At 46.9% G+C, this 144,179-nt stretch overlaps 2 protein-coding genes and 1 pseudogene across 2 annotated transcripts; all 3 read left to right on the top strand.

Annotated features, from left to right (window-relative positions):
- Positions 1-20,341: 20,341 nt before the first annotated feature.
- On the top strand, positions 20,342-23,007 carry LOC144143208 (uncharacterized; annotated as a pseudogene).
- A 62,962-nt stretch (positions 23,008-85,969) lies between these two features.
- Positions 85,970-97,727, top strand: LOC144141906 (carbohydrate sulfotransferase 14-like). The gene is made up of 3 exons (XM_077673376.1): positions 85,970-86,331; positions 92,676-93,322; positions 96,802-97,727. The coding sequence occupies exons 1-3, from the start codon at positions 86,227-86,229 to the stop codon at positions 97,052-97,054; spliced, it is 1,005 nt and encodes a 334-aa protein (XP_077529502.1). The 5' UTR covers positions 85,970-86,226; the 3' UTR covers positions 97,055-97,727.
- A 5,897-nt stretch (positions 97,728-103,624) lies between these two features.
- On the top strand, positions 103,625-134,548 carry LOC144143207 (carbohydrate sulfotransferase 14-like). The gene is made up of 3 exons (XM_077674997.1): positions 103,625-104,059; positions 129,832-130,478; positions 133,865-134,548. Exons 1-3 carry the CDS (start codon positions 103,625-103,627, stop codon positions 134,115-134,117), a joined length of 1,335 nt encoding a protein of 444 aa, XP_077531123.1. The 3' UTR covers positions 134,118-134,548.
- The last annotated feature ends 9,631 nt before the right edge of the window (positions 134,549-144,179 follow it).

Here is a 144,179-nt window from a genome sequence, read left to right as displayed (position 1 = left end):
TTCCGTCATTTCGGGATCCGCGCGGCGAAATAGCTGCTTCATCTCCTCAACGAAGATCAAGACGCCTTCATTGGGGTGTTGCGTGCGCGTTTCCAACAAAAGGGCGGCTCTTTCTTTCCGCACGACGGTAGTGAAGGTCTTAGTGAACTCGCTTTTGAACTGAGCCCAGTTTGTCAAGGAGCTCTCGTGGTTCTCGAACCAAGTGCGAGCCGAATCTTCCAAGTAAAAGAAAACGTGCCGGAACGTTTCTGCGTCGTCCCACCTGTTGAATTTCCGGACGCGCTCCAGTTTCTCCAACCATTCTTCTGGGTCTTCTGCGGGGGCTCCTCGGAATGATGGCGGTTCCCGTGGCTGCTGCAGAACGACAGGAGGATTGGCTTGGTTGAGCATGGTGCTAGTTGCGACGTTTTTCTTCTTCGTCTTCTCCGGCAGTAGACCGAACTCGGGTGGTAAATCTTGCACGCGGAGGCTGGCTCTTGTTGGACTGGCTTGGCGGCTTCCAGAGGTTGTAGTGGGTATGAAGGGTGCCTACCCCGCACCTCCACCAGATGTCACGCAGCCAAGGACGAAGCAGTTGTTTGGAAAAGAAACAAGTTTATTGGAGCGAACTTGTGCTCCCCTAACAACTGAAAAGAATACAGAGGCGGCGAAGCAGTGGTCAACAAAGTGACGTTACGTGCGTCGGAGAGCGTCGCAGAATCGAATGCCCCGGCGTCCGCACTGCAGGCTTTTTATCTTTTGGCGCGCGTGGTTCTCGAAACGTCGATTCGCATCGAGAACATTGTAGATCCAAGAAGATTATTCTGGGCTGTTCACGTTAGATCGGAATGCTCTCCCTATCACAACAGATAACACATGCGGCACAGAAAGAAAGAATGGAACACGCGCTTCCCTTGGCGCAGAGATAACACAGACCGGCGCAGCCGGCGGTAAAAGCAAAACACAAATAAACAAACCCAATGTATGGTTCGCGGCAATATATATATCAGGGTGCCGAACCGAAAAAAATACCGGTTCGGTTACGGTTCGGGTTCGGGTGAAATAATTTCGTTCCGGTTCAGTTCCGGTTCGACAAAATCACGTACCGAACCGGTACGCGAACCGGTTCGGGAGCTTGAACCGATTCTCGAACCGGTTCGATGAGTTGAATTATCTCTGAAATTAGAAAAAAATACATTTATTAGTTAAAAACAACAGTCAAATCAAAACCCAAACAAAAATTCAAAATGCTGCGGTTCTCAAGGGCAGAGCCGCAATTGCAAAGCAAGCTTTAGACAATCACGAGATATTAGAAAAACACATGAAGTGGCGACGATTTACCATTTACTTTCTTGCCCAGACTTTATGTTGTCCTAGCGAATATTCATAAAGCCACCGCCAAGAGATATGACAGTGGGATATATTTTCTGACCTTTCCTTTTTTCTTGCAATCGCAATCGTCGCTATAGAATCCCCCATCACGCTAACCTTGAAGCCTTAAATTTAGGCCTTCGTACCTGAGCGTGATACCAGCGCTTAATACCAATTGCGCACATTTTTTATATTTGTAACAAAACAGAAAAATCCTACAACAGGCACATAAATACTACCACTGAATTAGATTATTTGGTCACCCTGAATAATTTGTTATCTGTCACATTATCGAGTGTGTTAGCCACACGTTTGTGAAAAGTAAGCTTTAGTTAACGCTCAGTCACTGCATTATTCCTCTGACCACTGCAATTCCTTTTGCGATAGCTATACCGGTTGTGTGCATTACAATCAGTATGTCATCGTACCGCCTGACCTCCGGCCATCGTTCCAGTGCTACATTGCGGAATCTTATAACAGATGATGCTGTTACAAAATGAAAGGGAAATTTGATGCGCGGAGCATGAGATGGGACTTTTTTGGGTAGACGCTCTTTAATTTCTCCACAGCCGTACTCCCCTCCGGAACGAGTAGCAGTAGAAGTAATGTAGCGAGTTGGACAGTCAGTAAAAGTACACCTTCGAAAAAAAACCAGATCTGAAAAAGACAAAACTGCAGAACAAGCAGAAAAGATGATCGCTTAGCGAATGGGGCAGTGGGATGTACCAGCCTGCCTTTCTGCACGTGTCACCTGCTGTATTACTGTTTCTGCTTCCTAGACAACGTCGAGGGATGAAGTTTCTTGCCAACGAATTAAGTGCGCACCTTAAAAGTTTTCCCTGACATATCTGTTGTTATTCGTATCTGCAAAAAACGGAACTTGTCCACTGTACTGTCCTAAAAAACTGTCCCCGGAACTCACTTCCTTCGCATTGATGACAGGTTTGGTTGTGAAAGGCAGGGCAAAGAAAAGTATAGAGCAATATCTACGTTTTGGTGTTTTTTTACTTATTCGGTTTGACATACTTTTTGCGTAATATTTTAAAACAACGTGATTCGCCTTTTCTTTTTTGTTGTTTTCCGTGTAAACACTTTTTTTTTATAAAACTGGCGCATTTGATGCTCCGTGCTATATTTCTGCTCCGAGGCGCAGAAATATAGCACGGCCAGCAGACTTATTTTAACCAGCTGGTGATATTAAACGTAGATCACAATCTCGATACATGGACGTTCTCGATTTCCATCTACTTCAGAAAAATGGTCGTGGGGAAGGGAGATCGAGGCCACTTGTGGTCAGCAGCAAACGGCTTAGCCACTGAGCAGCTCCTGCAGTCACAGTTGTCAAGTGTTAAAGATTTGCAGGTGTAGGACCTTTTAAAAAAAATTACGAAATGCAAAAAGTTTGCACACATCGGGTGGGGGCTTTCGCTGTCGCGCAGTGGAGCACTCCTGCAGCCTGATTGCTCCAATAAAGTCGCAGCTAAGGAAGGGCAAACCGTTTTATATCCCCTGCAAGCTGCCAAGAATGACATTTCATTTTGTCAGCTTGCACTACGCTCGCGCTTTTAGCAGCAACAGACCATTGCTACATTGGTGCTCATTCATTTGCCCAGTTGTTACATAGAGCGTGATAGTGTTCAATTGTCTGGGGGGGGGGGATGTGCGCGAGCGGGTACGAAGGTACGAAGTTGATGGTACGTGAAAGAAAAAATTTCCCCGCATTTCCCCGAGGGGAAGAATGTGAAAGTGCGAATGCTGGAGTTGAATTTGCGCGGCTCGGTAATGTTCGCGAAAGAGAGATCACACACACACACACAACTACAAAGAAAGAAAGATGCATTTATTCACAGACACCTATTTGTGTTGTCGTTGTACTTGATTGCTAGAGCGGATCTCAGCTTTGAAATTTCGTGTCAGTACTCCTTTAAGCGGGTGCATTAGCCCTTCTCACGCCCGATTCCTGGCCAATCCCCCACGTGGGTATGTGCCATGTCAGCGGCCAGGCAGCGCGCGCCCATCTCCCCCCGTTGCCAAGGAAGACGAGGAGATTCCTGGCAAATCCCCCACGTGGGTATGTGCCATGTCAGCGGCCAGGCAGCGCAAGCCCATCTCCTCCCGTTGCCAAGGAAGACGAGGAGCGCGCGCACCCGCAGCTGTTGCTATGTGGACGGACGGCGGTCAACGGAATTCAGGGTCGCTTATAAAGTGCATTCGCACTTAAAAGGCCTCAATTGCATTGAATGTGCAGTATCAACCACGGATGGTCGACCCGTTTCGAAATGAACCGGTAACCGTTATTTCTTTTTTCGGTTCAGTTCCGGTTTTCGGTTCGGTTCGGTTCCGGTTCGACACCCTGATATTTATATATATATATATATATATATATATATATATATATATTGAAATGGGGTTTGTTCGGTTCGGTTCCGGTTCAACACCCTGATATATATATATATATATATATATATATATATATATATATATATATATATATATTGAAATGGGGTTTATTGGCAAGGGTTGCTGTGTAGCCGAAAGACAAGGAGGGCACAGGCCGAGCACAGTCTACGCTTGGAGGAAGCAGAGCGAGAGAGAACCCCGTCGCTCCAGGCGATGGCGGTGCGGCTTCCATATTCGGCTTCTGCCACCGACGACGATAAAGTGGCGCACATCTCCCGCAGGGGATTGGAGACGGTCCTGATTCTTCCGGTGAACGTTGCCAATCTTCTGCATTACAATCTATATATATATATATATATATATATATATATATATATATATATATATATATATATATATATATATAGTAAGGAAATGAGGGGCTCGTTGAGGAAATACAGAAACATATGTCGGCAGTCTACAACGCCAAAGGAGGCATAGGGGTGTTGTTAGGCTCTATTTTTTACTAGGGTTAATGAAGTTAAGATTTTTTTAAATAGAAGGAAGAAAGAAAGAAAGAAAAACACGCGCCCAGAGTGGGGACCGAACCCACGCCTTTCGATTACATCTCGAATGCCTTACCAATTCGGCTATCTGGGCGACTGTGTTCTCCTTCACTTTCTGGGCTATTTATATTTACTAGAAGTGTATCTGACGCTTGAGGGTGGTAGCCAGTCAGAGTGGCGCTTGTATATATATATATATATATATATATATATATATATATATATATATATATATATATATATATATATATATATATATATATATATTAATATATATACTAATATATACTAATATATATATATAATATATATATATATATATACAATTTTTTGAACTTGTGTTATTCAAAGTACATCGTTTGTAGTTATGTCCCTTATGTTTGGGCCCTTCACTGGGCTTACAGTATTGTGTAAGTAAATAAATAAAAATATGGGTAATTTTAGTTTGTCTTATATTTAGTGGGGAAATATTATACCTTTTATGATTTCCATTCTACATTAAATCCGAGTTTCCATGTTCCTCGAAAGTGTAGAAGGCGCGCTTTTGGATAAAACATTTTCTCAGTCCGCTAGAGATGGCATTTCTCGTTTTCAAGTAACCCCAGTACTCAACAAGTGGAGGCGTGTAATTCTCGTATACTATGTAAACATACCGTCAGCGTACCTCGTAAGTAGTGTAACTGCGTTCGTCTTGTTTTTTTTTCAAAGTACAGACGAGTGGATGGTGCGGTATAAGATCTAAATTACACTTCAAGACTGAAGCAAATTGGTTGAGTTGGAGTTTGGAGTTTATCGCTCAGGTAGTTTAGTCGCTAGGACAGTGTTCGGAATGCAATGAACTGTACAGTTACCCGGTATGATATATCAAGGAGATTAAGTGTCCATGTTGGAGCTACAATTTTTAAGGGGAGATTTAGTGTTCTCACTGATGTCGTGGTACGCCAATTCGCCCTGAAGGATATCCAGCTTTCTCTCACGATGATGATGAATAATCGTCGGTGAAGTGAAAGAAAAACTGGCAGCATCTCCACTCCGTGGGTGATGGCGAGGGTGAGGAGTACGAGGGCTCGAAATGGCAACTAAGTTGCACCCCGAGCGACATCCGATTTGCGCCCCGACCGTGTTTCGATTTGAGCTGTGAGTGGCACCATGATTATTCCCTGAATAAAACTGCAACTCATGACTCAAATCAAATTTCGCTTAATTTTTTCTTGATGGTGGTGTGCGCACGGATGGAGGCGGACGGCATTTGTTGGTCCTAAGGTACTCCGCACCGTTAGAGGTGAGGGAGTAAGCTGTTATACTCTCGGGTACTAATTCGCGGTCGTAGCCCAATGGGTAAGACGAGTGACACTAACTGTGTCTCGTCTACCATACACAGCCTTGAATCCTGCCGCTGCCTGTGTGATTTTTTGCGATTGCAAATGAGAAGCGCCCGGATGGACATTGTATGGGCCTAAGGTAGTCCGCACCTAAAAAAGATGCTTCCCGTACCCGGAATAGAACCTGGTCTCTCGCGTCAAAAACAGGCGTCGGTCCAATCGCTCCATTTCGAGGTGGTCGAAGAGAAGGCCGAGCCCCAGGAACGGATTCCTGCCGTACACCCCAAACCCGACCGTTAGGCCTATGGATTGCAGACCGTAGAGTTGCTCAGATAATTCTAGAAAAGTTGTGGGTACCTCCAGATTACCACATACTCGCCGTGCACGTCTGGCCAAACAATATATCTATCACGAAAAAGCTCCGTCGTTAGAGCGTGGTGTGCAGGAGTTTCTATTATCTTCCATTTTTGAAGTGTGTTTTCTTTTAACACATGCAGAAAATTTGAGGTGTAAGTGTTCCTTTTTATGACTATGAGGACTGAGGAACAATGCTATCTTCATTCCTAACACTTCCTACTACTAGAGGTGGTGGCAGTAGTTATATATTACACCTTGCGCAATTCTTCTCTCAATGGACACAAGGAAATTGCTGCTATGAGGCATGCATATTTCACTTTTCGGTTTCTTTTCCTCACCAGAAAGTTTATTGTGCCTTGCATCTCCTAAAGAAACTCCTTTTATTTTTTACCATAGCTGTTTCTGGCAGTTATCGTAAAAGACAGGAAACATCCTGCCTCTACAATATTTCCACTTCGTCTCTTCGTTAACGCATGCCAGCTTTTCCTTTCGAACGTTTTCGTCCCACACATGTATTTGACAATCCTTTGTGCCAGTTCCTGCGAAGAAAAATAACCAGCAGAAAAATGTTTGGTAGCATATACAAAAAGAAGCTTTCTGATACTTCGCACTGGAATGCTTTTTTCTGAGTCGTTTATTTAGCTGACTGATAACCGGTGGATCAAACTGTTTTAGCCGAAAACTATAACAATTGGAAGTTCATTTATACTGAAGATGGTAGTCATAATTCCGAAACATCCGCATAACAAATCACAGCTAGGCATAATTCAGTGTTTCTTGGTGTTCGTTTGAAAAGAGGGAGCGTTGGGGTAGCAATAAAACAAAATTTGAGCAGACGCTGTGAAGAGAGGGAAAAAAGAACAGTGGGTAGAGGAATAATCAGAGAAAAATAGGGAAGGCAAGAGTTGTTGAGTGAGAGGCGTCGGAGGGGACGTGAAGAAAGCTCCAATGGAGGTGGAGTGGAGAGGGGAACAGGTCGTTGCTTGGGGGAGGGATATGGCAAAAAAAGAAGAGAAAAGGTGGTGACGAATGAAAAACAAGTGAAATTGAGAGGTTGATAGAAGAAAGAGTTGAGTGCAGGGCACGAGAGCAGTATCGAACTGCGAAGCAAGAAGAAAACGCGAAATCACGAGAGGAGGGTCCACGGTAGAAGAAAAAGAAAGAGGTCATTAGGTAGCAGAGGCGTAAAACGCACTATCGTTATGCATCACGTGCAGCAAAACAAGCCAAAGAGTCGGAAACTTTAATTTCTTTCCAGGATGATAGGCGTAGTAAGTGTGGTGGCTAATAGCTATTCATGAATTTCATAAAGGTCTCCTGTTTCGCGAGAGTATTCAGAATTTCAAGGACGAGAAGCCTCTTCTTAACGAGACCAATAAAAGGCAGAAGAAAAGCTTATTGGTGTGCAATGGTATGCTGCATTTCAACGCAACTACGGGGGAGTTTTGTTGTTGGTTGTTCTGTTCCATTTTTTTGTATATCTGTATATATTTGTTCCCCCCCCCCCCCGCTTTCGCTTTATCTGCGAAGATTGTCTTCCATCGGTATGCCAGAATTCGTCGTTCTTTTTCTGCTGAATGGTTTATTATTCACGGAATGATGCAGGCGTTCTGCCACTATAGTGACGTACAGCCGCTGTTGCTGCCACTCTGCATGAAGCTCCATTTGTTAAAAATAAAACTGAGATATTCTGTCAAAGGCTGCCTTATTTCTCTATACTTCGAGATATTTTGTCAATCTCTTCAGGGTATCGTTTGGTTTTAAATGTAAATAAAAAGTGTCCACTCTTGAAAAAAGGAAATCTTGGAAGAAATAACACTACAGCAAGGCAGTATATAGGCCATTCCAAAGCGACATATGAAATCTCGTACTAGAACATAATATGGGTAGACATTTGCCTGCCATCATAGGGGAAGGTGTAATTGTACAGTCATGCCGAAACGTCTTCTTGTGAAAATATTTCTTTAGTTGGTAAAATTGCTCAAAATAGTTAAACTATGATTTGTTCCTGGGAAGAAGCTTAGAATGATCAGACTCTTACCTGGAATTGTGTAAGTAAATATAGCACAGGTATCACTACTATTCCAGTACTCCATTGTGTAGGGCACTCCAGCCCTTCCTAGAAAAAAGAGAGCGGGAAGACATTTCGGGAGCGTTGAGGAGCAAGAAGGCTTCAGTCAAACGGAAGAAGCTCAAATTACAGAGACAAAGGTTCACTGTCTACCCGTGTTCAAGGAATAAAATTATTCCAAGTGTATTCGCAGTAGGCAAAAGCGGAAATATAGAAGGCGTAGTTAGGTTCAATGAATATATTTAAAAGACAGTTGTCGCAGAAGTAATGTATAGAGGGCAGGAAGCTATTTCGCTACATCGCAATACTCTTCTAAAACCACTGACTTCACACGAAATGGCAACCTAGCCTGATACGCCTCGAGCGCTTCCTGTAGGGGCGCCACTTAAATCCCCTTAGCGGCCCGTTTCGAAAGCAGTCGCGGGAGTCTGCTGCCCGCTCACCACTGTCGCCGTTGCTTTTGCGGCGCGTTCGGGACTGATATTTTCCGTTTGTATAAGTTGTAAATACATGTAGAGCAGTCACTCTGTTCGCAAATTTGGTGTATTTTCGAGAGAGTGAATGCTTCTGACGCAATCTTCGTCGGGTACATACCGTCCGCATAAGCGCCGGATATGTGTCACAGGCCGGCGTCGCCAAACCTGCATATTCGTGGAACTAATTGTAATTCCATTGCCCTTAAATGTACTAACAGCACCTCCGTAAGCAGCGTTCGTTCAGATGCGCACTCTACGGCTGTACACTACGATGTAAATCGGTTTCGTGTGGTTACATAATCTAAATTTTATGGACACTCTACGCAATAAGTAGGATGGAGAATGCAAAATTATATGCGGAGTCAGCACACGACAAACAATTTCTAGCTGGGCCGCCTTGTCGCCAGATGAGCCCACACGAACATTCATCATATATCCTCCGCTTATATCCGCGTCCACCACTAAACTCTTCTTCGAAACATCGTCATATGACACAGGGAGCCTGCAGAATCTAGCACAAAAGTGTAATCGGAGGGCCTTATCACAAAGCACACTCTTCCAACAACATATTTTATGGATTGGGAGCTTACTGTTGTGCCAGAGCTCCTGGCCAAAATTCGTTGTACAGGGTTACGCGCCGACAGCAGGGCCGATTCACGCCTCGTCCAAACCAGACCAAACTACCCGCGGCCGACAGGCCCAGACTTGCACCGTCGCAGAGTCGCCTCTCCTTTTGCGTCCCGGCGGCTCGGTCAACTCATGCGACGGGTGAACGGCCGGCAACCGATATGCCGCCACACGCCTGGAGGCTACTTCGCTGAGATGGCATGGGCGTCACCCTCCCTTTCCCGGTCGGGCGGCTCCGCTCGCCCAACCGCTTCGCTTCCATTCGTCGGACTTCAAACTTCGGCTGGCGAGGGTCCTGAATGGAGCTATTCAAACTTCTCGGGGCCACAACGGATTTCTGGGGGTATAAAAAAGACAATGAATGCGTAACCTGCTTAGGCGACGCCAAAAAAACATCCCCCTCGCGAGGGGCACGATCAAATGCAGAGCATTTCCGCGGGGGGCGTGCCTGCAAGTCTTATGGTATACGTATTGGTTGTTGTTGTTGTAATTGTTGTCTTCCAGCGTAGACATTGTCGATGAAGTTGATGGTGAAACGTGAAACGTGCCGTGAACCCCCTGCCGCGGCTATTACGCAACGCGGAGAGGCTACGACGCAACGTGGCGCGGCTATGACGCAACACAATCCAACACAATCCACTTTAATCCAACCCAATTCAAATCCAATCCAAGCCAAGCCAAGCCAAGCCAATCCAATCCAATCCAATCGAATCCAATCCAATGCCCTTCGCGAGAGAATGTTATAGCGCCGAAATCGCGCCACCAAATGAACGCGAACCGAACGCGGCAGAAAGGGTGTTGCGAGCGGAGAGAAGGCGAGGAGGACGCGGGGGAGAGGGCGCACCTGTGGCCGACGGTTGAATGAGTCAAGGATATAAGGCGCGTGCGTAACCTTCCATTCTGTGTCGGCGCCGTAGAGCAGTCGGTAAAGTGCCGTGTACCTTGCGTTCCGCCCGCAGAGTTGTGGGATCGAAACCTGGCTCCGGAAGGTATTATTTCCTCATATAGTGTAGGGTGCGGACTACGTAGTGATGCGGACTACGGACGCCAACGCGGGTGACATCGTGAGTTACTAAAATGCTCTGCATTTAAAACCCGCCCGGACGTATTCTTCGCGGCATTCTTCGGCGGCACTTTTCGGAGGCACCGAGTGGAGAGGTGCTGTCGCCTTTCTGCGAACCATGTAGCGCCTTTGTTACCCTTGTACATACTGTATACAAATGTTGCTTCAATCTTTCGTCGCCTCGAGAACTTCATCGCTCTGCTCTGCACCGCGTCGATAGCGGACGGAGCAAGGCAACGTCCCAACATCGGTGACAGCGCTGGGATGCCAGTCCCAACAGTGGTGGCTGTGGTGAGATTGCCCAGTCCCAACAGTGGTGACGGCGTCGGGCTGGCTGATTCCCAACATCGGTGACAAGCTGGGATGCGAGTCACAAGATTGGTGACTTTGGTGGGACTCCCAGTCCCAACACGGTATGCTTCAAAAAATACGTCCGCCGAATGATCAGCTGTTCGTTAGAGTCTGAAACCGAAATAAAAGTGAACGCGCAGGTTGTGTGAGTGATTACTGAAACGGTCATTCCTTGATTTCACTGCGCATTTGTACACAACGATAGTTAAGCTTCTCCCTTCCTCCGCCCTCCCCCCCCCCCACCTGTATTGAAAAATATAAATGCATTTCAAATCTAGTTGGTTTAGTGAGTCCTACTTTGCTTAAGACAAACGACTCTGGTATTACTGAAGCTGCACTGGGTTTTGTGATTCCCGTAAGAGCTATTATATTGCTTCCGGACTTAGCAGACAATTTATTAAGTGCAATGCACTTCTTAAGCGACCCTGAACCTGCGTCCACCGGCGATGTCCGCGCACGTGGAGATGGGCGCGCGCAGCCTGGCCGCTGTCATAGCACATACCCACGTGGGGGATTGGCCAGGAATCTCCTCGTCTTCCTTGGCAACGGGGGGAGATGGGCGCGCGCTGCCTGACCGCTGACATGGCACATACCCACGTGGGGGATTGGCCAAGAATCGGGCGTGAGAAGGGCTAATGCACCTGCTTAAAGGAGTACTGACACGAAATTTCAAAGCTGAGATCCGCTCTAGCAATCAAGTACAACGACAACACAAATAGGTGTCTGTGAATAAATGCATCTTTCTTTCTTTGTAGTTGTGTGTGTGTGTGTGATCTCTCTTTCGCGAACATTACCGAACCGCGCAAATTCAACTCGTGCATTCGCACTTTCACATTCTTCCCCTCGGGGAAATGCGGGGAATTTATTTTTCCGTGGTTTCATTAACTCTCCTGGGTCTAGGCTATCCGGCGCGAGTGGGCACCTACCTAATGAACCACAGACACTTAGACTATACTTAATATGTTCTCGTTGTCTCTATTCCCATAAAAGGCACAAGTTATTGTCAGGTATTAGGTAATCACTTCCTGAATCATAATTTGCTTCGACGTATATATTAGAAACAGAGCAGCATTCGTTTTCCGCACTGCCACTCTAAGCACTCTAAACTGCACGGAATTAAGGTAGGATGTAGGTCGTTAGTAAAAGCGGACGCAGAGTGAACGCCGCTGAGGATTCACAACCATCGCAACAAAGGCGAGTGCAAGGACGCCAGCGCAGTGCTCGAACGACGGCATTTGCGAATGAAGCGCTCTGTATACGAACCGTGCGCAAGGCCTCTGTGCGGGGATTGCACGACCACAGTCACGCGAATTCAAGAACGGCACTACCGTAACAGAGCAGTTTGAAATGTCCACGCTCGAGCCTTTCGCATTCACGAGCTATCCTGATTTGTTACAGAATGCCGCACACGTAAACAAAAACCGCACTGTGCGTATGCGCCAGCGGCATCCGCCCCGCAAATATCCCCTTGTAGACAAAAATATAAAACAAAACACCCTCACTCAGTTCGTCTTGGTAAAACGGGGCTCTAGAAATCCTATCAATACTAGAAGAGAGCGATTGCGGCGCGAAAACAAGAGAAAACTGCACGAAAAACTGCAGCGAGCGGCCCGAAGCGTTGCGAGGGCGTCTGCTCTGAAGCAGCCAACAAAAATGGCGGCATCGCCGCGGAGTTAAAGGGACCGCAGCGGGTGAGGGGAAAGAAAAAAGAGGAGGGCAGCGGAGAAGCAGGGAGCAGTTGGCCCTACCTTAGTAATTTTAGGGTCCTTATCCCGGAGAAGCCGCCGCCGCCGCCCCGCGGTCAGACGACGATAACTACCCCCTGGTTGTCCGCTACGCGAACAATCCTTGGAACGTGTCGCGGCCGTTTGCATTCTTAAAGGGGATTATTCCCGCGGCATTGATCCATCCAGAGAAGCCGTCTCCCGCATAGAGTTTCATACAATAACAACTAAAGGGAATCTGGTGCTGCGATCGTACGCCTCAATGGGCGTGATGGGTAGTTCTGGATTCGGATTGGCGCTCGATGGCTTGTGGAACTTGCTATGGATTGCAGGCAGTTTCGTTTTCGTTTTGGATTTGCATGAACGCATTTGCCTACGCGGGGTGTTGGGAGGAGCGATCAAAAATACGTTTCTCCTTGAACTGCATGCCTCGCGTGCACTGACGCCGCCCTGAGTGGAATGTTTTATAACAAGAGTTGCGAATTGGGTGGGTTATCAATTCATTGCCACACAGCGGGCACGAAAACACAAATTACGGTGCTCTGTGCGGCGAAGTTGTCTGCGAATGAGGAGTTGCGGCGCTGCTCATTCGGCGGAGCAATGTATTGTCAAAGCTGGCGACGGTTGCGAATCGCTTGGAACAGCCACACCTTTCGTGCGAACGCCGGCTCCTACGGCGTAGAACAGCAGCACCGGCGGCTGATAGGAATGCAGCGTGATGAATGTCACTAATTCAGGCAAGAATAACTTCCCCAAAGGTAATCGGTTTCTTTTTTCTTATGAGCACAAAACTTTTATTACTATTACAAACCACCAGCGCCGAAAATTTTACAAGTAGTTTTTAAAGAAGTCCGCGTCCTGCTGTAGTTGTCGGAAAATGGCAAACCTGCTCAACAAACCTCCTCGACTCCGCGTCTGCTTTTTATTTAAATGCGCCGTTTTATTTCGTACAAAATCGATTTTTCGTCACTAACTTTCTTGTTCGCCATTGAATTTGTAAACGGAGAATCGGGCAATGACAACTTTTTTTGTCAAAAAACACTATTTGCGCAGCCAGAGGTTTGTTTTGATCCTACGTAATCCGGTTCAAAAACTGCCCATCATTCCCATTGAAGCGTAAGCGCCGCTGCCATGTTCGCGTTGACACTAGCGCTAGTTTACCCTCTAGTTATTTATATGAAACTCTATGGTCTCCCGAATGCGCCACAGCGAATGGACCTTTTCCGGGGTACGTTACGCGGCGGACGTGACGTCACGGAGAGTGCACGTGCTGGGTGTGGCCGGGAAGGGTGGTTGGCAAAACCTTCGAGCCGGCCCGCGGCGCGTATGCAGTGAGGCCGCATTGGACGCGCGCAAAGTAGAGTTTTTGTTTATGTGTTGGCTTTTCTGATGCCGGTGGGCTGGTGTGCTGTTGGCTACGCAAATCGTGCGAGCAAAATCAGGGGTATCAGACACTTCCGCGTCACCAAAAAGGTAAATTCGGCGAGAATTTTGGATGCACGCAATGCGCCGAAGAGCATGACAGCCAAAGCAGCATGACATTTCCCATTCTCGAACTTCTGCTGTTCTTCAAAGTACAATAATACCGCCCATACTGACAGTCCACGCTGATTAGTGACATGAAACGATGCTGTTTTTCAACCATCTGCTTCACGCAGCACCAGCAGAAATTTGGTCTAGTGAAATAGTGCAAGGGAGGGGGGGGGATTTTCTTGCTGCGAAATATTGTCATGTTTTGACCAGGTAGAGTACTGTATTAAAAAGACAATGAATGCGTAACCTGCTTAGGCGACGCCAAAAAAATCCTCCGTCGCATGCCCCCGCGCGAGGGACACGTGTAAATGCAGAGCATAGTGGGGTTGAAGCGCGCGTCGGCACCCCCAAAGTCCCGTTGACGTTGCCCGACGGCTTCCGTGACGGCGGGTTCCGGGACGGCGGCGGCCTCCAGACGACGACGCTTGCTCGCCGCCGCCTCTCGTTGCCGTACGGCCGGGTCCGCGGCCCGACGCTGACGTTTCGAAGCTGTGTCTTCCTCTCGACTCGAAGGGTCCGCTTCTCGACGCTGACGCCTGGCCGCTGCTTCTCGTGCACGCTGCTCGGGATGCGCTTGTCGACGTTGACGCCTGGCCGCGGTTTCGCGTGCACGAAGTTCGGCATCAGCAGCGCGCTTACGACGTTTGCGCTCGGCGTCAGCAGCCCGCCGCCTTGTCTTCTGCCGCCGTCGACGAAGACGATGGTACGACGTCTTAAACTGGTGCTTCGGCGCTGATGTTGGATTGCGTCGAGGTACTAGTTGAAGGTCTTGCTTCCATCACTTATCAACTGCGACCACCGACGAGCGCAAGAGAACACGCGAGGAGCAGCGGAGAGCAGGCGAGGAGGAGTGGGGGAGAGGGCGCTTATCAACTGCGACCGCCGACGAATGCAAGAGAACACGCGAGGAGCAGCGGAGAGCAGGCGAGGAGGAGGGGGGGAGAGGGCGCACCTGGAACGGCTGTTGCGGACGCCGAGGCATGCCAACGCCGACAACGCCGGGTGACATCGTGAGTTAAAGAAATGCTCTGCATTTAATAACGGTTTTATCGAGCGGTCCGCGATAGCCGCCTGCCGGCGCCAGATCGACCACGACAAGTTTGGTCGTATGGGGGATCTGTTCAAGACGAACGAAATAAATTTTTACCTTGATCAATTATATTATGCCTTGAGGATACGGCCAAACAGAGATGCTTGCCATGCTGACATGTAGCATCATGTCTTCGCCGCGAGATGGGCCGCTCACGCGTCTCGAAAAAACTCTAAAACTTTATTTGCCCAAAAGTGAACGAACTCAAGGAAATTGAATCTATTCTTCTGTTGCGGCCTCCCGCCGCCGGCGTATGCAGCGGGCGTGCAAGGACCCTAACTTTAACTGTCATGAAATAATGGCTACGGATAATTATTTCAGTGCCACTGTCGCAAGCTATAATGCACTCACCATGTGTGGCTGCTACGTTACTCTCACAATGACGATGAAACGTTTCGTGAATTCGCTGGGGAAAAGGCAACAGAGTAATCAGTCACTTGCTTCGAGCACGACATCTACGCGATAGTTTTATTGGAATAGTTTTTGGCATTTGCTCTTTATATTTTTGTTCTATTGCTGCCTATTTTACTTTCTAATCCTTTCATGAATGACCTGTCCTTTTTACCCTCGATATAAAGTCGTGCGTACTCCACTGCCTCCGGGTGACGCAAAGAGACCAAGAACAGGGAGCGTATACGCTGCCTGAGGCACCGCGCGACCTCGAAAACAACCATGAATGAGCTTTCGTTGGTATACGACTGGACGCAAAGCATCTTAAAAACACATTCTTGAACGCGTAAGAACAGCACCAACCTTCAGAATGACTCGCTTAGGCTGTTCTGTCGCGCACTGATTATCCGGAAGAGTCACCCGGCAGTTGACTGTACGGTACACGAAAGTGTTGCGGAGGTTGTAGGTGCAGAAAGCTACATGGAGTTGCGACGGCCACAGCTAGGATAGCTAGACCACCCATCTGTAATGTGGGGGGCCAGCGAAGGGCCGAACCAACGGCACACCGTTCTTTTCGGGCACCGCGCGGGGGCCGGGACGTCGGCGCAGGCGCGTTCTGCCAACCGACGCCGCATTTCGCAGCCGCCAGCAGGCGCCACCCGTCGCGCACGTGCGCTTCGTCACGTCACTTTGTTTAATTTACTTACAGGGAGAGGTCCATTGGTGGCGATCACAGTGTAGTGTTGGCAGTGCAACGCCTCTAGATCTAGCGGTGGGGATCTTTCCTTTTAAGCGGTATACACACGACGGATTGTTTCAGCGGAGAAATCCGAGGGAGGTCGTGACGTCACCGCAGGCGGTCTTCCGCTCGGCCAGCTCCTTCGCTCACACTGAGGATGGTACTGTCGGATGGAGGTCACTGTTTGCCGACGCCTGTCTTTAAAGCAGAGCTGCCGTAGCACCGCCGAATCTCCGACGGCGGCAATTTCTGCTAAACCCCTTACGTACTAATCTTGTCAGCCGGCCAAAAATTGGCCGTGGACGCGATGCAGGCGCTGCCGCGGGTGTAGAACGGCGTGGCGCGCGAGGCAGTGGGTGGGGATGCGCGCGCTAGGAGCAGCCGGCCGGTCCGCCTACGGGCCCGCATGTTAGGCTTAAAACTGCGGCGAATATTCCATTGCCGCTCTCGCATGCGGCGCAGAGGACGATTTTTAATGCAACTTTGCATCACATCATTACTCCCTTTCTTGTAAATGCAGCTTTGCTTGCGCCTTGGGGAGCGAATTCAAGCTATCGCTCGAGCTACCAGCGCCGGCCTGCGGCACTTCGGGGCCGCCGCTCGCCCAGCGACCGTGCTGTTGGTGCTCGCCCAGCGACCGTGCTGTTGGTATACGCGGCTCCCTCAGTGCACCTGTCGTGAGTGCGGCGAATTTTCACGTCCAATGTAATAAGAAGCAATAACAATAGAGTGCCAGCAACCGCTGTAGCTCTTGATTCGGGGCCAGCTGCCCGACAAGCAGGGGAAATCCCGCCGCCTCCGCCTCCAAGCATCGGATCGTTTGCAGCTCGCGATCAGAAGCTCCGACCTCCAATCGAAGCAGTGCGTCGAAGAAAAACCGTGACGTAGGGGTCACGTGGCGCGCACTCCTAGGAGCCACACGGCGGATTTCTCCGTCGTGTGATTACCCCTTTACACGCGCGGCCACGGCGCGTGGCCGCTGACCTCATGAGTGGACCTTAAACCCCCAAATACCACTCTTATATTAGTTACTAAACTCAAAATATACACTGTTTCACGGAACGTAGCTAAGTTAATTGCTAAACAGCAGAACTGGGTTCCTAAAGTTTCGATATACTGTTATTTGAATTATTTTCACATAGCAGTTATAAAACAAAATGCGGCGGTTCTTACCATTTTGTGTGGCCTTAACGAACATTCTCGGGCTGCTCTTGTTATTATTTTCTCCTAGGAGTACTGACCACCACTGATATTCTTTACTGTAAGGAAATATTTGGAAGCTTTTTCAGTTATTTTATTTCCGTTGTTGTCTAAGCTACTTCATCAGTAAATTGCTTTTAATGACCAATTTAACGCTGTGCATCCTTAACAAAAACCAAAATTTTAAGTGAATATAGATACTGTTTACATGGCATGCAAAAGCGAAACATTTTGAGGGCAAATTCAACTTTCCTTCGCTTTTTGGCTGCATAATAGACAGACGCAAGAAGTAAAGACAATGGGTTGGCCAGTGATCATACTCAATGTGGAACTCACGACAACACAGAGCAATAACATAATGCAAATTAGGGAAATTCAATAGAACATTCCTTTTTAGTTTTAGGGCAAAAATTCAAAGGCTGAGGTGTTGCCCATATACTGATGTCATCTGCGTAGGTCACATGCCCCATGTCTGGGTGTTTTCGGAGCCTGTGTGCTATTTTGAGCATTGTGATGTTGAAAAGCAGCGGTGATATGATGGAACCATGTGGAGTTCCTTTGTTTGTTTGGGTCAAAGGTGATCTCAAGTCTTCTATGCCAAAAGTAGCTGTTAGGTTTTTGAGGATGGCAAGGACGAAATCGCATATGCAAGTTCGCACCCCATTCCATTTAAGGCTTCTACTGTGGCCGTGTAGGAGACGTAATCGAAAGCTCTCTTGAGGTCAGTTGTCAAAATTATGTTTTCTCCGGAGATTTTTTGATCTAGTACTGCTTTCTTCATTGGTATGAAAGTGTCTTGTGTTGAAAGGTTCCATCTGAAACCGATCATGCTGCCTGGAAACATGTAGCTGTCTTCCATGAAGTGGGTAAACGTTTGGTTATAATGCGCTCGTACACTTTCCCTAGGCAACTTGTTAGGGAGATTGGTTTCAGGTTGTGTATGTATAGTCAGGTCTATGTCAGGTTGTCTAGAACAGGAGCACGACCTAGCTCTAGAGCAGCGGAAACACATGAAGACCTTACCCCTCCCTTAGGATATGTACCTAGAGATTTACAAAGAGAGGAGAAAGCCTAGGACGGACTTCATCCGGAGTAAATTTAATAATCACGACAATAAAGTGTATGTCGACGCAGAAAGCTACAGTGCCACTACAATGGCCTCAATGGTAACCACCAAAGAACGAGAAATTTCAAACGGCCTCCCCAAGAGAAACACCTCAGTGAAACAAGCCGGAGTAGGTTCAATACTTGTGGCCATTCGACTGGGAGAAAAACAGCAAAGAATCCTTAACATCTCAGCGTTCTCCCAAGATGCGGCACGACTAATCACCGCTGAGAGGATACCCAAACAGCTCAGATACATACTACCACAAAAAATGGAAAAGTTCCAAATTATCACATAGACCCCGGGATAGGAAGTTCTGGAAGGGAATTAGTCGGCCAATGCAGCTGCGTGTGCACTCACATACCATGCAGCCGATGGGACCCCACGCGTCCTTACACAGCGCCAGCCTATGGTGAAACCTTACGCATTGCCCGGCAGCTGAGGGTTGAATTCCTTCATCCACATAAATACCTCACGGCCTCGGAAATGAAAGTCCTTTGAAAAATCCAGATCAATACGTACATGCACAAATCCAGATGATCCAAGATGCTGCGACACCAAAATCGAGACCAAGATGCTACACCAACATAGAGACCAAGAAATGCGGCGAGACAGCCACGCTGTTCCACGCCACAATGGTCCTACCTAATCAATGGGGAACAGGCACCAGCAACACCTCACCACTGCCTACTACATTGGATACATGGAAAGCGGCCCGGGCAAGAACATCTCTACAGGACCAACTCAATGTGCTGGAGAGGGCGAAGACAGGCGCAGTAGCCACTGGCGCCCTGGGCCACGCTAGCTCCCACCCCATTGCCTCTTTCTATTCCTCAATAAAGTCTGTTCAGTCAGTCAGCCACGTCGGTAATTGGGCAGTGGTTGGAGTTTTAATATTTGGGGTGATTACTGCGTTAAAGGCCAACTGCACTCAAATTTTCGGCAACATAAAAATAATGTCACCAAATAGCACATATTAAAAGGGTGCGAAATGCAAAATACGGCTATTCAAACATCAACGCGCGCGACACAAAAGGCTCGGTTCATTGGCGTTTTTGGAACCGAAACTGAATAGGAAAGGCGGCTATAACGGCGGCCAGACGTGACGTACGTGATGGAATGGAAGCGGCCGCGCTAGAACCGGTGGCCGCTCAGAGCCGTCTTCCAATGCGCGTGGTAGCACCGCATTTCGCTCTGTTATTTCCACAGAAGAATTTCCACTGCCGTTTGCCAATGATAATGAAGTTAGGCGCAATTCTGGAATCCCGTTGCTATTAGTCGAGATGAAGTAGACCGCCTGACAGTAATTTTTTTCCATTATAATAACTGCCGGAGAAGCAATTTTTGGCGTTGCGAGTGAAAAAGCGGACCCGGATGTACAAAGCTACTTGCCCGTACGATTTATAAAACCGACGCCTCGGCTATTACGTCGCTCTCTTTGAAGGGAACAAACCGCATGCGGGCGGCGATCAATCTCTATTTCTACTATACATTACGTACAAACAGCTTCGCGAATATCGGCCTAGTATTTTTCGCCTTGCTGCACATCGAGAATCGATTTATAAAAGTGGTCTAAAACTATAAGCCAGCTTCCACAGCTACTTTAACCAGAGGCAGGTGCTGTTGAAAACATTTTACTTTCAAATCAGCTAAATCTAACACTCAGAGTAAATACTTCACTTGGGAATTGAACAACAATCTTCTATTATTTAAGAGAGAAGCAGTTTCGTTAGTGTTCGCACTTCGCGAAGACAACGGCCGACATTTGTGCGGATGTAGAAAGACTGATTTTGGTTCACATAGAGAGGGAGGCAAAAGTCGCACAAATGTATATAGCCGCGTGTACAAGAAGTCTATTTAGGTCGTCAAACTCTTGGAAAAGGTAAAATATGGAGGTGGCGTTGAGCCAGCCCAAATATGACCAATATTGGACGCGGAAGTGCAAAGGGGTCAAGAATTTTTAAAATATGTGTTTTTTCTGCGGTAAATGCAATAGGAATGACAAATGTCAGGCAAGTGCTTGTTTCGCGCTATTTTTTTTCTTCGAGTAAAATTATTATTTTCAAGTAAAAAGAGTTTTGCAAACTCCAGGATGTTCGCGACCGCTTGAATAGTTTGTAGGCTTCTAATCGTTGTTTTTTTTTTCATTGAAAAAAAATGGCGGATATTACTGCTTATGGGGTTCTGATGGCTACAGCGGTACAGCGCGCTGGTGTAGCAGAAAAACCCCGGGCGAACACATCTCTGCTCCCGGCGGAGCACTCTGCAAACCGCCGGAGAAGCGCGAGCTTCACGGGACAGGTTCCCCAACCTCCGTCACAGGCCGCTCAAAACTTCTTTAGGCGACTTTCCGCCAGGTGCAAACGTCGTCTGCTCGGAGGTACTTTGAATGGCGGTACCTAGCGCTCTCTGTGATTACGAAGGTAAGGATTTCGGCATGGTGATTTTAAGAGCATAGACTACTTATTTGGACAAAAAAAATTTGAGTGCAGTTGGCCTTTAAGGGGGTATGATAGGGTAAACCGGCCAAAATGTCGAATTTGCAGTTTTGACGCAGAAAAATCGAGCGCACTAGGAGGAACAACCCTGTCGAAGCGCGGCGTCAAGCGCCCGCTCAAAACGGTTGAAATGCCGCGACGAGTGTGCCGCGTGCCCTGGCGTTTAAAAATGGCAGACACATTTTAGACATCGATTCAGAGGACGGTATGTTTAGCGTTGCTTTTCGCGGTTCACTGCATATTTCACTTTTTTTTGCTTGCGTCTGGGTTTCTAATATATGTAGTGTATTAAATCATGGTATATTTCTGAAATTATCACCTTTAAGAGGCTTGCCGCTAGTGGTGCTCTTGTAGTATGTACCGTTTTTGTGATTGTTCCCACATTTACGTTCGTGTTCGCGTTGCCTCTGCTTCAAGTTTCAAGCGCACTGCGATACCGGAAGATGGCACGATCATCTAACAAATGGACCAGAAAGAGAGCTTTCAAAGGTAACCGGTATACGACCCAGCAAGACAGCAAAAAAACGGCTCGACGAATCGCAAGCTTCGCGAAACTAGGTGAGAGGCATAGTAGTGTTTCTTTCGCGGTAGACGGCGCAAGTAAAACTGGTTACCGCCTGATCGACCTCGCTCTATTCCGTAGCTTTTTGGAAAACGTAGCTCTGTGTAAAAAGTACAACAAGGAAGAAATTACTTTGGAAGAGGCTATTGACAGGCGTAGCGGTTTGGCGTCCTCCATAACTGTCACCTGCAGTGAGTGCGATGCTTTCAATGTGCTCGAGACATCCAGGCGCACTTCTTGCAACATTTTTGAAGTGAATGAAAGGTTCGTGTGCATCCTTCGTACCTGCTGAAAAGGGTTGGCATCGGGTCGAACCAAGTGTGCTGTGCTCAATCTACCGCCACCGCCAACAAAGTTTGCGTCGTACAACGCAAGGCTTCTTGATGCATCCACGACCACAGTGAGAAATAGTATGGCAAAAGCTGCCGAAGAGCTGAAGAAAGAGGCCTTCGACTCTGATGGAGAGCTGGAAACTGCGGTCACGGTGGATGGAACATGGATGAAGCGTGATTATTCCTCACTACAGTAGTCCAGCACCTTTCCTGTGCCAGCAACAATATCGGCTGGCACAGGAAAGGTGCTGGACTTTGAAGTAGAATCCAAGTTTTGCCACATCTGTGCTCGCAACCTTCACACAGATGACAACGTGAGTGAATATAAAGTTACCTAATATTGGATATCTCGTGGAATTGAATTTGCTGGAGCTGTAAAAATTGTGTACGCTCTTTTGAAACGCACCAGCTAATGTACAGAAGTGGTGTGTGTGATGGAGACACTAAGGCATACATTTCTGTCAGAGACTCACAGCCCTACAAGACGGCCATAGAAAAGCATGAATGTGTGGGACATGTGGAGAGGCGAATGGGCACCAGGCTCAGGAACACCAAGAAAAATTGGCAGGGGAAAAAGCTCCCCGATGGTCTCTCACTTTCAGGGAAAGGTCGCCTCTCAGAAAAGGACATCCAATCCCTTCAGGTTTACATGGAAAAGCTATCCGGGAAAATGTAGATAATTTAGATAACATGAGACGAGCTGTGTGGGCAATATACGTTCACAAGTTATCAACAGATGCCAAGCCCCAGCACGGACTCTGCCCAAAAAGACCATCCTCATGGTGTGGGTATAATCGGAGCATTGTTGAGGGAAGCGTGACCTACTCCCACAAACACAGAATTCGTGGGGCCGGGATGGATGACCTCAAGCCAGTGTTCAAGGCGTTGTCAGATTAAGGTGTTCTGAGGAAATGTCTCCATGGAAGAACCCAGAACACATAATGAGTCACTCAACCAACTCATCTGGTGCCGCTGCCCCAAGACAGCATTTGTCAGCGCTGACACGGTGAAAACAGCAACTAACGATGCTGTAGCATACTACAATGATAGAAATTCTACACGGAAAGCAGTTCTGGAAGCGCTTGAAGTTCTTCCAGTTGTGTTTCGTGACCTTGCCTTCGACAGGATGGATAAAGAGCGTGTTGACCGGGTAGAATTCTATAGTGCCGTCGAAAGCAAAGAAAGACGACGGGTGAGAAGGAACACCAAGAAAGGCTTCAGATACACCTCTAAAAAGCCAGCAGTGAAATGTATTTGCCTGGTTCATTTTAAGCCTACTTGAGCAGTACGCAAACATACAACTTCATTTTTCTCAAATTCGGTTTTTATAACTTATTCAAATTCAATGTACCTTTTCTCCGAAAGTATTGACTCGATTACAATGAAGCTTTCTACGCATGTTCTACGACTAATCATAAATCTTCCGAACAAAAACAATAACGTTAACATCAATATTACTACTGCAAAATATGTATACTACAAGACACCCCCATACAGCTGTGTGCATGCAGTGACATCATTTTTTTGCTCCCATACTCCAGTAAGGGTATCAGATGTCTTTAGTTCAGATAAACCCAATGGTTATTTAGAATAACACTGCGTGATATCATCACATTCCTCATTTTTGTTCCAGAGAAAAGGTACACTGAACTAACAAACAAACCTAAAATTTTGGGAGTGGGCCACAAGAACGATACACATTCTAGACCCAGACAAAGTTTTTCATGTTTCACCCAGTGGCATCTTGTCTGCGCGCAACAAACATGATACAAATACCTGCAAGTGTTTCGGAAATGTAATGTTAAACTTAACATGTATCATTTACTCTACCATACCTTCATGTTCTTTTGCTTATTTAACATATATTATTTTGTAGTCATTTGCGGCCTCGCAACGGCAGCACACTTAGCAACGGTGCAGCTCAAATATCACCCCCAAAATTTTGCATATGAGTAACGTATGCCTCTGTGGCGCAATGAGATAGACATTAGCTTCGTAAAGCGAAGGTCACATGTTCGATCCCAACCAGAAGAAGCGGTCTTTTAAAGACGATATTTTTTCTTGGGCTTCCTGAACGCAGAAATTTTGGCCTGTCAATATGTCTGTCTGTCCGTCTGTCTGTCTCTCTGCGACTCGACTCAGCCACGCGGCCAAAGTGAAACGCAAGCTGCACAATAGGATTATATGCTCACAGACAAATCTAAACGTGTACGTCCCCTGTCGTTGTTCAGAATTGTCAACAGTGTTAAACAAGAACAATACATCACCCAACTATGAGGCAAAAGATGAATTCTTAAGTGATATTTGCAGTGTATTCTTATAAAAAAATTATGGATGCTTGTTTTTTGCGAAAGCAAATCTTACATTTCCTGGAGAAAAAAATTAATTCTTTCACTGGTTGTCGCCCTGCAACAATAGTTTCTGGCAGCATTTTAAGAAATCAAACAGCAACACCTACGAAAAGTTCCACTATATAGGTTCAACAGTGGTGCTTTGAATGCACGTGCAGAAAGACAACGTGGTTCTATAAACGTCTAAGTGGGGCACATTTGCTAATGCGCGTCTCCGCCTATCGGCAATGCTGGCACCGAGGCACCCGGTTTGCCGAAGTGAAATGCGGTAAATTTAAATTGACTCCGTCTACCGTGTTTACCTTGTGAGGAACACGACGGGAGAGGAAAAACGTGAGAGGTGAGCGGGAAAGCGAAGGGAGGCATTTACTTGGCAACTGTCGATGATAGACGATCGTCTTTCGTCGACATTTGCAACGAAAGGAGCAGATACACGGCCAATTTTTTTTGAAGCCTCTGTTTGGGTGCGTATTGTCGTGACTCCGAACCAGCTACGACGACAACCGAGCGCCTACCGTGCTCCGCACTTACCACTTACGTTTGATTGATTGTGGTGTTTAACGCGCCGACGCAATGCAGGCGATGAGGTGCGCCGTAGTGTAGGGCTCCGGATTAATTTTGAGCACCTGGGAATCTTTAACGTGCGCCAAAATCTCAAACACACGGGCGTTTTTGCTTTTCGCCTCCATCAGAAAAGCGGTCGCCGCGGCCGGGAATTGAGCCCGCGACCTAATGCTCAGCAGCCCAATGCCTTAGCCACTGCGCCACCTCGGCGGGTACCACTTACGTTTGTTGATGTGTCTTGAAACGCTCGCGATAATTATAGAACTGATGACTGCTCCAGGTCTTCGTGTGTCTGAAACATCTGCGACCTCGATCTACTTTAGAGGCCTCATCACTTCGATGGGTGACCCAGATTACCTTGGTGCCCGTGTACTGCAAGATATAGAAACAGTTTCATAAAAGAGTTAGTTGTAAACGCTGCTTTAAAATTTGCTAAGAAATTCTAAATTTTACAACACAAGAAGTACTGAAAATTTAATATCTTCCTATGTGTGTTATTCTTGAACTGTGTGGATTTTGTGTTATGGGAGCAGTAGACCTCTCAGAAAATGCCAGAAAAGAATGTAAAAATACAGAGCCAGGACATCGCTTCCTCATATCGCGGTCAGGAATAAATTAGTTTACCGGTGTAATTACTTCGCTGTTGCAGAATTTCGCAGACCTCGAGTATAATAAAGCAATAAATCGCACATCAAGCATAGTGCGGTGTCAACTGTCGTGGTGGCGTAAAAGTGTTACGGAAAATGGGCGACAGCGCAAAAAAATAAAAGGTGGGTCTGAGATTGTAAGCCGGGCCGTAAACATTGAGACCACAAAATGAACACCCTGTATCACTTCCCAGTCGTGGCTTTAGATAAAAATGTGTCCCGCGTTTGGCGTTCGGCTTTGAAAGTTTTCTTAGAGACAGGTATTGAGGCTTACAGGAGAATTTACAGCGCACGAATTCCAGCAGTAGCAAGGTGCGTTGGCGCTAATTGAGAATACTTTGAGATCACTCGTGGGCAGAAGAAATCACAAGTACAGATAACAATTCCTCTTAGTGGATACCCGCCAACTGCCCGAAACGCCATTGTGACGCAAATGGTTGTTTTGGGTGACGTTTCCACCTTTTGTTTCTGAACATAAGCTTTGTAGCTTCTGTGCGACGCATATACAGGAGCCAGTCGCGTTGCTTATTTGGCTTACTTCCCATACAGGAAGTGCTGGTTTTGTTCTCCTATGAAAAGAAAGAATAATTTGGCAAGAGCATAGGTGTGGTGGCAGGCATATCTCCGCTGATAAGCAGACACACGCCTGCGCCATTTGAAACGTGCTGCTAACGTTTGAAGGGAGATATCAATAACCATGACCCTAGAAAGACACCATCGATGGTCTTAGAATGTAATACAGGATGAAGAATGTTAAGTCGACAGGTTTTTGTTTAAAACTAGGCGCTTAAATGTACGTGAAGACCGCCGCTACAGTGAGTTTATGCGCCAAGGGGGACACACGTTGATGTGGTAACTATTTATGGCAGTGACTTAATTAGGTAAAATTGAATAATTAACTTTTAACGGCGGCAGTAAACAGACATCATTGTATTGAAGAGTTAGACGCAATCTTGTTTCTATGCAGTTTCATTTGGCAGAATTCTTCAAGCTATTCGTACACCGAGATGTCCAACGGCGAAGTTTAATTGCCGTTCGCATGCTTACGCATGCTAGACAGTGAAGACCGGCGCAAAGCCTTTTCTTTTGTGACGTGTTTGCTCTGTTCGGTGTTCAGTTTGACAACGAGGTGAAGAGATAGGCAAACATAATAATTGGAACCCTTTCCGTCTTGGCTGGCGTTATCGCAATCTGGAGTAGGCGGAACCGTTTTCAAAACACAGATCATAAGGGAGCAGCTTTGCACCAATCGTCAATCTCTAGCATCCGTAGTCGTACGATTGGACATTAAACATCGCAGTTCGATATCTCAGTGTAAGGATGCGGTAGAAAAACTCTGAATTCTGCGAAATAAAACTTCGTAGAAACACGTCTGGGTGTAACTGTTCAATACAAATATGTCTGCTACTGCAGTCGCTAAAAAGTTTAATATTAAATTTCCGTTATTGAAGCCACTGACATCAATATTTACGATCTCAATATGTGACCCCTGGGCGCATAATCTCACTGTAGAGGTGGGCATCGCGTAAAGCTAAGTGCCGAATTTGAAAAATACCTCTCGACCTAATTTTCATTATTCTGTATACTGATATGCCACCAAGTGTACTGCAAAAACGAATAAAGGTGGCTCCGCCCGAATGGGGGCAAGATCATTTCATGCCGCGTCCCACAAGATATTCTCTGCTGCTTCCCTGCTGGTGTGTAGGAGGAGACAAAAGCAGCGCTGTCGCCATTAGGTATTTATTATTGGTGGTAACAAAGGACCCCTCTTTGCTCTACTGGTATTATTCCTAAGCAGCGGAAGTTCGTGGCGAGCGGCAGGCGAAGGCAGCAACTGCGCTACTAAGACGCGTGCATGCCTGTCGAGAGGGGAAAAAAAGTTTGTAGCTTGCTACACGGCTCCACCATCTGTGAAAATACAATGAACACTACCGGGTATTACCGGCCAGGTACTAGTAATATTTCTAGTGTTTATTCCTCGGCAAAGTGTCCTCACTACAAAAAAATAAGGTCATAATGCAAACAGCCAGTTGGTTGCGTTGTGACACAATGTAAAGCCAGCGACGTAGTGGCGCAGTGTTAAGGTACAGCGGCCACTCAGCACACTGATATCAAGTAACAAGCATAGCTCTGCCCAAATTGGGACGGTTGGGTTTGAAGACTCGCAGCCACCAAGATGCCTCATCATTACGCCTGCCCCCCCCCCCCCCGTACCACGCGTAATATGACTGCGCGCGGAGGGGTGATGTATCGACTGACTATGCGATGGCTATTGTTTGAAGTTGCATGGTTTCAAGGTACCCGTGCAACCACTTCTTGGACATTTCATTCTCCAAGGGGAGGCAGAACCCGGGGCAACCGACAATGCAGTTCACGACATGAATGATGACGCATCTCCCAGTGATGTGGTATATTTGCACCACGTTTGCAATTTCGTGTCACAGTGCACGGGTATTATGCAAGGAGCTGGGTACCTCCTAATTTCGAAATGAAGCGGCACCGATTGCACGCTGCGAATGTTTAGCGTGACAGAGGTGGTTGTGGAACGGATAATTGGCCAAACGAAACAGGGGCGATGCCCTGCACGGGGCACCTTGAGCAATCTTGGTGACGGTATTGGCAACACCGCAGACCTCGATCCCCCATACTCACGCTGTAATCTACCGTGGCTAGGAGTTTTAAGGTGAAGGGTAGAAACTTCAACCGGTGGCCGTAGGAGCCCAGGTCAAGCTCCGATGGATGGGCTCCCTGTCTGTTTACCAGGCAGAGAGCTCGAGGACCTCTTCAGCTTAGGGTAAGGCTGACGAAGAAAGTACCCCCGTCTCCCTGCTTTTATACTATGCCGTATAGTATTTCAGCCCCCCCCCCAAACGTCATCGGTCCCTGAAAAGGCGTTGCACCGAAGTTTTATTCCCACCTCTTCTAACAACGGTCTTTTGAGTAACCGTGAATAACTATGCTCGTTTTCTTGTGATAGAGTCAGCTGACTCAGCAAGACCTGTCGAACCGGGTGCCCTGTCCGTATTCTTAGTTTCTAAATTTCTGCAAAGCACCATAGGTGGAAAATATTAAGCTAAAAAGCTCAGGACCGCAGAAATCCGAGTAGAACTCAATGCCGAACAACAAGCCCACATTCGTCTTGCACAAGCCAACATCCATGATCTAGACATCAGAATCACACCCCACCGTAGCCTCAACAGCTCCCAAGGTGTGATTTCTGAGACAGATCTCCTTACCGGCACAGATTCCGACTTTCTTGAAGGTCTAAAGGATTAGTGTGTCACAGCCGTGTGCCGCATCACGATGCGCAGGGACGATAAAAATCCCCACTAAACATATTATCCTGGCCTTCAACCGTTCGTCGTTCCCAGAAGATATCAACGCAGGCTTCATTCGATGCTTCATTCGTTATTATATTCCGAACTCGTGCCTCTGCTCCAAGTGCAAGCGGTTCGGGTACACTACAACCTCTTGCCGTGGCAAAAGAACCTGTGCGAAATGCGCAGCGCAGGGCCACCCTAGCGACAACTGTGATTCTGAAAATCTCACACGTGCAAACTGCAGGGGCCTACATGCGGCCTACTCCAGGAAATGCGATACGTTTCAAGTAGAAAAGAAAATGATCAATGTCAAGGTCACAGAAAACATCACCTTCCCAGAGGAGCGGAAGAGGTTCGCATCTTTCCCCCTGGGGAGGTACGCCGACGCAGCTCGCCGGGGGGCGGAGCGGCGTCTGGTTTCCACAGGGACCCAGTTCAGCGAGTCTGACTTTGTCCCTCCTTTACCCTCCGCTGGGGGTCTTCCGGCACGCCAACCCATCACCACACCGCTTGCTGAGGCAGCAGCAGATGTGGTGCCAACCGCTTCCGTCGGGGCCGGTGCCGCTCCCGCACCTCCCTCCTCGTCCTTCAGTGCGTTGGAGGGTGCCGAGGCGATGGACAAAAACGGCCCCGCATCAGCTCCCACCGCCACCGCAACGCCCGCGCAACTTCTGGCGCCCCCGACGCCCGCGGCGGTGGCGGCTCAAACGGAGCGCCCCCCAAGGGGGGCCAAGTCCGGGGGGCCTGGTTCGACGGGCACCCCTAGGACATCGGACGACGAGATGGACGTCGCGCCGTTCTTGCCTGCAACGCACCGCAAGGAGTAGCCTCCGATGTCCAAGCGAACAGAAAGGCTCCAAAAGCCCCCTACAAGAGTACAAGCCCCGAAAAACACATGAACACACATACACAGAGACTCCAGTACCTCCTAAACCTTCATAATTGGAGAGAGAGAGAGTAAACTTTATTCAATTTGCCAGCTGTGTAGCTTAGTCGTCGGGCGTGAGCCCTTGGGCTCTGGCAGCGTCCTCAGCCAGCTGGACGGCCCAGAGTTGATCTTCCGGGCTGGAGCTGAGCAGCACGGTCTCCCACTGCTCACTGTTAGTGATTGTGCGGCCATTTATGATCGCCTGCGGACACTGCCATAGCATGTGCGCCAGGTCCGCTCGTTCCTGACATCTATGACACGGGGGGGAATAGCGCCCTGGGTAGCAATAGCTATACACTAGGGGATTTGGGTACGATGGGTCTGTAGCAGTCGCCAGACCACCGAATGCCGTTTACTGAGGGAAGGGTGCGCGGGTGGGAAGCGGGCCCGGCTTAAACGGTAATGACCGATTATATCACTGTACCATAACAGCCTGTCCCTGCCTGACATTGGGACGAGTTCCGCATCGGGTGGGCCGTCCGCTCGGTCGGTAAAGCCTCGAGCGTCTTCGTGCGCAGACTCGTTCCCTGCAAGGCCGAAGTGGGCGGGGGTCCAAATTAAGTTGATCTTGCCTGTCCGGTTTTCGAGGTGGAGACCAGAAATGAGGATTGCGGACGCCTCCCTTGATATGTGTCCTCGTGAGAAATTTAGAATTGCTGATTTAGAGTCGCTGATGATTGTCTTGATTTTTGTGGAGCAACCATGGCTAAAGCAATGGCTACCTCTTCTCCAACCACGGAGTCTCTCGCTCGGATAGAGCAGGAGGCGATGGTGTTGCCCTGATTGTTGACCACCGCTATGGCCATTGCCTCGCGACCAGTGTAATCAGCCGCGTCCGCATAAGCAACGTTCTCGACTTTCGCAAAGCGTCTTTGCACGGCACGGGCTCTGGCCTCTCGACGCTCCCTGTTATGTGTAGGATGCATATTACGCGGTAGCAGAGAGGCCTGAATATTTTCCTGTATTGTTGACGGGATCGCGACACTAGTAGGCGCACTGTGGGGGTGAGCTATACCCAGCGAGTCGAGTATGTGGCGCCCCGTTGTGCTGTAGGTCAGCCGTACGAGTTGCCCTAGCCGTTGAGCCTCGATCAGTTCGTCCAGACTATTTGTCAGGCTCAGGGCCTCAAATCGCTCGGTGGACGTGTTTAGTGGGAGACCGATGGCTCGCTTGTAGGCTCTGCGGAGTAGAGCGTCTATTTTAATTGCCTCTGCCCGCTGTAGCCGGAGGTACGGAGTGGCGTACGTCACCCGACTTATTACAAAGGCCTGCACGAGGCGTAGGAGGTTGGCTTCTTTCATTCCGTAGTTGCGACCAGCTATCCTGGATATTAGCCTGGTTGTTTGGTGCACAACTTTTTCGAGCGCTAGCAACGATTCGGAATTGTGTCCATTCGCTTGTATTCGAAGCCCAAGAACGCGAATACTCGAGACGATGGGAATGGGGTGCGAACTGGCGGAAAAAAGTTGGATTGAAGGGGGAGTGGAAGTAGATTTTCTCCCCCTACTGGTGGGACAGTAGATAAGAAGCTCTGATTTTTCGGGTGAGCAGCTGATGCCCCGGGGTGTAACGTATTTTTCGACTGTGTTTATGGCTTGCTGGAGAGTGTCCTCAATGTGACCGTCACTACCGCCGCACACCCACAGTGTTACATCGTCGGCGTAAAGACTATGCTGGAGCTCTTCTATGCTATTGAGGAGATTGGGCAGACCGATCATTGCCACGTCGAAAAGGAAGGGGGAAAGAATCGAACCCTGAGGGGTTCCCCTACTGCCTAGGTGAATTTTGTCTGATTTAAGTCCGCCAATAGTGAGAGTTGCTGTTCGATCGGTGAGGAAGTTGCGAATGTAGTTGTACACGCTCCTTCCGATCCCCAGGCTGTTGAGATTCTCTAGGATGGCCGAATGTTTGACGTTATCGAAGGCTTTAACGAGGTCGAGCCCGAGGACGGCACGAGTATCTGTTGACGAGGAGTGCGCTGCGTCAATAACGTCGTGTTTCAGTCGAAGCATCACATCCTGTGTCGAGAGTTTGGGGCGGAAGCCAATCATGGTGTGTGGGTATAAAGAATTTTTTTCCATGTAGGCGTTGATCCTGTTTAGGATTACATGCTCCAGAAGTTTTCCTACACAAGAGGTGAGGGAAATTGGACGAAGGTTTTCAATTTGGAGCTTTTTTCCGGGTTTTGGGATGGTGGTTACGTTGGCCGTTTTCCATTGAGCGGGAATGTGGCCCGCGTCCCAACACACGTTAAAGTAGCAGGTGAGAGTCTCGATGGAGTCGTCATCTAGGTTGCGAAGTATCTTATTTGTTATGCCGTCCGGTCCCGGCGCTGAGCCGATCCGGAGGGCCGCAACGGCATCCCGCACCTCGCTTAAGGTGATGGGACTGTCGAGGAAGGCGTTATCACTGCCCGAGTAAGGGGGGAGCGTTTCGATAGCCGAAGGGGAAATGTAGAGTTCCTGAAGGGCCTGGAGAAGCTGTTTGTTGGTTCCGTTAAGTTTGTGGAGGACAATATTTAGATTGTGTCGTTGCGTGGTCTTACTTTTGTCAGGGTCTATTAAGCAACGCATGATCCGCTATGTCTTAGCCATCCCGATCTCTTTCTCCATGCGATCACAAGCCGCGTGCCAATTTTGTCGCAAGAGTTGCTGAGTATAGTCTTCGATTTCCCTGTCAAGTCGGGCAAGCCGACGACGCAGGTTGCGATTTAGTTTATATTTGCTGAGTCGATGTCGTAGACTGTTCTTGGCCTCCCACATGTGAAGAAGCCGTGCGTCTGCTTGAAACAGGCCTGCCTCTGCGGGTATACTTTTGGTAGCTGTGTCAGCATCTCGACGTAGTTGCTCAGCCCATGCCTCAATATCGACTATCTCTGCCGCTCCCAAGTCGAATTTTGAGTCAGAGTGGGAAGGTCGTTCTGCTGCACGAATTTTTCGAAACGCGTCTCAGTCGACCAGTCGAAGCGTTTTTGCAGATTTATGCGTAACGCCACCGAAAACGCTTGTGATGGCTACGATGTAATGGTCGCTACCAAGATTTTCTTGCGTGTTAAACCACGTGGCCTCTCTCCGCATGTTTTTAGTGAAGCATATGTCAGGCGTCGTGTCTCCACTCACACTATTGCCGATTCGGGTTGTGTACAATGGGTCTGTAACAAGGCTGAGACCTTCTTGTTGGGCGTCTAGCCAAAGGCTACGACCCTTAACGGTGTCCTGTTTGTATCCCCACTCGGTATGGTGGGCATTGAAGCCGCCTACACTAAGTAAAGCGTGGCCACGGGAGATTTCGAGAGTTTTCCTTAGGAGGTTGGTGAATTTGGACTTGTTCTTGGGCGGGCTATATACGTTTAGGACAAACATGCTACCACAGTCCTTTTTTCGGGTTGGAATTAACTCTACGAGAACGTGCGCCGCCGACGCTGTGTCCGCGCCGGTCTCGTGGCGAATGGCCGTGAGGTTGCGCCTAACGAGGGTGGTGACAGCTGGTTTTAATTTGGATGATGCTACGGCTGTGTCTTCCTCCATGTCGGAGAAGGATTTGTAATTTTGGAGCCTGGCGGAAGCGCCAGTTTCTTGGAGGCAAATTACATCAGGAAAGGCGTCCGAGTGGTTAAGTTTTATGTGATGTTCGAGGTTCGCTCGCTTGCGCCGAAACCCTCGGCAGTTCCATTGCCAGACGGTAAGTTCGTCAGGCTTACGGGTGGTCTGATTAAGGGAATTAAGCATGGTCCGCAGGATTTTTGAAACTGTCCGCCGAGGATGGACGGAAGTAAGGTTTGGTGGGCTTGATGGGTCTCGCTCCCCTTCGCGCATCGGTCTCAGAGAGGTGTTTTCGAGGGCTGTGACGCGCGCGTTCTGATTGGCGATCTTAGCATTAATAGTGTCTGCGAATTTGGCAAGCATGTTGTCGAATTTTGAATTGAGGTTCTGACAAAGGCTTTCACTGAGCTGGTCCCCGAATTTCTGGAGCCTGGTCTGAGTGACATACTGAACATGACTATCAGGTCCGGGGGGTGCGGTCTGATTTTCGGGTTGTGACTCCGTGGCCCTGCGTTTCGGCGGCGGAGAGGTAGCATGGACTGTACCCATTGCGCTTCCGGAGTTGCGCTCCAATATTTCCGAGGCCACCGGTAGGTCGGAGCTGCCGGTAATGTCCATCGCGCTTGCGGAGGTAGGCTCTGGCAATTCTGCGGCCACGGGGTCGGCACTGCCGGTAGCTTGGGGGTGCTGTTCAGCGGTAGTAGGAGCGTGCGTGGAATTAGATTGGGCTGGACTGCCTTTGAGTTGAGGTAGCTCTACTTTGAGCGCTCGGTTCTCCAAGAGAACCATCTGCAGCATTTGGCGGATTCGGGTAAGTTCGGAACGCGAATTGGAGTCTAAGTCACAAATGTTTTGATCCAGTGTGCCCCTACCCTTCAGCTCATTTGTACCGTGGGAGACCGTGGCTGCCCAGCTCACCTTGTTTTTGTGGTTGTTGTGGGTGGTCATTTCGCCGCCGCGTGATGTGGATCGGGATGGTCGCCGCGGGAGGCTCCGGCCCTCTTTGCTCGGTTGGCGACGACGCGACGATGATCGCGAACAGCTGCGGCCCTGGGCGGAGGGGTCCCGGATTCCCGTTCGGCGACCTCTGTCTCGCCTGCTTTGCCGCTCTTCTTGGGGCAACCGGGGGAAGGGGCTTGAACGATCCCGGCCTCTGTGCAGTGCCCCACCAGATATAAGAAGTCTTGACGAGTTGCCTCCGTCAGGATTACCGTGTTGTTGTTGTCGGCGGTCTTGCTGCTCCTTCCTTCGCTGCTTGTCCCACTTGCGCTTCTTCAGTACGTAGGGGGTTTGATAGCGGAGCCGGCATTTCTTGTCCCCGGTGGCGTGGTCCGTGCCGCAGTGTGCGCACTTGGGCGCGCACAAGTGGTCCTCGCCCGGTGTCTCTTCGCCGCAGAGCTTGCATATCTTCTTATCCGGGGCTGGGCAGGCATCCACGCGGTGTCCTAGTCGGCCGCATCCGTCGCAGATTTCATGGCGCTTCTTGTGAAGGAAGCAGCGGTACTCGGCCCCGCGGTAGTAGATGTAGTGCGGGACCGTTTTACCCTCGAAAACGATAAGGACTGAGTTGGTCCGGCCCATTTGTCTTGCCTGAAGAATGCTGGGATTTTTCTTGTACACCAGGCTGTTAGTGATGTCTGTGGCACTGTCGTAGTCTGGGATATTATGAATTACACCCTTGACGGTGTCTTCCGGTGGTGCCGCATACGCGGTGACCTCGTACATCTTTCCTCCGATGTGGAGTGCCTTCACGTCGTTGTATTTTTGGGCACGTTGCATGCTTGGTGTGCTCGCAACGATGATATTTTTCTCCGAATTAATGCGGAGGACATCCTCGACTGCCTCGTCGTAGGTAAGGCCGGTGGCACGTAGCACCCCGTCACGAAGCCCCGCGTGGCGGACTTTGGTTACATCGAGGCCTGTTCTCGGCCGGAGCACTATCTTTATATCTTCACTCGGCAAGTGCGGTTGACGCGGCGCCCGATTCTGTCTTCGTAGTGACTGTTGCGCTCGCGGCTTTCGATCCGGCTCACGAGAGCCAACGGCGCCTTGCTCGAGAGGATGTTCTGCTGTTGGGCTCAGCTTGACAAGGGCGCGAGCGCCTCGCCGGCGGTGGCTTGCTAGCCAGCCAGCTTCCTCCATGATATCTTCCGGTGAGATTGGCTCACCCTCTACTTCGATGCCGCCCATTGCGCTGCTCCGGCTCTCGGGGGCAGTCGCCTGAAGCCTCGATGGATGCAGGAGACGGGGTGGAAGCGGCTAGGGCAAGGCCGCCGCCGTCGTTCTACCTCGGTGCACCGAAGCTGCAGTTAGGGTTAGCGCTGGCTCCAGCCTAGGGCAGGGAAGCCGGCTCAAAAAGGCCGGTCCGTGGTCCAAACCTCCAGGGGTGGTGTCCCTCGGTGTCGGAGAACTTCGGGCACTCCCTGTGATAGGTTTCGCGAGGTTATCTTGAGTGGTTTCGCCGCAAATACCGTGAAAAGGTAGAGCTGACGTGGAATGCATCCGCTCAGCTCCGAGCGATGATGAGAGGTTTAAAAAAAGTTCGAGTCAAACCCTGCCGCAACCGGCATGTAGTATGTCTTCATAATTGGAAGAGAAAATATTATTCAATGGAACTGTAGAGGCCTCCTTAAAAATCTTGAGATATTGCATTCGAATCAACCAAGTGTGATGTGTCTTCAATAAACACATTTAAACTCTAAACAAGCAAATTTCTTGAACAGCTACATGGTATTTAAAAAGGACAGGGATGGTAGTGGTACGTCTTCATGTGGTGTGACCATCGTTGCCCGGAAATCTTTAGCCCGTCACCGTATTCACCTTAACACTGTCCTTGAAGCTGTCGCATTTCGCACAATTATATTCAACAGGTTAATAACAGTATGTTCCCTCTACATTCGTCCTGATTAAATGCTATCGAGCTCCGAGTTTGAGGGTCTGATAGACCGGTTAGCAGAACCATTTTTTATTAATGGACCTCAATGCTCATAACCCGTTTTGGGGTACGGATTTTCGAGGACGCCTCATTGAGAAGTTGTAACATCATCGGGAGCTTGCCTTTTTAACAAAAAACAGCCTACATGCCATAATCTAGGACACTACACATATTCATACCTTGACTTGGCACTCGGTTCCGCAGTTCTCTTTCCATCACTCGAGTGGGACGTGGGCACACAACCCATTGTTGCGCTAGGATCATGCAGAACCCAATGAGAGGAATGCCGGATGCACACACAGGGCGGAATGTATTTACAACAAATTTAGCCACTAAAGAAAATGAAGGTAACTAAAAATAAAAAAATCACGCCATATCCATGGAATGAATGATGATAAGTGGGGCGAAGCTCGAGAGGGGGAGATCATCGGTAACCGTAACTCTCCCGTGAAAGTTCGCCCATTACATCATTAAGAAAGACGTAAGACTGTGTGCGTACATTGTACAAATCAACTTTTATTTTCGGAATCAGTGCTCCCAGGCCCAGACCTGGTGAAAGACCCCGCGCCATCGAGGACTACCCCGCCCCTGCACCACAATTTGTCACGTAGGATGGGACACAACGGTAAAGAAAGAACTTTCATTTAGGGCGAACTTGTGCCCGAACAAGACGAGAGGAAACGAGCAAAGGTCCTTGCGTCTCGTTCGATCTCCGAGAAGGACTGCCTGCGCTCGTGGCGTGATCTCTTGCGTGATCTCCCACTCGCAGTGCACGTGCACTCGCGCCTCCGTTGGCGAACACAGACAAGCTCGCGCTCCCGGTGCCGAGTTTGCGCTGCCGGCTGCAGCCGGTTCTTGCGCGTGCAACGCGGCCCGCTTTGCGACTTCTCCGAAAGCATGCGGCGGTCACGTACCCCGAGACACAAGGGATGGACAGACCCATGGCTTTGGAGCTTCGCCCCTAAAAGAAATGTTCGCAAAGCGGGTTCGGTTAGTTTTCCACTGCAGTGGCTGTCGCTAGGCCCGCAAAACAGTTGCGTTGAGCACGGCTCACAGGCATGTCTTGTTGGGGCGCAATGGTGGTCGAGGGTGAGGGTCGCAAACTTGGGCGGCCGCTTCACGGACAGGTCGCCAATGAGCTGGTGTGGGACGCTCCGGAACACCTCCACGACCAAGCAAACCAGGCCCGGAAGTCGTGGCCGGGACTTAGCAGACCGGCGGTCTGAGCAGGAGCATGAAGCCGCTGACGCACCACGAACGTTGGCCTCGCAGCAGCAGAAACCCTGGCTCGAGCCGGAACGTGACGACGCGGCAGAGCCTTGCGATCACTCGTGCCCGAGCCGCACCCAGACGGAAGCTCGCCTTGGTCACCGATGGCGACGGTCTCGTAGCGGACAGCACGTCGACCGGACGTCTGACTTGGGAATGCCCAGTCCAACCGTGCCCTGTCTCGGCCGCCCTGCGCTTCCTGGGTTCTCAGCTCTTGCTCCCACAACGCCTCGTCTTCTTCTTCTCCGTGGCGTCTTTTTACCAGCGGCCGCTTGGTGTCTGGCGCGAGTGAAATCTTCTTCCACTATTCTCCCCGTGCCCCCTACGAGCCACTCATCACACCAATATGGTAACGACCACTTCCCAACGACATTAACATATATAGGTAAAGGCCCCAACAGTTCATCTTGCCGTGGCAAGTTTAACAAAGCAGAAGCTAAGTGGAGTACTTTCACAGATGCATCGATACTACAGCACACAGCCATAGCAACCTTACACGTTGAAGAGGCTGCCCAACTCCTCACAGCGCACATCCTTGATGCTACCAGAAAGTCCATTCCCCAGGTGTCGGCTGCCCCGTGCAACCCAAGGAGGCTCTGGTGGAACAAGGACTGCAGGCGAGAACGAGAGGGGCAGAACAAGGCGTGGGGTGTCCTTCGCCGGTACCCCACGTCGGATAACCTCATCTCCTTAAAATGGGCAAAAACACTGGCGAAGCGTGTGCGCCCTGAGGCAAAACTAGAGAGTAGGCGCACCTTCTTGTCATCCAATAATTCATACACGGACACCCACAAAGTCTGGACAAATATACGTAAACTCAAAGGACAACAAACACACAGCCTACCCCTGGTTAGCACAACAGGGGATATACTCGAAGACCAGGCTGACACACTTGGACAACACTTCCACCACGTGTCCAGTTCAGCATACTACACAAAGAGTTTCATGAAACACAAAAAGGTGTGGCTAAAATACGTCGCTGCGTAATAGCAATAGGTCGCACACTTCACACTATTTTGTTTTTTTTTCAATTCATGAGCTGCAGGCTGCTCTGACCACATGTAAACCTTCAGCTCCAAGTGCAGATAAAATTACATACAATATGATAGAACACCTACACCCAGACACTCTTGAAACACTCCTACATACAATAAAGTATGGCTTTCGGGGCACATTCTACGCTCTCGGAGGGAGGCCATAGTAGTAGCTTTTCTGAAGGAAGAGAAGGACCCTTCCTCTACTGCAAGCTATAGGGCCATTGCCCTTACCAACTGCCTGTGTAAGCTTCTCGAGAAATTGATTACGCGGAGGCTCGTGTACTTTCTTTTGTACAGTGGTCTTTTCGAGAGCTGCCAGGCCGGCTTCCGGGCAGGGCAATCCACAAATGCTCTACTAGTAGTATTAGAATCATGCATAAAGACGCCTTTATACACAAACAGTACTGCATGAACATATTTTTTGACATCAAAAAAGCCTATGATACGGCATGCCGTTACGGCATTCTTGCAGACCTAAAATCTTATGTAATAACAGGTAACATGTTAAACACTGTTGATAATTACTAGTCCAAACGAACGCTTCGTGTCAGAGTTAGGCTCGCACTTTCAAGAGTTCACATTCAAGAAAATTGCGTGCCTCAGGGCGGAGTTTTGAGCTGCACGCTCTTCATTGTCACGAGGAACTCGCTTCAGAAAGCATTGCCTCCATCGATCTCCTGTTAAGTGTATGTGGATGATGTAGAAATATCTTTTAAATCTTGTAACACCCCGCACGGGGCACCTTGAGCAATCTTGGTGACGGTACTGGCGATACCGCGGACCCCGAGCCCCCAAACATACGCTGGATCCAACCGTGGCAATGTGTTTATAGGTGGAGGGTTAGAAACCATGAACGGTGGCCGTCGGAGCCTTGGTCAAGCTCCGGCCGATGGGCTCCCTGCCTGTCTACCAGGCAGGGAGCTCCGGGACCTCTTTGACTACCAGGGTAAGGTCAAAGGAGAAAGTACCCCCGTCTCCCTGCTTTTCAATGTATCATATGGCATTTTCCAAACCCCCCCCAAGACGTGATCGGCCCCCGAAAAGGGGCCGCACCGAAGTATCTTTTCCTCCTTTGCAATCGATCTCTCTCCCAAAGCCCGATAATTTTTCGCGCTTTCTGATCATGGAATCTCTTGATAAGACAAAACCAATCACTTCGCAGTCCGTGTTTCTAATCTCCAAGTATCTTGAAAGCCTTGTGGGAAAGTCCTACAAGGCTAAAAAACTCACAACGGGAGAAGTTTTGATAGAAGTAGAAAACAAACAGCAATCGTCTAACCTCCTCAAGCAAACACGCATGGTAGATGTCAACATCAAGATCACGCCCCATCGCAGTCTCAATAGCTGCCAGGGCGTGATCTCTGATCGGGATCTAATGAATGAGACTGAAGCTGATCTGCTCGAGGGCCTCCGAGATCAGGGCGTGACAGCAGTGAGGCGAATCACCATACGCCGAAATGATGAAATAATTCCAACTAAGCACATAATCTTGACACTTGACCGCTCTAGCCTTCCTGAGTCGGTCAATGCAGGTTTCTTGAGATGTCCAATCCGACCCTACGTGCCAAACCCACGCCGCTGTTTCAAGTGTCAGCGGTTTGGGCACGGCACAACGTCTTGTCGTGGTAAATTGACGTGCGCAAAATGTGCAGCACATGATCATCAAACTGACAATTGTAAATCCGAGAACTTCACCTGTGCCAACTGCCAGGGACCACACGCTGCCTATTCTAGGAGCTGTGAAAAGTTCAAACAAGAGAAACAGATCATTGCCTTGAAAGTCAACGAAAACATCACCTTCCCAGAGGCGCGGAAGAGGTTCGCCTCTTTCCCCCTGGGGAGGTACGCCGACGCAGCTCGCCGGGGGGCGGAGCGGCGTCTTGTTTCGGCGGGGACCCAGTACCGCGAGTCGGACTTGGTCCCGCCCCCGCCCCCCCCTGGGTTGCCTCTGGCAGCCCAACCCGCCAGCGCACCGCCTGCTAAGTCAGCAGCGGCTGTGGTGGCATCCACGTCCGTTGGGGATGCTGCTGCACCCTCTGTTTCCTCCTCTCCACCGGCCCGAAGCACATGCGAGGGCCCGGAGGAGATGGAGTTGGAGGAAACCGCAGCAGTTCCCACCTCCGCCGCACCGCCTGTGCCACCCGGGGCGCTCCTGACGCCCTCGGCGGTCGCGGCCAAAACGAAGGGCACCGCAAAGGGTGCCAGGTCCGGGGGGTCCGGTACGCCGGGTACCCCTTCCAAATCAGATGATGACATGGATGTGGGACCCTTCCTGTCTGCTTCGCAGCGGAAGGAACGGGTCTCCCCATCTAAACCTCCAGAGGAGGTAAAAAAACCCCGTCCAAGAATCCAAGCCCCGAAAGACCCTACATAAATAGTCACACTCCAGTAGCTCTAATACATAATGGGAAGAGAAAATATCGTTCAATGGAACTGCAGAGGCCTTCTAAATAATCTTGACGACGTCTATGAGATTCTGCATGCTAATCAGCCAAGTGTAATGTGTGTTCAGGAAACACACCTGAATTCCAAGAACACAAATTTCTTGAATAGTTACCTGGTATACAGAAAGGACAGGGTTGGCTGCACACACTCTTCTGGCGGTGTGGCCATAATCGGCCGCAAATCCTTAGCATGCCACCCTGTCACCTTGAACACTATCCTGGAGGCTGTGGCAATTCGAACGATAATATTTAATCTGTTGATAACGGTATGCTCCATATACATTCCTCCTGATGTTTCACTTTTAAGCTCTGACTTCGAGGGGCTGGTTGACCAGCTGCCCGAACCATACATCCTGACAGGCGACCTTAATGCTCACAACACTCTTTGGGGCTCTTCTCGCACGGATGCCCGAGGTCGCCTCATAGAGAAATTCCTTACATCTTCAGGAGCATGCCTTTTCAACAGTAAACAGCCTACATACCATAACATAGGACACAACACATACTCATGTCTTGACTTGGCGATTGGCTCCGCAGTTCTCTTTCCTCTTCTCGAGTGGGGTGTGGGAACTGACCCATATGGCAGTGACCACTTCCCCACCTCACTTACATATATAGATAAAGGCCCAAGCAGTTCATCTTCCCATAATAGGTTCAATGAAGCACGAGCTAACTGGAATACATTTACAGAGACATCCAAACTACACCACACATCCATAGGGCACCTACACGTTGAAGAAGCTACCTAACTCCTCACGGCGCACATCCTCGACGCCGCCGAAAAGTCCATTCCCCACGTCTCTGGTGCCCCGCGCAACCAGCGGAGGTCGTGGTGGAATGAGGACTTTAGGCGGGCGCGAGAGGCCCAGAACAAGGCGTGGGGTATCCTTCGTCGGTACCCCACGTCGGGAAACCTCCTCTTGTTCAAACGGGCCAAGGCATTAGGAAAACGTGTGCGCCGTGAGGCAAAACGAGAGAGTTGGCGTACATTCATAACATCAATAAACTCCTACACAGACACACGGAAAGTATGGACACGTATACGCAAACTCAAAGGACAACAGACACACAGCCTGCCCCTGGTCAGTACAACAGGGGACACTCTGGAAGACCAGGCTGACACACTCGCACAAGACTTTCAACACGTGTCCAGTTCAGCACACTACACGAACACTTTCCTGAAACATAAAGCCTCTTGTGAAAAGAAGTCCCTACACGACAACAACAAATCACAGACTTCGTACAACTCCCTGTTTTCACTACATGAGCTGAGGGCTGCTCTGAGCACGTGTAAACCCTCAGCTCCAGGCCCAGACAACATTACATATACAATGATACAGAACTTACACACAGACACTCTTGTAACACTTCTTCACCTTTTCAACAAGATATGGCTTTCGGGGCACATTCCAAAGTCTTGGAGGGATGCCATAGTTGTAGCATTCTTGAAAGAAGGGAAAGACCCTTCTTCTCCCGCTAGCTATCGACCCATTGCCCTGACCAGCTGCCTGTGCAAGCTTCTCGAGAAGATGATAAACCGGAGGCTCGTGTACTTTTTGGAGCATAACGGCCTTCTCGAGAGCTGCCAGGCAGGCTTCAGGGCGGGGCGATCCACGAATGATCAACTTGTGGCACTAGAGTCGTATATTAAGGATGCCTTCGTGCATAAACAGGTCTGTTTAACTGTGTTTTTCGACCTAGAAAAGGCCTATGACACCGCTTGGCGTTATGGGATTCTTACTGACCTGAAGTCATTCGGTGTTTCTGGTAATATGTTTAACACTCTTGCTAGCTATTTGTCGGAGAGAACCTTTCGCGTCAGAGTTGGTTCTGCACTGTCAAAGGTACACGTGCAAGAAAATGGCGTGCCGCAAGGCGGAGTTCTAAGCTGCACTCTCTTCATAGTAAAAATGAACTCCCTTGGGAAGGCACTGCCGCCTACAATTTCTTACTCCATGTATGTAGATGATGTGCAGATATCTTTTAAATCATGTAATATGTCCATCTGCGAACGTCAAGTCCAGCTCGGCGTCAAGAAGCTTGCCGGCTGGGCAGACAAGAATGGTTTTAAAATTAATCCCGGAAAGAGCTCTTGTGTTGTATTCTCCAGGAAGAGTGCGGTCCACCCGGACCCAGACATCACTCTTGCGAATGTGCCAATTCCTGTGCACAAGGAGCACAAGTTTTTAGGCATTTTATTCGATGAAAAACTTACATTCATTCCTCATGTCAAACAGCTCAAATGTAAGTGCCTAAAGGCAATGAATATTCTTAAGGTTCTCTCGCATCAATCTTATGGGGCCGACAAACAACTCCTGCTGCGCCTGTACACAGCGTTGGTGGGGTCCCGGCTCGACTACGGCAGTGTCGTGTATGGGTCGGCGACAAAGACCGCACTGAGAATGCTCGACCCAGTGCTGCATCTTGGCCTTCGCCTCTCATGCGGCGCTTTCCGCACTAGCCCTGTCGAAAGCCTTTATGTCGAGTGCGACAAGTGGTGTCTAGGGCATCAGCGGGAGTATGTTGACCTGCTGTATGCATCTAAGATTGTGTCCCTTACCAACCATCCTTTTAATCCCATCATGAACAATACATCAAACTTGCAACTCTTTTTAAACAGGCCATCCGTTTCCTTACCTTTCTCTCTCAGAGTTAGGGAGGAGGCTTCTGCACTCACGGTCCCTCTTTCAGACACGCACAAGACACCCATTCAAAATTTCATCGCACCATGGCATCTTCGTCCTGTATCATGCGACCTGTCATTCACTCTTGTAAAAAAAAATAGGGTACCCAAGAATGCAATTCTGCAGCACTTCCTGTTCCTGCAGGACAAGTACAGGTGCGCAGAATTCTATAGCGACGCGTCGAAAACTGGTTCTATGGTATCTTGTGCAGCGCACGGACCAAATTTTAGAGTAAGCAATACAATGAATTTTCATAACAGTATTTACACGGCAGAAGCATATGGCATTTTACTCGTTACAAACCACATCATCAAACATAAAATTCCCAAGTCCATTGTGTACACAGACTCTCAAAGCGTTGTACAGGCACTGTCATTAGGAAGGTCATCTAAAAACTATGTCATAAATGCTCTTTTCAAGGTACTAATGTCTGCATATGCCTCAAATCTTGAAATAACTATATGCTGGGTACCAGGGCATTGTGGAATCCCTGGCAATGAGGCCGCCGACCAAATGGCTGGTGATGCTGCTCTCATGACTACAGTTGACGTTACAACAGTACCTTACACCGACCTAAAGACACACATCAGACGACAGCTTCGTAACACATGGCAATTACACTGGAGTCAACAAACAGACAACAAACTACACATAATAAAACCACAACTTGGACGCTACATAACTGACTCACACAAGAGATACACTGAAGTCGCCCTGGCTAGGCTGCGGATGGGCCACACACATGCGACGCACTCCCACCTGCTCACTGGTACTTCGGGACCCACGTGTAGCAGGTGTGGAAAGGGCCTATCCGTAGTCCACATACTAATCACATGCAAGGCACTTGACACAACACGACACAAACATTTCCCTGAATTATACAGACAACACATTCCTTTGCACCCATCATACTTTTTAGCCGACGAACCAATGTTTTCTAGTCAACGTGTTTTTAAGTTTTTAGCTGAGGTAAACTTTCTGCAGCTCTTGTCATATCATGTGTAATCACCCTGGCCCTATACACCAGCCATCTCCATTGTCTTTTGTTTTGCATCGCCTTTACTTTTAGTTACATGTTTTAGTACTTACGGTCTGATGAAAACTCAATAACTTCTTTGGCGCTCTTTGCCCTCGTTGGCCTTGCGCCATAAAACACCAACCATCATCATCATCATCATCATCAAATCTTGTAACATATCCATATGTGAACGTGAGGTCCAGCTTGGGGTAAACAAACTTTCTCGCTGGGCAGAAGAAAATGGCTTCAACCTTAATCCCGCGAAAAGTACCTGTGTCCTGTTCTCAAAGAGACGTGGAGTAAGGCCTTATCATGAAATAACTCTCATCATCATCATCATCATCACCAGCCTGTCTACGCCCACTGCAGGGCAAAGGCCTCTCCCATTATTCTCCAATTACCTCGGTCCTGTGCCAACTGTGACCAATTTATCCCCGCAAACTTCTTGATCTCATCTGCCCATCTAACTTTCTGCCGCCCCCTGCAGCACTTGCCTTCTCTAGGAATAAACTCTGTTACCCTTAATGTCCAGCGGTTATCTTGCCTTCGCATTACATGCCCTGCCCACGTCCATTTCTTCTTCTTAATTTCTACTAATATGTCTTTAACACCAGTTTGCTCCCTGACCCACTCCGCTCTCTTCTTGTCCCTTAATGTTACACCTATCATCTTTCGTTCCATTGCCCGCTGAGTCGTTCTCAATTTAAGTTAAACCCTATTAGTGAGTGTGCAAGTTTCTACCCCGTAGGTGAGTACCGGTAAGATGCAGCTGTCATACACTTTCTTCTTCAGCGACAATGGTAGGCTGCTATTCATTATCTCAGAATGTCTGCCATATGCACCCCATCCCATTCTGATCCTTCTAATTATCTCTGCCTCATGGTTGGGATCTGGGGTCACAACTTGGCCTAAGTAGATATATTCGCTTACCACTTCCACTGCCTCGCCACCTATCTCAAACTGCTGTGCTGTCCCTAGGTTATTCATCACTACTTTAGTTTTCTGCATATTAATTTTCAGGCCCACGGTTCTACTCTGTTCGCCCAGTGCGGAAAGCATGCTTTGCAATTCGTCCCCAGAGTTACTTAGCAAGGCAGCGTCATCAGCAAATCTGAGGTTACTCAGGTATTCTCCATTAACCCTTACTCCCACCTGGTCCCAATATAACGTTCTGAATACTTCTTGTAAGCATGCTGTGAATAAAATTGGAGAGATTGTGTCTTCTTGTCTGACACCCTTCCTTAAAGGTATTTTACTGCTCTCCCTATGGAGGATGATGGTAGCTGTAGACCCGTTGTAGATATCCTCTAGCATTCTTACATAATGCTCATCTACCCCCTGGTTCCGTAATGCCTGAATGACTGCTAGGGTTTCGACCGAGTCAAATGCTTTCTCATAATCTATGAAGGCTAGATATAGGGGTTCAGTATACTCAGCGCACTTCTCTATCACCTTATTGATCGTGTGAATATGGTCCATTGTTGAATAACCTTTACGGAACCCTGCTTGTTCTTTAGGTTGACTGAAATCTAGGGTTGCAGAGATTCGGTTAGCGATTACCTTGGTAAATACCTTGAAGACGACTGACAGTAAGCTGATCGGCCTGTAATTTTTCAAGTCCTTCATGTCGCCTTTCTTATGGATTAGGATGATGTTCGCGTTCTTCCAAGATTCCGGTACCATTGCGGTCATTAGGCATTGCGGATACAGGTTTGCCAGTTTTTCAAGTACAATTTCTCCGCCATCCTTCAAGAGTTCTGCTGTTATCTGATCCTCACCAGGTGCTTTGCCTCCTTTCATTTCTTTCAAAGCCTTCCTTACTTCTTCGGTCGTTACTGGTGGGATGTCTATCTCCGCTCAATGGCGACCCTCTATAACTCTCCTCTATATATCTCCTCTATAACTCTCAATGGCGACCCAATTCCTGTTAAACACGGTCAGAAGTGTTTGGGTGTGGCCATGGATGAAAAACTCACATTCATCTCCAATATCAAACAGCTCAACCAAAAATGTCTAAAAACAATGAATATTCTGAAAGTCCTATCTCACCAATCATACCGTGCAGACAAACTCTTTCTGCGCCTCTATACCGCTTTGGTAGGGTCTCGCTTGGAATATTTAAGTGTTGTCTATGGGTTGGCCACGAAAGCAGTGCTAAAAATGCTCAACCCACTGCTGCACTTCGGGCTTCACCTCTCGGGTGGCGCTTTCCGTTCAAGCCCTCTCCAAAGCCTGTATGTCGAACGCGACAAATGGTGCCTAGAGCACCAGCGAATTTACGTTGATCTTTATCATTTATATGCTTCTAAAATGGTATCAATCGATAACCATCCTTTTAAACCTGTTTTTATGAATACATCCACATCACAGCTATTTTTAAATCGCCAATTTATTTCGGTACCATTCTCACACAGAGTCAGCGAGGAGGCGCTTTACTTAGTATCTTCTTTTTGAACACCTTTAAATAATCTTGCATTGATTTTATAGCAACAAGGCAGCTTCGCACTATGTCGTGTGACTTGTCTTTCATGCAACTTGATAAAAATAGGGTACCGAGAAATGCAATTCTGCAGCACTTTCTGTCACTGCAGGAGAAGTGCCGGTGTACAGAATTTTACGCCCACGCCTCCAAATCTGCCTCCGCCATGTCATGCGCTGCGCATGGCCCAATTTTAAAGCTTCTGAATCAATGAATGTAACTTGTAGCATCCTCACAGCAGAGGCTCATGGAATCTTTCTTGCTGTGAATCATGTTGTCAAATGTCACTTCGCCAACTCAGTCATTTACACTGATTCACTAAGCGTTGTACGGGCATTATCATCCTAAAAGAAGTAAAAGAGTTACAGCATCAATCTTATTCTTTGGACAATTATGTTGGCATATGTTGAAACCTTGAGGGGGCAGTTGGTTGGGTCCCAGGGCATTCAGGAATCGCTGGAAATGAGACTGCAGACGAAATGGCCGCTTCTGCACTCACAAACATGGTGCACATAACAACAGTACCCTACACTAACTTCAAACCACAAATAAAACAACTACGTAAAACATGGCAAAAACATTGGAGTGAACAGACAGACAAAAAACTGCACATTGTAAAACCACACTTGGGACGATACACAACCAATTCACACAACAGAAACACATAGGTGGCCTTCGCAAGGTTACGGATAGGCCACACACATGTAACACAATCCCATCTGCTTACTGGATCCCCAAGACCCATGTGCAGCGCGTGTGGAGAGTGCCTATCCGTAATCCACATACTCATTCAATGCAAGGCTCTGGACATAACACGATGCAAACACTTCCCACAACTATACACAAGACATATTTTACAACAGCCGTCGTACTTCTCAGGAGACGAGCCGATGTTTTCAACCAAACGCGTTTTTGAGTTTCTCACCGAGGTAAAATTTTTACATCTCATTTCTTATCATGCATCTTGGCAACCTGGCCCTCTACACCAGTTATCTTCATTACGTTCGCAAGAGTCACGAGTTGTCCGAACTTGCGAGACAATCGTTGTTTGCTTGGGGTGCCGTGTGGATGGGCCAACTCGTGTGCAGCTACCACACAACTGGGAGATTTATTTGGAAACCCTCATTTGCCTTTTCTCGCATTCGTTATTTAGGCCGCCCATTCCGCAGATAACACTTTCTTTTTAATATGTTTTATACGTACACTGCTTAATAGCCCTATGTCAGACGCTACTAGTGGAGGCTGTGCATTGTGTAACGAACAAAAGTGTTATGACTTGACCATTTCGTTTTCATGCGTGCCGTACATTAGTACCTTTTTTTCCGTCGTGCTAGGCAAAAAATACGCGTAGTCACTGCCATCCAACGGGCGGGGAACAAGAGCGATGTTCTTGTCTTGTTCTTTTAAGGTGAATCCTGCAATAAGGCTGTAAAATCCTATGTCCAGAGTAGACAGTTCTTTACGGCAATGGCGTACTAGTAAATGACGCATACGAGAATAAACATTGACACCTTACTTGGACCAGGTCTTCAAAGGTGACCGCTGCTGAGCCTACTACCATCAGAACAAGGGCGAAGGCGAGCGTTAGTTCACTCATTTTTTTGCTGAGCTACAGACGTTCAAGTTCTGAGGGTATATTTTTACGCCCTATTTAATTTAAAATCTGTTCTTCGCATAAATTAGACCATGTATGCTGGCGCTTTACTGCCACTTAAATAGGTAGTACGGAAAAAGATCACTGTAGTCACACTTACATGTGTTCTCCATAAGATGGGCGCAAGCATTCATACTGTGCCGAAAAGAACAATACATCAGATCATTATTTTAATGTGGGGCATTGCTTTTTATTTCATTGTCAGGCGCACGTGGTGAAATTCTCGTTGACCTTTTTTTGAGAAAACTGTCTGTGGACATTTTTTGTGAACACAAAAGAGCTTTATTGCAATCTATGTCAGACAACCTTTTTTAGGCACGCCTCCTATGAAACTCCGAGTAAAGAGAGCGATGTGTCAAGACATTTCGTCAGGGTTGGCAAAAAAACACGGTTATTTCTGCTTTTGTTGCCACAGCACCGAGACTTGACGTAGTTTCTGTTTAAACAGGAAAAATCTTCGTAATATAGTGAAGCAACAGTGTTACTGAGGTGATTGAGTACTAGCAGTTTTTAGGCGAAGAGTCCAGTATGATCATAAAATTTTGGCAAAATACGTGTGTCAAACATTGTTATTTTACAAAGACTCTCCTTTGTTCAGATTTCGGGAAGCCATCATTTTGCGGCACCGTTACATTTGTGTGCAGCACAAACAAGTTTTGTTTTTGAATTTTTTTTCGCGGCACACACTTACCAACACTCCTTTGTAGTTACCTTATGTACTATCGTTGAAAAAACAGCAAAAATGCGACCGTTGACGTTTTATTGCGCCACTTGTTATCACAGACAGTCTATGTAGCTTTCCCGGTAACTGCAAAAGTACATTCACAATATTAGTATTAAAGCAACTCTGCTTTCTAAAAAAAATAAAAACGGGATACTATATAGGCAATCATTCAACTTTATAGCTAAGGCCTCAATGCCAGAGGGATGGCGAAGTTGCCAGAAAACACACTGCAATTTCCCTGACGGTGATGTTCATCGTGTGTGAAGTGAAAGATGATTCATACGCGCAGGTTTCTTGGTAGCAAACCAATGTCTTCAAAGTCCAATTCGTTATACCCAAAACGCACGGCAGAAAATCTAATTTGAACGTTCAGTTTCCACAAAGGCTCATTAAGCGCCTCAAAGAAAACACGCTTCCCGTGGTCGAAATAGAACCTTGGGCCCTCACAATATGAAGCCGATGCCTACCCATTTGCGCCATTTTAATATGGTCGAAGCAGTTCAGACTTTACCTCAGGCTGTACGGCAGAAAGTTTCGGCTTTATTCAACTTCCTCTTAAGAAGGCATGTTTTATTTTTCATTGAAAATTTCTATTCTGCTATATTTTGCTCGCCAGCACTATTTCCGTTTTTTTCCCACTGTTTAAATGTACGTATTCTTACTTCACTCCACAGTTACGACATGCTATTTGTAGTTTTTACTTTTCTTTTCAAGTCCAATGTTTCCGACTTTCCGCTCATGAGCAGAGTACCCGAGCCTAAAGATCAAGAAACTCGAATTTTTCGTTGCCATGCAAACCTGCTTTAAAAAAATTAGTCTGATGCTCAGCCATGTTTGTTTGTTTTCTTTGCTCAAAACCTTTATTAGCTTTCGTATAACGGGTAGTGTTTCAAACATTTCTTTCATTTTGTGGAACAGGAAGCAATATCGAATATTTTAAGCAACTTCAAAACACAATCACTGAAATCCTTCCTTATTTCGCCAACTACATTCCCTGAAGTTAATCATTGCAATTTAATAATGAACAAAACACGAACGCAATGTGCAATTATGATTTTTCGTAACGGGTACAGAACCTTCGCTATAATAACTGTGCCGTAGAACAGATAGAACAGATATACCAGAAAACGTAAGGGTTCTTTATGTTTGAACAACGCAGGTTGGTAGTGTGCACCTGAATAGCGCATCCGCGGGTTGATTTTGATATGGTCCCCGCTAGGCACATATTGAGGTGGTAATTATTGATGTCGGTGGCTTAATTAACAAAAATTGAATAATGAACTTTTTAGTGGTGGCAGTAAGCAGGCGTATTTGCATTGGAAAGTTACACGCAATCGTGTTTCTACGCAGGTTCATTTGGAAGAATTCCTTCTAACGCATCCGTGCTAATACATACATACATACATACATATATATATACATGCATACATATATATATATATATATATGTATATATATATATATATATATATATATATATATATATATATATATATATATATATATATATATATATATATATATATATATATATATATATATATATATATATACACAAAGTAAGAAACCTCGGTAACAGCAACAGCGGAGGGTTTATTTCGACGTTTCGACTTCGAGACAAGTCTTCTACAGGAATGATGATCATTCCTGTAGAAGACTTGTCTCGAAGTCGAATCGAAATAAACCCTCCGCTGTTGCTGTTACCGAGGTTTCTTACTTTGTGGTCACCACGCCTTCGGCCCCATCACCAGCATGCCATATATATATATATATATATATATATATATATATAGAAGGTCCCCTTCACCCTTCACCCCGAGCAGTCCTAGTGGCGTTGGCTACCACCCCCAAGCACAGGAAACAAAAGTACCTAAACATAAATAAATACCCCAGAAAGTATAGGGGAAAATCGCCCCGACGGTAGCGTAGTGGTTATCGCACCAGACCGGTATTCTGGAGGTCGTGGGTTCGGATCCCACTTGGCGGGAATTTTTTCTCCACTTTCTTTCTTTCCAAATTCTTTATCTGTTTAATGACCTACAACATCCTCCCCTTTGCTTTCCGAGGTTTTCTTGACTGCCAACCCTTATTTCTCTCTCTCTCTCTCTATATATATATATATATATATATAGTAAGGAAATGAGGTGCTCGTTGAGGAAATCCAGAAAGATAGGTCGGCAGTCTACAACGCCAAAGGAGGCATAGAGGTGTGGTTAGGCTCTTTTTTTTACTAGGGGTAATGAAGTTAACTTTTTTTTTATATATACGGAAGAAAGAAAGAAAAACGCGCCCAGAGTGGGGACCGAACCCACGCCTTTCGATTAGATGTCGAAAAGACCAAGGACGAGACCAAGACGACAAACAAGCGCTGACTTCCAACTGAATTTTATTGAAAAGAAACGCACACATAAATATACATTCTATCATAAAGGTATGACAGATACCGCAGCTGCAACCCTGCGACGTGCACAAAACACATCAAAACCCGCTGACCCATACGCGCTGATCGAAACAAGTGACAAAGAAAATAAGACTACACAATCATCTAAAGGAAGGTTCAGAATTCGGTGCCCAAGTAAGTAGTCTCATTTTTTGACAGCAGAATGGACGTAGGGAAGACGTAGGGCAGACGGGTCGCTGTCTGAATAACAGGTTGCGGGAGCATAATTATAATCTTAGGCGCCGTTTGGAGGGTAATCTTAGCCGGCATTGTCGTTCGTGTGAAAAGGCCGGTTGCACGCCACTGTTTGATGAGTGTCTTGTTGTCAGCCGTCATGGCCTTGCACTTACCCGAGAGATTATTGAGGCAGCGGTGATAATAAGGGAAGGAGATAAGTGCATAAGTGCCCCGTCAATTCTGCTGTCAAAAAATGAGACTACTTACTTGGGCACCGAATTCTGAACCTTCCTTTAGATGATTGTGTGGTCTTATTTTCCTTGTCACTTGTTTCGATGTATAGGTCAGCGGGTTTTGATCTGTATTGTGCATGTGGCTGGGTTGCAGCTGCGGTATGTGCCATACCTTTGTTATAGAATGTATATTTATGTGTGCGTTTCTTTTCATTAAATTTAAGTTGGAAGTCAGCGCTTGTTTGTCGTCTTCGTCTCGTCCTTGGTCTTTTTTCGCGGTGTGTTGCTAATGAATTACCATTGGTATTCTTAATGAATCAGGGTAAGTTGGGCGGAATGTCGCAAATGAGATTATCCACATAGCGCGAGAGGTTTTCTGTAACAGTGCCAATACCTGAAACAATGGTGCGGCCTGGGTTTTTCACCTTGCGTATCATTGGGAGAAGATATAATTTACTGGCTACTAGGCCCAAAGGGATCGTGGAACAAGCCGTGGTTTCTTTTATTGTTTTATTTCTAACAAGCTGAGCAAATTTACCTTTGACGATTTGCTTATAGCCTTGAATGGGATTATTGGGTAGTGCTTTGTAGAACGTCGATACCGATGGTTGGTTATTGGCCTCGTTAACATTGTCGGTTTTGTCAAGTATAACGATGTCGCCTCCCTTATCGGCTGGTTTATAATTATGTCGGGAAAGCATGCGAGTTCCTTTAGGGATTTCTTTTCGTTGGTAGTCATGTTATGGTGGAAAGAAATTTGTGTTTGGTATGATTTTAACACATGGCGTTGGACAGCTTTGATGTACATGTCGAGGCAACTATCACGCTGTATGGGAGGGGTCCAGTACTTATAGCTCGGTAGAGTGCTGCGGGCTTCTTCTTTCGCAGGGTGATCATAGAAGTATTCTCGTAGCCACATGTTTCTGGCGAATTTATCTAATTCCTTGAAAAGTTGAAAGTCTGAACAGATAAAGTAGGTTGAAAAACAGAAAGAAAGTGGCGAAATAATGCCCGCCGGGTGGATCCGAACCACGACCTCCAGAATACGCGTCTGGTGCGATGACCACTCCTGTACCGGCGGGACTATATGTTTATAAATATATATATATATATATATATATATATATATATATATATATATATATATATATATATATATATACAGAGAGAGAGAGAGAGAGAGAGAATGAGAATAGGAAATCAGGGGCTCGTAGAAATAACACAGAAATAAGTGTTGGCAGTCAAGAAAACATCGGAAAGCAAAGGGGAGGTTGTGGTAGGTCATTGAAACAGATACAGAATTTGGAAAGAAAGCAAGAAAGCAGAGAAAAAATGCCTGCCAGGTGGGATCGGAACCCACGACCTCGAGAATACCGGTCTGGTGTGATAACCACTACGCTACCGGCGGGGCAATTCCCCCCCCCCCCCCGCTTTCTGCGGTATTTATATCAATGTAATTTTTTCCTGTGCTTGGGGGTGGTAGCCAGCGCCACTCTGACTTCTCGGGGTGAAGGGGACCTCCTTTTTAATCCCCGCGCCATGACTCGAGTGTCTACGACATGTCGAGAGTGGTCAACCAGCGTTGAACCCTCTTAAGCTCCCTATGGCACCAAGACTGCCAGAACAGAGGCCCTCGCTCTGCATGTAGCGAATCAGAATAGGAAATGAGGAGCTCGTAGAAATAACACAGAAATAACGGTTGGCAGTCTAGAAAACCTCTAAAAGCAAAGGGGAGGTTGTGGTAGGTCATTCAAACAGATACCGAATTTGGAAATAAAGAAAGAAAGCGGAGAAAATATACCCCCCAGGTGGGATCCGAGCCCAGGACCACAGAATACCGGTCTGGTGCGATAACCACTACGCTACCGGCGGCGCGATTTCCCCCCCTCCTTCTGGGGCACTTATATCAATGTAATTTTTTCCTGTGCTTGGGGGTGGTAGCCAGTGCCACTCTGACTTTTCGGGGTGAAAGGGACCTTCTTTTTAATCTCCGCGCCGTGACTCGTGTGTCTACGACATGTCGAGAGTGGTCAACCAGCGTTGGCCACTCCGAAGCACAGGAAAAAAATTACATTGATATTGTTACAGTGTGTCAGTAGTTAAAGAAGGAAATGTTAGTACATAGCCCCAAGCATTGCGGACATGTGCTGGGGCTCAGCTGTGAGGAAGAAGAGGTTCGAGCTAGGTCCAACGCGGTGCTTCCTTCTTTGTGTGTGTGAAATACACCTTCATTTTTACGTATTCCTCTACGTAACATCTTGGTGGAGGTTGCCCGACATCCCTTACCTCTCGTCTTGCCGCTCAAATCCTCGAGGTTTCGTGACCATTCATCACGTTACTCCGCAGCGGGCGTCATATTCACCCTGCCACCATGGCTCCGCCCAGCCAGTCGGCGACCCCGCTGGTCGTCGTTACTCAGCCCCGCGAGCCTGGTTTCTTCACCGGCACTGACAACGTTGACGTCGAAGATTGGATCAAGCACTACGAGCGGATCAGCACTCACAACCGTTGGGACCCCACTATCATGCTCGCCAACCTCCCTTGCTGCTTCAGAGGTACGGCCCTCACTTGGTTTGAGACGAATGAATCCACGCTCACCAGCTGGGACGATTGTAAAGCCAAGCTTTTGGAAGAGTTCGGCAACCCTGTCGCCCACCAGTTACGCGCAAAAAGTGAACTTGCCTCCCGTGCCCAAACGTCGACCGAGCCGTACGTAGCCTACATCCACGACGTTCTGGCTCTCTGCCGTAAGGTCGATGCGAGCATGAACGAGCAGGACAAGGTCGGGCATGTGCTCAAAGGAATAGCTGACGACGCCTTTCACTTGCTAATATGCAAGGACTGTACGACAGTCGATGCTATACTGAAAGAATGCCGGCGCTTCGAGCATGCGAAGAGTCGGCGCATCACGCAGCAGTTCCAACGGCTGCCCAACACCGCTGCTACTTCTTCTTGCGACGCACCAGCCCCTCAGTCGTTTTCGCCCGCGCCTTCTTACCGCGACGCCCTAGAGCACACCGTCCAAAAGATAGTGCGCCGAGAACTTGAAGCGACAGCTCCTGCCGAAACTATGCCCCATGCCGTCACCAGCCCTGTTCCAGCCATTTCGCTCATTCAAGCTGTCGTTCGTGAGGAAATTACCAACATGGGCTTCCAGCCAGTATGCGCCGTAACTCCTGCTCTCCGCCGCAGTTATGCCCCACCCGGACCACGCAATGTGTACGGCCCTACGCGCTACCGAAACCCCGCTGAATGGAGAACTCCGGATGACAGGCCGATTTGTTTCACGTGCAGGCGTGTTGGGCACGTCGCGCGCTACTGTCGGAACCGCTGGTCCTCCAGGAGTACCTTTTGGGACGACTCCCCCCGCAACGATGGACACCGCCCAACCTCTTATCGCTCGCAGCCCCACCGTGAGACCCAATTACCAGCAGATGCTCCACCGGAGAGTACAACCTCCCAACGCCGTCGCCTGTCTCGCTCTCCGGAACCTCGTCGACTTTCGCCGCACTACTCTCGCCGTTCTTCTCCGGGAAACTAGCTGATGCAGCTCCCGGAGGTGACGCTGCATCAACGACCGACCCCGCAAACCCTCTCTTGACGTTGCCGACTGAAGACAATTTGCTAGCAGTTGGAATTGATGGAGTCCCTGTTAATGCCCTAATTGACACTGGTGCCCACATCTCCCTCATGAGTGCACAGCTGCGCTCTCGCCTCCGCAAGGTACTCACCCCTGCCCTTTCGCACGTTCGCGTTGCTGACGGAGGAACTTCGGCTGTCGCGGGTATGTGCACTGCCCGAGTGAGCATAGCTGGACACCCCGTCACTGTTATGTTCTTTGTTCTGGACAAATGCCCTCATGACGTCATTCTCGGCCGTGATTTCCTCTCAGACCATTCTGCCCTAATCGACTGTTCGACGGGTCTGCTTCGACTTGAGCTCCCACTTTCCTCCGACGACCACGCCCCACCTTTCCTCCACTTACGCTCTGATGAGCACGTTCGCCTGCCGCCTCAAGCCGCTACTTATGTCCCTCTCTCTTCAAGCATGCCCGTCCCCGATGGAGACTACGTCGTTGCGCCCGTCCTTGACGTTCTACTCACCCGAAACGTCGCCCTTCCCCATACTATTGTCTCCATACAGCAGAACCACGTCTCCTTGCCTTTCCTGAACTTCGCATTCCACACCCAGGTTCTTCCGCAAGGAATGACTGTCGCTACTGTTTGTCCGGTCTCCGATTTTCATATTTCCGCTTTTACTGTAAACACCATATCCCATCCGCCCACTTCGTCCGCTACACCTCCGCCCACCACTCAATTCGACGCTATGATTAGCCCTGACCTTTCCCCAGATCAGATACACCTTCTGCGTCAGCTGTTGGCTTCGTATGGTGACATCTTCGACTTGGAAAATCCAGTGCTGGGTCGAACTAGCCTCGTGACTCATCGAATCGACACCGGTGACGCCATCCCCATCCACAGGCGCCCGTATCGGGTATCTCGCGCTGAACGGGACGTCATCCAAGCCGAAGTTGACAAGATGCTCTCCAAGGATATTATCGAGCCTTCGTGCAGCCCCTGGGCCTCACCAGTGGTGCTGGTAAAAAAGAAAGACGGCACCTGGCGATTCTGCGTTGATTACCGGCACCTTAATCACATTACAAAAAAAGACGTCTACCCCCTACCCAGGATTGACGATGCTCTCGACTCTTTACACGGTGCTAAATATTTCTCTTCTATTGACCTTCGATCTGGCTACTGGCAGATAGGTGTTGACGAGTTGGACCGAGAGAAGACCGCTTTCGTCACACCAGACGGCCTTTACCAGTTCAAAGTAATGCCGTTCGGATTATGCAATGCTCCCGCAACGTTCGAGCGAATGATGGACTCTCTTCTTCGCGGTTTCAAATGGTCAACATGCTTATGCTACCTGGACGATGTGATAGTGTTTTCACCCTCTTTTGAAACGCACCTTCAGCACCTTTCAGACATCCTCATAATATTTCGACGTGCGGGCCTCCAGCTGAACTCAAAAAAATGTCGCTTTGGCCGCCGGCAGATAACCATCCTTGGCCATCTTGTTGGCAATAATGGGGTTCAACCCGACCCTGACAAAGTTCGCGCAGTCAAGCAATTCCCCGAGCCTCGCTCATCCAAGGACGTCCGCAGTTTTATTGGCCTATGCTCGTACTTCCGGCGTTTTATACGGGGGTTTGCTGACATTGCGCGCCCTCTGACAGACCTTCTTAAAAAGGACGCTGAGTTCCATTGGGGTGCATCTCAAGCAGAAGCGTTTTCTAAATTGATATCCGCTCTCACCACTTCACCTATCCTGGCCCACTTCGATCCCACTGCCGCCACCGAAGTCCGGACAGACGCTAGCGGACATGGCATTGGCGCTATCCTCGCTCAGCGACAGAACGGTAGAGACCGTGTTATTGCATACGCCAGCCGCCTCCTGACGTCCGCTGAGCAGAATTACTCAATTACGGAGAGGGAGTGCTTGGCACTGGTGTGGGCTGTAGCAAAATTTCGCCCGTATCTGTATGGACGCCCCTTTTCGGTGATAACCGACCACCACGCGCTCTGTTGGCTTTCTTCTCTGAAAGATCCTACAGGACGCCTAGGTCGCTGGGCTCTGCGTCTGCAGGAGTATTCGTACACCATAGTTTATAAGTCCGGCCGCTTGCATCAAGACGCCGATTGCCTGTCCCGTTACCCGGTTGACAACCCCGACCTTGCTGTTTCGAGAAACCCAAGTAGTGTGCTCGCAATAACGGATTTGTTACGCCTTGGGGACGAGCAGCGCCGCGATCCATCTCTCAGCGCAATTATGAACCGTCTCAACTCTGGCTCCCATGACCCTTCACTGCGCCTCTTTAAGTTACGCAATGGGATCCTCTATCGCTACAACATCCGCCCCGAGGGTCAAGAGTTGCTTCCGGTCCTTCCTGAACGTCTGCGCTCGGACGTTCTCCAGCAACTCCATGACGTACCCACTGCAGGCCACCTCGGAGTTTCCCGCACCTACGACCGTGTGCGTCGTCGCTACTTCTGGCCAGGCCTTTATCGCTCTGTACGGCGTTATGTGGCCTCTTGCGACCTCTGCCAACGTCGTAAAAAGCCTACCACATCCCCAGCAGGCCTTCTCCAACCGGTGGACATACCCACCGAACCATTTTTTCGTGTAGGCGTCGATCTCCTTGGTCCTTTCCCGGTATCCAGTTCGGGCAACAAGTGGATCGCGGTCACCACTGATTATGCCACCCGTTATGCAATTACACGCGCTCTCCCCACCAGCTGTGCCTCTGACGTTGCTGATTTTCTTCTCCAAGACGTCATCCTTCATCATGGCGCTCCTCGTCAGCTCCTTACTGATCGGGGCCGCTATTTCTTGTCTCGCGTTGTCGCCGATATTCTTCGTGCTTCCTCAACGCAACACAAGATCGCGACTTCTTACCACCCTCAGACGAATGGTCTCACTGAGAGACTCAATAGAACACTTACCGACATGCTCTCAATGTATGTCTCCGACGACCATCGTGATTGGGACGTGGCGTTACCGTACGTTACATTTGCGTACAATTCGTCCCGTCACGACACCGCTGGATATTCTCCCTTTTACCTGCTCTACGGTCGCGAGCCTGTTTTGCCACTGGACACTCTCTTGCCGCCTTCAGTTCCAACTTCGGAATATGCTCGAGCCGCAGTTGATCGTGCCGACCATGCTCGACAAGTTGCCCGCTCTCGCCTCTGCTCATCGCAGTTTTCCCAAAAGGCGCTTTACGATTCCCGCCACCGAGACCTGCAGTTCTCACCTGGGTCTCTTGTTCTTCTGTGGTCGCCGTCCCGCCGCGTGGGGCTCTCTGAAAAACTGCTGTTCCCTTACACGGGACCCTACCATGTGGTCCGTCAAGTGACTCCAGTCACCTATGAAATCTCCCAAGCCGCCCCTTCGCCAACTTACCACCTTGGAAGCGGCAAAACAGACATTGTCCACGTTTCCCGCCTCAAGCCGTACCATCGCCCTCCCACAACATCGCCCTAGGAAGCACCGAGACGGCGCTTTTTGCCGCGGGGGTTATGTTACAGTGTGTCAGTAGTTAAAGAAGGAAATGTTAGTACATAGCCCCAAGCATTGCGGACATGTGCTGGGGCTCAGCTGTGAGGAAGAAGAGGTTCGAGCTAGGTCCAACGCGGTGCTTCCTTCTTTGTGTGTGTGAAATACACCTTCATTTTTACGTATTCCTCTACGTAACAATATAAATACCCCAGAAAGCGGGGGGGGGGGAGGGGAATTGTCCCGCCGGTAGCGTAGTGGTTATCGCACCAGACCGGTATTCTGGAGGTCGTGGGTTCGGATCCCACCTGGCGGGCATTTTATCTCCGCTTTCATTCTTTCCTTCATCATTCGTTATCTGTTTCGATTACCTACGACAACCTCCCCTTTGCTTTTCGAGGTTTTCTTGACTGCCAACCCTTATATATATATATATATATATATATATATATATATATATATATATATATATATATATATATATATAGGAAAGGGAGAAATTTACAAACGCGTGTAAACAGTATATCTTTACGAAATACAGTGAGAAGGAGAGAAAGCTGTTTTGGAATTTACGTGACAGGTATGTATAAAGCCGGGCTATGCACGTGGGTCAACAAGAGGGGAAGGAGAGAGCAAGGAAGAAAAAGTGATGACTTCAAAAAACAGGTGGCCTGATTGAACTACAACATGGCAACTGAAAATGGTGTATGGACCAATAAATGTAAGATGCACGTGCAGGCATGCCGAGAATGCGCGTTCAGCACTGAACAATGTGGATTCAAAAAGAAGTGATATTTGCACAAACGTGTCGTCTGCGCAACGAGAGAGCTGTTCGCGGGCATATTCAGGCCATAAAGAGAGACGGCAATTTATTGTGTCCCCTGTGACGGATGGGAAAACAGAAATAATGTGCGCGAAAGAGCAAACAAAGACAGACAGGTGTCCGGAACATTAGTGGAAGGAGGGGGTGCTATACAGGCAAACATAATGTAGTGAGCAGAACACCTTTCAGCAAATATTTTTGTACGGCGAAGATAAAGAAACCAAGAAATCAGAAGAAAGCACGGACACGATCAAATGCCTAGCGAATGAAAGTGTATGATTTCAGAGTTGTGGTGGTAATATAGCGTCCGTCCTAAAGGAGGGTTACATTGTCGGGCCGAATTAGGCTAGCAAAGTCACTGTATAGTTGGTGACAGTTCGCGAATCAACACCTGGGTATTGACAGATTGAATAGAATTGTTTTTCGGTTGAATACAGTTGCTGCATGAGCTGTTGGCAAGTTGAGGTGTAATAATAGTAAACAACGCGGAAAAAATTAACTAATAGAGAGCGTTATTAGCATAAGGTCGCCAATTTTTTTTAGGCACGAAAAGGTTAATTGTTCTTAACTTTTGTTGATACCAAGCGAAGCTTACGTAAGCTTTAAATGAGATAAGAGTACCGAACCTGCTGGTCGTGTTGAGTTTTAAAAGTGGATCCGAAGGTGGTTTCTTTAACATGTTCAGATGCATGACCGGGACTGTTCACATGTCTTGACAATGGCAAATAAGCACAAGGATTTGCATGAGACCGGTGAGTATTGAACTGCATACGAAAAGCGGTTTCAGTTCCAATATAATGTGTTCTTGGAATAGTGCACTCGATAAGGTATACGACACTAGCGGAGTCACCGTTAAGGTTACATTTTATATTTACGTAGTTGTCTTAAGCCATGGTGGAAGCGCGCTGCGTACTGGGCAAACTGGGAATATATAGGCGTATGCCCACGAATAACGACGAATGTGTTAAAAAATAATCGCCATCCTTCGCTGCGAAAGAGAATGTCCACCAAAGCTGTTGTAAAGCGCCACAAATGGTGATGGAGGAGAGTATAAATGTTTCTCGTCGTCTAGGCGGTCTTGTCGCTCGCGCTTGGCCCGGGTCACCAGATAAGTGTACAGAGTATCGGCACTCTTTTCTCCTATTGCTCCGAGCCGCCGCCGTGATCATTGGTCGGTTCGCATTACGTGACATTTTTTTACCCTGCAAAGCTCATCGGTGTTGCCATTTTGTTGTTTATGCATTTTTTTCGCTTAACACTGTTAGGATTAGCTTGTCTTCCCTGCCTTGCAGCTGCGTACGACTGACGTCGTTCCGAATGCAAATCAAAGACGACTCGTGTAGCAGCGTTTCAGCAGCAGAGGTGTGTCCAGGGATGGCGTTTTGCTGCACCTTAGGCAGTATTGTTAACAAACGACCCGGATGAAGTTAGCGGCGAGACCGCAGAAGCGGCAATCTTGCAACACTAGTAAACACCAGAATGTTGGCCGGTGGTGACCTGGGTGCCTCAGTTGCGGTACTCTAATTCCTTATCTAGTGACGCTCGTCCTGCCAGCCTTCAAAAATAATCTGCAAACGATTTTCACCCGGAACACATGGCGGGGGGTGCGGGTGGTATTGTTCACAGGTGCCTTATCACCCATAATGCGCTCTGGATGCCTGTTAAGTGGTTTTTAAAGGTATTCAGTGCCTCATTCTGTATGCCTGAATAGCCTGAGGCATTAGCTCGGCGTCTTTGTTTTTGTAGCCTTGCGTTCTTGCCCCCGGAGATAAAACCTTTGGTGTCTGTCCAGGTATACAGCTTCGTCGTCGAAACTTCTAATTGGGCTAATTTTTAATGGTACATAACGGTAAAGAAGAACAGACTAAGGCAATGACAGAGCACGGGGACAGTGCAGAATAGCAAGACAGTTTTATTGAGGAAGCGTGCAATCTATAATAATAGGCAGATGTCTCGCACTTTTCTAAGATTAACGTGTCCTGCGTTTTCTGAGCGTGAAAAGTGACGAAAACATTATTTATCGAGCTTCGGCGTAAACGCCTCTAATCCATAATAAAGAAGAGCTATATCGCTATTATTGCAAATATTACCACGTCGCCTAAAAGGACGCAGGGTTCTTCCAGAAACAAGGTTCATTAGAGCGCACTTGTGCTGCGCAAAAGAACTCATAGAAAACACAGCGCCGAAAAAGTCAACAGTGACGTCCACAGGCGATAGTCGGCGAATCGAATGCCAGGGCGCTTCCTCTGCAAGCATAAGTTTTATTCGTGAAATCTGAAATTCTATCTTTCACACTTACACGTACGATGCCCCCTTTTTTAAATAAACCTTTGTGCTTCAAAGTTGACCACATGTTTTTTTTCTGAGCTTCTGGACGTACTGTCGACAACTAGCCGTGTGACAAACTGCCCTACGCGGCGCATTGCCCTCCGAATTGCCCTATTAAGCATTGTCTTTTGACAAACGGTCCCTACGCCCAGTGACTCGTTAGGACAATGGTAAACTCCTCGCAGCTGTTGCTTAGGAGAGGTGGAGAGGTCACGGGAACCTGTAGTTGTTTGACGCGCTTATTATACAGTTGCGTTGAGATTGGTACCAGCTGCTTTAAACAATTACCAATAAAATAAACAATGGAATCTGATGGCACCATATGCAAATTACACGATGCCGGTGGCAGGCAGAATTATCTGTCTCAGAGGGCAGCGTGACAAAGCTGCGGACACCGTGTGGCCATGGTACTTTTTACTACGAAGAAAAAGCGTGGTAAAAGCTGGACAAAGTAAGCAACCACAAAACACAGGCCGTGACGAACAACTGAGCGCTTGATTGAAGCAGGAAAATATATATAGAAAAGGAAAGAAGAACGAAAAGGAGAACGGAAAAAGATATCACATCAAAAACGACAGCCGGTGTCAAAACGTGGTCCACCACTTGTTGATACAGCGCCAAATATTCAAGGTTAGCACATTATATTCTTTTCAACAAAAGAAACTGACAGCTCTCTAACACATGCGTTTCCTTCGCCAAATATTCAAGATTAGCACATTATGTCCTTTTCAACAAAAGAAACTGACAGCTCTCTAACACATGCGTTTCCTTTCTTTAGATTGGAACCGCTTTAAAAATTTCCCGTTTTCTCTATCGATGGTACCACGCGAGGGTCGTGCAATAATGGAAGAGTGGAGCACAGCCGCAGGAAGCGCGATGCGCTCCAAATGTGGTACTTGTCGACGACGTTATATTGCACGCATACTCTCTCGAGCGATCATTGAGGCAATGGCCTGTCTGTCGGATGTAGTACGGCCACTGGGTGACAATGGGATTTCATAGACGACTCTTGAACCACGTTCAACATATCGTGTCATATGATTTATTACGCATGCGCTTGCCTTCGAAGTTTCAGTGTTGAGACGCTGACACAATCGAAGGTTTTTTTAGGTGCTGAGACTACTCTGGTTACGGTTCCGCTGGTGCATAGGTGATCTGGATACAATTGTTGTGGAGGAGGTGTTATATAGGTCTCTTTCACCAGACGATTGAGTGACCTGCACACGTGTTTAAACTCTTGAAATCTGGCTGAGATATTAGGGCTGAGGGAGGGGGAGATACTAGGGCTCCTTGAACTTGTGGTTGGAAAACGGGGCTTTATGAGAGCAATTTTCCCATAGAAATTCGCGCACATAAAGTATGCCCAGCGAGGGTGTCTCTTTATCGCCGCGATTTCGTCGCTCCCCTACCTCGTAAACAAAGAACTAGCTGGAAAGGTGTGGAAAAGTGGCCTGTGGTCAGATCACTTCACACCTTGCGGTTGAGCCCCAGTAACACTCTTCGGGACCGGCTTCATGCGTCGTTCCTCGATGTATTTTTTTTTATTTCCTTGCGTGTTTCGTAATTGATCTTTGTAATAATTACTTCACTACAAATACCCAGCCGTTGACTTGACATCGTCATTACATCGGTTACTCATAGAAAACAATATGCGGACACGCCTCACGCGTGCTTGGTTTTCTTTGTTGCAGTCGCAGATCGGCATCGTCGGCTATTAAAAAACTCACTTACGTCCGGCGTAAACTGAAATACGCTCCATCAATCTGGCACCCCTCGCGCAACATTATTAGAGCTTCCTAAACATTGTTTGCCCTCGCCCTATGTAATGCTTCCGGTCCTTTAAGGCTTCAATGAATGAACCTAAATAAAATTCACCCAGTGTGACGGTATGTTTACCTGACTTCCTAAGACAACAACTTTGATGCACACTCGTTCGCCTACACTATTGTTAAATGAGCGGCATACAACAGGCGGACAGATTGTATGAACGTTGCAAAACAAGCTCCTAATGTGAGTTTTCAATGTGAAAAATATTCCAGTAACACGAGAATTGATCGTACAAAATGCCTCATGACAAGTTGGCATTTGTCGCCAGTTTACTTTTGACCAGTTGGCCTATTACGCGTGGCCTTGTGACGTGTGCGCCTAGACGCGAGGCTGTGCTTGTATTTGTGTGCTCTCTGCTGTTTCTTTGGTTTCTGTTATCTTCTCGGTGCAGAAATATCTGCTGACAGGTGCTCTGCTGACTCCCTTCCGTTGATTTGTATTGCACCACACCCCAGTAATGTTTCGCTGACACCTGGATGTCATAGTTTGCTCTTTCGTGCACCTTCTCTATTCTTCCCCATTCGTCATGCAGCGAAAGAAATGAATTGCAATCTCCCTTTTTGCATGCACGCACCCATCGACACCTGTCTCTCGTTGCGTTGGTAATCCTTTCATGCACACTTTTATTCGTTTTGAATGCGCATTGTTCAGAGCATGGGCGCCCACTTGCGAGTTGCCTGCGCGCGTAGCCCACATGTGTCGGTCCCTACGCCATGATCAGTTGCAGTCTTGTAGCGCAATTAGGAGGGCTGTGCTTTCAAGTTGCCTTTTTCAAGACGGTAGTCTTTCTTGGGCTACTTGAACGCGAAAATTCTCGTCATTCCGTATGTCTGTCTGTCTGTAACGCGATTCAGTCGCCCGGTCGAAGTAAAACATGCGCTCGACAATGGGTGTATATACCCACAGACAAATATAAACGTCCATGTCCCGTGGCAATGCTCATAATTGTCAATATTGCTGAACGAGAACAAAAAAAGCAAATATGAAAGAACGTGTGTTTAATGACCTTATGGTTTACGCCCGAAATTGTTGTGCATGCTACTTATCTATTTCAATGATGGTGAAATAGGGACGATGTAAAGATATCGGGAAAATGTTGATAGATGAAGCTGCAGCATTGATTATTGCCTAATAGTTTTACTCAGCGTATCCTCCCCGTAAATCACGCACAAAATAACTGGTGGGCAGTTTTAAATGCATATCATTTATTTATACCCTTCAGGCAGCAGTAATTGGACGTGAAGCCAATTGCCGGCTTGCGGCAAGCTAAAAGGAGGCAATGTCGCAAGAATTGCATTTTTGTAGCTTTCGAGGACTAAACAGCCCACAGGTGTCGACAGCATGGGCACATAAAATAAACAACCGTAGACTGTTACAAAAGAGTGAATGCAGAGTACGGTCTCGGCAAAATTGTTGTAGTAGGCTCCGGTATGCAGAATACAAACAAAACGTCAACGTGTGCTAGAGGCGTAATGTCTTTTGTGTGGGCAGTATTGTGGGGATACTGCACCGGTATCAAATATAGACAATTTTAAATAATTAATTGCACTTCAACATGCATAAGAGTAGATCGTCCAAGATATCGAGCATCCTTGTTGATTAGTTCCGAGAAGTTATGTGTTCCTTTAGTAATCTTCGTACCGCGCTTCTGCTATGTTGTCGGCTGTAATATGCCTAAGATAAGCCTCCCAGGACGGCTTGGCATCGTAGAAATCGCTAGCCGAGGCCTACGCAGTGGATGAACGCCCTCCGGCTCACCGCAGACGCTCAAATGCCATGCGCTTTTCCTCTATCTCGGGACACATGTCTGTCCCGAGCTAGTTGGTGATATTCAAAAGAATGTTGCCCGGGCTAGGTCTTTCAACTACTCTTTTGCGGAGAAATATTATCTGAGTAAGTGCGTGTTTTTTTTGCTATATTCTTTTTTGTCTCCATGATCATGCTGCCTCCCAATCCTGGTACGCACAAAGTGTACACCTTTGGCCCTAAAGTGAACACATGGCATTATGAGTGCCATGAAAGGAAATTCATAGGCTTTTTATGTGGGTTATGTCGGAAAGCATATGCGTTGCCGTGTGGGCTAAAGTAGCTGCCAGTAAGAATTGGTAAACCGGCCGTGAACTTCTGACGTCGGAGGTAGCCGTCAATGTCAGCATGCGTTCAGGCGAATATTCATGTTGACGTTAGAAATTATGTGTTCCGTTTGGCCGTAAAGTGAACAAATGGCCTTATGAGTGCCGTGAGGGGGAATTCATAGGCTTTTTATATGAGTTATGTCGGAAAGCATATGCTTTGCCGTGTGGGCTGAAGCAGCCGCCAGTAACGATTGGTAAACCGGCCGTGAACATGTGACGTCAGAGGTCACCGTCAATGCCAGAATGCGTTCAGGCCAATATTCAGTGTTAACGTTAGATAACCTTAGCGCTCAGTCTCCGATTCACCGAACGATGTTAGTATCGTTGTACGTGAAGCCATGGATGGTTATTGACTCAAGACGTCAGTCCTCGAATAGTGCCAATAGTGCCAGCGTCGTGCGGTCTAGTAGTTCTAGTGTGAACGCCAGGCTGTTGCATGCGTGTGTTTGCACACTTTTGATGTGTAGCAGCCAATGGTGGTGTTAGGCCTCACCATACACCCATTTGCACCGGGTAAGTTTTTGGCAGCTTCTTTTTGAAGCGGTCCTGCGGTGATGCCGGCCACGTATTTGGGTGGAACGGGCGATGGAGGGCTTTTGCAATAAATAGTAGTTCAGTAATTCAAAAAGCTTGTAACAATGCGCGTCATACCCGCCTCTCACGCTCTCAACTGGGTGTAAACTATTTTTCGAAGAGCAACACAGCAATGCCTGACAACTTTCGATTGTCCTTCGATTGTTCTGCGGTTTTCTCCTCGAGTCAGAATGCCTCGTGAAAGTGCCGGGTAGCATTATTGTGTGAACGACAAATCTTCACTCCTTGCCAAAGTTTTCTTTTTCTAAGAGAAAATCTACATCAATAGGCGTAACTGTTATTGCCGGTATTGATGAACATCTGCTTGCTACAGTTGGGGAAGTGTGCACTTTTCTTTCTTGTTTCCACCCCCCGTGGTGGCTCAGTGGCTAAGGTGTTGCGCTACTTTGCACGAGGTAGCGGGTTCGATTCCGGGCCGCGACGGCCGCTTTTCTGATGGAGGCGAAACGCAAAAACGCCTGCGGGTAGAAGATTTGGGCGCACGTTAAATATCCCCAGGTGGTCAAAATTATACCGTAGCCCTCCACTACGGCGTGCCTCATCGCCTGAATTGCGTCGGCGCGTAAAACCCCACAATCAATCAATCAATCAATCAATCAATCAATCAATCAATCAATCAATCAATCAATCAATCAATCAATCAATCAATTCTTTCTTTACATTTTTTTTTCGTTGTTTTGTCAGTGAAGCAGGTAGGCACAGCTCAAAGAGAGATGCATGGGTTTTCCTGCGGTAGGCCGTGTTTTACAAAGCCTTGATTTTCCCACAAGCATACGCGGATAGCATATATTAGAATGGGCAATTTCTTATCTGAGCACTTGGTGCTTTCAGAGGGTATGTTTGGTTTTCGGAAATGCCGATAAACCGAGACTGCCGTGCTGAAACAAAAACAAACAATAATTAGGGCATTCGAGCCGATGCATTTGATATATATATATATATATATATATATATATATATATATATATATATATATATATATGTTTTCCAAAAGCGTTTGATGTAATAAATCACACAATTTTGTTTCACAGCGTGTTCATTACGGCATTAGAGGTTCTGTCGCTACTCTTATATGCCATACTTGGAACACCGTCATGAAGTAGTCACTCACAATAACATCTTCTCAGACATGCAACCGATTGTGTGTGGCGTGCAGTAAATTTGGGCCTTTGGTGTTCCCTTTATGTAAAAATGATATTTTATAGTTCATTGTCTGGTAAGCTGATAGCATACGCGGATGATATTGTCACGAAGACAAGGACGATGCAGTGGTGTTGAATGAGAAACACGTTTATTGGAGCTAACTTGTGCTCCCCTAACAACTCAAAAGAATACAGAGGCGGCGAAGCAGCGGTCAACAAAGTGACTTGCACAGGCGAGTGTCGTCGAATCGAATGCCCCAACGTCCGCACTGCAGGCTTTTTATCTTTTGGTGCGCGTGGTTCTCGAAACGTCGATTCGCATCGAGAACATAGTAGATCCAAGAAGATTATTCTGGGCTGTTCACGTAAGATCGGAATGCTCTCCCTATCACAACAGATAACACATGCGGCACAGAAAGAAAGAATGGAACACGTGCTTCCCTTGGCGCAGAGATAACACAGACCGGCGCAGCCGGGTGGTAAAAGCAAAACACAAATAAACAAACCCAATGTATGGTTCGCGGCATTACCCCGCCTTCTAAGAGTGCATCGACCCGATGCTAACATAAGCGACAGTCCGAACAAATGAAAATAAAAGTTCGTCATCGTCCGTAGAAAGGTTTTAAGCGAACCACGTGGACGACTTCAGGCCGCGTGCTTCGTCGTGATGTGCCGGAGTCACCATCGGGGATCACTTCGTAGGTAAGTTGGCCAACACGTCGTAGAATCTGGTAGGGTCCGAAATACCTTCGCAGGAGCTTCTCACTGAGTCCGCGTCGTCGGATGGGAGTCCAAACCCACACACGATCCCCTGGTTGGTACTCGGCGTCTCGGCGTCGGAGGTTGTAGCGGCCCGCATCCACCAGCTGCTGGTCCGTTATACGAACTCGAGCGAGCTGGCGGGCCTCTTCCGCACGTTGAAGATATCCGTGGACGTCGGCGTTGAGGTCGTCGTCTTCTACGTGCGGAAGCATGGCGTCGAGCATCGTAGTCGGCCTTCTACCGTAGACAAGCTCGAACGGCGTCAGCTGTGTCGTCTCCTGGATAGCCGTGTTGTACGCAAACGTGACATACGGGAGCACTTCGTCCCAAGTCTTATGTTCAACGTCAACGTACATTGACAGCATATCTGCGATTGTCTTGTTCAGACGTTCTGTTAGTCCGTTCGTTTGGGGGTGGTACGCCGTCGTTCTTCGGTGATCCGTGTTGCTGTAGCGTAATACTCCTTGCATCAGCTCCGCAGTAAATGCCGTTCCGCGGTCTGTGATTAGGACTTCCGGGGCTCCATGTCGCAGCACAACCTGGCTTATAAAGAACTTCGCCACTTCTTGTGCAGTCGCCCTCGGACGAGCGGCGGTCTCTGCGTAGCGCGTCATGTAGTCTGTCGCTACGACAATCCACTTGTTCTGTGATCGTGACGTAGGGAACGGGCCTAAAAGGTCCATTCCAATCTGTTGAAATGGTCTCGATGGGACGGCGATCGGTTGCAGAAGTCCGGCGGGTCTTGTCGGCGGCGTTTTTCGTCGCTGGCAGTCACGGCAGCTCCGGACGTAGTGGGTGACGTCAGAGGTAAGGCCGGGCCAGTAGTACCTCGCCTTGATTTTTCCGATAGTGCGGGCTGTGCCCAGATGTCCGGAAGACGGGTCGTTGTGGCACGCTTCCAAAATTTCGTCACGAAGGTCCGCGGGGATGACGAGAAGGTAATTCGCTCTTGTTCCGGGGCTGAAATTCTTCTTCACAAGGACGGAGTTTCTCAGGCTGAATGCTGGTAAACTGCGTTTGAAGGTCCTAGGAACGGCAACGTTGCATCCCTCGAGGTACTCGATTATGACGCGTAAGTCGGGGTCGGCACGCTGCTGGGCGGCTAGGTCGCTCTCCGTCACGATCCCGAAGAACGCGCTGTCTTCATCAGAGTCTTGTGGTGGTGGGTCGACGGGGGCGCGGGACAGGCAGTCGGCGTCGGAGTGTTTCCTGCCGGATTTATAAACGACTTTAACGTCGAACTCCTGCAGGCGCAAGCTCCACCGCCCAAGACGGCCAGAGGGGTCCTTCAAATTGGCGAGCCAACACAGCGCATGGTGGTCTGTTACAACCTTGAATGGCCTTCCATACACGTATGGGCGGAATTTTGAAATCGCCCATATAATAGCCAGGCACTCTTTCTCAGAGGCAGAATAGTTTTTCTCCTCCTTCGACAGACCACGGCTAGCATAGGCGATTACCCTTTCGCAGCCGCTTTGCTTTTGGACAAGGACGGCACCCAAGCCTATATCACTGGCGTCCGTATGCATTTCCGTTTCGGCATTTCCGTCGAAATGAGCGAGCACGGGCGGGCTTTGCAGGCGTTTTTGCAGCTCGCCGAATGCTTTTTCTTGGTCGTTTTCCCAGCTGAAAGGGGTGCTATCTTTCGTCAAGCGCGTGAGTGGCTCTGCAATGCGTGCGAAGTTTGCGACGAAGCGCCGGTAGTATGCGCACAGCCCGAGAAATCTCCGCACGCCCTTCTTGTCTTTTGGCCTTGGGAAGTTCGCAATGGCTGAAGTTTTTGCCGGGTCAGGTAGGACTCCCGCGGCGTTGACGACGTGGCCCAAGAACTTGAGTTCCCCGTATGCGAAACGGCACTTTTCAGGCTTCAGCGTCAACCCCGACGTACGAATGGCCTCGAGTACAGACTCCAACCTTGCAAGGTGTTCGTCTAAAGTCCGGGCGAATACCACTACGTCGTCGAGGTATACGAGGCAGGTGTGCCACTTAAGGCCAGCTAGCACAGTGTCCATGACTCTTTGAAACGTCGCTGGTGCTGTGCACAGCCCAAACGGCATCACCTTGAACTCGTATAGGCCGTCTGGGGTTATAAATGCAGTCTTCTCTCGGTCTCTCTCGTCCACTTCAATTTGCCAGTAGCCGGTCTTCAGGTCCATCGATGAGAAGTACTTCGCGTGGCAGAGGTGGTCGAGGGCGTCGTCGATTCGGGGGAGGGGGTACACGTCCTTTTTCGTGATTTTGTTCAGTCGCCGGTAGTCAACGCAAAACCTTAATGTGCCGTCTTTTTTCTTTACGAGTACGACGGGCGCAGCCCAGGGGCTTTTCGATGGCTGTATAATGTCATCGCTCAGCATGTCGTCGACTTGAGTCCGGATGGCTTCCCGTTCGTGTGAAGAGACGCGGTACGGTGACTGTCGGGTAGGTCGGGCTCCATCTTCGGTTATTATTCGGTGCTTCGCTAGAGGGGTCTGACGTAGTTTTGCGCTCGACGAAAAACATTCGCTATAGCGACGCAGCAAAGCCAATAATTTTTTCCGTTGTTCTTGCGGTAGCGCCGGATTCACGTCGAATGGCTGCGGGAGCTTGAATGTTTCTACGGGTGTGCGTTCAAAGTCGGCGACTGCGATCACATCACTTGCTTCTTGCGTTTCTTCGAGGAACGCAATTGCAGCTCCCTTGTTTAAATGCTGGTACTCTTCGGTGAAATTAGTGACCAAAACTTGAGATTGGCGTTGCTTAAAGTGCGCAATGCCTCTTGCGACGGAGACACCGCGGTCGAGAAGCAACCTTCGATCACTCTCTACGATAGCGTCGATGTCAGAAGCAGCATCCTCACAGTAGACGGCGATCATCAAGCTTGCGCGGGGTGGCAGGGTGATGTGATCGTCGGCGATCCTGACAGCAGCACGGTGATCGGGGTTCGGCTGCGGCGTCGTGGAGTGATTGGAGGAAAATGTTATCGACTTGGTCTGCAGATCAATTATTGCGCCGTTGTCCGTCAAAAAGTCCATTCCGAGAATCACGTCGCGGGAGCAGCTAGGCAGACCGACGAACGCCGCAGGGTACGTTGTGCCGTCTATGGTGACGCGCGATGTGCACGTTCCACTTGGCGTCACGAGGTGGCCTCCTGCTGTGCGTATGTGCGGACCGTCCCATCTGGTCATAACTTTCTTCAGTTTAGACGCAAATGGTCCGCTCATTACCGAATAGTCAGCTCCCGTGTCTACGAGGGCGACTACGTCAAAGCCGTCGATGGACACCTTGACGTCAGATGCAGTCGTCCTCGAGTTGCGGGTTCGTCGGGGCGTCGTATCTCTGCTTGTACGTGTTGATGGTCGGGCACTGTGCATCGTCGTTGTCGTCGTCTTCTCAACGGACGTCTTGGTCAGGTCGGGTACGCGTCGCGCCGTGTAGCTGTCGTCGTGTTCAGGAGTCTCGTTAGGGCTAGGTCGGGTCGTCGGGATGAGGGCATGTCGTGAATGATGGTCTTCAGCGAGTCGCTGCGTCGTTGGAGGGTTTTCATTTTTCCGCCGTTGTGCAACTTTACCTCCCGAAGTTGCTGCTTTTAGTTTCCCCCGCGTGGGCTGGGGGACCTTCCACGTGAGAAGTCAGCAGTGCTGCGGCGGTTTGGTGACTGAGACGGGTAGGGCGACGGTGAACGGTTGAAGAGGGCTGGTCCTCGGTTGGTGTTGGAGAGGTATTCTTCGATCTCAGCAGGGCGCTGGCCTTATCGGGGGCGTGGGGCGTCGACGGAGAACCCTCGCAAACCGAGCCTCTTGTAGGGACAGCGACGGTAGATGTGGTCGGCCTCTCCGCAGTGGTAGCACAGCGGGCGATTATCGGGCGTTCGCCACACGTCGGTCTTCCTTGGCGTCTGGTATTGGTCTACAGGGCGTCGGGCGGGCGGCGTTGGACGGCGGTATGGCTCAGCCTCTTGACGACGGGTTGGAGCAGGGCGGGGTTGACGAACAGCCGAGGAGTAGGTCATGGCTTGTGGTTCGCGGGGTGCTTCCGACGGCGTAGAAGTTCCCAGTGCGTTTTGGACTTCTTCTCGGATTACGTCGGTCAGGGAAGCCACTTGAGGTTGCGGCGTCGTTGGAAAAAGCTTCCGAAGCTCCTCCCTGACCACTGCTCGGATGGTCTCTCGCAATGTATCGGAGCTTCCATTTGCAGCACCGATGGTCTCCGAGAACAGCGCGTTGACAGGGCGGTCGTACTGCCTGGTTCGAATTTCTAGCGTCTTCTCCAACGCGGCCGCCTCAGACGCGAATTCGGCCACTGTCTTCGGAGGGTTACGGACTAGACAAGCAAAAAGCTCTTGCTTCACTCCTCGCATTAGAAACCTGAGCTTCTTTTCCTCGGTCATTTCAGGGTCCGCACGACGAAAAAGTCGCTTCATCTCCTCAACGAAAATCACGACTCCTTCGTTGGGGTGCTGCGTTCGAGTTTCAAGCAAAAGCGCAGCTCGCTCTTTTCTCACCACGGTAGTGAAGGTCTTAAGGAACTCCCTCTTGAATTGAGTCCAGTCGGTCAAAGAGCTCTCATGGTTCTCGAACCAAGTTCGAGCAGCATCTTCTAAGTAAAAGAAGACATGCCGGAACGTTTCTTCATCGTCCCACCTGTTGAAGATGCGGACGCGCTCCAACTTCTCCAACCATTCTTCGGGGTCTTCAGCGGGGGCTCCCCGGAACGATGGCGGTTCTCGGGGCTGCTGCAGGATGATTGGCGACGTTGTTTCTTGCACCATGGTGTTGGTTGCAGCGTTCCTTCTCTTGGGCCCTTCTGGCAGAAGACCGAACTCGGGCGGTAAATCTTGCAGGCGGGGGCTGGCTCTTGTTGGACTGGCTTGGCGGCTTTTAGAGGTTGTAGTGGGCATGAAGGGTGCGTACCCAGCACCTCCACCAGATGTCACGAAGACAAGGACGATGCAGTGGTGTTGAATGAGAAACACGTTTATTGGAGCTAACTTGTGCTCCCCTAACAACTCAAAAGAATACAGAGGCGGCGAAGCAGCGGTCAACAAAGTGACTTGCACAGGCGAGTGTCGTCAGGGGCCGGAAACTTCGGCTAGTTTCGGTATCGCAAAATTAAGTGCCGCCATGACGCTGGTAGCCAAGCGAAAATTCAGCAACTTTGCATATGTGGCTTTATCTTTTCAGCATACCCAGCAATAAAGTAAAGTGATTCCATTGTGTGTGGAAATAAAATGTGTACTTGGCTGTTTAGATTTTTGGCACCCTATTTATTTATTTAGTCGCTTCATTCGTTTCGCCGACGGGCGGCGCTTTCGTTCTTATCTCTTCTGCTGCCATCCTGTCCGTCTGCTCCTACCGCTTTCACTGTGTACACGTGTAGATGTTTTGAAGTATGCCTTGAAGATGAAAATTTTGTTGTCTGCGAGTGCGAACGGGCTCAAAATGTCAGAGAAACTGAGAAAAGGACACAACGCGTGCTTCGATGCTGTGCGGTGCGACAACTCAGGAAGGAATAATACAGCGAAAATTTTCGGCTTCCCAGCGGACGGCATGAAGGTCAGCAGAAAGATATGAAGAAGCAAGCGCTATCCTTATCAAAAAAGCTGCAGTGCGGACCGAAACATCTTCTGCTGTTGCTTTACAGTAAATTTCTTTTTGTTTGGTACAACGCTTTTGTCCGTACTGTTGTAAGCATGTGAAGCTACTTGTCGACAGTTTCTCATGAGCCGATTGATGCCAGCGGACACGCAGACGGAAATTTCGCTTCGGTATCGGTTTGGTGAGTGGTTGCTCTTCATTTTCTTTCCAACAGAGAAAAGCTTGCAAATTATGTTCGCCTAATGTGCCTAAATGCTTCTTCGACGAACTGGTTTGGCTTTAGAGCGTTCCGACGATCAGTTTCTCTGAATGCAGCCCAAAAATTATTTACGTGGCAGCTGACCGCTGGCATTCCGTGTTACGAGAAGTTCGAGTTACCTGCGCGACGGCCGAGCGGCGCTTCGCTTTTCAACCTGTGCTAGGACACATTTTTTGTACCTTGTTTGCACTCTCAATATTTGTTTCGCTTTTACGTGTTTATTGATATCCATGGTGGTATTTGTTCCATTTACAAAGTGTGATGTATGGCGAAATTGCGCAGAAAATTCGCGAGCAATAAAGGGTTTTTTGGGCTAGCAAGTTTGCGAGAATAAGAATATGGAGCGGTTGTTAATGGTGGCGAAATGAGCTGGTCATCTCACGTAATAATAATTTTATTATTCACAAACGCGTGTTTTTATGAAACATCGTTTCTGTAGAATTGTATTGTGTACAGCAAATGAACGCGGGGACCTCTGCAGCAATTTTCTGTATACGACGAATTGTACGAAGATTTCTGTTATGTTTGTGTAACCGACAGAGAATGCGGACATTTGTACTTACTATACTAGATACACATATATGTGCTTTTGTGGCATGTATTGAACTTCACTTGCCATACGTTGCTAATAAAATCAGTGAATAAAGCACATTTCCCGCCTACTACTTTTTCTGCCCCAAACAAAATTCCACGCTTCAGGGCGTGCTGCCTCACGCGTATTCAGCTAAGAAATATATCCAAACAAATGTTTTCTGCACGTGCTGAGAGTCCAAGCAAATTAGCAACTGAAAGCTGTCGAAAACAAGATGTGCAGCAGCAACCCTATCTGAAAAGCAAAATGCAAGCGGTGTTTGTTCACGCTTGCGGCACACAAAGACAGGCGCGCTCGCTCAGACCATAGCAGACGATAAGCGGCACGGCGTTTCCTCCTCGCGCATCAACGAAAGCGTTGCTATAGCAGCATCAGTAATTTTTTTGTTGTCTTTTAGTTAGACAATGTGGCCTACCAAGCACCAGGGGACAAATTGGCGCCAGTGGCGCAATTATCGGTTACCTGGGGGGTATACCAGCTGACCTGGCCGTGGTGTCGTCGAATCGAATGCCCCAACGTCCGCACTGCAGGCTTTTTATCTTTTGGTGCGCGTGGTTCTCGAAACGTCGATTCGCATCGAGAACATAGTAGATCCAAGAAGATTATTCTGGGCTGTTCACGTAAGATCGGAATGCTCTCCCTATCACAACAGATAACACATGCGGCACAGAAAGAAAGAATGGAACACGCGCTTCCCTTGGCGCAGAGATAACACAGACCGGCGCAGCCGGGTGGTAAAAGCAAAACACAAATAAACAAACCCAATGTATGGTTCGCGGCAATATCACCATGCTAGCTTCGGAGAGTACAGAAACAATATTGTCAGTTTATGGCAATCAATCAATTTCTGTAACACCTTCGACAAGGGTGGGGAAAACACTATTTAAAAATAAATACAGAGAAGACAAAAGCCGTCATATATCGAGCGAAAAACGAAATATTACGTGATGCTATTCAACTGGTGTATGGAAGTATAATTAATGATATTGTTTAAAACATAAAGTACTTAGGAGTAGTCTAGTCAGAAAAATTCAGCTGGGATCTACAAATTGACCAAATGCGAAATAAAATGAATAAAATAAACGGTGTAATATGTAACCACAAGTACTCTCTTTTAACGAGAGTGGAGCTAGTTATATACAATGCTTTTTGCTTCCAGCCATAACACATTGTCATACACATGGGGAACAGCAGCAAAGAAGAATATTATAAAGTTAGTGGTAGCACATAAACTAGCAGTTAGACTAATTGTAAATGTACTATTTCACTTAATGTAAATACTATTTCACTAAATATCATGTACTTAAAGTTAATACCTTATACGCATTTAGATTGCTAGCCTTGTATCAGAATGCAATATCACGAAACAATGAATCATTTATTTCCATGCCTCAACTCACCCGCCATGCTACTTCTTACCATGTACGCCAGCGAGTGGCGTGGGTCCTGCCTTTTTTTTGAAGTAGCTATCGCCTACGGTTATTTTGCTATATTTTACCACTGTACCTAAATTGTCTTGAGAGCAATAACACCTTTCTCGAAAAACGTCAAAAAAAATTGTGTAATGGTCTTTACCTGTTCGATTCACCAAAAATGTTTATGTTGAGGTGGCATGAAACTGTTTGTCAAGGCGCAATTTGTACGGACAGCAAACCCATTATGCGGTGTTTCACGATTTTTTTTAGGTTTTATGCTGTGCCTTTCAAGCTATGTGCTATGCTTTTTATGCCTGTGTTAATTTTTTGTTCTCGTGCAAGTGTGCTTCGGGATTTCATTTTCTGAGCGACTGTCATATCAGGTAAATATCACGCAGTCGTTAAAATTGTGGTTTTGCCAATGTATGAAGTGAAATGTATATAAACCAAATGGTCGGGTTGGGCCTACGGGGTCTTCAAGATGTGTTGTTTGCAGCTTTTTCCCATGCGTCCTCTCTCTACTCTGCTGCAGCAAAAGAGAAATAGTTCAATTTCATTTCATCCCATGTTTGGTCGTAATAGCACCAAAGACTTCTTAATTCCTAATGAGTAAAGTGATACGGCATCGTACCCTCAACTCGCTTGTATAACTTCTCGTGCTCACCTGTTCTTCTGATAGCAGACGAGTGGGCAGCTTCTACAACGATGAGGTATTGGTTTAAATAGTTCAGTATGGCGATATTCAAGCAGTATTGCTGTACGTATGCTTGCTTGCGAAAAGGTGCATACAAGAACGTGCACACCAGGATAGCAGCTTAGCCGTAATATTTGTGTAAAAGTGGCATCCTTAAGCTTCTTTTATGCAGGCTGGAATGTTGTACGAAGGAGACCATTTTGATTTTCAGGGCCCAGTGTCGGTCCTGGGTGCTCTCGTCTCCGTAACCAACAACATGCCATCTACTCCACGTGTAAACGTGGTTCCGCCATGTTACCTTTGGTGGACTATGCGGGTCCGTCATCCCCGTCCTGGTCCCAGCTTCGCATCGCATCAGCGTGGACGCCGCCGACAAGGGTAACCAAGCCGTGCCGGGCAGTCTGAGACCAGCCGAGACCAGAACACGACGATGCCCCACGCCTTCTCTCCTCAGCCCAAAAGACCAAATTGAACACCACCCAAGACGAGCCGTGCCCAGACAAGGCGAAGATGTGTTCCCCGCCATTCCGTCCGACGTGGCTTCAGGATCTTCGCCGTTTCGTCGCGCCTTAAGCCATTGCTGTTTCTAGGACAGGCATCATCAACACCATCATTGTCAATCATGGCGGCAAGCAATTCGTCGGCGTTTTTTATCACAGCGCTCATCTGCATTCACTCGCCAACTTGCCGTCGCGTCAAACATGACGGCTCCCTTTACCGGGGCTAATGTCACTGGACAGGACAATCTCTACGTCGCCATGGCCCACCAACAAATGACGACAAGGAAGAATCTTAGTGCGGGGCGCAGCCAGCCCGATGTCAGTTATGGCTGCATGTAAATAGTTCTTCGCTTCATGTGAATATATCGCTACTTCACCACATGGTTTATGTCATCCGGCGCAACGTTACAATATACACGCTGTAATGAATCGTTATCATCACCTTCGAAGATGGCGGCTAATGTACATGTTTTACTTGTGCATCTCTAAATTGGGCGCCATCCTAATAAACGGGCTTCCCTTAGTACTTGACTACGCCAGGGATGGTGTATCTCAATCCTGGGTCATCCCGGGCTTCCCCGGAGCCTCAGCCCTGGGCACAACACCACGCGGGAAACACATACGCTGTAAGCAAAGCGTCCAAAGGGATGTCTGCATATTGCTACTGACACTGCTCCACCCCTATTAGCGGTTATTGTCACGTGCTCACGTGCACAAGAAAAATAGAGCCGGTATATCGATCGCGGTAAGAAATTTGAAGAGATTGCTCGCGAGAAAAGTCGTGAATAGGGACAAGAGCTCTAACGGAGGACCATTCCAGGGGAGGGGCATATTTATTGATTTACTTAGTTTAATACCTCAAAGGCCTGGACAACAGGCATTACACGAGGCGTGAGCTCAAAAGAAAAAAACACTGGTTAAAACCAGGCGTGGCATTAATAAGGAACTTTACAAACAACTGATTTGAGAAACTGCAGGGGAGGGGGGTCACAAGGGCAAAAAAAAGCGGAAGGAATATCAAAAAGTTTAGGACGTACACGGAAAAAAATTTCACAGGTAAAAAATCACGCGAGATATGAACGGACTTGACAAGCAATTGATTTGAAAAAGTGGGGTGGCGGGTCACAAGGGGAAAATAAAATCCGGAAGGAATGAAAAAAAATATTTACGACACCAAAAAAGGATCAACGCAAGTTTAAAGACATGCAGATGATCGAAAACGTGCCATCGGGAAGCAATGCACGCAAACTAGGGTAAGTCAATCGGCGTGTATTTTAACCAGCGATGGCCTGAAGTGTACCGAATCTCTAATCTGCGCCAGTCCCCGCGGAAGATCGTTCCAATCTTTGGCGGTGCGAATGAAAACAGAGTGTGCAATTGTAACCGTTTTGAGCAGGGTATATGATACTTGGAATGTGTTTTTGCTACTTCTGTAAAAATGTGCGTGACATAGGACGTATTTGTTGGGTGACATTGCGCAATATTTATGAAAGAGTGCTAGTCGGGCAAGCTATCGGCGGTTACTGACCCTGATATTCTGAGTCCTTTCTCCACTCGAGCCTCCAGTGAAGGAGATCCTTGAAATCAGTTCTCTCTTGCACAAGCATTGCGGAATCCTCTCCTCAGTCGAGTGAAGGGAGCGAACGGAGTGGAGGAACGACTCAGAATACGGCCCTTAGAAGTGGAAGAGAAGCACCTTGTTTTATCTCGGTTACGCTCCTAAATGATAAATAATGTGAGAGTGGAAACCTGACTCCTCGATTTTGTACAGCTTTCAATGCCTGAACAAGGTACTTTCGATGGAGATCCCAGATAACGGCTGCATATTATAATTTTGGGCGTACTAGTGTTCTGTAGGCTAGTAATTTTAGTTCGTGAGAGGCCAGTTCAAAATTGCGTTGTAGACTACCGAGAGTTTTGGTTGATGCAGAAACAACCAAGTTAACATGAACGAACCAATTCAGATAATTTGTTAGATGTACACCTAGGATTTTGTACGCGTTAGTAGATTGGAGTACCACAGCATGCAGGGAGTAACTGTTATTAAGTGGGTGTTCGCATCTATGGAAATATAGTTTTTAGGGGCGAAGCTCCTTAGGGCGTGGGTCTGTCCATCCTCGACGTATGTATGTAGCCACCTCTAGTTTAGTTCTTTGATTGTTTACTAGACGGCGGGGAGCGTTCTAATAAAATCCGTTCGCTGTTCTCGCACGCTCGGAGTCGCCCGATGGATAAGGCTGCAGATGTGCGAGCCCGCGAGGCAGAAGCGCTCCGTGAAGCTGCGCGACGCCGTCGCCAAGATCCTGCCGTACGAGAGCGGGAAGCCGAAGCGTGTCGTCTGGCTGCGCGACGACGCCGGCAAGATCCCAGCGTTCGAGAACGAGAGGCCCAAGCGTCACGGCAACGGCGCGAGGACCCTGCCGTACGCGAAGCGGCACGGCTGCGGCGCGAAGAGGATCTCCAAAACGTCAGAGAACGGGAAGCGGCGAGAAAGCGCGCGTATCGGCAGGCAGACCACGATGCAGTGAGAGCTCGTGAGGCGTCTGCAAAACGCATCAGGCGAGCTCAGCCCCAAGGTACCGACGCGCGGTTTAAGTGAGACTTTCTAGACGTTACGTTCGGACACAGATGTAGTGGGCGAACTTTCACTGAAGAGTCACGGTTTTACCGATGATTTCCCCTCGGAGCTTCGCCCACTTATCATCATTCACCCCGTGGATATGCTGTGAATTTTTTTGCTTTTGAGTACATTTAGTAAATTTTCAATAGCTAAAAGTCCTGCTTGTAAGGGGAGTTGATCGTCCCCGCTATTTTTTTAGTATATATGACACAATAGTCCGCAAAAAGCCAAACTATCTTAGTTACTCGGAAAGGCAGGTCATTGATATATATTAGAAACAGAGGCGGTCTGAGTACAGTGCCCTTGTGGTACTGCAGAGTGCACTTGGGTAGTATTGGAAGCAGTGTTGTTTACAACTACTTATTGTTTTCTATTGGTAAGAAAGTTACATATCCAGGCCAATACGAAGGAATCAAGGTTAAGCTGTTTCAATTTATGCATTAAACGACGTTGAGGGACTTTATCGAATGCCTTTTAGAAATCAAGAAATATTCTGTCGGTTTGAATGTTATTAACAATGTTGGTGTGCAAATCGTGAAGGAATGTAGCGAGCTTTGTGTCACACGACAACCTTTTCCGGAGGTATTGCTGTTACTATTCTATGAACTTCTTGTTTTCCCGATGATTTCTCACATTTGTGAAAATAATATGTTTCTCAATCTTTGAGGGAATGCTTGTTAGTGATATTTGACGCTGATTACATGGCGATGATTTGTTACCACTTTTAAAGTTGCGACGATTTTCCCGAGTTTCCATTCCAAGGGCATATGGCCAGAAGAGAGTGATTGGGAGAACTGCATTGTCAATATTGCGCTGGTGACATCCGCTGTGTTTTTAAGCATTTTTGATGCAAAGTTATCGGGTCCCTCAGCTAAAGAATTCTACAAGATTGTGATTGGGCACGCGATTACGCTGTTGCCAATTGTAATCAGGGGCATATGATTCAAAATGACAGTATGGTATGCTGGGAACGTAGTGGTGCCCTCTTTCATAAACACAGAACAGAATGCGTCATTAAGTACATTTGCACAATCTTTATCACCTAACGTTTCGTCTTAGTTTCGGAATATATCATTGAAGAAGTGGATAGAATTATCGTTCGCCAGAACTGCTTGGGATTAGTCTTCAGCATGTTAGGTAAGCGGACATAAAAAAAACTGGCATTTGGCAGGGCTAATTGCTTTTTTTAGTTCTATTTCCCCGTTGTAGTAAGCTCCCAATTCTGGCTTTTTCTTCTTCTTCCTTGCTGTTTTAAACATGCGTTTTTTATTCCTCTCATTATTTTAATTGTTTTAGTGAACAAAGGGGCCGTCGGTTTTTCTTTAATTGTGATTGTCGGTATAATTGTTTCACTCAGTTTGGGTATTCTCGATAAAAAAAATGCTCCAGATCTCCCGTACAGGTCGGTCATCGAATGCTTCTTCGAATGAGGGGTAAAACTCATCCAGTTCCATGTTAAAGCTCAATAATTTCCCCGGTCATAGAGTTTGATTTGCTTGTGTATGGACTTCTGAACTTTAAGGGGCGCTTTAACTGTTGCTAGAATAACTTGGTTGTCGCTTAATTCTTGTAGGTATAAGACAGATTGCAGGCTGCTTCGGTCAGACAAAAGTATTAGATCGAGAATGTTGGATGTCGTTGCTGTTTCTCTGGTAGCCTGTCCGATTCCTTCAGTTAGCTGACAGTTTTCTGAGCAGTTTGGAAATTCAATATTATCTGATTGTGGGTCGATGGTGCACTTTTTACGCCAATTAATGTTTGGATAGTTGAAATCACCAACGAGAATAAAGCTTCCTTTTAGAACCTTCTTTGTGCAGGAGGTCAAACGCGTCGTTAAAAAGGGTGAAACAATCGTAATCCAGCTTAGGGGGGCGATTACACACGCCAAATATCGAAGTGCCTCGAGGGTTTTTGCCCGCTATTCAGAGTGCTTGAAGGATCCACTTTATTTCAAGTTTATAGTGACGGATAGAAATATTTACTCCTATTATCACCCCCCCTCCCCGCCCACGTTGCCGTGATCGGTCATGTCGGTAGACCAGAAAGTTCGGGAGCGTTGGAAAGTTTTTAGAGTCGATAAATGCAGGGGATAACCAAGTCTCTGTCAGCATGACGATGTCGCATTCTGAAGTCTCTATTAGGTCAAATATTTCATCGCGTTTGGGCATTATGCTTGGAATTTTAGTGTACAGAATACAAAAGGATGAACAAGACCTTTAACGCGCTGGTGGGTGTGGCTTAGGATTAGGCTTCCTTTGCGACGACCGTTTTCCTTTCGCATGATTCGGTGATAGCTATTGTGTAAACGATACGGTCTTCTTTACTTGGGCAGTAGTCATATCGCAGTAGAATCTTTTTTCCAGATCAGTAGTTTCTGGTGACGCAGCTTGAAAGCGGCGTCCTTCTGGCGCGCAAATTCGAGCTACTCCGTATGACAAGTATTCTTACAATAGCTGATCAAGCCGATCAAGCCGATCAATATGCGAGTTGGGGATACATTCGGGGAACAACAGCAAAGGAAACAGCACGTAGAAAAGAAAAGAGCGCGCCGTCTTGTGTGTTCTTTTCTACGCGTCGTTTTTTGCTCTTACTGCAATGAACAATCATTTTTGTAGATGAAGAAGTTCAATGAATGAATAAATCATGGAGTAATTGGGGTGTAAACAGGAGAGTCGTTGAATAAATGGGACACTGCTTTACGGGCAGGAACTCTTGCTGCTTTCGTTCGAGATTCCACGGTTTGAGCATCTAATCCGTTCGATATTCTTCAAATTTTTTGCAGGGGCGAATGCACTTTAAAACTTAGTTTCTGCTGCATTATATCCAGACCAAATACACTGAATGCTTCCTGCTTGTTGCCAATAGTGTTTCAAGAGTAAGTTAGCATTCCACTGTAACGACAACCAGCAGAAAACAGGCGGACAATATAACCTATGTGGTTATGCACTTGCTGCGCTGCGGGAATGTCGCAAGAGGGGAAGCCACTGAAGTGGTGTTTATAGCGGTGACCTTCAACATCTAAGAACAGAGATCCTCAGCTCCAAGAACAGTGGTCCTCAACACCGATGTTTACAGCATCCTTGATAACCTCATAACATTCATCAAAGTACAAATGATTGTGCGACCTTGCTTCACAAAATTGGAGGCTACCTGCTCACGAGTCTTATCTACGATGCGGACAGCTCTTCACACCATGAACTCTGACACTCAAGCAGATCAAGGAACGCTCCATGCGAAAACACCGTACAGCCATGACTGCCCCCATAACTGCGAAAACTTGTGTTCTTGCTTGGAAGTAATGTCTGAGAGGAAATAAAGAACCTTGAGTGGTGTGGGATGGGGTCCATCGCCCTTCGTCCCGCGGCCAGTGAATAGAATCAAGAAGCGCCTGTGCCCTTGATAACAGGGACCACTGCTGGAGTCTTGAACACGCCTAAAATGGTTACTGTCAGACATTCTCAGATTTACTCACTCACTGAAACTGCACCTGTTCGATGCACATCGGGAGGGCGGAGGTAGTGGAATGTTTATTATCATTGGGCGTTCCCGTTTACCAATCCCAAGCATTCAGACAAGTCTGCGTGAACAAACATATATACGCAAAGGTGTGACCAGAAAGCTGGTGACAAGGAGCTCTGTAAGTAAAGCTATTTCAGACGCAGTTATTGAATGCCGAAACGTATTAACAACAAACACGGCTAATTCAGGTAGCCTAATTTTCCTCATAAGTTTGGCAGACAAGTTTCTCTGCCTGTTCTCCCAACTTTTCGGGTACTGTGCTTCTCTTGCTTGCACGTGCGGCATCTCGACTGGCGTTGCCGCACCGCGGGGGTTTATACAGCACCACCATATAGCGCTCGCCTGCGCTTATGCTTGGAAATATTCGCTCTGGAAGTATTCGGCTTCCAGGACGCCCGGGAAATAAGAGTAGCACAGAGGGAGTTAGCTTCAAGGCTGTCGAGGCGGCGAAAAAGAGATTACAATGATTGGGGACGATAAGCAAAGAATGGAATATTGCCTATGACAGCTACTACCTGTAACATAAAAAGTAAGTATCCTGTGCTTTCCCCAAGAGCAGAAACGAAGAGTATAAAATATTGATATACTAGCTTGTTTGGTATGATGACACGTCATGACCCCGTAATAATAGGGATGTCACCAGCAATCATCATCATCTTCATCCCGCCTGTGTTTTACGGGTTATGCGTACTACCCTGTCTGAGCTCAAGAAAACGACACTTGGAGGCCATGCAAGACGACGAGCGCTGTGAGCACAATACTCACAAGCCACAAGTGCAAATGCGAAAACGAAACACCGCGTGGCGGCCATGACAGGCGAGCAGTGTGGATTCATTTATTGCTTCGCTTTACGTCGATTTCCATCTGCGCACGGGATCCGCGCATTCTTTTTTATTTTCGAGGTATTAGGTGTTTAACTGGGGCGGAGCCGCATTCGGAGCAGAGGGAATGTGCAGTCATGAACGAATGAAATGAGAACACAAATGTATGAACCTGCACATGCAATATGAAAGAATATGGACAGTGGACGTAAAATAATGGCTCGCTACTGCTATATTCGGAAAGTCACATTTTCAGTATTTGTTACTGTAATAAAGCCACGCAACAGTTTCTCTGCCCGGAAAGAAATGGGATCATATTTCCGTGTTCGCGTTTCCATCCGCGTTCGCGTTCCCGCGTTGACATTACGCGTATTTCCGTCTATGACTGTACAGAAAGCGCCTGTGATCCAGACGCCATGGGGATGTCGTAGATTCCGAATCCTAGCCCTTCACTGCTAATATCTCAATTGGGTTGTGTGTGTGCCTTTGTCTTGCCCCCGTTTTCCGTGCGCCGTTCCAAAGTTAAATAATACTGGCATCATCAGGATCTTTTTTGATGACCGCACTGCTCCGGGATCGTGCCTTCAGACCAACTACTTTGAAAATTCTTTTTGCTTAACCGGACATCAATTTTGGGGTACCAGGGCGTGGGTCTACCATTGCAGTTAAAACTCCCTAAATGGCTTTCAACCTCCAGGTTTAACTAGAGAAGATTCATAACGACAATGAATCACTGCAATTTTTATTATCCGGTTATAATGCCGGAACATAAACGGCTCAATTTTGCTCGTTTAGCAGGAGTAGTTAACCGAGACCAGGAGTTTGAATTAGTTTTTCTTCTTATTCAATATAACATACCGCAAAACATAGCTTTCTTTTACGGAGACAATTTGTATCTAAATACACGCATCAGCATTGAAACATTCCGATTCATGAAACAACATATCCCCCGAATTTTGCACCTGTTTGGGCGGCACACGACGTTGAAATATTTATTGTCTTTGGAGCTTGTGACAAGTTTGTTCTACGTAGGGGCAGGTGTTTCCAGTTGTAGCTGGGTATAAGCGACCAGCAGCTGTTCTTACCACTGGCCGGATATGAGTGGCTCGCCCAGACTGTATTCTCCGTTGTTTCCGCACAACACTCATCACACAGACACGGCTGGTGTCAGATATCCCTGCGAAAAGATCTACAAACTGTGAATGTAACTTAAATTTAAGAGTGGCACTCACGCCATTACCAACAAGGGTTCTATGCTTGCAAACGTAGAGACCGCACGCGCATGTGACGAACCCTTGCGCCATATCGGCAACACAGCTGCGCTTTTGTGGGTGAGCCTTAGTTGCAGTTGTTAGAGCTCGAGCGCAGCAAATCAAACAGAGATGCGATGGAGTCTGGCTGTCTGGGTCAGTGGGGCGGTTGTAACTGTGTGGGTGCTAGTCTTGCTCATTCTCGGAATCAGCGATTATCTTGGACGTGGAATAAAGGTGAGAAAAAATAGTTTTTCTTTGTGAGGGGGGCAGTCCAAGAAATGGTTGTATATGGTTTCTTTACATGGAAAAATGGAAGTTGCTTCGGCGCATACTGAAATATTGGTCCCGTTTGTAGGCGAGAAATATCACCATGGTGTGGCTGATTTGTTTGCACAGGAACCTGTCTCAGACACTATAGAATTGAATGGCTGCATAAAACCTCGGAGCATTTGAGTCTAAATTGTACGTGTACGTTGAAACTTTATCGCTTTTTGATGCAAACGTGCTACAGGTTCTCGCATGCACATTGTTTTTCTCGAAAAGGGAAATGGTGTCGTGGTTTTTTGTTAATGTATACATAATCAATAATGATAGCTTCATTGCCGTGATGGCAGCAGCAACAGCTCCAACAGTAGTATTGGTAATATTTGTGGCAACCACAGCCGCAATTTAAATATTTCTCATGGCGAAAGGGACCCCGCTTTTATACCTGACATTCCAAGCCTTCACGTAGAGGCCCACGCTGAAAACACAGTGTTCGTCACCGTGTGATCCCTGACATTTTAAGCTCACTGCTAAAGAAGTTTTAATCCGAGAAAAAGGCTCGGAACAAAACGTCTTGATCCAGTCATGCTATCTCTTACAAACACCGCCACAAACTGTAGAATGACGTAGTTGACTGCCTAGAATTTCGGAGTTATGTGGGCTCACACTTTTTCGTGTTCCTATATTGTCACGGGACACATCGGCAGGCAATGTCCTATGCTGGCTGTGTTCAGTAAGAAGACGACGAAGAAGTGGCTGGGTCCTGGGGCGCGCTATCTTGAGACCGCCATGTAAATACTGCAAAGAGATCGGTTCTTTTTTATTGCCATGGTTCATGTCATCCTTCGTGCTACCACGTTACAATATTTATACCCAAGGAAGTGTCCTGGTACAATAGAGACTAACAAGTCAAGTAAATGTTATCCTGGAAGCCAATGATCTTTGACTGGTTGTATTACCTTCCCTAAGTTTAGTTTCGCTCTTTGGTCTTCTCTCAGTATACATTATGTGCATTTACCCTTCTTGTTGCAAACCTTTTGGAGAAAACTTCATGTACTCGAGCAACAGCGGCACTAAGATCCAAAACAACAATTCTTAAAGAACATTTCACACAAATTAGCTGGCAAAAGAGTGCCACCATGCGAAATTATTGTTTAACATCTGTGGAAGCAAACATGCGGGCTCAGAATGCGGGCTCACCCCAAACAATTCTAGAACATTGTTAATAAAAGCGCAAATGTAGCTGTAACGCTTGAATATCCAGATGATTCAGCAGTTCCTGCTGAAAAGTGTGGCAATGTTTTTAATTCTGTGTTTTCTTCTGCATTTTCTACTTTTAACAAGTTTAACTGATACCCTGAAAGTCTTCATGCATGTTTCATGAAACCGACTGCTTTTGATAATTATGACGTTGAGTGTTTAATTGGTATATTGGTAATTTATTCATCATAAGGTGTTGATAATATAAACTCAAAGTTTTTGGCTAATACTAAAGTGTACTGTTCTATTACCTTGACAAAACATTTGCGCAGTCATTTGAAACGTCCTCTATCCGCGATGAATGGAAGGTCGGGAAGGCGGTCCCCCTGCACAAGTCTCGGGACAGACATTGTCCGAATAATTATCGACCGGTGTTAATACCCCGCCTTTTCAGTAAGACAATGGAACACATAATTTATTCTCATAATATAAATTTCTTGGAAACTATTTCATTTTTCAATAAGTTTTAACTTGGGTTCCGAAAATCGTTTTCGTGTGAAACACAGCTAATATGCTTTACGCATAATCTTCATACGGTTCTTGATCGCGGGTACATCACAGACTGCATATTCCTCAAATCCGCTAAAGCGTTTGATACAGTCCCTCACGATATGTGTCTTTCCAAACTTTCAAATCTGAACCTATACCCAAATGTATTTGCATGGCTGCGCTGTTTCCTGACTAACCGTTATCAATTTGTAAATGTTAATAGCAATTATTCGGCTTTTTCTGCAGTTATTTCAGGGGTTCCACAAGGTTCCGTTTTGGGACCATTGCTGTTTTTAATATACATAAAGGATTTACCAACTAATATTTCTTCATCTATCAGCCTTTCGCCGACGATTGCTTACTGTACAGGGAAATTTCCAGTGATTCTGGCGCTATAACACTACAGTCCGATGTTGAACCTGTTTTGGAGGGTGCAAGCTCTGGCAAATAAAACTCAATATTAATAAGTGTAAGAGCATGCGCGTTTCTCGAAGTAAGACCCAACCATTCTATTACTCTATTAACAATGTTCCTCTTGAAGATGCCTAGTCTTATAAATACCTTGGCTTGCACCTATCATCTACCCTATCCTGGAAATCTTACATCAATTACGTTATTAACAACGCCAATCGCACGTTAGGGTGTCTCCGGAGAAAATTAATCAGGCTACTCCTTATTTGAAATTGCTTCTCTATAAAACTTTAGTTCGTCCAAAATGGTAGTTTCGGATCCGAACACGGCGTCCCTCTGTTCCGAGTTAGAAAGCATTCAAAATCGAGCATCGCACTTTATACTTTCAAATTATCACCGCACATGAAGTGTTACATATATGAAAGAAAGCCTATCTTTGCCTCTTCTTGAACATCGCAGAAAAGTGTTTCGTTTATGCTTGTTCCACAAGATTGATCACTGTAATCGCATCCTCCGAAGCAGGCTATTGTACAGTCCATCTTACATGTCGTCCCGGATCGACCATCAGCATAAAGTTCACGTTCCATCGTGTCGCACAAACCTGTTTCAGAATTCCTTTGTCACCAGCGCTTTTGCAAGTGGAATCGCCTTCTTCGGTCCGTAGCTGAACCAACCTGTTCTCATAACAAGCTGTTAGTTGTAATATTTATCGTTGTTTTACTGCTTTTGTCTGTATTATTGTGTATTTCCTACTCCCCTCTGTAACGCCCTCGGGCCCTGAGGGTAACACAAATAAATAAATAAATAAACAAACAAACAAATAAATAAATAAATAAATAAATAAATAATAAAAAAACAAACAAACAACTAAATAAAGAAATAAATAAATAGATAAATAATTAAATAAATAAAAAATAAATAAACTTCGCTCTTTAGTGTGTTTATACTATATGATAATAACATACATAAGCTGACCAGTAATAAATTGATTCCCGTTAAGTCACGCTGAAATTATGCACATAGATTCGTCTAAAGAGCACAACTTAATGTAAGTGAGGCTGCATTGTATGACGACGCATTGTAGATTTGATAATTGAGACTCCAGGAATAATCGGTTGATTAGATGTGTTAGAGAAACCAGGGTGGGGAACACTGCTACACGCTATAGCACACGAGTAGTTAATGAACAATTTTAAAGCAAAGCTTTATACCTCTACCAGCCAACGGTTCCTTCGTGGCGAGCGCGACAAAATCTCCCAACGCGGCTGGGTAGGGGGAGGGCGGTTTTCGCGCTCGGAGCACAGTGTAGATGGCGCGTCGAAGATGACACATCCGAGGTGGTTAACCTGCATTACCCTACGCAGGTGCCTGCTCGAACCGGCTGGCGCGTCGGTGGGATGGATTTGCCGTCTGCTTTAGCGAGGGAGGTTTTGGGCCTGTTTTAGCGCAGCTTCGCGTCCATTGCGCGCTTCCTTCGCGACTCTTGATTCAGTTGTTCGATAAGACATCCTAATAACCAGTACCAGATGGAACTAAGTGGTCGTACGGCGGCAAAGATACGTGAAGGATTTGTTTGCATGGCGGGAAAACAGAGAATAGAGACCACATAAAGACATCTGGCCGCTAGAGAAACGGTACCTTTTGCGCACTGCTTCCCAGGAATTGGACTCCGTTTTCTAAAAAGGTGAATACCAATTCCGCTTTGTTATATGAGGTATTACAAAAGGCAAAAGGAGCAACCACTTCTAATATATAGCGGTTGTAAAAGTTCCCCGGGGAATTCTCACAATTCTCAAACTTACCAAACTAACTAGTTCAAATCGGTATAAATGGGAATCACTAAGCTCATATGCCGAATTGTTTCGGTGTCTGCGATTGTGTTGCGCGGTGGTGAAGCCCCGAGCTACCACATCAGCATTGCCAGGTTTCGCTGTCTCACCCTTCAAAAGACGCTCCTCTTCGTTTTTCTGCCGAAGCATGGCTTTGCTACAGCGGCGGCGCCAACTGCTCTATCCCGGCTGCGTGTTTCCAAACGCTTCGCTGCACAGAGCACCCGCATGACATGTGTGACGTAACTGCGCATGCTATTCCTTTGAGCGGCTGCTAACAGCAGCCCACCGTTCGGACCCTGTGGCCTCAATGTAGAGCACTGAGTACTGGTGCTAACGGCTGGGGTTTTATCTGCAGCTGGTTTATCTCGTAGTTTTTTGTTCATTGGTTGGGGCGCAGCCACTCGGGCGCAGCCACCAGATTACTTTTGTGCAACGCGCTGAGGCAAACGCGCTGAAAAAAAAAACCAAATTTACTGTCATGGCGCCGGTAAATTGGGTAATTCAAAATTGTGGCACGTTTGCTTCAAGGCACGGAAATGATACGTGAGAACTTGTTAACATATTCTCCGTTTTCCGAACCTACGCGCTACAAATGATCACAAGAGCTCCAGAGCCGGTTCTCTGTAGCTGGAGACGCCTGCGCCTCATCGTAGCAGCTGTGATTTCTCTGGCTGGTTACGACAAGAAGAACAATCTATGCATAACTGCACTTCACTGAACCAGAGCTAAGGAACAATAGGAGCGTGGATGAGAGCAATGACATCAGTGAGCAAGAACTGAAGGAAAGTGCCGAGTTTGTCACCGCTGAAATGGAACACAGACAGTTTATCCTCTGGCCGCCTAATGCCAACGCAATGTTTGAGCGATCTCTCGCGTGTCGCCAACCACAGTGGGTGTATTTCGCTTCGTAAATATTACCCCAGGGAGCGCAAAGCTGGGCGACACCGTAGGAGGGACAGAGCAAGGGGAGAATCGCGGAAATCTAGTAGATAACTAGTAGATAGGCTTTTTAACTGATGACCTGTCTTTGGCATCCTGTTTGTGTGGTGTTATCACGTGTGCCATGGCACCAAAAAATGGAGTGCATCTATGTTTTACTGGTGTTTTCATTTGAGAACTTTTGTCAGCTCTAGGAGAAAATTTTAGTTGTTCGTAACAGGTAGTATCTGGGCTACGCTGTATCCCTCTCTCCTTTTCCTCTAACGACATTCAATCTTATTTTACTCCCCTCTTCATCTCGCACTAACCTAGACACGCAGCATTCAGTTTTACTGAGACAAGCGGAGACAAACCCTACATGCACTCTAGCTGGCCGACATCTTTTTTCTAAAGGAAGGGCAAAAAAACCACCAGCGTGCAAACACTGTGTTGCATATCCCAATCAGCAACATGTGCTATTGCAATGTCCTCACAATACACCCAGAATTCCTGACTTACGTAAACCGACGCAGATGGCATATCCCATTGGCCCAACCAGGCTGACTCTCACCTCTCTTTTGAGGAACAGCTAGCTTTAGTGCGGTACATCAAAAACGCACTAGAGCAGAGTTCAGCATTCACTGAAGACGACCTGTAATTGGGTTATGTGAACCGCCTTTGTTTCCAAATAAAGTTTTTTCTTTCTCTCTCTGTAATTTACTTTTTATAAATTTTCTGCAAACGCGCGATACAGCAAGGCGATTATATCCATCATATAGATTTGCGAAGGCGTATTCGCGTTCTAATGCTTGCGTGTAAGCTAAGTTCTTTTTTTAAAAGCAGTGCCACTGTTTTATGCAGTCGGCCCCTTGGTGGTTCCTTCCTTCGTTTATTACCTCTGAAGTTGTTGTTTATTTACACTTTTCATGAAGGTGGGGGAAAAAGCTGTGCATCTGTGGGGATACTACATTCTTCATACACGTTTTGCATCTACTATTATGCTCAGATGTTTCTTTTTACAAAACTTCATTTTAATGCGTAAGCAATTTCTACTGCAAAATTTTATGCCCATGCGAGTTCTTTCGAAACTGCGGAACAAATGCCTAAGGACATACAGGTTGCATGTTGCTCCCACGTTGTTCCGGTCCGGCTGGGTATTGGCACCAAAATTGGATTTTTAAAAATCACGTTATTATTGAGTCGTTTCTTCGTGCAATATATCCCAAAGTATCTGCAAGACCCCTAATACCTGATCACTAGAGTGAAATGAACCTAAATATTCTTAGCAAAAGCGAGGCCGCTACAAAGTCTCACGTGCGTATATATGTCAGGTTTATAAGCAGTGAAACTACCCCGCACACACAAAAAACCTTTAAGTGTTTTATCCTGCCATTTTGTTCACAGGTATCCCGTTGCACCTTTAGTGACAGCGATGACATATCCGACACTACACAAGCTACCGAAAGCGAGGAATTGGACGACCTTCCGGCCAGGTTGGCACGCATTGACTCCGTGTGCGAGAAGTACGCCGACCTCTTATGGACAGACCCAACTGATGACAGAGCAAGCTGGGATCGCAAGTACTGCGGAAGGGATGTGTGCTCCTTTTATCTGGTCGAGAGGCGACGATTTGGATTTTGCCCCATTCCCAAGGCGGCCACCTCCAGCATCAAGACGCTCATCCTGGAAGCAGAGCGCATCAAAGATCCGGGAGACAATGCGGACGAGATCTTTTTCGAATTTAAGAAAAGGTTTCCTTCCGTTTTACCCTGCCCTTACTGGGATAAGAAGCTGGGGTCCGAATACGGCAAGCTTATAATAGTCCGGCACCCATTTGAAAGGCTGGTGTCAGCATATGTGGACAAAATCCGGACAACTGATCCTTTTATTCCCGGAGCGAAGGCGATGTACAAACATGGCTTCGTGGGCAAAGGGCCGAACGGGACTTTTACGTTCAGCGAGTTTGTCAGTAATATTCTGAAGGAACCTGTCGAGAAGTGGGACGAACACTGGGCTCCATTCACAACTCGGTGCAGACCTTGCAGCATGAGGTAAGCCCAGTAGGGATACAAGGAAGAGAAATCTTGGTGGGAATAATATTTGCTTCGGAGAGCGATAGTGTTGGTCAACTTTTTATTTAGAGCTGTGGGGCTAGAAACAAAAGAAGGACGTTAATCTCTTTATTTTGTGCAGTTTTTTATTAGATAAATTAAACTAGAGTAGAAACAGGGTTTGGCCGGAATATTGCCATAGTACTTGGAGAAACTATGAAACTTGTACGTGCAATAGTGGTAGTAGCAGCATTGCTTGTATTTATGGTATCAGCTGAATCAGCAATCGCAAAAAAGATTTTTAGCATCACGAGTCGCAGCAGCAGAGTCAAAAACAACATCAGCAAATTTAATCGAAAGCTAAGTACTTCCTCCAGAGTAAGACTTTACTCTTCGTCAAGACAAAATACAACTTTGGCTCGTAAAAAGACTTCCTTGTCTGTACAAAAAGTTTACAATCCGTGCCACTTTCCCGCAATTTCGCTATGACGTTAGAGACACTTGTGGACACCGGTAGGAAACATACCTGGAGGTATTTAGTGGGGCATCTGGCCCCGTTTACCCTATTACTTTAACGCTGGCGGAATGCTAACGCAGTAAAAACTACGTTATGGCCATATGAGGCCACTCGCGCAAGAACACGCCTTGTAGCGCGAAATTAGGACGTTACATTTGTTTAGTTTATTTGGTTATAAAACGTGTTCCTTGGGGGGAATAGTGCTCGGTGATTTACTAAATTCAACCTCTTTCAGAATAAACAAAGTCGAATTTTGTCTTCTCGGCCACTTTGAGCACAGAAGAACGTTTCGCGTAAACTCCCTCGAGCGTTTTCTCTTGTACTGCTGTGCTTAAGCAATACTCGAGTCTGTGAACTGTCATTGCAAAGAAGAGATATCTTTGTGCAAGCCAATAACAACACAAGCCACAATAATAATTTTGGCTGCAGATGGTACGATATTTACCCTCATTAACAGGGAAAACTCTAATTCAAGCGTACATCGTTTTGACCGACACAGGTTGTATCACCAAGGGACCATACAAAAAACATCTATTGAAACCCATGCGTCTGTTTGCAGAAACAACAGTGTTCATACGTGCCATCAGTCTTCACATCGTTCATGATCACAATTATAAGAATATTATAATAATAACAACTAATATCTTGTGTCTCCCGACGTCCGACCTAATCCTCTATCGACTTGCAACCCTTCCAACCAGGTCATGTTTGAATCCATCTTTTCTGTACCAAAATGTATTCCTTTCCTTTTTTATTCCAACCTTTTAGTACCAAACTTCTATTCCAAACTTTTATTCCTTTTATTCTTTGTATTCATAAATGTCACTAGCCTTCCCTTTGGTAATAAATTTCAACCCCCCCCCCTTTCTGTCTGCTCCTAACTTTCCGGACATTCAAATTCTAGCTGTTCACAATTAGTTGACTTTTTTCTGCAAAACTTGGCTGGGTATTTTCTTACGTTGTTTCTTCAACACCTAACGCTAACTCTGGGAATATTGTTGCTAGGTTTTTATTCATTACTTTGCAATAACTTCAGTCTGTTTGGTTAATGCTGTAATTACTTTTTCAAGCGTACTGTCGACTCCAGCGTCTTTTTCCTTAGTCGCGTCACCCATTTTCTCCTATATGAAACAGTTTTGTCCCTTTCCTTTTCTATTCGGAATTCTCCTGCAAAAAATTGGCCTGTAAACACGGCTGTTGCCTTCGCTTTCACTTTGATGTTTTAAGAATATGTTTTAGTAATTTAAAAAATAAATATTACATTTTTCGCCTTATATGACGTTTTACAGGTCGTTTCCCTACAAGTGATGCCGTTGAGCGGGTTAACAGCTGATGAGGCATTTGTTGGTAACGTATAAATTAAGAACGAACGATAATGGGCGTTCTAAAGGCCGTTATCGAGCGAGTTTCATTATTCGCACTCTTCTTTTATTGTTTTTATTCTATAAATCCACACTTACCCGTCCAACTTTGTAGGCTCTTTCCGTTTAATTTTAACGCAATGGTCGCCACACTTTAGTTAACGCTGTGTAATTTACCACATTCTCAGCTTTCCTGTGGGTGGGAATATTTTGTCTTTTGAGGATGTCCTCGAAAGCACAGAATACGCTCGTCATTGAGCTTCTGCAAGCCTTCAGCTGTTTCTCTAACCCCTCGTGTTTTAGGATATCCAAAGCAATACCTCTTAAACTACTCTCGAGGCACACCACATTGACGCTAACTCGATGCAGCTGCTGTATTATACCGTACAACGTTGAACATCGTGTTTACCCCCCTCCTTCGATAGTATTATCACCTTGGGGTATGTAGATGAACAACTGCGAGAGATCAAGGGCCTGGAAAAATTACCGTTGCTTCACAGGTGGGTTACGGTTCAATAAATCAGTGTGGCGAGATGGGGTTCAGATGGTGGATGCTCTCCGGCTTGACTCTGTAGTGGAACTTGTTTAGGGCTACATGGCTTGCCAACAAAGGTGACGTATTGTAATCAGGTGTGAGTTTATAGACGCACCAGGCGGCGCCAGGAGCCAGAGAGGGTGCTTTGGGCTCCATCCTTCCTCCGGCTATTCCTAATGAATGTACTGCACGGGGTAAAACACATGTTGTGGAATTTGTGCAATATCACAAGAATTATTCTGAAATTTTGATTTTTGTAACTATGCTGTGTTTTTATCTTGTGTATATACCGAGTCTGTTTATCCTGTGGAGTTCTCTTATACAATTACCCTGTGTAGATTGCATAGCTTCTTGATTTTGAAATAAAAACGTTCAGTCACTTTTTTTATTTTAACCCATTACACCCTGGTGGCACGGTAAGTGCTTCTTACTGTGTTTGCTAGCTGAATAAAGTACCTTGTCGAAAAAACCTGTTGTAGCCCCTTCCGCCTTACACAAATGTTTGTATTGCGTGCTGGTAGCTTTCGACAATCGCAAAGTTGTAAAGTTTTTATTTTTTCTTCTCTCTTTCCTTTGTTTCTTTCTTTTTGTTTTAAACCGTCTACTGCAACAAAAGCGAATGAGGTCCGACAAGAAAGCTGCATCGGGCAGCTTGACGGATCCTGGACCAGCGTTATAAATAGGTGTGGGCCTAGAAGCAAGTTTTGTTTCCCTTAAAAAAACAAAAGAAAAGGGGTGGCTAAGTATATTCTTCTTGCGGCAGTACATATTGTGCTCAAAATTTATGCCAGAACTGTCGCAAGTGTATGTTATATTACTCATTTTTAAACAAGTACAGTTACCTACCCTTGAGGTATTTATACGAAAGCTTTGAAGAACCTAATTAAGCTACTTCAAATAAATATGGGTTCGATAAAATGAACTTGTTAATTCCAGTAACGAGAAGCTTTAAAGCTCATCTTGTATTGTTGATCCTGCCGAGGGCTTTCCTTACGCAAAAACTATTTGCCACACTATGCTTGTAGCAAGCAGACAACTACCGATTGTTGTCCAACCGTTGGTGCAGGTACGACGTCATAGCAAAGGTGGAGACTCTAGATCAAGACCTGAAAGCTTTGCTGCCAAGAATCGGCCTACAAGGACGGACGTTCCCGGCAAGAAATGTGAAGACGCGAAGCAATGAATCATCACGAAAAGAGTTCTCCCACTACATATCGGAACTACCCCGACAGCAGCTTCTCCAGCTGCACGCGATTTATATGTATGACTTTGAACTGTTCGGATACAAGCTCGCAGGATACACAGATCCGGTGCTGTGAAAATGCTTCGTAAAGTTGTGGCCTCATGATGTGCCGGATTAATTCAACGAAATATTCTCAAATGCCAGAGTCGGAAATGATGGAGCAGTTTTGTGGCAGGCAAAACCTTGCGGATTTCATCACCGATGTGTCGGTAGAAAATGTTGGGAAGGCGGATACACTAAATGAGTATATAATTTCTAAAACACAAAATAAAGAGCCTGTTATCGGGGAAGTGGTAATGTGAAACGCAAGGAAGGAAGCGCACTCTTTTTTACAGTATCTTACGCTTATCAGTGGCATCCTTGCTGTGGTGGAGCCCCGTTAGGTCAGTAGCTTTGCATGTCCAGTGCTGAAATGCTGGTTCGCAATGAGCTCTAATCTTAAGCCTTCATCTTATACTGGTACTTTTGTTTTATATCAATGTTACCATAACATATACTCTCAAATAAAATAGAAATTTTTCAGAAGTTTGAGAATTTGTTGCTGTTTGATTCGTTGAACACGTTTGTTTTTGTGTGAAGCATAAGTAATAACTGTTTTATGATTCTAAATGTACAACAAAGTCGAGTAAAGTAATCTTGTTTTGTATTTTTACTGAGTACTAATGATAGAAAATGAATTTTTCAGTGTTCCCACTGTAGCTAATTCCCACTGTAGCTAATGTGGCTTGTTCCTGTCATATTAAAGTGATCACAGCCAATTTTTTTGTGTCGTACTTTGGGCAGTACCAAAGCTATAAATCCATCAAAAACATCTGGAACCCACACAATTTTCCCACACTGCTCGGTAAATTGTGTATTTGTAAGAAATCATGAGTTCACTGTGATGTTATGGTGATTTTGTTGCAGGTACACTAATTTTTTACTTTTACAATGATTTTCGATAAAAATGATTGATTCCTAATAGCAAGGCAAAATTCTACAAAAAATGGGAGATATTGCGAATGAAGACACACACAAAGTAAAAAAATCACGTAAAATGTTAAGCATACCACAATTTCAAAAGTTCCCAGCAAGAAATGGCTGACAGCAATGGAGAAATACAGGTATATACAAGAGAAGACGTGAATGGCTGGTCAGCCACTAATCATTTTCAGAGTTTAGGATTTGCGCGGCTAATAAATAATAGTGGAATGTGTTGCGCGAAATTGGCGGACAAAGAAAACAAACATAGCACATTTGTAACTAGGAATACAAGATTACAACCGCGTCAACGGTTTCTGAGTTGGCACCAATATTTTACAGGTACTTTGCATACACGTATTGGCAACCAACGGTGTGAACTTGACCAAAGTCTGTTTGCCTGCATTAATTTATTTTGTTCACTGCCAAATTGTTTTATATTACAAGCGGAGGTGTTTCAGGGCTTGCAATGTGATGCTCGTCACGCCAGGTGAAGGTAACCCGCTGGGCCCAAAGACGACGCTACCGGCTTCAAGGCTTCCAATGCGCGATCTTGGCTGAGGGTATCCGTCGCGCGTACACAACATATATATTCACCGAGAAAGTACCAGATGATCGTGGGTGAGATACGGGTGCAGAAATACCGCTGCGAGGGTGTTGTGGGGGACCATGGCTTCTTCGGAAAGTGGCCGTCAGAGTTCCGATGTCGCCAAATACCACTGAAGTAGTCAAACGAAACGTTGCAGTACTTTACTGGCAGTGGCCGCACTCCTTCGGCAGTGCGCGGCTTCAGCCGGCCTGCCACCTTCGGACGCTTACTGCGTAACGAGGAGTGCTCACGAGATGATGCGGCGGCAGTCCAGTGCGCGATCTCAGCTCGTGCGCCGAGGCACGCGACTCACAGCCACTCCGCATATATGCGCCGATAAATTACCTGACCTCGGTGGGTGAGCATTCATGTCGCACCAACCGCAGCGAGTGGCGTTGTGAAGGACCCCCCCGCCTGTTTTCCCCTCCCCCCTCAGCTGGAGGTGACCGCCAGAATGCCGCATTAGCTCCTCCGCTCCAGCAAATTGTAAAGGCGCGGAACTGGCATGGTTTTTCATCCTACATCACGGCGACATGCAGAGAGGCTGACTTGCAAGATAAAAACAATCTGTGGACAGGCTATGACGATAGGGAAGGTGTTAGCCACAATGCACGCAAGTCTGCTCGGTAGTTCTGCTCTTGTTCCACATTAGCAAAATGTAAATTTTTATTTCAGCAATTACAATACAATTTCTACAGAGCGTGTATATACAAGAGGACATCGCAATGCTTGAAACCTCTGGCTGGACTTCCTCTAAACATAGCTGCAGTAAAATGCAAACTTGGGCTAATTCGTACATGTTACATGACACTTGGAGGAAACATTTTCAGGACGTGGACTACACAAGAGTGAGATACACACGGCGGTGATTATGAATTGAGACGTTTAGTTCGAAGAAAGAACATCTATAGCAGTTTCAGCGCTAACTAACCCTCTACGAAAAAAGAAGACCATTAGAACTACTCTATAGCCGTTACGTAGCGAATCGCCGGTGCCCATGGCTCAGCTCTTGCAATTACAGAGAACACACTCGGTTGAAGTACGCCACGTCTGCAACCACAAGCCGAGAGATAACGAGATGACATGTACTTGACCTTTCTAGAATGAGCGTGACGCCATCTCCCGGCGGACTCAAAGTCACGGTCTTCCAGAGTATTCTTAACAACTCACGGCGACGCATTAATTGTTCCAATACAGCTGAAGACGGGCAAACGCAGGATTTCATTCAAGGGGGTTGGGAGAAGAGACTGGGTAGAACCGAGAATAATGTAATGAGAAGGGTAAGGAGGTAAACAGAAAAAACAGGAACAGCAACACGCATTGTAAAATTTTTACTGAATGTTCGCCACACACCGCTTCTTTGCACTTGTAATTTTTTTCTTAACAAACATCGCAAAATACCTGTTTGTTGTGGTGGTCGTAGAATTGTGTCGCCGCCGGCAGGAGCTTGTGGCATCACTTGCAACCGAAAAATGCTTATTTATAGTCGCTATGACAGGACGATAGGGGGGTGTAATAATCCATTCCACCCTAGGGGGGATTTCGGGACGTTCCCTTGCGCTCCCTCCGTGTTTGTGGTAGTACCCTTCAAAAATGTTAATGTTGTGTCTTTAAAGAAATAGCAGAAGAATGAGGGTATTATTGCGGAAATCGCACCCATCTCCGAATGATAAGGTGAGGACGCAGTGGTCTCAAAACATTTGCGCCTTGAACGACGCCTTCCGCCAGACGATATGCGTGACCTGGCGTAGTCTGCTCTTCGATCTTCCGTTTTTAATGCTGAAACCAGTAAACCTAGGCATCACCAGGTAAATTCAGAGCATCTCGATTGAAAACTTCTTGGATGCAGCCTTCTTGTATTTTCTGTCAATTACAACTTTGGGAACTGTGAAAGCCAATCCTTTTTCCTGCACTTTAAACTTCATGCCAGTAGAGGGCTTGTTGTCTGTACGGCAAGAGAAGCATAAAATGACATTACTAAACTGCCGCATCTTGCCGACATAAGAAATAACTGCGGTGATCAAAGCAAGGGTATAAAAATTTCCAAGCCAAGGACTTTTCCTGTCAAATTATATGCAAAAAGAGTCGGTGGCCGGTACTCTTTATTAATAGAAAAGGTAGTTTTAAACAATATTTAACATAAATTGACCATATGCCACGCAGTGATTTTGTGCCACGCAGTGACAGATAGTGTAATACTACACTATTCTCTTTTAGTGTGTCCTTTCCGTATTCTACACTAGCGCCCTTTGCGGACTTCTGCTTTTCTAGAATCATTGTCTCCCTCTGAACATTTTCTCGAATTCGCTATAGATACACTACTGTAGTTCAAGGTAACCGTGCGACCAGTGTTGGGAAAATAGGAAACGGCACTTGCTGCGATCACGTGCTCTTTCTTTCATCGCAGCGTTCCGCTCCCAGGTTGGCACAAGCCAAGCCCTCTTTGAATGATTGATTGCTATTGGCACCTCCTTCACAGCGCTGTAAGGAAGAAGAAAGTGTGACAGCTGCATCGTACGGGTATTAACCTACGGGGCAGAAACTTGGAGGCTCACTAAGAGGGTTCAATTTAAATTGAGAACGACTCAGCGAGCAATGGAACGGAAGATGATAGGTGTAACATTAATGGACAAGAAGTGAGCGGAGTAGGTCAGGGAACAAACGCGTGTAAAGGACATGCTAGTAGAAATTAAGAAGAATAAATGGGCGTGGCAGGGCATGTATGCGAAGGCAAGGTAACAATTGATCATTAAGGGTAACAGAGTGGATCCATAGTGAAGGTAAGCGTTGCAGAGGAGAGCAGAATGTTAGATCGGCAGACGAGATTTTGAAGTTTCTGGAAATAAATTATTCCCGATTTTTCAGTGCTATAAACAAACGCTCTGGTTATCAGTTAAAAGAGCAATGTCATCTGCGTAAAACGTTCTAGTTATACGCTGTGGTACTTGTTCGCCTTTACACATATGCGTTAGTTTGAACCCAAATACATTTTCTTCCAGTTTTTTTCTAACCCTGCCGTGCAATATATAAACAGTAATCGATGCAAAGTGCATCCCTGTTTCTGTCCTCGAAGGATGTTACCCTCCTGTGCGATTTCCGGCCATTCCCATGTCAGGTGCCCTCTATTATGTTTATACATTGGTATGTACGCATCACGAGCCATTTATGGGTCGCTTGGAACACTTCTATTCCCTCGAGCAATTACTGTATAAACTCCACGTTTCTTCTCTGGTGGCCTAGGGCTAGAAGAAGGGGTTTTGTAGCTGTAATGATAATTATTTGCCGTTGACTTTGTTTCTGCGTGTGTGAAATTGTGACAAGACATTTGGGGGTTGGTACGGTAGAATATTAGCGTAATTAGTATTGTCAAATCTTCTACAATTTTTAAAGTTTCTTCTGGTTTCCTTCTTATGACATTATTGCTATGGATGTTAAAAAGTTGTTCTCTGTGTTGATTTGTTACAGGACAGTCCTGTAAATAGTGGTCGAAGCTGTCTGCTGGTAGATTACTATTATATTTGTTACTATTTGTAATAGCAAACCTGTGAAAATAAAATGGAAATCTACCGTGTGCAGTGATAAACTGTGACGTGTAATAGTTCGTGGGAAAGGGGGCCGGAGTTTTGTGAACATTTTTTATCCACTGGAATGTGTCGCTTTCATTTCCTTCTTGTTGCCACTCAACATTCCAATGTTTTCGTACCTTAACATTCAGCTGTTTTTTGGTAAATCGTAGTGAAATAGGCCAGGCTTTTTTAGCTATTTCATCCGCTAATTTGTTACGACATTGCCACTGTGAGCTTTAATGTAAGTGAACGTTATTTTGACCGAGTGTTCTATTTTGTTTAGCAATTCTTTATTTCTAGATTTATTTGGGTTCAGAATATTTGGATTGCTCATTGTGTTTAGGGTTGATAGGCTATCAGTATACAACTGTCCGTTACATTCTTTGAAGATAGTTTGGAGGTATTCAGTTGCCTTGAAAATTGCGATTCCTTCTGCCTCAACGTTATTGCTGTACTCCGAAGGTTTGTATTGTTTGGTTTCTACTATTTTTCCGGATTTATGTAGAATTATAAAAGCTGCTCCTATGTCAGTTTTTTTTCTTGCAAGCCGTCTGTAAATACTGCCAAGTCCGTCTGCGAAATTCGTTGAGTAAGACAGGTAAAAGATGTCTTATCAGCTGGATGCAGCTGCCATATATCTACTTTATTAGTTTTTTGGTCTTCTGTAACAGCGCTGGTTTTCCAGGTGAACATTTTTACGGCGAACGGTTCCTTAAATGTTTCCATTTCTTTTTTGATTGCTTGATGAATTAGAGGGATATTAGCTATAATGTTTAAGGGAGAATTGGATACTGTTTTAAATGCTTTGGTAATTTTGATAAGCCTTGTTCCTTGAATACTTCGTGGTTTAAACTATAATCCTTTCTACAGCTCTAATAGAAATTTGTTGTAGGTGTTCGCTGGTAAGCCCCCAGTTGTATGCTGTAAATTTTCGTAGGCTGCCTATTATTTGGTTTAATTTTTCCTTTACATAGTTAATATAAGGGATAAAACTGAGCTTGTTGTCTATATAGATGGGTAACGGCATAATTTCTTTACAGAATTTAGGATTTTTGTTTCTATGTTTGATAATGGGAGGTCTTTTATTGTACTTGTCACCTAACGCAGTGAATTTTGATTTTTTTGTGTTAAATGGAAGTTCTTTGTCTATTCCCATGCTTTTTACTATTTTTAACGCTTCGGTTGCCTTTTGCGCAATATTATCTCATGCATTGCCTGTTATTACTTAGGTTATGCCGTGGGCGAAGGCCTGAATATATACATCGCTATCAAATTTGCTGTTTATGAGATCTAAGATTGGTATGTTCCAGACTAATGGACTTACAGGTGACCCTTGCGGAGAACCTGACTTAAGATCAAATTGAATTCTTGATTTCTCCATGTTGTAGATAATTTTTCTATTTTTTTATATATGAGCCGAATAGATAAGATTTCTCGGACAGCCTGATTTTTTTAGAAAGTTTACAATGACGGATGATTTGATGCAGCTATATGGCTGTTACTTCAGAAGCGCAACCGCCTGAACGCGGCCATGAGGAAGACGTACAAGGCAGCCATAGGCGCGCTCGATAGCGCGTGCACGGAGAGGCTCTTACAACTGGGAATACATAACACGCTGGAGGAGATCATGGAAGCCCAGCGGGTCGGCCTGATAGAACGGCTCAAGGGTTCGCGAACGGAGAGGACCATTCTCGCCTGGTTCAGAATGGAGACGGCGGCTGACCCTCAGAGCCTTGGCAAGGAGAAAGAGCGCGAAGTCCCGGCGGCAGTTCAAAACGCCGTCCGACTGCACCCGTTACCCAAGAACATAGATCCGACCCACAACGCGGACAAGAGAGCGGCCAGAGCGAAGGCTATGTTGGAACATCACCTGAACGTTCCGGGCACCAGATTCGTCAACGCCTCGGAGTACTGCGACTACCGGTGCTTCGCGGCGGTAGTGATAGACGGGAAGACGGGACTCCCGGTGAACGCCGCGAGCATCGTCACGAGAGACGCGCAGCGAGCGGAAGAGGTGGTCATCGCCCTGGCCATCGCGGACCCAGAGAAGACGACGGTGCTAAGTGACTCCAAGAGTGTGGTGCGCAATTTCGCCAAGGGTTGGCTGTGCTGGGAAGCAGTGCGCGTGGTCGAGCGGGTGAACAGTGATGCACGCAAGGTGACAATCAAGTGGTTTCCGCCAACGCGGGGAACGAGGTATCTGAATTCGCCACCAACCACAACGAGACGGCGAACGCAGTCGCGCGAGGATTAGCTGGCTGCGCGGCAGCAGTGGAACTGTCTGCAGAGTGGTTGACCGAGATGAAGGACAGGTACGATACCTTTCAGGGTATCACCAAATATTATAGAAATAGTAAGAGGGTGCTGGCACCGCCTCACCCCGAGCTAACCAGGGAGTAAGCGTCCACGTTCAGACAGATGCAGATGAATTCACTGATGACCCCGGTCGTCATGAAACACATACAGCCACAACTCTATACGGACGACACGTGCGTGTTTTGTAACAATGCTAGGGCGTCGACCACCCACTTACTGTGGGACACTAAAGTGCGACCTAACGAGGCGGCAACCAGGACAGACCTACCGCCGTGGATCCAAGAAGCAGTGCGCAGTTGTGACAAGGACACCCCAACTATCAGCCGTCCAGCAGGTCCTGGCGGCCTTCGAAAAGCAGCACCGGAGCGCAAGCTGCGGGCGACACCCTCTCTTACGGGGCAGTGGCGTCCAACCCTGTAGCGAGTAGCGAAGGGGTGGTCCCAGTAGGGGTTACGTCGGGATCGACGAGTGGCTACGTCCGGGCTCAGGATGTCTGTTGCAGGCATTCAACAAAGTCTGTCTTCCTTCCTCCTTTATGTCTAAAGAGAGGACAACACATACGGCTTTATCTAATCTTGCTCGATCAATTTTCTTTTTAACTCGTTTAAGGCGATGGTTGCCGGCGTGTTATGAGTGAATCCGAAATATTTTGTGCTATGGAGCTTTTTCTTGGTTAAGAAGTATTATGTTCTGTCTTTAATTTTTTTCAAGTATTTTTCCTAGTATGGAGCTGACGTCTATGGGTATATATTTGTTGGCTCCTTGAATATCTCCTGATTTCGGTATTAAGGTTACGTTTGATTCCTCCGACAGTGAGGGAGAGTATCCTGCTTAGATATATGCATTTTAAAAATCGTGAAAGAATAGTCTTTGATTATTATATAGACGTTGTACAAACGTGGCTTGTAGGCCATCTGGTCCAGGAGCTAGATTTCTGCGTAATTAAGAAATAACTGCGTTTATTTCATTTTCCGCAATAGCAGCTTCATGGTTATCGTTTTGAATTGGAAAAAGGTCACGTCACAAACCTTGTCTACCTCGTATAACTCTAATAATATATAACGTGTTTCTTCGTTTGGTTTATTTTTCCTCCACTTGGTTTTCCCAAACTTGAAATGATGGTTGCTTTGCTATTCCTCGGGCTAATTTTTACGGTAATGTGAAGGGAGTTTTATGAACTTGTGAACAATGTTGTTCCGAAATTTTATTTTTGCGGTCGCTAAGTTATCATTGTAAGCTTTGTGTTCATTATAGTACTCGCACCTAAATTCTTCCCTGATTTCTCCTCGCGATTTTTTATACCCCCTTCTTAGTGCTCTTACTCGCTTTGTCATGATTTCAAGTTCAGCTGTGTACCCGCCGCGGTGGCTCAGTGGCTAAGGCGTTGCGCTGCTGAGCGCGAGGTCACGGGTTCTATTCCCGGCCGCGGCGGCCGCTTTTCTGATGGAGGCGAAAAGCAAAAACGCCCGTGTGTACGATATTTCGGCGCACGATAAAGATCCCCAGGTGGTCAAAATTAATCCGGAGCCCTCCACTACGGTGCGCCTCATCGCCTGCGTTGCGTCGGCGCGTTAAACCACACAATCAATCAAGTTCAGCTGTCCTCCACGGGTTTGGTTGCTTGGGGGTGGTTTAACGTTTCTCAATGTTTACTGCTTACAGCATTTTTGATTTCTTCTGTTGTTTTAGTCCCGTTTCTGGCGATTTCGACCCAACTGTCCCTTTTTAAACGTTGTAGGACATGTTTCTTGCCTTTTAGGGTGAGACGGTACTTGGGTTTGTTAAAGATATCGTATGAAAATAAACTAATTAATTGGTGGTCGCTGCGATTGTCATCTTCCAGTACTTCACAGTGAATAATTTCTGTTAACAACACTTGCCCTAGAATGGTTACGTCGATCCAACTCCTACCTGTACTGATTTCGACTTCCGAAGGTGAGTTAGGGATATTTATCACAGACAGGTCGTGCCTAAGGGAAAGTTCAAGTAAATCGTCACCCCTTGGATCGGTTATATCTCCTCCTCATTCTCTGTGTTTGGCATCGAAGTCACCGAGTAGTAATACATGGTCTGTAGAAAAATCTCGAAAGGAGAGTTCTAATCGGTGTAACGTGTTTTCAAAATCGTCTCTGGGAGGCGCGTAGCAATTAATTAAAATGAATTCCTTTTTTTGCCAGTTTACCTTTTCCGCAATAATGTTTTGTTCAAATATTAGCGGGAATATTTTTACATCTGGAGAAAAATATACTGGGGCGACTTAAGGGTTGTTTCTCTGTGCTATGACTTGATATCACATGGGAAAACATATGGCTTTACCTTTCACATGATAAGCTTCCTGTATTGCTAAGATGTGATTACGATTTTTGTTAAGGTAGAAACTCAACGCCTCGCTCCCTTTGGCACACCTTTCCAAATTAACTTGGATTATGTGTTGTGACGACCGTGGCTGCTGCATCACTGCATCGGCCGTCGTATCACTGTGAACAAGCCTCCAGACACGCCTCCTTTTCCACAATCATTTCCCTTCACAAGAGCCCAGCTTCAGGCTGGCGCTCTCTTCTTGCACGGCCACGACATTTGTGGTTGGTCGTGATGACCTCGTTCTGGTGACGTCTGTTGAGCACATCTGGCGGCGGACAGGTAGCGCCCACGGAAAATATTTCAATGATTTTATTATGACCTCTATTTAATAAAAAGTAAATTCACTGACATAAAATTATTTTTTATTATATTTTGTGTCCGACGTGCCATTTTGATATAGGCAAAAATTCTGTATTTCCGGCACGATGCAGAGCGTTATTAAACGTGGTCATAAACTGCGGCTCGTGCCTAAAGCCGCCTAAAAGATATCAAATCAGCGTTCTAAAGACACATACTACTAGAATTGATTTTAGGCACTGTTTTAAAATGGGCATATCGCAAAAAAATTGCAATTGCTGGGGCTATATCCCTGGCCGCCAGCACCAAAAGCATTAACCCTAACTTCAGGCCACAGAGGCCCAACAATGAGATTATGTAGCAGTTGCCTATTGAATAGCCGGCGCCTTCCAGCCGAAACATCAGAGGCTGCCAGGGTATAGAGAAAACGCCTGTTCGGTTTGTACCGACAGGAGAATGAAATCTCGCATCGGGTGTATGTCTAAGGAGGGGGATACCGCTTTTGTGGAGGGAATTGATGTCGGTATATGGGGTGCGAGAAACTGCCAAGATGACAAATATTTAGAGGCTACTCAATACAGTGAGGAAGAGTTTCGGCATCTCTGGATAGGAAAAAGACACGGCAGTTTCGCCTTTTTCTAAGGCATACCTGGCATTTCTTAAAATCATTGACAATGCTGTGAATTTTTGTTACGCATGCAATAGAACTAGGCAATAAAACAGCAAAGCACATTACAGATCACAACGTGGTGATTGGAGTAAAGAAGTTTTAATGTGGGTGGCGCAAAGTGATTCAATAAGTAAACGAACGAGCCGTTTTTCTTTCTGCTCGAAGATATGTTGTAGATGGCCATCAACGACTTTTCACTACAGAACACGACTCCTAAGTTTTTTTTTAATGGAAATACACTCAATGAGGCACTTGTTCAGCTGCAACAAATTGGCAGAAGTAAATAGAATTGAAAATGCAAAGAAATATTTTAGATACGACCGCATCTAATTCACTCGCCTTGTCCGTCCATACGGCGTTGTTGTCCGTTCACACCCCTCCCCCTACCCTATAAAAAAAATAATAGTTAGCTGCGCCCTGTTTAGATCCCACGACCCCGTGGGCGGAACGCGAGGTACATGGTGCTCTTTCCACTGCGCCACAAAACCGAGACAGAATCAAATGCTACGAACGCGCCTTATATCCTTGACTCATTCAAACTACGTCAAGATGCTACTGACACAACGCATGATGGGGCAATGATTAACACTTGCAATAAAAGGAAAGAAGCTCCTACTTACAGCAACAATGATGGAGGAAAGGTAGTTGCGACAGCGAAGCCCCAAGCATACCACTTCGAGAGATTGACCAAGTTTGGCCAATAAAACATAATAATAATCATAACACATAATAATCATACGCGTTCCCGACATGTTTCACGCGATTTCAGAATCAAGCCATCGGAAACACCAAGTGAACCCCAGGATGCGTCGCATCTACACAGGGTTCCCCTCGCGGGGAGAGCAGGTGGGCGCAATTTTTTTCTTGAGGTTGAGATACACGCAAGCATTTAGTTCTTTTGTGAATGATGATTGGGTTTGTGTTTTTGTGCAAATTACCCATATGCTCAGATTATCATCGCAAGTTGGCAAGCGCCAGGAGGCAAGGCACATGACAAGAGATGAGCAGCGTGTAGGAAACATTGAATATCTCACAATTCCCCTGCTCCCATTTGAAACTACGTAATTTTTGAGTCATTAATTCAATGGCGGGGCTACAATAGACCATCGCGGTGCGTTGCTGTTTCGTTCAATCTTAATTCCCTTCAAGAAGCCGAGGTCAGTTATCTGAACGCGTGAGTCGAGGTAATTCACGGAAAAAAAAGCAACAAGACCCATACCCACAACGCCTTCGCGTAGCGAGTGGACAACGTAATCGAATGTTATAGAAGCTTCTAGAAAAAATGCGCAAAAAAGTTTATACCATCTGGATTCGCTGTTCCTGCTATCAATGACTTGTTTACTGTAAGCTGCGTACCTCATTGTCAGAAGCCTATGGGATTCGGCATGTGTCGCAATGGCAGGTGTTGCAATATACGACCGGAAAATAGGCAAAACGAACGTTGTACAGAGGAATATAAACAAATATACCTCGAAAACATGTAGAGAGGTTGAAGTTAGGACATTTAAGCAAAGCTGAAAGCAGGAAGAAAAAAGCTTAAGCACAGGAAAAATGGAAAAATGACAGAAAGAACGCGTTGCATTTGGGACTTGCGTACCAGATGCGGCCCGCCAGGTGGTTAGACGTGTAGGTTCCTAAAAACGACGATGGTTCCAGGAACGTGTAGGTTCCAGGAGCACAGGTTTTAGGAACGTGTACGTTCTAGTAACTTAGGTTCCAGGAACCTACACCCGAAGCTCATTTAAACAAGCAGCGATGCGCCTTCCTTTTGCATGCTACGAGATCCCGTATGAAAGGCCGAAGTAAGAATATAAAGCGTGTAATTCAATCGGAGACGTGTTAACCCTTTTTTTTGTGGGTGGTTTTCTGTGCACCAGTGTGGAACGGGGAGGTTAAACCCAAGAGAATGAACACTATATAATGACTCACGTTCCTGATAGCAGCAAGAAAACAAAAAGAAGACATAATCCAAAGACTATGATAGAGTAGGTCACGTGCCACAGTAGCAAGATTACAAGAAAGTTGGCGGCCTATCTGGTCACCGTCCTGCAAATGTCTTGGAAAGAGGCTAGTATTTTGCCACACGTGCAACAAAAACGCCTCTCTTCATTCCACCTCCCAAGGTTGAATGGGAAAGGCGAAGGTGGGATGGGAAGCTACGGGCGCGCGTAGTCAGCAGCGTCGGTGAAGACCGCCATAGCCGACTTGCGGTATTGTCTTTCGAGGGCTTATGCCGAAGCCGTTCTTCTGACGACCCTGTGATGGTGACTTATCTTTGTTGGCATGAGCGTGAAGTCCCATGAAAGGAGAAAAACGGCCTGGACACAAACCCTAACACTGGGAATGCACCATACGTATTCACGTTCTGCCTCGAATACGCCTAATCTTTTTTCTCAACAATGTTGACATGTGTGAAGTATAGTACAAGATTTAGTAATTCGGAAAGGTATTGGGCATATGAACTTAATATTTTAGAACGTTTGTAATGTTTGCCTGTTTGGATAATTCGAGGAAAAGACCGACAGACGACCATTTTTTAGTTTTAGTAGCCCCATAAAGGATACCGTCTTTGAAAGAAGGATGACAACACAAAACAACTAACGAGACATAGCCTCTTTTTTCGGTCTAGGTCATAGAGGAATCTACTCTGCATTGGTATGCTAGCTGAAGACGCCATGAGCATTTGAAACATGACACGAGCATGCGCAGTGCAGCGCCGATGAAATGGGCACCACCGGTGTAAAACGGCATTTTTAGCACCAGATGAGAAGAAGGGATGGACGATGGGAGGCTGTGAATATGTAGCTTGCGCCTCACCTCATCGATGGCTATATCTGTGGGCCAAAAGTACTGCATAAACTTTGTACCACCGTCGAGCCACGCGCCCTGTACAAACGAAAGTTCAAAGAACAATAGATTATAAGATGACACGCATGGACCCACACAGAGTCTGATTTTCAGAGTCCGGGAAAAGTGGCGTATAGTCGCAGGTACGAAAAATCGCAAGCCGGCATACAGGCGATCAAAGGCAGTATACAAGTACAATCTTTCGCCCCATCGAGCACAACGTGACGACAGCGGCGGGTGCTTCCTTCCTTCGGGCGCCACAAGACCACACCGTCTATGCTTCGATCTAGCCGTCGGCTCCGCAGTCCGATGATTCTCACACCTTGCACTCACACGCTTAGACATTTATAATTCGTGTACGTTCCCCTCAGACACTTTAAATACATTTCCGCTTTGCCTATGGATTCCTTAATTTGTGAATCATTGAGGACAGTTTGCTCGTCAACTGTATCGGTGCATTGCCGTTTGGTTTGTACTTATCTCTCATTCGCTGTATTAACGGTGGTGCATAGGGGCGCGCTATGTCCGGCGACGCTTGTTACGCCAGACGAAATGCTGCCCGGCACGCCAGGCGAAGGTACATCGCGGGCCGAAAAATGGCACCACCGCCTCGACGGCCGTCCGATAAACGATCTCCATTGGCACGCCAGAGGGTCAGGAGAAGAGGAAGGAAATGATTATGTAAGACTTAGCGCGGCCATTAGACAAGGGCCTTCGCGCCATGGACGCCGAATGATTGGACAGACCAGGTGTGCTCACCACTGAACGCTCGCCCATACTCGCTACGGAAACATCGGACGGAGTAGGGCTAGAACATCAGCGCTTGTTCGCCCGTGAGCGTCAACAACAGCTGTGCTGTTATATCCGGTTTCACGAGCGTGACTCTGGCTTTATTTTTAAAGCGACGCTTTAAGGTTCTCACTGATGCCTTCTGTAACACAAAAATGCTGTAGAGAAAGAAAAAAAGCGTTTCCGGTGGCTAGAATTGAACCTGGGTGCCTCGCAGTATGAAGCAGGTGTCTGTCGAATTGTTTAATTTCAACATGGTCGATGCGGCTCGGAAAACATACAGGACAACCAAAGAATCCACCACGAGAAAGCTTCGCGTTGAACCATATCCGTCGTTTGACAGACAGCTGTCTGATTTTTTTTGTGTTCGTGGCCAGCCAGCATGTTTTGTGTTCTGCCTATGATATTTGGAGCACAAACACGCGGGCGCCCTTTTTCAGATGAAGCTGAAAAACGGGAATGCCGAATGTCAAGAGTGTGAAAAATTACGCCCACCTCCCCTGGCGGGAACCCTGGTGTGATGCGACGCTGAAGGGGGTCCCATTAGTGTTTCCGTTGGGTCGATTACTCGAATTGCGTGAGCAATCCTCGGATAATGCGAGAGAGAGAGAGAGAGAGAGAGAGAGAGCAAGCGTAGCGCGGACTACCGTCGACTGAGGGACCGGCCGGAGCGCGGCACTCCGCTTATATGCGTAGCGTGCCCGAAGGAGAGGAGACAGCGGAGAGAGAGGGCGCTGCACATGTGCACAGCGCGCTTGCGCCGCGCGCAGCGCCGCCCACCGGCGGAGTGAGAGAGCGCGCCTCACTGCGCGCGCCACAGATGTTGGGGGAGAGGGCGCGCTATCACGGCGAGAGGAGAGGGGTGAGCGGAGGAGAGGCGCAGCTGTGCGGACGCGGACAATGACGACGCAGGAAGGACAGGGCCGCCGGCAAGAGATGCTCCTCTCAGCGTCGCATCTAATAAAGGTAAATACCTTCAGATGGTTGACACCTGATCATCCGGAAACACCTGCAAGTGCGGAGACACATTAGACGCAAAACTGAAAGAAGAGCAGAATATGGAAGCAGCACGGAAAGCAGGGAAACAAATCTGACATCACGTATTAAACCAAAGACTTCAGCCTCACTGATGATGTTCGCCCGTGAAAACGCATTGTAGGAAAGCCATTTTTCTCTGCGGATGATTATGGCAGTGGGCAAAATGAAGCAAAATTAAAACACTCCCCTAAGGAGCTTGACGAAAGCTCCGTTAGGCCCCTCGTTCAAAGTTGATGTGTGGGAGAGGGAGGAAGTGAAGCAGGATTGCGACGGCGCGGCCGAACGTCATGTTATGAGGTGAACATCAAGAGCCGTTACCCACCACTGGACGCGCTGTAAAAAAACCTTGCCCTGAATGGCGTAAGGCTGTTACCCGCAGGACGTCAGGCCTAATGTCGATTTTGACGTTAAGGACGTTGGCCCAAACTTAATATTTTTAGCCTTAGGACGTTAGGCCCAATGTCCCATTCAGAGGTTGAACTCTTCAAACCGACACCCACTCAAAAAAGTACTCACTGTATACGCCAAGCAGCAGCTAACGATTCACTTGCTGCGGTTATTCTAGAAAAGCTGTTCATACCTCCAGAGTAGAACATACTTTTAAGTGCGAATGCACTTTATAAGCGACCCCAAACCATCCACCGCCGGCGGCGGCGGCGGCGGCGGCGTCCGCAGTGCTCCTCTATATTTAAAAAAGAAACAGCATCCGGCGCCAGGTTTCGATCCGAGGACTTCGCGGCCGCAGCGCGACGCTCTACCGACCAAGCCACGGACGCGACGGTGATATCAGTGTTAGTGACGCGCCTTATATCTTTAACGCATTCAAACTACGTCGTCAGCGGCGTGCGTTGGCGACTCAGCGGCGTTATAGCGGCTTGATAACTGCGTGGTGTACACGTGATACTACAAACCCGATGGAAGAGATGGAAGAGAAGGCGGCGAGGCGGTGGGCTGCGGGGGCCGAGCGCAAGCGCCGCAAGCGGGCCGACAACCGTGCATTCGCACTTTCACATTCTCCCCCTCAAGGAAATGCGGGGGAATTTTTTTTGTGTGAGATTGGCCAACCGAGGAATCCTTCACAAGAACGCTTCGCGTTTAACCATCGTCGTCGTTAGACGGATGGTGCATCTTTTTGCACCGTAATGCCACGTCATGAAAATATTATATATAGTGATACAAATTGTGGGGTTTTCTGGCCGTATCGTGGGAATCTCGGAGGGGGTATATTCCGCCTTTGGGGCAGGTTCCTGTAGTATCGCTGTATGTGGCTCACAAAACGGCTCATAAAGGAACACTTGTAAAGCAAGGCTTTCTGCCTCTATCAGCCAACGGTTCTTTCGTGGCGTGCGGAACAAGAAAATCCCAATGCGGCTGGGAAGGCGGGGGGCGCATTTCACTCACGGAGCACAGCGTAGATGGCGCGACGATAGGGCGCTATTACCCAGCGTTCCCCGTGCTCACCCAAGCGTACGCGTCGGCGGGACCCTTCCATCGCCTTTGTCGTATGCTGTAGCGACGGTGTTGCGCCTCTATAATGACATTATAGCTAACCATTCCAAGGTGGACCCCTCGGCCATTCTGGCACTCGATCTCCACAAAGCACTCGACAACGTCTCTCACGTAGCCATTCTTAACTGTATAAACTAACTCGGACTTGGTTCGCGTACCGACTACTACATCTTTTCCTTTCTTCGTGACCGCACGGCCACTCTACGATTAGGACCCCTCCAAACCACTAACTTTCCTTTCCCCGCAATAGGCACACCCCAGGGTTCGGTAATATCTCCTCTTCTTTTCAATCTGGCGATGATCCCCATGGCCACTGCCTTGTCCTCCATCACAAATCTCCACACCTGTATCTATGCAGACGATATACGTTATGGGTCAAATCATGTAGCAATGCTCTAATCGTACACATACTCCAGCAAGGCGCAGACATTGCCCCAGCAACTGCTTCTCAGTTAGGCCTCCAGTGCTCCTTGCACAAATCCGAGTTACTTCTTTTGCACCCCCCTTGCAAGCGACCCCCCACGGAACCCCCCATCACAGTTTACGCGGACAACCATATCGTCTCTCATGTCTCCTCCCTCCGCGTGCTAGGTCTCACCATTAAGGCCAACCGAGGAAACGCCACCACCTTAACTAAACTCTGGTCGCACCTAATTAAAACACTCAACCTCCTAAGAAGAATCCCCACAAGGCGTCACGGCATTTCCGAACCTGCACGCTTGCAACTTCTTCATTCCTTCGTACTCTCTCGCTTTACGTTTTACGTCCAGTACTGTAAACATAATGCATCCGACAAAACAAAACTAGATTGCCTACTACGACGCATATACCGAGTTACGCTCCTAATACCTCCCAGCACCCCCACTAGCCCACTATTAGCCCTGGGCATTTAGAACACCGTCGATGAAATCATCGAAGCACACCGCACAGCCCAGATAGCTAGGCTATCGCGCACGCATCCCGGCCGCGCCCTTCTCGCAGCGGCCCGCCTGACCTCTCCCTTCACCTCACCTGTGGTTTCCCGTATTCCCTCTACGCTACGCCAATTTTTGCATGTACGGCCACTGCCTCGCAATATGCACCCCCACCACCACGCCGACCGCCGACTGGCGAGGGCAAGACATCTGCAGCGCACCTTCCCTCCCTCCCGGCATCCTTTATACGTCGACGCAGCCAGCTACCACGATAGGCCGGCTTTCGCCCCAACAGTCATTTGATCGCTCGACAGCCCTCCCTTGGACGCACTCACTAAACATACATCAGCGACCGCTGCGGAGGAGGCGGCTATCGCCCTCGCCCTAGTACAGTCTCCCACACCCAGAGTTGTCCTTTCAGTCTCTCAATCGGCAATTCGCAACTTCTCTGCAGGGCTACTCTCTCCAATCGCCCTCAAAATCCTCTCCCGCAAAGCACCATCCCACCCCGTGGCTCTGCTGTGGACCCTGGCCCACACGGGAACAGAAGCCAATGAAGAGGCCCACCGTACAGCTCGAGCTCTTGTCACCTGAGCAGGCCCTTCTTTTGGCTCTACCCACGGAACCCCCAGCTTCCGGGCCGCTCTAGTCTCGTACCGGGACATTACCCACACTTCCCCGTCCTCCGAAGGCTATATCCTCCCTCACACCCTTCCCTCACTCACGAAGCCGCTCGCCACTGGCGGCTACTTCAAACCCACACAACCCCCTGCCGAACTATCCTTCACCGCATCAACCCGAATCGCTACCCTTCGCCTCTTTGCCCTCAATGTCTCAAACCGGATACGCGCTACCATTCCCTTTGCAAGTGTCCCTACGACCCATTTCCCCCTTTTCCTTCCCCCTTACACTCGGAGCAGGCCCTGGAGAGCTCCGACCCGGAAGTGCAGTTGGCACTAACCAACCGGGCCTCCCAGGTCGCGGAGGACATCGCATCCTCCGCCAGCCCTCTCCCCTAGACCCAGTTTGCAAATAAAATGTTTCTCCTTTATCTCCTCCTCCGTGGCCGAAGCTGCAGCGTTCGGGACGGTGCCCCCGGGAATCCCAGGTAACGGCTGACAGAAACTCCGGTTTCACCCTGTCTAGAGACACGTGTACGAATTCAAGTGAGCATTTATTTCAAAATAGCTTGTAAATACAAATATCGCGACAATCAACTCCCGATCGGATGTAAGCAGAACTAGACATAATGCTGTAGAGCGTCCTGTATGAAGTTATGGAATATAGAACAAAGGAGCTGAGACGCGGAAAGACGTAGGAGGAAACTAACGCAAAGAAATGCCTTGTCAGGTATCAACGCTCGGGTGTATCAAATCTTCTGTACACATCACAGTAGCAGTGTTGGTGTTGTTAATAACAGCCATGCAACTTTGCCGAAAAGCCACTTGCCAAAAGGCAAATACATATGCAAATGGTGAGTGTATACGATATGGTAGTCGAGCGTCGCCGCTGGGAACTGGAAAGCAAGGCAGTCTACCTATAATCAATTAGTAAACTGCCCTGTTTTGCAGTTCTCATCGGAACTTGTGGCATTTGTGTTGGCTTGTCCAGTTATTTGCTGATATGCCTGTGTTCCTCCCGTCCAAAGCGACATCACCGATTTACCCTTTATATGTTCAGTTCGCTGGTACGCAAATGGCAAAAAAGAGAAGCAATGATGGAACGGAACTACGTGCATCGGAGCAGTGCAATTCCATTGCACTCATTAGTAAAGGCCGTTTCTGTGTTGCGCTTTTGGTTTGACCTTTGTGCTATTACATGCACGGCGGCATTTAGTTCTCGTATTATAAATTGCTGGTTGGGTCTCTCTAATGGCTGCGTGACAGATGGAGAGAAAGGAACAACTAAAGAACGATTGTTTACTCTGCACTAAACATTTCTGAATGCAAAACCATGCAAACAATTTTGCAAAACCTTGCACTTTGCACACGAGCACACAACTTCGGCTAAAACCACACCCATCAGCTACTACGGTCCAGGAAGTCAACGAATTTATTCATAAACGCCGTGGGAGTGGCTTATACATTGTTCACGTTTTTGTACCGTGTCATATGCTTCAATTATACACAACGGCAACTGTTTTCTATGCATACAAAAAAGTAGCTCCAATCTACGCTGAAAAGGCGGTTGGAAAGCAACGATGTAAAAGACACCCACAACAATTGCCCATGCAAGTGAATTGTATTCACACACGTTGCTCCGCAAACAGCAAAACCAGAGGTTCTGCGTGCCGTTACGTAGAATTCGCCTCGGTGGCGTCCCGAACGTAGCAGCGTCGGCCACGGCCAGGCTAGAGCGGTGGATGCCGCCGCTGTAGCCCGGAGGTGCATTGGCAGAAAAAAAATTGCGAGGAGCGTCATTCCAAATCTGAGAAAACGGAATCTATACATTCTGATATACCAGCTCGGGGCTGCACCACCACGCGACACAAGCGCTGACATCGAAACAATTCGCCATATAAGCTTAGAGATTACCATTTATACTGATTTAAACTAGTCAGTTTAGTAAGTTTGAGAACTGGGAGAAAGCTTAGGAATTCGCATACTCACTATTTACCAGAACCAGTTGCTTGTTTTGCCAATTGAAATACTTGGTAAGATACAACCGAATTGGTAACCACCAATTTAGGAAATTGAGTGCCATTTGGGGCAAGCAGTGCGCAAAATGGAGTGTTTTTCTAGCGGCCGGATGTCTGTATGTGGTCGCTACATTTTGTTTTCCCACCCTAAAAACCAATCTTTAATGTATATTTGCCGTACGACCACTTAATTCCCTGCGGTCGAACAATTTAATCAGGCCGTGCGAAGAAAGCGCGCAATGGACGCGAAGCTGCGCCTAAACAGGCCCGAAATCAACATCGCCAGAAGTGAACTGGACTTCCAGTTCACTGTAGCCGGGTCGGGTCGATGCGCTCGACGGCGCGAGCGTGCGGGGAACGCTGCGTAAATTCGCCCCACCGTCTACTCTGTGCTCCGTCTGTGAAAACTGTCCTTCCCTCCGCAGCCACGTTGGTAGTTTCTTGTCGCGCACGCCACGAAGGAAGCGTTGGTTGGTAGAGGTAGAAAGCTTTGCTTTGAAAGCATTATGTTTGTCTAACAGCGCCTGGCAACAGCACGTTTTAATGTGCGCAGGGACAGCAATGATCGCGGTGCTTTGAGCGCAATGAGCGCATGTGCTCTCAGCCTATCACTCGCTCTCCGCGCTTTCTTCATTATTTGGAACAAATCGCCGGAAGCTAGATCACGGGACGCAAGGCCGGTGCGGCATTCAATGACGTGTGCACGTGCGTCGTCGAACATGTTCATGCTGAAGTCCTTGGCGTACATACAGTTGGATGTTTTTTTGCGCAGCTGCACGTGCCATGCGTTTACGTGAGAAGGGGAACGGCGTTTTAGCGCCGCACAAAGTGGCAAAGTTTTAAAGCGAAACTTTCTGAGCCTGAATTACGGCAGACATTATGCCACCAAAACGCACTGAAGGAAAGCCATGTTTGCACAATGGGATTTCAGAAATGATTATCATAATTAGCCGAGGAACAACAAGCGTCCTAAGAAATTCTTAAGCCGCTCCACTCAATGTGAAAGCTGTAGGATTTGCAGAGCAGTGATTCGCCATAACGGGCTCTGATGCCTTTATGCGCTGCTCACTGCTACCACTCAATGCGATTCAAAGTTGTCGCCTTCGCAATGCTCACGCTACCCCTGCCTGAAACTGCGTCAGCGGGAGTTCTGTTCCTTTCGTGCTCGCGTTTGATCCCGCACGTGCCGGCGTTGCACTGCCACTCTTTGTAGCGCACGCTACACTAGCTGACGTTGAGCAGTTTTGCGTGGACGCTGATGGGCGATGCTGCGGAAGCGCGAGGAGCGTTGCAGTGGATTGGAATAAATTTGATTGTATTGGATTGCGTTGGAAATCCAATCCAATTGGAGTACGGGTGGGTAGAGAATTGGGTCCGCACATTTGCCGGTCTGCTCATTCCAGAGGAATGACGTCATAGCCATGGCAGACGCACTGGCCCCGGCGCGTGCCCAGATGTCGCCTCCGTTGCTCAGTAGCCAAGTCTGACAAGGTGCCGGATCTACCTGATAGCTGTTTCGCGTGGCTCCTGGAGAGCCGTGCTGCGCATGCGCGAGGAGGAGTGACGGCACTGGACTGGACCGGACCGGACTGGACTGGATTAGATTGGATTGGACTGGACTGTACTGGACTGGATGGGAATTGGATTGGATTACTGAAGCTTAGCTCACGCTACGTATATCCTTGCATAGCCGAGCTAAGCCACTGCTAATGTTTTCGCTTACTATCGTAAAAACCATGGAAGGAGCGTTCATAACTAATAAAAAGTGGGCGCTGCTGGTTAATCACATATATTTTGTCCCAAGTGTACTACGGTTTTCTTTGCGGTATACAACGGGGAGATGTATGAAAAACACCAGCGGTTCAGGAGTTTCGAACGCTGTGACTATAGAAACCGCTTGGCTTTCGAAGCCTCTGAATTACGCGACGGAACGCTGTGTGGCTGTACTTCGGTCCAGCGAGTTAGCTACGACAAGAATGCGAGCCCTTAAAGTGCTCTGCACTTAAAAACGCTCCCCCTGGTGGGAACAAGATCGGGGTCCTTCGGGTTAGAGGCCGATGCCCACGCAATTTCACCTTTCCAGCACGGTTGAAGCAGTTTGTGTTTAAAGCGAAACTTACTTGGGTCTCACTGTTGGTGGCCGTAATACCACTAAAACTCTGTGAACTCTTACAACCCTAACAACAGCGAACGAACCCCAGAAGCGAAAGCTGGGCGCTTCAACCATCGTTGTCATGAGCCGAAGAGGCATTTGAATTTTTCGAACAGCTTTCGTTTCGTGTGAACAGGATGTACAGGAAATCACGGAAAGCTGCTGCGACGTCAGCGGTCAATATATAATTATTTTGGGGATCCTTGTAAGAAGCATTTTCTATATGCCACATTCTGCCCCAACAATTCTTGACCATGTGTGTATCGCCGTGTGTGTATGACGAATGGGCTGCTGGAAAGAGAACTCTAAATTAAACTTATTCTGAATAGTTGAGGTTTGTAAAACAGGATCCGAGACCCATGGGTAACTGTGGTTGTAATTATAACCGCTCCACCACTAGGGTATGCCGGATGGTTCTGCATGTGGTTTGGTGTTTTTTTTTGGCGCCTGGAAGGAGGAAAGCTGATAAAATGCTTTTGCTTATTCTGTCGCCAATGAATTTGGCAACGTGAAAACACGAACAGTCGCTAATGTACAAGCATACGCATATATTAGTGAAGCAATAGAAAACCGGTTTTGCGTCAAAACCGGGTATGCGGATATTCCACTATCCAACATTCGAATTTGAAATCCGGATAAACGGATAACCGTTGTGATTGGTTAGGGCAGCTTTTTGGCCGCTTTATCTGGATTTCTGTTTTAGATTTCGATGAATCTTAGGAGTGTATCAGGGTAAAATAATTTTAGCTTATGTTGACAATAGATTTCAGACTGTAGGTTGCACGAAGTATTTTGCGGAGTACAAATTATTGCGTTAGCGACACGATATTATCATACGGAACGTTAACCGAGCAATCGAATTGCGGGTTAGCGGCTTTGATAATTGCGTCAAATATTCGGATATGCGGTTAACTAGCTTTTGAAACCGGGTATCCCGATTTTTCTTTAGTAAAAATTTAAATATCCGCATAACCAGCTTTGAAGGCCGGTGTCACCAGTCTTGCCCATTGTAGGATTTTCGCTACACATTCCGAGCGTTTTAGGGATTTCTGTCGTGACTTGGATGCGTAGATTATGGCCGGCCAGCCATTTTTCCGAATGTCGTAGGGCTATTTTAGATTTTCTGGTTAGACTTGCGATTGTAAGTTACACGAAGCTGTATAGATATGAACTTTTTTATTAATAAGTTATAACAAACACTTGGACTGCATAATTACGTTTCTGCGGCTCCATCCGGAAACCGTAAGCAACAGAAGATGAGACTCACCCGACAACAACACAGTGCGGGAGGCATGCGTAGGAAGTATATGAAAAATGTTCAAATCATCACACTCTGCAATGCAACGTTGCCAGCATCAAGGACAAATTAAAAGCTAGCTTTCCTCCATGATCAGCGCGTCGATCAAGCAATATCTGTTAGCCTAGGCTTTTATACTAATATACAGTGCGTACGGATATTAGTACGCAACTCTACAAATATCAGTTTCGTGCTGGTACGCCTAGAACGCATGATCGTTCCCAGCCGCGGTAGCTGTTTTATAGGTGAAGGTGTAAACAAAAACGTCGTTTGTCGACATTTCGGCACATGACTAACATTCTCAAGGTGGCCAAAATCCACTCGGAGGCCTCTTCTACGGCGTGTTTCATAGCCTAGGTGTGGGTTCTATGTGCTACCTACCCAATTCATTCTTTTGTACCTTTCAGTTGTATAGTGGTGTAGGCCACATCAAATTTATATTTGAGAACAGTTAGCAAAAGATAGAACAAAGGCTAGTGCGCATCTCATAGCCTATGTGTACCTTCTACGCATTAAACCTCACTATTCAGTCGCTTCAACTACCAGTTGTATAGCAGCTCAAGTAACATCATCAAACGTGTACAGTCGAGCCTGCTTATAATGAACCTGAGCGACACGCGGCCTCTATCCGCTATATCCCGAAGTTCGTAGTAAACGGACAACAGTTAAAAAAATCAGAAGTCAAAACACGATTTATTTTGTCGGAAAGGAGTCCTAATTGCTGTTAGCTTGCGGATGATAGCAAGCGACTAACGTAATATCAAAGATTGTGTTCTGCAGCGCAGCATCAAAGGACGCAGCTTCGAAAAAGAAGCTGTGTCAGTAGATGAAAACATGTTCTCGAAGAAAATCGTAACGGCACCCCCCCCCCCCCCCCGCCAATGGTACGGTACAATCATGATTCTCATAACCTTCAACCGAAAACTGCTGGGTTAAGCGTTCAGGAATGTTTATGTCAGTCAGATTAAGAGCGTCTGGGGATTGTTTTAGTTTACCTGTAATAGATCAAAATTTGCCTCGGTGTTTACAAATCTTTACATGAATGAAAGTTAAAGAGCCATCCGTGGTTGCCGAAAACGACTGATGAAGTGCATAAACATATCTGAATACAAGGTTGTCAGGTGCCATAAAGGAACAAAGCGAAGAAGGACGCGGACCGGTTATTTATGCCGTTCGACGAATAAGAGGTGCCGAAGTTGAAAGGCTTGATGGCCCTTTCTGCGAGGAGTAGATGGGGCAGTTATTACCCACAAAAAATAGCAGTATTGTTCTTCAGCAACACCACGTGAGGCAAAGAAAACCTCCCTGTTTGATCGCGTAGGGTTATCTGAGAAGCAGCACTCTTAGGCAAAAAAGACTAAACGTTCGTCTTCTGGGGAACTAACCGCCTTTGCCACAATCATTGCTCCATTTGGGGACTAAATGTGCGCGGACATACGGCTAGTCTGCCACCCGGTTGGTACGTCCCGATACTCCCCACCCAAGAAATGCTGAAAGGAAGTCGCATCAAAAAAACGATACGCTTGGGCTGGTTGAAAAAGCCCGCCTGGCAGCGACTGCCCAGGGACTTTTGGACTGAGAAGACCCCCATTGATATGACTCCATAACTAATATAAAATAAAGAATAATCTTCCTCCTCCGGCACCAGTAGGGATCTAGCAACCGACTTCCGCAAAAATACCAAAGGAATCCAATACGCTACCACGAGGCCACGGCCGCGGACAGAATGTTTACTTAAAAAGTATGTATTGAAGTTTACAGTGTGGAGTACTGTGCACAACGCGATGGATTCATTGCAACAGGTGTGCGAATTTCCATCCGTCCAAGCGAATGTAACCGCGATTTGCCCTTTGGGCTTTGCTAATTGTAGGGCTGTTGTCAATTCGATTTAAAGCAGAGCTTCACAGGCGTAGTTTTTTCCTCGTGAAGAACAATCAACTCGCCGCCTAGTTGAGACAGGTGGCTGGGTGATGGGACGACTCATTTGTTTTGCAGGAATCAGCGCAAACTAAGAGTATTCTTAGTGTTCGACACATATAATAAATGGTTTTGGTGTCATATGTGAAAGCGGTCGTGTGCATGACCGTCAAGATATTTAAACGGACCATAATTTCGTGCAAAGGCGAAACCGAATTCGGTGTTGCTTAGCCATTATTTCTTCAAGTTAGCAGTGGTGGACAATGAAGACTGGGAACTGCAGCCGTGTTTGACAGCAGTGGCAGCGTTGTCATAGCTTTGGTGCCCAAGGCAATTATGTAGCGATTGTAAGAGACAAGTTTTCAAAGCCCTTAGCGGTAGCGAGCATGTTTAATTTGCAGTTGTCATCAGCAACTAATGCGTTTTTCTCTTCTGTCAAACATATACATATTCATTACGCTTGGGGATCAACGTTTGCTATTGTCACTAATATTTGTCTTATTGTTGACGCGCTTGAAATCTTTCCTTGGCCGTTATTACCTCGCGCGAATCGTATGGAGCACAGCCTATTGACATAACTTCACCGAGAAGCGTTTGTCCATCGAGCTTCGCCATTCCTTGCCATTACCCACCACTCGATTAACGGTAACCACTTTTCTTTAAATTAGCATCGATGTCGTCTCTCGTGGCACTATGTAAAGGATCTACTGACTGCAATGACTTGTGTTTTGGAAATGTAAAACTGTCCACAGATATTTGCGCGAAATGGCAACAACCACGCAATTACAGGGGATTAACGATGCAGCAAAGAGAATAAAAGCACGCATTTTGTCGTCCCGTTACTCGTCTTAGATTGGCGGGGACAAACATATATTCCGAATGTGTGCACACGACCCACCCTCTGCCACAGATACTCCCCTTGAAGATGAATGGTTGCCCGAGAAGACTAACGGCTGTATTTTAATTGCTACTCTGTCCCTTTTCGCCTAAGAGTGAGGTAGCTTTTCTGAGAATTGCTCTTCAGGTAAAACTGTGGAACCTTATAAAAATCGTTGTGGTTCCTTTTGCCGTGAAAAAAACACGCCAATTTTTTTTAACGCCATGTAGAAGGCATGCTGGCTTTTTATTTCCTGTAGTGAGGCGGCTAGCGAGCAGCAAAAAGTGCATTCTAACAGAGGCCGGTGAGGTTAACAGTTACCTTTACGATTGCACGTGCGGTTGTGGAAAAGATAAAGCACACACACACACACACACACACACTTACACATGCTGAGGCTGCAAACTATCCGGCAATACAAATACATCTGAAATGCACTATTTGTATTCGCATAACACAGCCGTGGAAACAATAAAACGGTCTGCCTCCCTCTCGACGCACGCCCTTTGGCAGTGCTAACCAGCATTTATGTCTTTAAGCTTACGTAGGTACATATTCCTAAATATTGCAGGAAACACGCCTTAACTTTCAAATAGGTCGCATCTCACTCCCGGTATTAAAGCTTCCAATGCCCACGACGTAACTCTCCGGTTGTTTTCCCACGAGGATAAAGTCACGGCATCGGCCCCCAACTAACTTCCTGTCCAATTCCGATGCACTGAAATTCTTTATCTTTGCAGAGGGTCCAGAATGCAGCACCACCTCCCCCACCCGTTACTCAGCCACACCAGTACCTTTCATACTACCCCTGCCCTGGACTGCACATCTCCATCAGCATAACCATACAACGTTCGTGCGTGAAACACACCGGGATCCACATACCACCTCCTATGAGAGTTCCCACCTCCTTTACAAAGGTTACAAGGGGGGGAGGGGGGCATTACCTGTACAATATCCCTGTATCATCCTTTTCCCCAGAGCAGTTTCAGAGGGGGCTGATCATGAATTCATGGTCTGTCGGGCTCGAGCAACAACTGTAGCCCGCGGCCTTTGGAATGAGAGCAATTCACGCACCTTTCTTTTCATTTATTTTATTTATTAGCGGTTTAAATGGGCGCTCTTTCCCTCCCCCTCGATTATCAGTAGGGTTGCGACCGGATTGCGCAATTAACATCGAAAGGAAAGAAGGTGGTCAAGTATACTGGCATTGGCGAAATAGTTCTGTATTATTTGTATGCGCAATTGCGTTTATTTTAAATGCTCAAAAAAATATAGCGAAAAACATTGCAGGTGACATCTACGTTTAGGTCTTAAGATGTATAGCGGGATAGCATTTTCGGCATAAAAGGAGTGTCTTGGATTGGAGGCGTGCATATGCCATTTATTCATTCCGTGTATTGCAGTTCAGCGATGGCAGATAGCCTAGCCGCAACGTTCAATGCGGCACGGGAAAGGCAAACGACATTTCCGCTGGTGTGGCTTACGATGTGCGCCCGAAAGGCTGCGCTGCGGTGTGTTGGTCAGTGGGAGCAAGAAGTTGACAGTATCAGTGTTTCATCGTATTTATGCTCTAGCGTTGTGAGGTAACTGAATGTTTTTATTTATTTATAACGCACACGCAACACACAAAGAGAGAGAGAGAGAGAGAGAGAGTGCGTGAGAAACAAGGAGAGTCAGAGCTTTATTGAGTAAAATTTAATGGAAGTTGTTCGCCCCCCAGCACACTCTCGAAACTAACCACACCGTGCAAAGAGGGTAGGTGATTGCGCGTATTTAGTACAGTTTAGGGTTGGTGTCGCACGTTTCCAACCTAACATCTTCGCCCATCTAGACTTGTCGGTATATGTATCTGATTGCATCGTGCGCCTAGTTTGCAGTTATTCGGCGCTTAGATCCTTGTGTGGCGCGGGAGTGGTGGTGTTCCTAGGCGTGTGATGATAAGAAGTAGCAAACATTTTTCTTGGAGAGAAGTGTGTAGTCGTGCTCAACCTGGAGCATGGTATGCGAGTTTCGGTGGATATTCGCCAGCTGCTACATTTCCTTTTAGTCTGCCGTGTCCTGACGCTAATGTGGCGGGTACCTCATCTTTGTGTATTAACGTGTCCTCCTCAATTGTTTAGGTAATGCCTAATTGCCTTTTGAGCGTGTGTAACGATGTTTAAGCATAGTTCGGTTGGGAGGATTGTAAAGACTTTTTCCGGTTTTCCTTTTCTATGTTTGGAGTGTAATGAGTCAAAGCGATTGACACTTAAGTACACTGCGAAAAGTGTTGCCTTCGTCGTTTCAAACGTGCCGGCGTCGGCGTATACTGTGTTTTCACAGTTTTGGAGCTTTTTTCGAAACAATTTGATCCTAGCCTTTCGCCTGTTAATATGTAGGTCTGGGTTTATGTTTTCCGTTAGTGGGAGTGCTTTAATCAAGAACCGCTGGATCGTGGACATACCTACCAAGGCGTGCCACCCTTTTCTTTCTGGAGGTGCGGCACATTTTTCATAGGATGGCTGCTTCCAATTTGTCCCGCTTTTTCCCCAGGGGCTCCTTATGTGCTAGAAAAATGGCCTATCAGATATGTCCAAAATTATTACAAGACAGTTTAGGACCTGTACAGTGATATTAAAAATTGAGGTGCAGGCGCGCCGGTCTTCCCTATATGAAGTTGTTACCGGGGTCCTTATTCCACTTTCTTCAGGCCGGCTAAGTTTCTGGAACGGCAGGCTGATCGATATCCGACTCGTGACCACGGCGTATAAGTTTTTTAGTTTCTTCTTTTATTGCTGCCGCCCCGTGTATCGGCGTTTTACAGCGTAAGCCTAGTGTTAAATCTTCTATGTATTTTTGCGACTGCGTATTCGGCTTCGCCTCTTCTCTGTATGGCCCTGCCAATGATTCTTACCTGACTGCTTTCTGACATCGCACGCTGATGTATTTTTAAGTTTGTAAATTATCGCCGTGGCATCATTCATCAATTACCGCACAGAGCTTGCGGCGCTGTCGGGCACGAAAAATTCCAAAAATCGTTTAAAAATTCCCGAAATTAGAAGTCATACACCCACATTTTTATTTTTTATTGCAGCACATTTTAATTGGTTTCTGGTGCTAATCTAGGTGTTCCAGAGATTTAGCGTGTCAAACCTTAATCGTTTGCATGTCTTTTATCTAGGTGACACAATGTTAGTGCTGGTATTAGTATAGGTTGGAAAGACACTTTCGTAGTGGCGTAAGTTGCGGGAGCAGCTAGCGACCTTATGTGCCGAGCTTGGGACTACCTAAGGTGCGTAGAACGAACATGACTGCGCAGGTGTGGCGCCTGCTTGAATCACGCATCTTGTATTTCGTCTCGGCCGAACTATCATTGCCCTTTTTTCCACAACCAAGTTGCCGCTGCTCGGTTGTGCCGCTTCAGGCAAGCCCTCGTATCTGGCTGCCTCAGTTGTAGTTTTCGGTTTGCAGCGGTGACGTACTTCCTTGGACGCTTGATGAGCACGGCTGATAGCGGACGGGTAGCAGGCACGGAAAAATCAAGAAATGAGCCTAATAACGCTATCGCGTTAGAAATACAAGCGCCTGTGTGGGATCCTAACTTTTCGTGTGGGGATTACCAATGCGCTGCCTTATCGATTGCTTTAGCACGGCGGCCTTCCTTATTCCCCTCCATTTTCGTGTATTTGCTTGTGAATATATATGTAATTCGGGTGGCACCAAGCCGCTACCACAGCCCGAGTTGTCGGAGAGGCGCTGGCTACCACCGGAGATGCTTGGGATGCCTTTACACTCACACAAATACACACAACAGTACACCAAACTGCATCTTTATTATTACGAAATTATAGTTTTGCAGACGAATCGTAGTAAGGATTTGCAATAAGGAATCATCGTTCCGGGTGCACAAATTTTTGTTATTTTGAAGCACTGTAAAGGATGTGTGCCCACAGTAACATTACACAACGATTTTATTTTTCCAACCTCGTAATAGTTCCTAATTGACTATTTTAATTCAATATCCTCTGTCTCGGCCTCCCCTTTTCCGCCATAACATCCCAACTGTAATTTCTGTCCCTTAACCGGTACCCTATAGTATAGAGTGGGAGCACGGGCAATATCAAGGCCTTTCCTCCAACCCTTCCACCGCTTACGAGCAGTGGGTGGCCTGCGTGAAACATCCGGACCCTGCTTCCCAGTGCATACGGGTGCAGAGAGCCGGGATGGCCAGCCAAGGTGACGGCATCCCGCACTAGAGACGCCTCCTACCGGGCGGGTGCCCGAACAGCAGCACCAACACTCGTCAAATAAACATATTTCACCTGGTGGTGTTTCCCTCAATCACAGATATTTTTAATTCACCAAGTCCTTCCCACCAGATTTATTCTAGGAATGTGCTTCACAGCCTAGAATTGATAAAGTTCACGTTTGCGGCGAAAAAAATAGATTTCCATTCTTTGGGTAAAAGAATGGCACAACATCGTGCCTATGCAGCTACGTCGTGAAGCATAGCTAGGTAACATATTGACTGCTTGACAGCGGTTTTGCTTAAGCACGTCCTCAAATAACGTTCCATAAAGAACGCCCACTACACCCATATGGCATAGAAAAGGAGGAACATGTACCGTTTGGTGGACTGGCCTGTACAGCGTTTCTTGTTCGCGCTTGGCCTGGCTCCACAATGGTGTACACGGGAGGCCGGATAGTGTATCCCCGAAAAAAGGTTATTCAACATTGTTGAAGTGCGGAAACCAAAGATCCCTGTTTCTGAGGGTCACACGAAGGGTGACGTGCAGACCACAAAAAGAATTTTAACCACAAAGCCTGCCCACTATACGGCCGGTGTCACAGAACCATGCTGCAGTGGTAAATTTGTTTGTTGACTGAGGACGACTTGTATACCTGGTAATAAAAAAATTTATAGCTTGTTTAAGGGCATGACATAGATAAAGGTTAAAAAATACAAGCCAGCAAGGAAACAATACGGGACGCATGCAGAGGCACAATAGCCGTCAGAATAGATGAGCGAGAGGAGAGAGCAGTTTCTGCTTGCATTCTTGGGTATAGATAGCTGCTGAAGCAGGTTAATGGGACACAGCTGTGCGTTTAGAGCAAGCGAAGCAATATCGCTTTAGTGGGTCTATCATTTGTCCCACTTTTTTGGCAAGCTATGTACTATTCCCTTTAGGCCAAGCAGTGCGTGCAAATTGGGTTCCTCATGGCGCTTCATATCAGCTGCGCAGGTATAGTTGCAGCTGATCTTATTATTGGCGGGGTATCAGCCACCTGCAAGGGCGAAGTTGATTCTGCGGTGCCCTTGACGCATGTGGATCACAAGCTGCTGCTATCATTTTTTTTCTTTTTAGAGCAGAGCTACACACAATAAGGGGAACTCACGGTTTATATGACAACCGTGTTTGCTGACCTGAGCTGAAGCATACGCGGAAATGCTGTGCAGATGCAGCATATCAGCTCTAACCTGTGCACAGCTGAGTGCGCGTTAACCGTTAGTTTAATAGCCCGATCAGAGCTTTTGAAATGGCAATGCAACCTAGTCACGCACGTTGGGCGATTGTAGTTTCCACAATATCTTTGGGGACCATCTTCGTCATCCTTGAAGGCTACTGGTACGTTCGACATGGGATACGGGTAGGTAAAAAGGCAGCAGCTTCGGTGGGCATGTGGATTCGTTCAAGTGCCTGTGGCATTTTTTGTACAATAGAATCTCTGTAGATCTGAGTCCTCTGCGCGGTGTTATGTTTTCCAGATAGGTATCACATCGAGCAGCATATATATAAAAAGTTCATATTAGGTTTTAAGGATTACGTTACGAACATATAGGCAAGTACAAGCCTTTACACCATACTGTGTCGATTAATTCCGTGTAATATCTCTCGCCCACTGTTTTTGTTAAAAAAACACATTCGTGATTTAGCGCTTCTTCCTACAATATTTTGAAAATCAGCAAACGTTTTTGCATCTCACGACTAGAAGGCCATTAACGGGAGTGTTGGAACGAGTAATGTCAGCGCGTCGAAGAAGAAAGTGTGATCTGTATTTTGAATTAATCTGCTGCAGTGGAACTAGGTCAGTTACGAAGACGTATTTAACGTGCTTTTCTCGAATTCTGGTCCCAGGTTTCTGGTTACATGTTAACCGCCCACGGTTTTCTTTTTGGTCCGAACCCCAACTCGGCAAGCGAAGATTTGGACGACTTACCCTCCAGGTTGACCCGGATAGCCTCCGTCTGCAAGAAGTACGAGGCCCAGTTAATGCAAAGCAAAACAGACTCGAGAGCGAGCTGGCGTCATCCGTACTGCGACAGAGAGGCTTGTTCGTTCCACCTCATTGAGAAGCACCGATTTGGATTTTGTCCCATTCCCAAGGCAGCCACTTCTAGCCTAAAGACACTGATTCTAGCAGCAGAGCACATCAAGGACCCTGGAGATGACCCTGACGACATTTTTAATGCGTTTAAGGCTAGGTTTCCTTCTGTTGCTCCAAGCACCTATTGGGCGGAAGAGCTAGGTTCCCAATACACGAAGCTCATTGTAGTCCGGCACCCTTTTGGCAGGCTTGTTTCCGCGTACGTTGACAAAATACTGACGACTCATCCTTCCATACCCGGAGCCAAGGCCATGTACAAACGTGGCTTTGTTGGCAAAGGACCCAGTGGGACTTTTACTTTCGCCGAGTTCGTCAACAATATTCTGAAGCTACCAGTGAAAGACTGGGACCCGCATTGGGCTCCTTTCACACCTCGTTGCAGGCCATGCAGCATGAGGTAGGTCCCATTGCATTGTACTGAAAAGTTATTGGACTTGATTTCTTTATTTGGAAACCAAAAAATGAATATTGAGTCTAGAGTTGTGGCACACAATACAGAGACACCCGGCAGTATCGTGTTTCGAAAATCTCCTGGATGGCAACGTACGCGTTAAACAGCATCAGTATTCGATGGGGTTGTTTGAGTATTGGCTAGGTAGTGGTAGCGGTTGTTGCGGCATACTACTTTTGAATTTGTAGTTTTAATATTCGTAGGACTTATACGTGTATTAGAAGCTAACGTAATCACTTAATCCGGAAATGATTCCCTCGGAATATCAGTATTTTTATCACGGGGTTTATTCCGAACTCAGAAGGAATCTAAAATGCATTAAATCAGAATCCTAAACAGGATGGCTTAATGTGGTATAGTTGCATAAGTATTGTACAGGTGCAGTCGTATAAGCCACATTAAAAATTCATCAAAGAACGGCACACGACTTTTGTTAGGTATACACAGTCATTACATGCTTACACATCATGATCGGTCACTTCACACAATTGTGACCTGTCGTAATTTCATCGCAGCAGGCACTTCCCAGGCGAACGTATTTCGACATTGTAAAATCCCGAAGGAGCATGGAGAGTACGTTGTGCGGATGAAAGTATGGTATTTTTACTTAACGGTCCCCTTGATCATTCTCCTTTTGCGTCGATTTTTTCTCTCTGGTAAATTATTAAGGGAAAAGGAAAATCACCCCCGTTTGCCCTAGGTTACCGCTATAAGGGTAAGGTTTCTTTCGCACATGTATAATTGTCTTGCACAGATTGATTGATTGATTGTGGTGTTTAACAAGCCGACGCAACGCAGGCGATGAGGCACGCCGTAGTGGAGGGCTCCGGATTAATTTTGACCACCTGGGGATCTTTAACGTGCGCCGAAATCTCGTACACACGGGCACTTGTGCTTTTCGTCTCCATCAGAAAAGCGGCCGCCGCGGCCGGGAATCGACCCCGCGAACTTGGGCACAGCAGCGCAACGCCTTATCCACTGAGCCACCGTGACGGGTCTTGCACAGATTATCTGTTCAGTCCCCAGTACAGGTCCTTAACACAAGCTTGTCAATCACAGGGCGCAATGCCTAAAATATGTGCCGCTTGCGTCAGGCGGGACCATGGGTCGGTCATGGTGCAGAAGATGAGTGAGGTTTGTATTCTGGAGTATTCGGAGGTATTTTGCGGTCGAATAAACAAACACCAAGTGATATCCAAAGTAAAATTAGTCTCGTTGCACAGTCGGCCATTTTTAAAATCAATGTTAGGTCACGCCCACTTGGTATGCTGGTTTGTCGCGTTATGAGGCATTTAATGCTTTTGCGTGAAAGTCTCGAACAGGGTGGTTATAGACTGTGACGCTGCACTAGGGGTGTGAAGCGGGCCGTCATGTACAATTACGGAATAATCAAGACCACCTGGGTATCTCTGATGTGCGCCGACATTTTGACGCACGGTTATTTTTGTTTTGCCTGCGGACAGACTACGGTAGCATTTCGGCTGGCGTACCCGCAAATTTTACCGCCATTTTTCTCGCGGAGCTACCATGGTTGCCAGACCACGAATGCCCTCCTCGCTAAAAGAGCGGCTGCAGGTTGTCGCCAGTTTATGGTCGCGGATCTGTCAGTCCGCTCTCGTTACTAACCCCTGCGCGCTCGCGCTGCGGGCTCTGGCGCGGGCCCGGGTTCGTTTTTTTCCCGCTTTGTCCCCAGGGGAGGTACTACAAACGTATTGGGGCCCGTAAAGGACGCGGATCTGTCAGTCCGCTCTGGTTGCAAACCCTTGCTCGCTCGCTCCGCGGCTCGGGCTCTGGCCTGGGTTTTCCCGCAATCTCACCCAATTTTTCCGCAATTTCCCGCGGCCTTTTCTCGCGGCCTTTACAGATGACAATGACACGGGCCGGTGTCAAAGCAGAATCACAGCACGAGAGCAAGCAAGCAGTCGACTCTGTACCACCTCTACCGGTACTTGAAAAAAAAAAGTAGGATGAACTTTCTGACGGGGTATTGGCAGGTGACACGTAGTAATAACAGTTGAGCTGTGTGTGTGATACTTTCTTTTCACGGTAGTATTTTGTGCTGTCCACATCCGTACTGTTTAAATATCGCTGATCTGAGTGCAATTTGCGCGCCATGCGAGCCGACAGCACTTCTCAGGAGTTCTGCCGGGAGTCTCGGAACCCCTTCTGCGCGTTGTTGAATGGAGGCTACAGTCATTACGCGGCGCCAAAAAAAGAAAGAATGCGAATGGCGGCAACGAAAACCGGATAGGGGCGGTCAACAAACAGAATGACAGGCTGCCAAGCGAACGTACCGACTGAGACATGTAGAGCGTTAAGCGTGGTTGGCACGGTGTACGAGAGGCGTGTGATAAAAGCCACTCGGTGGACTTCCGAAGCCTGAGAGAGGCGTACGCACAGACCCGAACGTCAAGCTTGCGATGGAGACGCCCGGTACGCTTTCGTATTCATAAACATCTACCAATAGATGTTCAAATAGTTTTGTGTTAGTAATAAAAGGTGGTTGAACCTGAAGATTGACATCGTAGACCTTCTGGGGATAAAATCCCGCACAATTTGAAAATGAACTGAAGACGTTTACAAAATTATCGGGGAATATTCAGTGAGCGTTGAGTACATATCGGTATACCTTTGTTGCAGGCAATGTCGAAAATCACGCGATGAGTGGATTTTTAACCAAACATCTTGTAGATAAAACTGAGTATTGGACGAATTTGTACATTATGCCTGCTCATGGCGCAAATAACCCCGCACAAGACAAGAGGGCACGAACAGGACGCTTACTAAGAACTATTTTATTTATTTTAAATTTTTGTCAGCGCCCTGTTCGTGCCGTCTTCCTTCTTGTGCTGTGTTGTTTTCGCCATTACTAAAAAGATGGCGAACATTTTGAATTTAATGCCACGTTTCTAGCGAGTAAATTTTAAAGGAGGTAGGTCTGACCTGGTGCGGAATTCCGCGTAGTATATATTTCGGAAACATCCATACCTGGCTCGTTCCTGTATTGACGTATAAGTGAATTGGCGAGGCCTATAAATAATTCATGTGTTGCATCTCATCTGGCCCTCCCTCTGCGTTTAGTCAATGATGGTTCGCTCGAAGGGGACAAATTGAAAAGCGGACATAAAACTGAAATAAAAAAAACTGAGAATTCCGCCCCTGGTAAATATATAGAGGTTTTGACATAAAGAAAAACGCTACTGCTTGGGCAGTGGAAGGTTTGGTATTTGCCGATTTGTGTTCTCCATGCAGAGCGTATTTTTCTAATCGGTCTGGAAGAGGTGCTTCTCTGCAAGAAAGTTCTCATTTTATGTGCTTTATCCATGGGACAGGTACGACGTTATTGTAAAGGTGGAGACGTTGGACCAAGACCTAGCGACATTACTTCCAAGGATTGGCCTTGAAACTTGGTCCTTCCCCAAGAGAAATGTGAAGGCGCGTAGAAAAGACAATCGACGACGGACTGTGGCTGAGTACTTTTCGGAGTTGTCACGCCAGCAGGTGCTCCAGTTGTACGTGATTTACATGTACGACTTTGAATTGTTCGGATACAAGCTTGAGGGATTCACAGACCCTGTACTGTGAGAGCGCTCCGAATAGCCATGGCTTTGTGATGTGTTTCTGCTGGTCATTGGGAAGTTCCAAATACGGGAATATTGTACAGCTATTCTGCTTGTTTCTGCCGGAAAGTAGCTGCTGAGAGCAAAATAAACAAAATCTGAAATCTGTTTTAAAACACGAAAAGCATATTGGGGTAAATTCTGATGGCGGCGATACGAAGATGAGTAAGGAAAACTCTCTTGAATCCAGTGGTGTTTGATTATTGTTTGTGGCGTCATTTGCGGGGTTTTAGAGCTTTCGTAAAAGCATATTTTACATGCCAGGAATGTTTTACATGTTTTAGGCGGTCGGCTCTACCATTAGTCACAACTTTACTTGAACGTATTATACAAGAGAGTTTGTTGCTGGGCTAGTAGGTGCAAATCAAGTATAGAAGAAACCAACTCAACATTGAAAACAACGGACTAATTCTTAACAAATAAGTCACAAGGACACTGCTGTACTTGCAATTGAACATTTATTACAGAGGTCAAAGATATATACGTAAGGTTAATGCTTATCACATATAAAAATATAAACAACTTGCTATTTTAGACACGCCCCTTCTAAGCAGAAAACGATATATCGCTGAAATGGGTCTTTGTAACGATCGATGAAGTATGTCTTCGCACATGCCTGCCTAAGGCACAGCTTTTCCTTTTCGGTCTGCAGTACTGACCGGCTGCTCACGCATGCGCTGCCTTTCGTGTCGGTCATTTATTGATTGTTGGGTTTAACGCGCCGACGCAACGCAGGCGATGAGGCGCGCCGGAGTGGAGGGCTCCGGAATAATCTTGACCACCTGGGGATCTTAACGTGTGCCGAAATCTTGCACACACGGGCGTTTATGCTTTTCGCCTCCATCAGAAATGCGGCCACCGCGGCCAGGAAACAACCCCGTAACCTCGTGCACAGCAGCGCAACGCTTTAGCCACTGAGCCACGGCGGCGGGTTTTTGTGTCTATCATACTGACTTCCATGACTTCTCTCGACAGCTTGTTTTTGTTTTTTCTTGCGATAGCAATACCAAAAAGGTTTGCGCTGCATCCACACTGTCGGCAATGCACACTCAGATTTCCTGGCGTGGCCATCGTTTTCAAAATTGCTGTGTTCTCTGGCCCTATTGTTCATGCACCGCCCTGTCTGGCCCACATAATTTTTTCCACAGGGTCTCAGCGGTATGCTGTAATCAACGCCTTCTACGCACTCATAATATCTTGCCTTGTGATTTGTCTTGCACATTCGCTCGTCTGAGGCGTTGTTTGCTTGGCGGCACATGGTGTATACTTTCATGGGGGCTGAGCACACCACCTTCACACCCTGCCTTGCCGCTATTTTTTTATATTGTGGGACAGGCCGTGAACACACGTAACCCCGGCGACCTTCTTTATATCCTCAGTGGTGTTCGTCGAGCCTTATGCCTTGCTCTCGCGCTTTAGTCGTTTCAGAATGGACTCGCACACAACTGTGAATAATTGATCCGGATATCCTACCTGCCTTAACTGGGACAATTGCTGGATGAAGCTGTCGCAGCTATGCTTGATAATAAAGCTATGCTTGACAATGCTATTGCCGAAAAAAAAGTTGTCGACAGAAATCATGGAAGACATTATGATAGACGCAAAAGGCAGCGCATGCGTGAGTAGCCTGTCGGTACTGCTGACCGAAAAGGAAAAGCTGTGCCTTAGGCAGGCATGCACGAAGACGTAGTTTATCGGGCGTGAGAGGGATTCATTTCTGTGATACTGTTTTCGGCCTCGAAGGGACGTGTCTGAGGCAGAAAGTTGTTTATATTTTTATACACGATAAGCATTCACCTCATGGATATATGTGTGACCTTTGTTATAAATGTTGAATTGCTAGTCCAGCAGTGTCCCTGTCCCTTCGTTGTTCACATTTAGTCCTTTGTTTTCAGTGTTAAACTGCTTTCATCTAAACCTTAACTGTTCTGGTTACCGCGGAAGAAGATCCCGACAAGCCTTAACGAGCAGTCTTTCGGATTTTTCAAAAATGCTTCATGTTATTTCTCTCCAACAATGTCATTTTCTATTTAGTATGGCTGACGTGAAATAAATTTCTTTTTGATTCCCGAAGTAGTGTACTCACCAGTTACCTAACCTCGGTTTCCCACGCACACACCACTGAACATACCCTGGAAGTATGTATTAGAACAATTCTGCATAAAGCTTCAGAATGCGGCTTGTTAATATCAGCCTGACGCCACACACATTAAAAAATTTTGTGTCATGCAACGTGTCTACAGGAAAGCTGCCAATACAAAAGCCACATTTGCGACTAATATAGTCAGTGAATCAGCCTGGCCCCTATAGAGTAATACTCATAATCTAGTGTGAGGCGCTTATTGGCTATATATTTGCACATTACTGTTTTATATTCCTGATGTTTTGCAAAATTGTCGTACTTTACTTACGTACATGGTTAAAATACGGCATACAAACAAGGCACAGGAATATATTAGGCCCCGCACAGTACCCATCATAAAAATACAACTGTGGTACGCTGTCGGTATAAAATAAAGAGCAAATTAGAAAACAATCCAACTGTAACAATGAAAAGAATCAACAGATTTTCAAGCGTAGTTTGGAAATTTCAAAAATCAGTTACGCACGCAACTGATTCTGGGAGGTTAATCCTGACAAAAAGCCTTAGACAGTAGTGTTTGGGTATGCGTTGCTTCTTCCTGACGAAGAACAGGACCTTTCTGCGTATGGTCGCGGCGATTTCAAACGTATGACCGGGGGTTATCGAAAATGAGCGACGAAAGCATTGTTTAACACACATTGTATGAAATGGCACAGGCGAGTTTACTTACGGCAAATAGCGAACAACGCAATTTTAAGGATTTGTTTCTTTGACATGCTCGGGGGTCTGTGATAATCGGATAAAATAAATCTACCGGCGTGATTCTGATTACTGCTAAGCTCATTAAATAAAGTGATTCTTGCAGGACACCGTATAGTTGAGTGGGTTCTAATTGCCAGGAATATATTATGTCATGTAAAACGGCGTTCATAGCTCACGGGGTCCAATTATTGCTTGTTCGCATTATTCCTAGAACGTGGTTGGTTCGGCATGTGACAGAGGTGACCTGACGTGTCCAAGATAGGTTGTTAGAAATACGAACCAAGTACCTGGAACAGGAGACGGAAGTGGGATCGGAGCTGCTATGAAAATATTTTGATATGTGGCAGTATTCTAGGTCTTGCGCATGACTTTATACTTCGATACATTTATTTGCATTTGTCACAATTTGCACCAGCTACGCTTATTAGTCAAGCATGCTTAGAGACCAGTGATGTCTTTATTGTTAGACATTTGCGACAAAATATGCCCCTGCCACCAGCGTTTCGAAGGCATTTGAACCGAATTTCAGTCGGCCCAAATGCCACCTTTGAGCTACTACACGACGTTTTTCAAAGGCATTTGTTGGAAATGCCTTTTGAGTAAAAGAAGCCTCACCCACGCCCTTTCACGTTCTAAACACATTTGAAACGCGTACGCTTGTACTCTCGGCCCCATTTTGTGCATGCGGTATTTATAAAAAACACTTAGTTACCAGTAATAACTTGGCTTTGTTTGCGCGCAATCTCACTCATTTTTTACTCGTTTTCGTTTTATATCACTTGCTCTACGATGCACTCCCAACACCAATGGTTCGCAAAAAAAAAAGCAATCGCCATTTTTGTCCATGTTTTTGCGCGTTTGTATGTTGGTATAAATTTTATATCTAATAATTGTTTTTGTGGCCTCTTTAACTCTGAAATGATTTTCGAATAGTTAGTAGGCTCTGACCTAGAATAAACGCAATACAAGTGCCCTTTTGTACACATATAAACTTGTTATAGAAATTCTGGCCTGGCGCGCTTGAATTAAGGTTATCTCTTTGGGTCTGATGTAATTTTATGTGTCTTTTGCAAAAACTAAACCCTATTGGTCTTCATGACAGTAATATTTAAAACTTATTTACATCATCAACAAGAGAACAGATTGCTACGAGAGCACAGCCTTTGTCGGGACTAACAGGCTAGACATTTAACGCTACCTTTTCTCTCACCTAAAATAAATGCACCTGCACTTCAACGTACGGTAAATCTTTACGGCCAACGTGCGGTAGTGGCCGTGCTGGTCGATCAGCAGGGCAATGTGATCTCATCTTGCTCAATCCCTACGTACAACCCAGAAACGGGTGAAGAGGTGGCCATAGCTTTTGCAATTACGGGCACGCATGCTACCTCCATCATCTCAGACTCCAAGGCCGCCCTGGGCAACTATGCGCCCGGTAGGATCTCCACTACAGCCGCCAAAATCCTTACGAACAGCGCGACCCTAGTTTCAAGGCACACCCGCTTGGTATGAACGCCAGCTCACTCGTCTCTCCCCGGGAGCGATATGGCACATGAAGCAGCCCGAGGATACACGAACCAGGCTGAATTTGAACCCGACGACGTGGCGTCTATGACGGGTGGGGGGGGGGGGAAGAAGAGGCGGGAGAGACGGGCAACTTACCGAGAGATTACTCAACACTATAGGCTGAGCCGACTAAACTTTCCTGCTCCACAGACTGCTCTAAATTAACGGCAAACAGTTGCTTGGCGCCGGTTGCAATCAAATCCGTTCCCTCACCCCGTCCTGTGTCACTGCAGCTATCCGGATAGTACACGGATAGGTATCCGGATAGGCAAGTGGTGCAACATTGCAGCAGCCACACTACAACATAAGGTCTGTAACTGCCCCAATAAACCACGGGCCTTTCAACAAGTAATAAGTATAAGAAGTAGTGAGCAGTGGGAGGGCGCACTGCTCAGCTCCGTTCCCGAGATAAAAGCTGCTGTCATCCAACTGGCAGAGGACCCCGCCAGGGACCACGGGTTCCTGACCGCCGTCTGATGGGACGAAGACATCGGACTTTTCCGCACGGTGAATGTGTCTTAAGAGGGGTGACAATTAAGTCGGTTATCTCTCTCTCCACTTCAGTTCACGTGACTTGCAGCTCCCAAATATACGTGTATTCAATGCGCGAATGAGCTTGGGTTACTGTTAGCTAAGTTCTATGCAGTTCTGACTCTAAAATAAATGTGTCTATTGCTTCTCACATTTTGGCGTGGCAGTGTTTTTTTTCTGTACCACCCTTCAAACAATCTAAAGAGAAGCTAGAATGTTCGAGCCAAGATTTTCTATTACCAGCGAACTCACCACACGTTTCCCACTGTTCACGCATTTCAGATGCCTCCCCACATCTGTGGCTAAATATTAGATGGGGTGTTGTCTGAGAGCGGACATTCGTTGTGCAGTTGTCGTATTCTCCATCCTGCTCAAATCTGCAGGTTGCAATTTGTTGGCGTCGCATTTATGGTGCCAATGTGGCGGGTAGAGGCGAAAAACCTCCTGAAGTGGTCGATGGGGCGAAGAGTATGACCGGAAACTAAATGTGCTCAATAGATAATTAGGAACATTTAGAAACGACTTGAAATTGTCCCCGCGCCGTGCAATGGGAGTTGAACATACATTTTAGTTGCTCCGTGGAGCTGTGTGAATGAAAGTGAACCTAGTCAAGACGTTGCCACTTCTCACCTAAAGAATGTGGAAAACCACTAAACGAAGCTTTTCACAAGAGAGTTTTTTTCTCAGCAGCATATCATGGCGCAGCTTCTAGTGGAACAGCTCTGCACGAAAAACTGTAAATTATTTATCCAGTTTGTGAATAAACCCCTCATTTAACACATTACAGAGCAAATGTCTGGACTGATGAACAATGTACTACAAAAACAGCCACTTCAGAGGGGCTCAGGGTATTGTTTCTGTCAATGCGTAAATGTGGGCTACTTGGTTCGAACTGTGAAACATAGTTAAGTAGCGCGGAAGGACGGGAAAAAAGTAGAGACCACACAGGGATAGCGCTAGACCACTATGGCCACTACGTTTCTGGCCACTAGGAAGCGCGTATAGAAGCATAAAAAAGGCTTCTTTGCCAGAGCTGCCAGCCCGTGCTCCACTAGACTAGTTGGAATCGACCTTTTATTCTACAGCAGTAGGAACATCGCCTGTTGAGTTCCAGGATTCGGCCACAATACATGTAAGAAAGTCCGCCAACACATCATTTGGACGTGAACTACAGCGAGTTTGCAGCTTCTGGGCACGCCATTAAATTTAGCGTAGCGATCCCCATACTTTGAGGCTGAGTACAGGGATTTCAACACATGCCGTCCGATGCATTGCCCAGTGACGAAGAGAGCTTTTGTCACAAGTTTATTGCTTTTTCAGCATTGGCATTCCCACGGCGACGTCAACTCTGTCTCCCACTATTCTCCCATACGCTCAAGGGGGATAGCCAATGCGGACGATATCTTGTGAGCGCGACATTGAATTTTCAAGTAAGAGCAGACTAGGCAATTCTTCTTCCACCTAACCCAGTATGGCTGCTGGTAGTTTCGAACACTGCTGAAATTGTTTTTTATAAACAGGTAAAACAAGCCTGCTGTTTGGACTCCAGGGCGTGCGTGGAGCGTCGCCGCTGCTAAAACTTACGTCCTGTTTGGAGCCCAAGCAATTTTGCTTCTTTCTTATACTTCTCTACTCGCGGTTGGGAAAACACTTTCTTACATCGTTTCTACAGGTTCTGTAAAAAAAACCAAAGCAGTCACCAACTTTCACACCAGAGTATGAGGGGAGAAAAGCTTGCTACCGTGCTTGACTACAATTCTGCATCGCACCTCAACTGCCCAGCCTGTTCTGACTTGGGAAGTCATCGTGGCACTGGAGTTCACGGTGCAAACACTTATTTATATTTGGCAGTTGTATGCGTGCAAGCAACCGATATTCTCGCGTTCCCAGTTATTGGAATTTGCCACGGACGGTGACAGGTGCCATGTGATGTTCTGAGTTGGCTTACCGCTTACGTAGTCGGCGAAGGTTGATGGAGGCTTTAATTAAACGGTAATAATTTACATTCACCGCTCGTAATAAACAATTAGTTTCCCTGGAACTTTCTTCTGTTCCAGAACATAGGAAATAGCAACTAATTGTATGTTGCAATTTTTAAATGGCTGTGGGGCGCACTGCGCCGTGACTCTGAACTGCCAGATGCGCCGACACAACCTACCGCCACACTGGTACTTCGCGGCACATCCGTAGCGCATCGTGATGTAAAACTTACTGAGCTACACTCCTTTGCTGCAAGAGGGAAATTTGGGCCAGTTGGTATGGAATCCTGATAAATAGTGCAGGGAACGAGACGGAAACCAGAAACATACCGGAAGAGCGCTGACTGACAACTGAATGTTCATTAGGACAAAAAACAGAAAATGCACGCAGATGCGCGCACCAAACGCACACTACGAAAAAGAAAAATGTAAAGAAGAAAGTGAAGCGTGGATATTATCATGTAGTATTAAAAAAACATTTTGTTCAAAATTCCACTCCTTTTGTTCAAAAGGTATACTCCTGTTGTTGAAAAGTTATACTACTGCCCAAACTGCCCTCGTATTACAAGTAGAGCCCGAAGTTTTTAATTCTATTACGAATACACACGGTTTTATGTGGCATAATTATATTCTTATGCCAACGCATGTTAAAATGACACCTGAGTGATTTTCCACCAATGTCTAATCCTCTTAACTGAAACCAAATCTAGAACGCTAGGCCATCGCCATTCTAGTCGTTTAACACGGATCTTAAACGAGAAAAGAGCACCCAAAATGTGGTTCCTTCGTAACCATCTCCGCAGCACTTCATTTATTAAGCGCCAATGACATCGTGCTTAGTTTCCTTATATAAATTAAGCAGACTGCTAGCATTCTTTTTCAAACAACCTCTGCATCCAACGTCATCTTGACCATGACTTTTGCGGAAACTAAAATTTTGAAATCTTTAAATGAGCCTGCACCATTTTCAAACAATACTTACACAATTACGTAAGTGGTATAGACGTCCCTAACTGTTCATTGTATTTTCTCTTGTGAGGGGGAAGCAAATGATGAAGGCCGTGAACGGGAAGAAACATTTATCAAGTCACCTAAATCTGCTTACATGCTCAAAATGTACTTATTGCAGCTGCAACAACTTATTTTGGTGCCATCTCTCGCTGCCACTCATTTTGTTTTTTGACGCTAATTGCTTCAGCCGGCTGCTTTTCTGATACACCCTGTTTGCGTCTCTGTTCTTGTTTCTCCGCCTAAGGCCTTGAATTACGTTAGCAAGGGGACTGGAACGTGCCACCGCTTTCATAGAATAAGGGTCCACGCGGGCGCTGCGCATGTGTTACACTCACTTGCCATCCTTCACAAGGATGCTCGATTTTAGAACTTCCACGTTTCCGATTTGTAGCTTTGTTTAATTCCGTGAAGTGGACACATTAAACTGGAAAGCTCCCGATATCTGCGAACGTACTACTTCAAAATGAACGAAAACAGTGGCGGCAAGCTTTTCTGTACGGCTAGCACCGCGCTTGGACTTGCAAGTGGTGGCCCATTTTGTTGTTTCTGGGGACAGTGGGGCTGAAACACCATCCTATTCGACTTGTTGGATCAATGTGGCTCCATTTTTCTGAACGGAGTACAGCGCTACTTTAAGTCAACAATAACCACCATGGTTTTCCGCAGAATGGTGCCCGTAAATCTTTCACTTTATTAACCCCTTCATGGGTTACGCCTCATAATAATTTAAATATTCTCATGGGTAACACGGTAATGCGGCCAAACATTATTCGTAGCTAACTGCACCCAGCTGCTGTTATAATCGGATTCATCCCACTTTGGCTCGCCTTAGGGTGTCTGTCAGCAAACATTTTTCAACCGTGACGTTAAAGCGTCCTAAAAACATTGTCGAACGGCACACCCGTAATGCAGCAACTGAAATAAAGGTCAGGAGCCAAATAGTCTTCAAGAATGCAATTCTTTGTTTATGGGGTCTGTAAACTGCCTCCCAATATCAATACCTTCTGGGGGATCACGTGTGGGTTCGACTTATGTAAATCGGAAAGCATAATTTCTTTATGACAATTGTTGATAAATACTAGGCATTGCTTCCTCAGCGAAATGTTTGGTAGATGTACTGCAATTTCCCTGATTTACCTTAAAGTTTGGGCAATGTCTTTGAAATAGTGGGAGATGGTGTAACAACTGGCAGGCAGTTATAGCTACCTAGCATTACCCTAGATGTGTTAGGCTAGCTTGTTAATAAAACAAATTACAAGGGATTGGTAATATGCTCTCTGTAGATGAGATTTCTCCGTCATAATAGACAAAAAGACAGCCAGCCAGTCTGGCCACCCCACTATTGACATTTGAATAAGAAGCGACAACAGCTGCAACCATAAAATGAACAAAAAGGGACGCTTCGAGCGTCACTGCAAAAAATTGATGCGCTGATTTTATTCTGTAATTGGTCGCAGCTGTAGGTAAGTGTTCCGGCTATACTGCGTGCACGTGCAGTTAGATTCACGTCTGAATAGCTGCGGAGATCCCAACGTGGAATGAGTAGAGGCGGAAAGGCTCTAACATTTCCTGAGATGGATGAGATAGTGTTTAAACATTAGGGCCATTCAATGGCATTTTCAATGGTCCTGTTTTAAAAAATGACAAGCATTTTCAAAGGAGCTGTTTGTGAAACGAGTCCGTGAAGACAAAATGCAAGTTTGGTCAAATAAAAATTCTGCTGTGTCCCGAAAACAATGACGCCAAGCTCAAGAAATTATCGAGGTACTAAAGCAACACATTAGGCAACTGGGACTCCCCGGCCACATTGTGGCGATATTTTTTTTTTATGTCACAGAATCTCGTTTTTGCGATTGACGGGCGCTCATGTAGGCCACCACAATGAGCATGACTGGAGGATTGCAGTGTAGCTACTTGTTGCGTTTTGTAGCATCACTTGAGTGCTAAAATGCAGTTAACACACTTAAAAGTTTCAGTATTACGTCACTGTAGGGCAAAACGTTAACGTTGTTTAGCCCTAGCATTTTTTAGGACAAAAACATCTATCGAGGCTAAAATGTAGCAGGTGGAGTTACGAAGACGTAGTTGTGTCTGT

The sequence above is a fragment of the Haemaphysalis longicornis genome, unplaced genomic scaffold, assembly GCF_048455015.1.
Source record: "Haemaphysalis longicornis isolate Haplotype H1 unplaced genomic scaffold, Haemaphysalis longicornis Haplotype H1 scaffold_6, whole genome shotgun sequence".
Lineage (NCBI taxonomy): Eukaryota > Metazoa > Arthropoda > Arachnida > Ixodida > Ixodidae > Haemaphysalis > Haemaphysalis longicornis.
This window is presented reverse-complemented; position numbering and strand designations above follow the sequence as displayed.

What these genes read in the sequence shown, in the direction of transcription:
- LOC144141906 (XM_077673376.1), top strand. Translation starts at nt 86,227, where the DNA reads ATGCGATGGAGTCTGGCTGTCTGGGTCAGTGGGGCGGTTGTAACTGTG. An exon ending in ATCTTGGACGTGGAATAAAG is followed by an intron (nt 86,332 to 92,675) that starts GTGAGAAAAAAT and finishes TTTTGTTCACAG; the next exon opens with GTATCCCGTTGCACCTTTAG. An exon ending in TGCAGACCTTGCAGCATGAG is followed by an intron (nt 93,323 to 96,801) that starts GTAAGCCCAGTA and finishes CCGTTGGTGCAG; the next exon opens with GTACGACGTCATAGCAAAGG.
- LOC144143207 (XM_077674997.1), top strand. Translation starts at nt 103,625, where the DNA reads ATGAGGAAGACGTACAAGGCAGCCATAGGCGCGCTCGATAGCGCGTGC. An exon ending in ACGGGAAGACGGGACTCCCG is followed by an intron (nt 104,060 to 129,831) that starts GTGAACGCCGCG and finishes TTCTGGTCCCAG; the next exon opens with GTTTCTGGTTACATGTTAAC. An exon ending in TGCAGGCCATGCAGCATGAG is followed by an intron (nt 130,479 to 133,864) that starts GTAGGTCCCATT and finishes TCCATGGGACAG; the next exon opens with GTACGACGTTATTGTAAAGG.